The 137,705-nt window shown below is 46.8% G+C and overlaps 1 protein-coding gene, 3 long non-coding RNA genes, 2 other non-coding genes and 2 pseudogenes across 12 annotated transcripts in view; 6 read left to right on the top strand and 2 right to left on the bottom strand.

Moving 5' to 3' along the window:
* The first annotated feature begins 11,519 nt into the window (after positions 1-11,519).
* On the top strand, positions 11,520-11,626 carry Rnu6 (U6 small nuclear RNA). Its single transcript, NR_003027.2, has one exon. It is a non-coding gene; the product is annotated as a U6 small nuclear RNA (small nuclear RNA).
* A 32,826-nt stretch (positions 11,627-44,452) lies between these two features.
* Positions 44,453-44,615, top strand: LOC115488853. The gene has a single exon (XR_003952455.1). It is a non-coding gene; the product is annotated as a U1 spliceosomal RNA (small nuclear RNA).
* Positions 58,079-59,633, top strand: Gm19283 (predicted gene, 19283; annotated as a pseudogene).
* On the bottom strand, positions 66,436-89,087 carry Tcp10c (t-complex protein 10c). Of its 6 annotated transcripts, none has more exons than XM_006523280.3 (13): positions 88,984-89,086; positions 88,217-88,343; positions 87,720-87,900; positions 87,103-87,318; positions 83,755-83,913; positions 82,636-82,794; positions 81,388-81,487; positions 79,363-79,466; positions 78,191-78,289; positions 75,443-75,580; positions 73,377-73,461; positions 68,843-68,960; positions 66,740-67,472 (listed from the first exon to the last, which is right to left on the bottom strand). In XM_006523280.3, the coding sequence occupies exons 3-13, from the start codon at positions 87,897-87,899 to the stop codon at positions 67,283-67,285; spliced, it is 1,548 nt and encodes a 515-aa protein (XP_006523343.1). In that variant the 5' UTR covers position 87,900; positions 88,217-88,343; positions 88,984-89,086; the 3' UTR covers positions 66,740-67,282. The 6 variants fall into 6 exon arrangements, with proteins under 6 accessions (NP_001161050.1, XP_006523343.1, XP_006523340.1 ...); XM_006523277.3 differs by lacking the exon at positions 88,984-89,086 and adding an exon at positions 88,832-88,961; NM_001167578.1 differs by lacking the exon at positions 78,191-78,289 and having other exon boundaries at positions 66,436-67,472; positions 88,984-89,087.
* Positions 89,088-89,111: 24 nt separating this feature from the next.
* Positions 89,112-93,243, top strand: Gm36537. Its single transcript, XR_385242.3, has 3 exons — positions 89,112-89,268; positions 91,919-92,089; positions 92,983-93,243. It is a non-coding gene; the product is annotated as a predicted gene, 36537 (long non-coding RNA).
* On the top strand, positions 97,873-98,830 carry Gpr31c (G protein-coupled receptor 31, D17Leh66c region; annotated as a pseudogene).
* The window catches only part of Gm36684, a 160,729-nt gene continuing 135,460 nt past the window's right edge, over positions 112,437-137,705 (bottom strand). Inside the window, exon 2 of the long non-coding RNA XR_385245.4 lies at positions 112,437-112,909. This is a non-coding gene — a long non-coding RNA (predicted gene, 36684). The remainder of the gene's footprint in view (positions 112,910-137,705) is intronic.
* Gm36589 lies at positions 115,797-123,738 on the top strand. Of its 2 annotated transcripts, XR_876419.3 has the most exons (4): positions 115,797-117,236; positions 120,257-120,691; positions 121,225-121,942; positions 123,525-123,738. It is a non-coding gene; the product is annotated as a predicted gene, 36589 (long non-coding RNA). The 2 variants fall into 2 exon arrangements; XR_001782248.2 differs by lacking the exon at positions 123,525-123,738 and having other exon boundaries at positions 121,225-122,295.

Below are 137,705 nucleotides of genomic sequence, written 5' to 3'. Positions count from 1 at the left end.
ACTGGGGGGATGGATTTTGAAGTTTAGAAATCCCAAGGCAAGCCTAGCACCTCCCACTTCCTGCTGCCTGCACATCTGGATCTAGAACTCTCAGCTGCTTCTCCAGCATCATGTCTTCCTGCATGTTGCCATATTCCCCCTCCATGATGAAAATGGGCTAAACCTATGAAAATATAAGCAAGCCCCAATTAAATGCTCTCTCTCTCTCTCTCTCTCTCTCTCTCTCTCTCTCTCTCTCTCTCTCTCTCTCTTTTAAATAAGAGTTGCTGTGGTTATGGCATCTCTTCACATCAATAGGTCACTAGCTAAGACACTCCCCTAAACCTGAACTTCCAAATAGCATTGACTTGGGGGTAATGACTTCAGCATGAATTTGAGGCACAGAAGCAGGCAAACTCTGGCTAGAAGTTTGACATTCTTTGGGCTTTACATCTTAACCAAAGCAGAATGGAGCAACTCTCCAGTCACTTGGAAGGGTGACTAGCAGGGAGGCATAGGTCAATGGTGGGTGCCACTCAGGAAGAGCTACAGCAGACAAGTGAACTCCCCCGAGATGTCCCACTGTCTTGCTCAGCCGCAGTGGGTGCAGTCCCAGGAGCCTTGCCTCAGCATTGCTTCTTGCTACTGATGTGTTTTCTCCTGCAGGTGACAGCCACATTCCTCCTTTATTTGACGTGGTGTGAATGGACACTGGGAGACCCTCACTGCCTAGAGCCTGGTGTGGTTGCTTCCTGGGTGATAGCCCACTTCGTTGGACAAGTTTCCTGAAGATCAGCATAAAGATGAACGTTCTTGAGATGATGCTGTTCAGATGAATTAATGACTTCATGGAATTCTTGATTTGATTTAAGTAGGTTTTTTTTTAAGATTTATTTATTTCATGTATGTGAATACACTGTTGCTGTCTTCAGACACACCATAAGAGGGTACCAGACCCCCATTATAGATGGTTGTGAGTCACCATGTGGTTGCTGGGAATTGAACTCAGAACCTCTGGAAGAGCAGTCAGTGCTCTTAACCGCTGAGCCATCTCTCCATCCCAGATTTAAGTAGTTTTAGGAAGTTAGCTTGAGTTAAGTAATTTGGGAAGTTAGAGTAGTTGATAGAAAATTTAGCTGGAATCAAGAATAGAATGTGCCCCTTCCTCATACAACGGCAAGAGCTGCATGAGTTACAGAGAGGAACACAGGGAGCGTTCATGCATTGCAAGCACGTAAACTCTGTAGCAAGAAAAATAAGCTTGGGAAAAGTTAATGATCTGAGGAAACATTCACTGCAGGTGGGGCCTGAGTTCCTTCATCTTGTGATCTAGGGATGAGGTAACAGATAAATGACCGAGTTACAATAAAGAGCATACAGCTCTCCGATGAGTATAAGAACAGAGAACAGATGATTACTCAGCCTAGCTGATCAAGACGTCAAAAATAAGACATAAGACAGATGACCTGTTCCTTAGCAAAGGCAAACTGTCCTCAGCAAACTACAAGAAGAAATGTACTTCTATAGACTTGCCCTGCTTAAACTTTGTTAACCTATAACAAGAGAATTATTGCCTTTGGGTTAAAATGAGCTTGGGGAAAGAAAGAGAGACAAGAATTGCTTAGTTAACATAAGTTCCAAAATAATCCTGTTGTAAGAGTAAGAGGAAACTTGTGTAATGGTTTTAATCTGTTCTCTAAAAATATTTTTTGTGGGGATTGTTTTTAGAAAATGTGTAACTTGTGGCTATGAGGTAATTGTCTTTCTAATAGAAAAACTTTGACTTAAGGGGTATAAAAAGGGATTGAAAGGAAAAAAACAGTGGAGTCTGCTTTTGCTTCAACTGAAAGACTCGAGAGGAGCCCCTTGCTCAGGCCTCGGGACAATAGCGGACACCCAAGAACTCAAGACCAAGCTTGATGTAAACCACATGAGGCTTTATTGGGGAAAGCCAGAGCTCTGGGGACGACTCATATCCCACACAGGGGTAGAGGAGTCGACCTCGAGGGGAAAGAGGTCCCAGTTTTTGTAGGCCCTCAGGGGGGCAAAGAGAAGGGGAGAGTAGGGGATTTCCAGATCTAAACCATGTCTATTCTCAAGAAATGGGTATGGGAGGGGTACAAGGAAAGAGTCTGGTGCAGGTGTAGCAACTCGGGATTGGCCGGGCTGTGGTTGCTGGGGAGATTTTCTGACTCTTTCTCAGCAACCAATATCACAAATACCTAGCAATGGGCTTCATCAGTGAGCACACACATGGGTTCAAGGAACGGTCAAAACATTGGCAGACACACAGGTTCAAGGAGTGGCCAGAGCATTGTGCACCTCTATTTTTCTAAGTCAGTGAAGCTAGTTCTGCTAACAGTAACATCTATCTTGCCAATTAATTTCAGGGCTTCTGTGACCTTTTACATTCTGTCAGGATCTTTCACAACCACTGTGTGTGTGTGTGTGTGTGTGTGTGTGTGTGTGTCTGAAATGTAAGGTCAGTAGAAGCCAACAGTGTTTCAGGAAGCTGTGGTTTGGTTCAGTCTCAAGGTCCCCTTATATGGGAGTGTATGGGTGTCTGAAGTCCAGTTCAGAAGGTCAGCTGGAGCTGTTTGACGTCTTACCAGCAATGGCCTCTTGATTCCACCCATTCTAATCTATTCTGTTCTGTTCTGTGTTTGCTTTTTTTTCCTTGACAAATACAAACATGAGCAGACCGGTGAAAGGCATATACTAGATGGTCAGGCTGTCACATGTGCTCACATGTCATTGCTCACATGTGTTCATGTGCTCACGTGTGCTCACGTGCTCTTTGCTGGTGCCGTCTCATTTCTGTAGTAGGTTGTGGTTTTCCCTTCTGGGTCAGGCAGTGGAGGGGGTGTTATGACCTCACATGGGGAATTTATACTGCTTGCTCGGGCCTATGGGGAGTGTATGAGTGTTCCAAGTTATGGTTAAATGGAAGGTTTTATTTGTAGATATGAGGGAGAGACCAGCCAGAGGCACCTGGAAGAGTGCAGAGCAGAGAGAGAAAGTAGACTGAACATGGCCAGTAGACTGGACTTGACCATGAGGGGAGAGAAAGAGAAGACCAGGGGAGAGGGGAAAGGCAGGAAGACAAAAATTAGAACCCAGCCAAAACAGCAGGGTCATAAGAAGGAGACGCTGTGGGGAGAGAAGCTTCTGGGCTGAAGAAGTTGAGAGTGGGAGGGGCTGCTGTGTGGAGCCAGGATGCCAGGATGGACTCTGAAATGTGTAACAGGCACTTGTGATTCCAAGGAAGCCTAGAGACCAACATACACTTTGGTATGTTAGTAGGCACCACGGACAGCCTTTTGTCCCCTCTGCCAGTAGTAAGAAGATGGCTCCTATGGTAGAGGGGAACCAGTGCCACAAATTCCTAAGAAATGCTGACTTTAGTCTAGCCACTAGAGTTTGACCACGACAGAGAGGAGCAGAGATTGCTCCCTTGTTAGGTCGTTTCAATTGTCACCAGTTCAAAATAACCCCATGTCAGAGTGCCAGATGCCAAGGTGAGGTATTCCAGTCTCACAGTAACAGCAGGTTCCCACAGTGAGCACAGTGCTGTCGGTTCTCGCCGCAACACGCACGAGCAACTTAAGTATTCACCACAAGCCCTTACTACCTTCTGAGAGTGAACCCAAAGTCAGGAGGCGAACAGCCAGAGTCGGTGCATGGCTCCCAGGTGTCACCAGGGACTAGGAATCCTCCCTCTTCTCTTGTTCCAGGATCCGGTCCATCTTAGCTTACAGTTGGGAAGAAGTGAAAGAACAAGTGTCACAGGTCAAAAGTCACATCATCCTTCATAAGGCTTTCTGGGTTTATGGGCACAACTACCCTTGGCTGAGGGACAGCTGAGAACAGTGCAGTCTCGGGTAGGATGCCTGCCTGCCTCAGTTCTGAATTTTGGCTGCTGTGGCTGGAGCTGCTCTCTGCGGAAAGAGAAGGGCCACAGTGAAAACGCAAGCCGCTCACACACGCTGCAGTGAGAACAGACACCGGGATTAGAGGATGATCATGGGCGAACACAGCAAGGCGTGGAACTCTGAGGGGAATAAGAGGCTCCGTAGCTGGATGTGAGATAGCAAAGCTAAACAATGAAGACTGGGGCTCTGAGGCAGCAGCAGCAGCAGCAGCAGCAGCAGCAGGCCAGTGGATGCCCCAACGCCCCTGAGGAATAGGTAAGGCATTTTTACATAGCCTTATGTCTCACACAGGTAAATGTAACAGACAGCTGTAGCTAAGGACGGCTTCTACCTATTCTACCTATTTCAGGAGAATCTTCTACCTATTTCAGGAGACCACCCAGACCACCTCAAATTATGCGGTAACCAAGAAAGATTGCAGCTACGTCTTGGTGGCTGTGTTAGAGTTAACTCTCTGCCATGGTGCAGGCTGCTCATGCAACTGTGAGAATGACCAGAGCTTAGTACAATTAGCAGCGCTTGAGACACTTGAGGCACTGAGTGACTAAACAGCAGATATTTGAGGTCAGCGGCTAACAAGTCACAAGGCAGGATGGACAGGGCTTCAACACCCCAACTAGGTGGGCCCAGAGAGTAACCAGCCTTTGTCCAGTTTCTGCCATAGTCCCACAAAAGTCGCCAGACAAGGAAGTTCATGGCTTTTCCTCTCTTAGAACCCCCTGCCCTCAGACTTTCTCTCACTTCCCCTAATTTTGTCTTTCCTCGGTTGTCCATTTTCCTGTAATAACTCTTGATGCAGCTTACTTCTGTTTTGCATACCACCACAAGACTACACCTTTAATCTTCTGTCTCAGCTCACCCTTTGGTAACTCTGAGTTCCTGCATGATCATGGGTCATCCACCAATAGATCTCAAAACCTCTGTGCCATTAGGGAGAGAGGGAGGGAGGGAGGGAGGGAGGGAGGGAGGGAGGGAGGGAGGGAGGGAGGGAGGGAGGGAGGGAGGACGGTGCTTTCCCTGCATACGCATGGGAAGGGTACTCTCACAATGACCACAGTGGCTGCTAGGCTCCAGCTCTTTCCAGGGGCAAACTTTACTGTGCCCTCATGGTGACAGTCCTAGGGTGTCTGAGTCATCCAGACCCTATGTGTCTGTGGAGCAGCCTTGTGTGCAGGGACCTGGGTGCTGCTCTTAAAAACTAAGGCCCACTCGAGGGAGGCACTATTTGGTCTCCCTTTTCTTCAGCCTTGCGCAGTAGCATTGGGCTTCCCATCTACTGGCAAAGGACCCAGGACTTGTTTGTCCTGGAACTCACTACTAGACAATTTGAAAGCAGCCCCTGTGCCCCCTCTACTCCCCAAGAGGCTCTGAGGCTCAGCTTGTCCTACCCTCCTATGCATTCGCAAGATTTTCTTAGAATACTATTGCAGGTGTTTCTGCTCCATTTCCAAGTTTCAGAAAGGGAGAAAAGAAAAATCCCGCTAGTGTCGGCTCTAGAATTTGGATTGTCAGCAATGGGGGAGAATTTTGAGTGCCCATGTCCAAGAAGAAAAGGACTGTGTGGCCACCAGGGAGTGACTGATGAGGGCTAGGGCTCCAGTTCATTAAAGGAGACACTGGAGGGAGGCTCTGTGTTGTGCCTTTGGTGGGAGACAGTGAATCACTCTGTCCCAGCGATAGTGCAAAGGCTTTGTGATGACCTTCAGAGCGGTCTTTGAACATTTGAATGACAAACCCTCCCCCCTCCCTCTCTCCCTCCCTCCCTCCTTCCCTCCCTCCCTCAATTCTTCTCCTTTCTTTTCTCCTTCTCTCCCCACCTCTCATTCTTTTTCCTGCTAAGGACTGAGTCCAGGGCGTTGTGCATGCTAGATAAAGGCTCTACCAGTGAACTATTTCCAAGCCCTTCTTTTAATCTTTCAAATTTGAGGCAGGATCGCACTAACTTGCTGAGAATGGCCTTGAACTCACTCTGTAGTGCAGGCTGGCCTTGGACTTTCCCAGTGTCCGGAACTGTGGGTGTGTACTGCCGCACCTCAGCCCTGTTTCTTTTCTGTATTGTATGCGAACAGAATTATACAAAGGCCAATGGAAGTCCTATCCTCAGAGCTGTAACCTTCAGGAAAGCCGCCCATGTGATTAGCAGAGGCTTTCTGTTTTGTTTTGGGTCAGACTGTTCCATTTTGTGAGAAAGGATCTTATATTGCTCTGACTGTACTAGAACTAACTCTCTATAGACAGGCTGGCCTCTAACGCACAGAGATCTGCAAGGCTCTCCTTCTCAAGTGCTAGGAGAAAACATGATAGAAGTAGAAAAAAATCTCTTATGATGTCCTCTATGAATGAAAATTGTGAAAAGTTCCTGATTAGATAGAAACCTTTCCGTCTCCAAGAGAGAATACGCAGTTTAACTGTGGCTTCATAGAATGAACTGGGTAGTGTTCCTTCTGTTCCTATTTTCTGGAATAGCTTGAAGAGTATTGGCATTAGGTCTTCTTCAAAGGTCTGATAGTATTCTGCACTAAAACCATCTAGAAAATTGTGCATTTCATCCAGATTTTCCAGAATATCGGCTTTTGTAGGATCTGATGATTTTTTTTTTAATTTCCTCAGTTTCTGTTGTTATGTCTCCCTTTTCCTTTCTGATTTTGTTAATTTGGATACTGTCTCTGTGCCCTCTGGTTAGCCTGGCTAAGAGTTTATCTATCTTGTTGATTTTCTCAAAGAACCAGCTCCTGGTTTGGTTGATTCTTTGTATAGTTCTTTTTGCTTCTACTTGGTTGATTTTAGTCCCGAGTTTGATTATTTTCTGCCGTCTACTCCTCTTGGGTGAATTTGCTTCTTTTTGTTCTAGAGCTTTCAGATATGCTGTTAAGCTGCTAGTGTAAGCTCTCTCCAGTTTCTTTTTGGAGGCACTCAGAGCTTTGAGTTTTCCTCTTAGCATTGCTTTCATTGTGTCCCATAAGTTTGAGTATGTTGTGCCTTCATTTTCATTAAATTCTAAAAAAGTCTTTAATGTCTTTATTTCTTCCTTCACCAAGTTACCATTGAGTAGGGCATTGTTCAGCTTTCATGTGTATGTGGGCTTTCTGTTGTTTTTGTTGCAATTGAAGACCAGCCTTAATCTGTGGTGATCTGATAGGATGCATGAGATTATTTCAGTCTTGTATTTGTTGAGGCCTGTTTTGTGACTGATTCTATGGTCAGTTTTGGAGAAAATACCATGATGTGCTGTGAAGAAGGTGTATTCTTCTGTTTTAGGGTGAGATGTTCTATAGATATCTGTTAAATCCATTTGGTCCATGACTTCTGTTAGTTGCACTGTGTCTCTGTTTAGTTTGTGTTTCCAGAATCTGTCCATTGCTGAGAGTGGGGTGTTGCAGTCTCCCACTATTACTGTGTGAGGTGCAGGTTGTGCTTTGAGTTTTAGTAGAGTCTCTTTTATGAATGTGGGTGCCCTTGCGTTTGGAACGTAGATATTCAGAATTGAGTTCTTCTTGGTAGATTTTTCCTTTGATGAGTATGAAGTGTTCTTCCTTATCCTTTTTGATAACTTTTGGTTGAAAGTTGATTTTATTCAATATTAGAATGGCCACCCCAGCTTGTTTCTTGGAACCATTTGCTTGGAAAATTGTTTTCCAGCCCTTTACTCTGAGGTAGTGTCTGTCTTTGACACTGAGGTGCATTTCCTGTATGCAGCAAAATGCTGGGTCCTGTTTACATATCCAGTCTGTTATTCTATGTCTTTTTATTGGGGAATTGAGTCCATTGCTATTAAGAGATATTAATGAATAGTGATTGTTGCTTCCTGTCATTTTTATGTTATTTCTATATTTATGTGTCTATCTTTTGGGGGGGTTGTTGAAAGAGGATTATTTTCTTGCTTTTTCTAGGGTGTATTTCCCTCCTTGTGCTTGAGTTTTCCATCTATTATCCTTTGTAGTGCTGGATTAGTGGAAAGATATTGTGCAAATTTGGTTTTGTCATGGCATATCTTGGTTTCTCCATCTATTGTAAATGAGAGTTCTGCTGGGTGTAGTAGCCTAGGCTGGCATTTGTGTTCTCTTAGGGTCTATATAATATCTGCCCAGGATTCTGGCTTGCATAGTCTCTGGTGAGAAGTCTGGTGTAATTCTGATAGGTCTGCCTTCATATATTACCTGACCTTTTTCCCTTACTGCTTTTAATATTCTTTCTTGGTTTTGTGCATTTGGTGTTTTGACTATTATGTGAGGGGAGGGATTTCTTTTCTGGTCCAATATATTTGGAGTTCTGTAGGCCTCTTGGATGGTATGGGCATCTCTTTCTTTACGTTAGGGAAGTTTTCTTCTATCATTTTGTTGAAGATATTTACTTGCCCTTTAAGTTGGGAATCTTTACTCTCTTCTATACCTATTATCCTTAGGTTTGGTCATCTCATTGTGTCCTGGATTTCCTGGATGTTTTGGGTTAGGAGCTTTTTGCTTTTTACATTTTCTTTGACTGTTGTGTCAATGTTTTCTGTGGTATCTTCTGCACCTGAGATTCTCACTTCTATCTCTTGTATTCTGTTGGTGATGCTTGCATCTATGACTCCTGACTTCTTTCCTAGGTTTTCTATCTCCAAGGTTGTCTCCCTTTTTGATTTCTTTATTGTTTCTATTTCCATTTTTAGATCTTGGATGGTTTTGTTCAATTCCTTCACCTGTTTGGTTGTGTTTTCCTGTAATTCTTTAAGGGATTTTCGTGTTTCCTCTTTAAGGGCTTTAAGCTGTTTACCTGTGATCTCCTGTATTTCTTTAAGGGAGTTATTTATGTCCTTCTTAAAGTTCTCTATAACCATCATGAGATGTGATTTTAAATCAGAGTCTTGCTTTTCTGGTGTGTTGGGGTTTCCAGTGTTCGCTGTGGTGGGAGAACTGGGTTCTGGTGATGCCAAGGAGCCTTGGTTTCTATTGCTTATGTTCTTGCTCTTGCCTCTTGCTACCTGGATATCTCTGGTGTTAGTTGGTCTTGCAGTCTCTGACTGTGGCTTGTCCCTCCTGCAAGCCTGTGTGTCAGTACTCCTGGGAGACCAGTTCTCTCTTGGAGGAATTTGGGTATAGACATCTTTGGCACAGGGTCAGATCCGGGGTGCAGACAGAAACCAGAAGGATCCTGTCCCCGGCTGTTCCTTGGTTCCTGTGCCCTGATGGCTCTGGGTGTGTCCCTCTTGCGCCAGAAATTTGAGCAGAAGTGGTGGACTTACCTGTGCTCACAGGTGAGTCTGCACTCCTGGGACACCAGTTCTCTCCAGAAGGAATTTGGGAATGGACAGTTGTGGCACAGGATCAGCTCCGGGCGCAGACGGAAACAGTAAGGATCCTGTCTCAGGCCGCTCCTAGGTTCCTGTGACCTGAGGACTCCGGGTGGGTCCCTCTGAGCAGAAGTGGTGGACTTACCTGCGCTCACAGGCTTGTCAACACTCCTGGGAAACCTGCTCTCTCCCAGTGGTATTTGGGTATAGAGCGCTGTGGCACAGGATCAGCCCTGTCTTAGTTTGTTATCTGTTGCTGTGATACAACCTTCTGACCTAAAGCAGCTTGGGGAAGACAGGGTTTATTTCAGCTCACACTGGTACCACAGCCCATCATTAAGAGAAGTCAGGGCAGGAACCACGGAGAGTCACTGACTTGCTCTCTAGATCATATTTATGTTCTCTCTCTGATTCTCTCTGTCACTCTCCATCTCTGTGTGTCTCTGTCACTCTCTCTCTCCATGTGTGTGTGCTCACCTGCTATCCTGGCATTCACAGGGATCCACCTGCTGCTACCCCCACCAGGCAACAATAAGACTACCACCACAATTTTTGAACCATATTTGCACAAGCTTTATTCAGTACTGGCCAGGATGATAGACACTGGCCAGATCCATTCCTGGGATGCCCAGAAAATGGCTGGAGATCATGTTAGTGAAGTGCTTATATAGGCATAGCCTATAAAGCTATAGACTTCCTCCATCCCTTTTCCAATGGGGGCAAGCATACAGCCTGAAATGCCTCCTGCCTGCATACCTCCCACCTACATTTGATCAAGCCCATCCTATGCAGTTGGGGCAACCAACATTATTTACATTTCTGTTTTGATCTCTTAAGCACAGTCATTTAGCCTTAAAGCATGACTTCAGCCCTCATACTGCCTCAGCTTTCAGAGTGCTGGTATTAAAGGTGTGTGCCACTGTGAGAAGTTTTCTGTTGTTATTGTTTATTTGTTTCTATTTTGTTGTAATTTTTTATTTCTATCAAAGGTATCTAGCCCACCAGGGGGCCGCTATTGCATAATTTCACCCTGTAAAACTTTTATGCAGGTATTAAAATCTCCCCCAACTAAGAAGATGTTTTTGTATAAAGACCCCACTGCATTCCCAGAGCTTGGTGGTCCTACTCAGGCCATTCCAACCTTCCTTCATTTCTTTTGTACCATTCATTTGAAACTAGCAGCTGAGAAAGATTGTGAGGTCAGCTCACAGCCAATGGAGGAAAAGACACAGTCACCACGTGGGCTAGAACCGAACCACTTGCGCTTCCTGTCCCACCCTCACCCATGCTTGCTGGTCCTGTTTGGTTTCTGCAGCACACTAGCACACTTGTTTTTTTGTTTGTTTGTTTGTTTGCTTGTTTTGTTTTTTTGAGACAGGGCTTCTCTGTGTAGCCCTGGCTATCCTGGATTTCACTCTGTAGACCAGGCTGGCCTCGAACTCAGAACTCTGCTTGCCTCTGCCTCCCGAGTGCTTTGGTTAAAGCACACTTCTTACAAAAAGAAATTGCCTTGCTGGGTTGCTTTAAGTGTGTGTGACCTTTGCTTCCAATGGCACTGTGCCCAGCACAGCTGCCTTACTCAGGCAGCCCAGGCCCACCTGCCAGGGAGCCAATTTATTGTTCTCAACATTATCTTTTTTGAGGTAGGGTCTTTCACTGAGCCTGGAGCTCACTGGCTAGGCTAGCTGGCTGGCAAGCCACAAGAATCCTGTCTGTGTCCCGAAGTGCTGGAATTACAGGCCAGCTTCTGTGCCAAGCTTTTTATACGATTTTTGGGGATCTGAACTCAGGTTCTCAAGATTGCATGGCGAGCACACTTTATGCCCAGCCTTTCATGGCATGTGATTTTGTTTTGTTTAGGTTTTTTTTTAACTTTATTTGATCAACATGAAATAATACAATAAGCTATGTCTTCTAACCAGCAGGCAGCCAGCCAGGAGCCATGTGTAGCAGTGTTAGAAGCTGCAGCAGGCATGTGGGTAATTGTGGGGAGCTTTTAGGAACAGCTAGGGAGCTGTGTGGAGCTGCAGAGATGCAGAGGAGCCTGGAGGAACAGACCAGTGCTGTGGGCTGGGAGGAGCCCCCCTCACAGGTACTTGCTCAACGGCTCCACGACCATAAGCCTTGAATAAGTTACATGGACATTTTACAAATGGCACAGGATTGATTATGTCTGCTGCCAGAAGCCTCATGTCGATAAGGAGAGAGCTGGCCAAAAGGTAAAGTATGCTAGCTCCATACAGTGCAATAGCCACGTAGTCTCACAGAGAAAGAGGCAGGCCTGCATCATATCCAAATATGGCCAAGAATTTTATTAAATTAAAATGCAAACAGCAGTGCTCGCTTCGGCAGCACATATACTAAAATTGGAACGATACAGAGAAGATTAGCATGGCCCCTGCGCAAGGATGACACGCAAATTCGTGAAGCGTTCCATATTTTTAAAACCAGTAAGGGAGAAAGGTCAAGTAACATATAAAGGAAGGCCTATCAGAATTACACCAGACTTTTCACCAGAGACTATGAAAGCCAGAAGAGCCTGGACAGATGTTATACAGACACTAAGAGAACACAAATGCCAGCCCAGGCTACTATACCTGGCCAAACTCTCAATTACCATAGATGGAGAAACCAAAGTATTCCACGACAAAAACAAATTCACACAATATCTTTCCACGAATCCAGCCCTTCAAAGGATAATGACAGAAAAGAAGCAATACAAGGACGGAAATCACGCCCTAGAACAACCAAGAAACTAATCATTCAACAAACCAAAAAGAAGACAGCCACAAGAACAGAATGCCAACTCTAACAACAAAAATAAAAGGAAGCAACAATTACTTTTCCTTAATATCTCTTAATATCAATGGACTCAATTCCCCAATAAAAAGACATAGACTAACAGACTGGCTACACAAACAGGACCCAACATTCTGCTGCTTACAGGAAACCCATCTCAGGGAAAAAGACAGACACTACCTCAGAGTGAAAGGCTGGAAAACAATTTTCCAAGCAAATGGACTGAAGAAACAAGCTGGAGTAGCCATTTTAATATCGGATAAAATCGACTTCCAACCCAAAGTTATCAAAAAAGACAAGGAGGGACACTTCATACTCATCAAAGGTAAAATCCTCCAAGAGGAACTCTCAATTCTGAATATCTACGCACCAAATGCAAGGGCAGCCACATTCATCAGAGACACTTTAGTAAAGCTCAAAGCATACATTGCACCTCACACAATAATAGTGGGAGACTTCAACACGCCACTTTCTTCAAAGGACAGATTGTGGAAACAGAAACTAAACAGGGACACAGTGAAACTAACAGAAGTTATGAAACAAATGGACCTGACAGATATCTACAGAACATTTTATCCTAAAACAAAAGGATATACCTTCTTCTCAGCACCTCACGGGACCTTCTCCAAAATTGACCATATAATTGGTCACAAAACAGGCCTCAATAGATACAAAAATATTGAAATTGTCCCATGTATCCTATCAGACGACCATGGCCTAAGACTGATCTTCAATAACAACATAAATAATGGAAAGCCAACATTCACGTGGAAACTGAATAACACTCTTCTCAATGATACCTTGGTCAAGGAAGGAATAAAGAAAGAAATTAAAGACTTTTTAGAGTTTAATGAAAATGAAGCCACAATGTACCCAAACCTATGGGACACAATGAAAGCATTTCTAAGAGGGAAACTCATAGCTCTGAGTGTCTCCAAGAAGAAACGGGAGACAGCACATACTAGTAGCTTGACAACACATCTAAAAGCCCTGGAAAAAAAGGAAGCAAATTCACCCAAGAGGAGTAGACGGCAGGAAATAATCAAACTCAGGGGTGAAATCAACCAAGTGGAAACAAGAAGAACTATTCAAAGAATTAACCAAACGAGGAGTTGGTTCTTTGAGAAAATCAACAAGATAGATAAACCCTTAGCTAGACTCACTAAAGGGCACAGGGACAAAATCCTAATTAACAAAATCAGAAATGAAAAGGGAGACATAACAACAGATCCTGAAGAAATCCAAAACACCATCAGATCCTTCTACAAAAGGCTATACTCAACAAAACTGGAAAACCTGGATGAAATGGACAAATTTCTGGACAGATACCAGGTACCAAAGTTGAATCAGGATCAAGTTGATCATCTAAACAGTCCCATATCACCTAAAGAAATAGAAGCAGTTATTAATAGTCTCCCAACCAAAAAAAGCCCAGGACCAGATGGGTTTAGTGCAGAGTTCTATCAGACCTTCAAAGAAGATCTAATTCCAGTTCTGCACAAACTATTTCACAAAATAGAAGTAGAAGGTACTCTACCCAACTCATTTTATGAAGCCACTATTACTCTGATACCTAAACCACAAAAAGACCCAACAAAGATAGAGAACTTCAGACCAATTTCTCTTATGAATATCGATGCAAAAATCCTCAATAAAATTCTCGCTAACCGAATCCAAGAACACATTAAAGCAATCATCCATCCTGACCAAGTAGGTTTTATTCCAGGGATGCAGGGATGGTTTAATATACGAAAATCCATCAATGTAATCCATTATATAAACAAACTCAAAGACAAAAACCACATGATCATCTCGTTAGATGCAGAAAAAGCATTTGACAAGATCCAACACCCATTCATGATAAAAGTTTTGGAAAGATCAGGAATTCAAGGCCCATACCTAAACATGATAAAAGCAATCTACAGCAAACCAGTAGCCAACATCAAAGTAAATGGAGAGAAGCTGGAAGCCATCCCACTAAAATCAGGGACTAGACAAGGCTGCCCACTTTCTCCCTACCTTTTCAACATAGTACTTGAAGTATTAGCCAGAGCAATTCGACAACAAAAGGAGATCAAGGAGATACAAATTGGAAAAGAGGAAGTCAAAATATCACTTTTTGCAGATGATATGATAGTATATATAAGTGACCCTAAAAATTCTACCAGAGAACTCCTAAACCTGATAAACAGCTTCGGTGAAGTAGCTGGATATAAAATAAACTCAAACAAGTCAATGGCCTTTCTCTATACAAAGAATAAACAGGCTGAGAAAGAAATTAGGGAAACAACACCCTTCTCAATAGTCACAAATAATATAAAATATCTTGGCGTGACTCTAACTAAGGAAGTGAAAGATCTGTATGATAAAAACTTCAAATCTCTGAAAAAAGAAATTAAGGAAGATCTCAGAAGATGGAAAGATCTCCCATGCTCATGGATTGGCAGGATCAACATTGTAAAAATGGCTATCTTGCCAAAAGCAATCTACAGATTCAATGCAATCCCCATCAAAATTCCAACTCAATTCTTCAACGAATTGGAAGGAGCAATTTGCAAATTTGTCTGGAATAACAAAAAACCTAGGATAGCAAAAAGTCTTCTCAAGGATAAAAGAACTTCTGGCGGAATCACCATGCCAGACCTAAAGCTTTACTACAGAGCAATTGTGATAAAAACTGCATGGTACTGGTATAGAGACAGACAAGTAGACCAATGGAATAGAATTGAAGACCCAGAAATGAACCCACACACCTATGGTCACTTGATCTTCGACAAGGGAGCTAAAACCATCCAGTGGAAGAAAGACAGCATTTTCAACAATTGGTGCTGGCACAACTGGTTGTTATCGTGTAGAAGAATGCGAATCGATCCATACTTATCTCCTTGTACTAAGGTCAAATCTAAGTGGATCAAGGAACTTCACATAAAACCAGAGACACTGAAACTTATAGAGGAGAAAGTGGGGAAAAGCCTTGAAGATATGGGCACAGGGGAAAAATTCCTGAACAGAACAGCAATGGCTTGTGCTGTAAGATCGAGAATTGACAAATGGGACCTAATGAAACTCCAAAGTTTCTGCAAGGCAAAAGACACCGTCAATAAGACAAAAAGACCACCAACAGATTGGGAAAGGATCTTTACCTATCCTAAATCAGATAGGGGACTAATATCCAACATATATAAAGAACTCAAGAAGGTGGACTTCAGAAAATCAAATAACCCCATTAAAAAATGGGGCTCAGAACTGAACAAAGAATTCTCACCTGAGGAATACCGAATGGCAGAGAAGCACCTGAAAAAATGTTCAACATCCTTAATCATCAGGGAAATGCAAATCAAAACAACCCTGAGATTCCACCTCACACCAGTCAGAATGGCTAAGATCAAAAATTCAGGTGACAGCAGATGCTGGCGTGGATGTGGAGAAAGAGGAACACTCCTCCATTGTTGGTGGGAGTGCAGGCTTGTACAACCACTCTGGAAATCAGTCTGGCGGTTCCTCAGAAAATTGGACATAGTACTACCGGAGGATCCAGCAATACCTCTCCTGGGCATATATCCAGAAGATGCCCCAACTGGTAAGAAGGACACATGCTCCACTATGTTCATAGCAGCCTTATTTATAATAGCCAGAAGCTGGAAAGAACCTAGATGCCCCTCAACAGAGGAATGGATACAGAAAATGTGGTACATCTACACAATGGAGTACTACTCAGCTATTAAAAAGAATGAATTTATGAAATTCCTAGCCAAATGGATGGACCTGGAGGGCATCATCCTGAGTGAGGTAACACATTCACAAAGAAACTCACACAATATGTACTCACTGATAAGTGGATATTAGCCCCAAACCTAGGATACCCAAGATATAAGATATAATTTGCTAAACACATGAAACTCAAGAAGAATGAAGACTGAAGTGTGGACACTATGCCCCTCCTTAGATTTGGGAACAAAACACCCATGGAAGGAGTTACAGAGACAAAGTTTGGAGCTGAGATGAAAGGATGGACCATGTAGAGACTGCCATATCCAGGGATCCACCCCATAATCAGCATCCAAACGCTGACACCATTGCATACACTAGCAAGATTTTATCGAAAGGACCCAGATGTAGCTGTCTCTTGTGAGACTATGCCGGGGCCTAGCAAACACAGAAGTGGATGCTCACAGTCAGCTAATGGATGGATCATAGGGCTCCCAATGGAGGAGCTAGAGAAAGTAGCCAAGGAGCTAAAGGGATCTGCAACCCTATAGGTGGAACAACATTATGAACTAACCAGTACCCCGGAGCTCTTGACTCTAGCTGCATATATATCAAAAGATGGCCTAGTCAGCCATCACTGGAAAGAGAGGCCCATTGGACTTGCAAACTTTATATGCCCCAGTACAGGGGAACACCAGGGCCAAAAAGGGGGAATGGGTGGGCAGGGGAGTGGGGGTGGGTGGATATGGGGGACTTTTGGTATAGCATTGGAAATGTAAATGAGCTAAATACCTAATAAAAAATGGAAAAAAAAAAGCAAACAGCAGAAAAGGTATAGAACAATCTGACTACTATTATAAACAGGCGAACCTGTCTATGAGTTAAGAGGCAAACAGCCAGTCAGACAGAGGTCAGTACCACAAAATACAGCCTTGGCCTTCGGCCTGTCTGCAAATGTCAGTGGAACACAAACTCTCCCTGCCTCCCAGGCTTCAGCCATAGGGTGCTGGCTGGTTTTCTAGTCTCTCATCTGACACCCCCTCACCACTACTGCCATCATCCAGGCTTGCTGGGAGTCCCAGGCTCTCTCAGATTGTTTCAGTGGCTTGAAACATCCTTCAAGTTCAAACCTAGATACCAGTTCTCCAGACCAAGTCCAGATCCTTCTGCAGGAACAACCAAAGCTGTAAGCCTTGTGGTAAGGAGATGCAGACCACAGCACCGGCCCTGTTAACACTGCCTCCCATCAGTGGGAAGTCTGTGAAACCAAAGATCAAGACGATCCACATTTTGTCTCTGGCCTCTTGTCACAACACTGGCGCCTAATGCCAATGTGTGCGCAAAGAAAGCATTCAGGGAAGAAGGCCAATGCAGGGAAACAAGGGTCCCACAGAGAAGCCCTCGAGACAGAAAGGAATTGCTGCAGCAGCTTGCGCCAGCATCCCTGGTAGAAGCCCAACACAGTACAGATTTTGTGTTTTATGGCTTTAAAATATATTCTGCAAACGTGACTCCAGTAGTACAAACTGGTTTCAGGTGATGGATGAACATGGGCTTCTGATCAAAGTCTGTGAACTGAGTGTGTGGTCTTTGAATGAGCTGAAAGATGTTATGGGCATACTGAGTGTGATAGAGTACTAAGTCTGGTGGGAGTAGTGAGTGTGATGGGGTACTGAGTGTGTGACAGTACTCAGTCTGGTGGGAGTACTGAGTGTATTGAGTATTGAGTGAGTATAATGGGAGTACTGTGTCTGGTGGGAGTACTGAGTATGATAGAGTACTAAGTGTATGGGAGTACTGAGTGGGATAAGAGTACTGAGTATGAGGAAGTACTGAGGAAGACAGAATCTGTTGATCATTACAGGCAGCCTTCTACATACCACAGATTTATGGAGTGAGTTAATACTGTGTTTTCAGAGTTTCCTGGCTCTCCCTTCCTCTGAGTGGCTAGTGACAATGGAGTAGACACAGTGGGCAGTCCCTCTGAGCTAGTGCACATAGTATGGCTCCTCTGGCAGGGGAAGCCTGACCCTTGGGTCCCACCTGGAAGGAGCTTGGCACGTTAGACTTTCCCCACCCTGAAGCCCCCATGGCTGGTACAGGCACCTTGCTCTCGCACATGTCAGGCCTGGCCTGTCCACAGGCACAGGTCTGGTGTTATGTGACTCTTCTCTGAACACCCTGCCTGGGGGGACTTTCCTCTGTGGCTGGATGTACGGCTCAGACTGACGCTCTTCTTCATCACTCCTTCCCTCCCAGAGTTTGGGAACGTTTTGTTTAAGGATAGAATTGGGGAGAGGGAAAGTAGACTTTGTTTTTTAGATTTGGTGGTGATTGGAAAGAAAGCTGGTCCTGGTGACACCTACCAGTGACTTAAGTCTGAACTTCCTGTCTTATCAACAGAAAGGAGAAACGCCTCTCCCCCACAGCACAGAACCATCATCAATGGAAACATGGCAGATTGGTTTCTCTGGGCTCAGTCCAGAAGCAATCAAGCTGCAGCCTGGAGCTTCCCACTGAAGATGACATTTTTGAAATTGCTTAGTCTTCTTCCGAGGAGCCTAGGGAGGTTGTTTCTCCAGAAGGAGCCCTGGAGGTCACACCCACCCTTAGAGCCTTCCCGTGAATGAAGCCCAGGGGCCATCCATGACCTCACTAGTCTTAGCCCTTATTAGCTCTTATTGCCTCAGTGTTATTGAGAGATACGACTGGCTAAACGTACTTTGGACAGCAGGCATTTGGCACCCAGCACCAGAACGAAGTCCCAGGGTGCTGTGTCCCTCCAAGGACATCAAAGGTGGGCTCTAGGGTCTGGAGGGAGGTATATAGAGGACCTGGGGCTCCACAAAACACTACAACCTTGTAGTTGCTGAGGGAGACGGGCAAGCCATGGTGTGACTGAAGTGGGGGCTGTCTAGGATACATAGAGACAGATTTCTGCTTCCCATGGGCAAGTGTTCTTTCCCAGCCAGGGCTGAACCTGACACACAGATAGCAATAGTCTCCCTTCCTACTAAGAATTAGGAAGCTCACTGTCATTTCTCAGTCTCCTGTGAATGTGTATGGGATATCACAGGCAAAACCAACCTGTCAGGTGATAACAGATCTGTTAGGGAGAAGCCTGAATGGCAATGGCCAGCATTGGTTGTGACCTGGCCTGGGCCCTCCGTGAGAAACAAAGGCTGTGGAGGGGTGAATCAGAGGTAGGGACATCAGGGACCTGGCTTTAGACCTTTAAAAGTCCACGGGATGGCAGACAGGCAGAGAGAGTAGGTTAGAGCTGGGGATGGCTCCATCTACATTGCTGACTTGGAAGTGTTTTTCTCTAGGTCCTGGTACTTTCAGAGGTCAAACGGTTGTAATCTCAGCGGCCAACCCTGTGCGTGACTTCATCCCTATTGAATCAGGGGCCACCTGTGATCTGAGGGTAGCAGAACACCTGGATATTAAACCTCACCTGAGCAGCATGGGGTGCGGCGGCATAGGCTGTGTAGGGGTGTGTAGTTGGTGGTGAGGCTGCTCTTTCAACACAAAATGGGGAAGAGTTGAGACTGAGACTGCATATCCATCACTGTTTCCTTGGAGCCTGGGTGCAGCAGAAGTCAGCGGGGCAGTGAGGGAAAGCATAATCTTCATACATGTTCAAGGACAGCAGGCTTCCATCTCAGCTGTGGCTCTTCTTGTCTCTCAATTATCAGCAAAGGAGTGAATCTGGCACATGGAAGGAGGGGTGAAAGGTAAGAGAATGAGGGCGGATGGAAGGCTTTCTGGAGCCACTGGGGGATGGACCAAACCCTGGGAACTCAACCCCTTCCTCCTTTGCACCGAGAGCTGTATGTGCAGGTACATGTAGAGATTCATAAGATCTATACACACACATGCACACAGACACACATAGACACACTCATACATGCACATACACACAGATGAACATGCACAGAGATACACAGATAAACACACAAGGACACAGGCACACAGACTAACACACAGTGGCTACTCAATCAAGAGAGGGGGCATGAGTTCAGAAGCTTAGCTCATACAACCTAAAAGACTTAAAGGTCAGGGAAAGCTGGAAACATTTGAAACAGGCTGCGTATAGGTGAGGACTGCATAGAGAGAAATGGCCGGTGCACGGGGCTGGTGGCCTCACTGTGATCTGAGCCCCGTTCTCATTCTGTTTCCCAAAGCTGACTTTCAACCTCCTCTTGGGAAGTGCAATAGCTTATTGTGCCACAGAGGCGGTCTTATCAATGCCAGCTATAAGCTAACCCCGCCCCCCCCCCGTGGGGGGGGGGTTAAAGGGCCATCTGGCTTACTTGAAGTCACATGACTGAGTCCACAATGTCCAACACATACCCAGGACTCCTGCCCAGTCCAGACACAGACTATCCAGGGCTGGTGTGAAGAATGATCCCTGACTCATCATAAAAGCACTGGAGACCCAGACTACTCCAAGCCAGGGGGATTTACTTAGTTTTGGTTTCTCAGAAGTCATGACAAGAAGCAAAAATGCCTGGTGTACCAATTGGGCACAAACCCGTCTAACATAAACACATATCCTTGCTTATCTAAATGCCTCATTGGCTGAATTCTTCATGGAGGAACAATCTCTCCTGTATTGCCAACAAAGCCCTCACCTCCAAAGCTCCCATTCTCCTGGGGCTTGGAATCCCTTTTCCTTTTTCTGCTGGGTGGGCCGAGCCACACAGCAGATTGTAATAGAGTTACAATGTAACACTAAGACAAACTAAAATGTGCCTAAACGAGCAGGTGCCAGCTGCTGGCTCCGGAAGACAGGGGCCTAATATCTCCTACTTATTTGTGATTCTTTGGTGATACTGAAAATGGACCATAATGATTTAATTTCTACAGCTGTTTGAGAGCCCATGGGGTGTGTGCGTCTCATCTGGGGGCTCTGACATCACCTGTGGGGTGATGCACACCCTCTGTAGATGACATCCAGATGTGAAAGCCAGCCCCTCCCACAGCCCCTGCAGTGAGAGCAGAGCTCCTGCCTTCCCTTGTGACTCACAATCCTGCCTGCTCTCAATGCACAGCCTCAGCCTGACTTCTTCCTCAGCTGAGTTCAGTGTCCAGCCTGACATTTTTCCTCCGCTGAGTGGATGCTCGCCTCCTTGTGCTGTCTCGGCCATCTCAGCCTTGGGAATCTGCTAGGCAGTACGACGAAAAGGGACAGAGCAAATGGGATGGGCAGGTATGGCCAGGTATGTGTTTGTTAGCCTTAGAGGAGGCAGTTGATGAGCTAGTCCTGCTGGCCACCCAAGCACAAGCCCCAAACCACAAGTTCAGGCTGGGAGGAGGGGTCTGGCTTGGTGGAAGTGGCAGACCATTTCCATATCTAAGGTAGAGAATTCAGGAGACATTTGCTAACCAACAAAGCTGTCTACCAGAGTTCACCTGGGCTCCAGGAGGGACCTGGGGATCATGGTAAATAGCCCAACCAAAAGGTGTTTCCCATCCACCTGCCCCAAGCAGATAACCCAGGGCCTGCGGGAAGGAGAATTGGTAGAGGAGGCCCAGGCTGCACAAGCTGGCCCTTCCACTTCAGTGTTTCTGTACCTGGGCTGGTGCGTTCTTTCCCGGCATCTGGGTAAATCCCTGGGCGGTGGTGTGGACAGATGCCTTCGAGAATCAGGGTGAACATAGATCGTGAACGCAGGTGAGCCATAAAAATGAGGTAACTCCTCTGACTTGGCCTGTGTCTGATGGTTGGAAGGAGGCCAGACATGTGACCTAAGACAGGACCCTGGCCAATTCCCCACCGACCAGTGCAGAAGGGGACTGCTCACACTCAGGGGGCTGTCTCAGTTTATTTTGCAAAATTCTTCCTAAGAAAACTTACTTTTGAAGTATTGTCTCCTTAAGAACATTTTTCTTTGTAAAACTAGATGATCTTAGAGGATAGACTAGTATACAGCTCCATCAGACATGGACAAGTTTGCATCTTTTCCTATGGAAGTTCAGCTGCTCAGAGGAGAACTTGATGAGTCAGACCTTAGAGCCACTGTATGTGGGTATGTGCACACAGTAAGTGGACACAGACATGTGCACCTATATAAAGTGAATATGCAATGCAATATGCTTTGCAGATGCATATATTTATAATATATCCATGTGTACATATGGAAATTAACTTTTCCCATGTTTTTCAAACCAGGTACTATTTATTTCCTTGTTAATTTTATGTGTATGGGTGTTTTGCCCCTATGTATATCTGTGTGTCATGTACATATGTAGAACCCTTGAGGCCAGAAGTGTGTATTGGATCCCCTGGAACTGGAGTTGCAGTCTGTCCCGAGCCATGGGTGCTGGGAATCAAGCCCTGATCCTCTGGAAGAGCAGCAAATGGTCTTAACCACTGACTATCTCCCCAGCCGTAGACACTACGTTTTAGTAGGAGCCTCTATAACTGGCCTTAACAATATTGGGTAGTTCCCCTGCCTGTCTCTGGAATCTGCCCCCAGAATCTTCCCCATGACTGGCTGATTCCGTAGCTCTGACCATGGCCAGCCAGGAGGCACCTTACAGACAGGCTTTGCTACTTGCTCATAGAAAAACAAGTGTTGCCCAACCCTGCTTTCCCAATGCACCCTGGCAAAAACACAACAGTTCTGAACAGTGCATTAGAGTTTTATCCTGGAAACCGCACTGACATCTGAAGATCAAAGTAGCCCTGTGCCAGGTAGTGACAGGAAGCAAGAAGGTCACAAAGGTAGGTAAGTAGACACAGGGTGACACTTATCTAGCACGGGGACGGAGTACCAGTTTTATGGGTGTGTGTGTGCGTGTGTGCTGTGGGAGCAATTCAAACTTGTCCTTTGAGCTCTTCCAGAATAACTTAATAGTACTTGGCTTTGCTTGTGGGGACAGAGTGTTGGGAGCCGCGCCCACATTCGCCGTTACAAGATGGCGCTGACAGCTGTGTTCTAAGTGGTAAACAAATAATCTGCGCATATGCCGAGGGTGGTTCTCCACTCCATGTGCTCTGCCTTCCCCGTGACGTCAACTCAGCCGATGGGCTGCAGCCAATCAGGGAGTGACACGTCCTAGGCGAAATATAACTCTCCTAAAAAAGGGACGGGGTTTTCGTTTTCTCTCTCTCTTGCTTCTTGCACTCTGGCTCCTGAAGATGTAAGCAATAAAGCTTTGCCGCAGAAGATTCTGGTTTGTTGCGTCTTTCCTGGCCGGTCGTGAGAACGCGTCTAATAACAATTGGTGCCGAATTCCGGGACGAGAAAAAAACTCGGGACTGGCACAAGGAAGATCCCTCATTCCAGAACCAGAACTGCGGGTCGCGGTAATAAAGGTTCCCGTAAAGCAGACTGTTAAGAAGGATTCAACTGTATGAATTCAGAACTTTTCAGCTGGGGAACGAGAGTACCAGTGAGTATAGCTTTACGAGGTAAGCCTGGCCTTGAACTTTCTAAGGAAATTCAAGACAGTCTATCAGAAGTAAAGTGGAAAATGTTTGGCCTTGAATTTTTTCTAATGTTAGAAGCCCTTTTGTTCCTTTTCACATGTTATCAAGTGGTTAAGGCAGGGCGGATTCTAGATGAAATTCAGGGCAAGCTATCAGAAGTAAAGTGGGGAGAGAGAGTAGGAACAAAGAGGAAATATGGTACACAAAATAAGTATACAGGCCTTTCCAAGGGTCTTGAACCCGAGGAAAAGTTTAGGTCAGGTAGGAATACCTGGAGAGAGATTAGAAGAAAAAGAGGAAAAAGGGAAAAGAAGAAAGATCAATTAGCGGAGGTCTCTAGGAAAAGGAGCCTGTGCTCATCGCTGGATGGGCTCGGGGAGCCAGCTCTTAGTAGCTCTGAAGCAGATGAAGAATTCTCCTCTGAAGAAACAGACTGGGAGGAAGAAGCAGCTCATTATGAGAAAAAAGGGTACCAGCCAGGTAAAGTGCTAGCTAATCAGTTAAGGAAGCCAAAAGCGGCTGGCGAAGGCCAGTTTGCTGATTGGCCTCAGGGCAGTCGGCTTCAAGGTCCGCCCTATGCGGAGCCCCCGCCCTGCGTAGTGCGTCAGCAATGCGCAGAGAGGCAATGCGCAGAGAGATGCGCAGAGAGGCAGTGCGCAGAGAGGCAATGCGCAGAGAGGCAGTGCGCAGACTCATTCATTCCCAGAGAGGAACAAAGGAAAATACAACAGGCATTTCCGGTCTTTGAAGGAGCCGAGGGTGGGCGTGTCCACGCTCCGGTAGAATACTTACAAATTAAAGAGCTTGCCGAGTCGGTCCGTAAATACGGAACCAATGCTAATTTTACCTTGGTGCAGTTAGACAGGCTCGCCGGCATGGCACTAACTCCTGCTGACTGGCAAACGGTTGTAAAAGCCGCTCTCCCTAGTATGGGCAAATATATGGAATGGAGAGCGCTTTGGCACGAAGCTGCACAAGCGCAGGCCCGAGCAAACGCAGCTGCTTTGACTCCAGAGCAGAGAGATTGGACTTTTGACTTGTTAACGGGTCAGGGAGCTTATTCTGCTGATCAGACAAACTACCATTGGGGAGCTTATGCCCAGATTTCTTCCACGGCTATTAGGGCCTGGAAGGCGCTCTCTCGAGCAGGTGAAACCACTGGGCAGTTAACAAAGATAATCCAGGGACCTCAGGAATCCTTCTCAGATTTTGTGGCCAGAATGACAGAGGCAGCAGAGCGTATTTTTGGAGAGTCAGAGCAAGCTGCGCCTCTGATAGAACAGCTAATCTATGAGCAAGCCACAAAGGAGTGCCGAGCGGCCATAGCCCCAAGAAAGAACAAAGGCTTACAAGACTGGCTCAGGGTCTGTCGAGAGCTTGGGGGACCTCTCACCAATGCAGGCTTAGCGGCCGCCATCCTCCAATCTCAGAACCGCTCCATGAGCAGAAATGATCAGAGGACATGTTTTAATTGCGGAAAGCCTGGGCATTTTAAGAAAGATTGCAGAGCTCCAGATAAACAGGGAGGGACTCTCACTCTTTGCTCTAAGTGTGGCAAGGGTTATCATAGAGCTGACCAGTGTCGCTCTGTGAGGGATATAAAGGGCAGAGTCCTTCCCCCACCTGATAGTCAATCAACTGATGTGCCAAAAAACGGGTCATCGGGCCCTCGGTCCCAGGGCCCTCAAATGTTATTAGACGCGTTCTCACGACCGGCCAGGAAGAACACCACAGACCAGAATCTTCTACGGCAAAGCTTTATTCTTACATCTTCAGGAACAGAGTGCAAGAAGCAAGAGAGCAAGAAGCAAGAGAGAGAGAAAAGCAAGAGAGAGAGAAAAGCAAGAGAGCGAAAAAGCAAGAGAGAGAGCGAGAGACAAGAGAGAGAGAGAACGAAACCCCGTCCCTCTTAAGGAGCATTCTCCTTCGCCTCGGACGTGTCACTCCTTGATTGGCTGCAGCCCATCGGCCGAGTTGACGTCACGGGGAAGGCAGAGCACAAGTAGTCATAAGATACCCTTGGCACATGCGCAGATTATTTGTTTACCACTTAGAACACAGCTGTCAGCGCCATCTTGTAACGGCGAATGTGGGCGCGGCTCCCAACATCTCCCCCTTTTTCTTTTAATAAGAGCAAATAGGCCACCCATATTAATGAGAGTGGAGATAGAGGTCAAATCCCCAGTGTGTAGGTAAAGGAGCCATGTACAGGATTAGCTCTTAGGCTTACAGGCTTTTACCCAGAGCAACCCTGACCTGCTCCCGTGTCGTTTTGCCTGGGGGAAGGGAACTAGGACACTGAACCTTCATGAAAGATGACATGTCTCCCTAGAATAGGCTCATATATGCCGCAGAGCCTTTCCATTGCAGTGCTTAGCCTTGCAACTCTCTCGGGCTGCTGAAGCACACTCACTCTATCCCGTGCAATGAGTCTAGCCTCATGGGATATAAGAGCTGAGTGGCCAGCGACCTATTGCCTAAGCATAGATATATCAGGGGAAGCTCCATGTTCTAGTCCTGCAAGCGCCTGGGCAATAACCACCTTGTCTCTCCTAGTTTAGGCCTTAAGCTTACAGACCAATCAAAGAAGCAACACTAATCCACCGCAAAGTGTATCTCCAAATAATATTAATCCCACCCATTTTTTAAAGAAAGAAAATGCTGAGGAGATCCAATTGGGTAATCCTTTGGTCAGCGACAGGTCCAAGCGCGTGGAGTTGACCTGAAGTCTCAATTCCCGAAGGATCTGTTCAAATTCAGCCATCCAATTCTGTAACATATACTGAAAAAGACTTTTTGACAAATTAGCTGCCCTAGTAAATTTAACATACTGAATGGAAATAACACACAATCCCGGAAACTTTTGTTCACATCCCTGCTGAGTTATTTGTCATAATACATCTAGTTGTATCTGGACAAGATCTATGAGTTGATTAACCAGCATGAGACCTCCCTGTATCTTGACATTAGCTGAGGCCTGTTTATCTATGACTGTAGTCACTGAGGCTGACAAAGTGTTAATGGTGTCAGTTGTCTGGACCTGTCCAGACAGAGCCAAGGCTGTCTGAATTAAGGCCAAACCCAGTTCCTAGTTAGTGGTAAAAAAGCAGGAGAATACTTGAGCATTATACATCACCGTCATTGGGAGTGGAAATGTCGACATTATCCCCCAACGCTGCTCTCTCTTTATTATTGACGCCCTGGACATCACCAAGACGAGGGACATTAGTATTCCCTTGGTCAGTCTGGATTTTTCGGGTGAGTCTTTCTGGTACCCAAAATGGGTTGTCTTCATTCTGTGGGAAAACACAGACAGCTCCCCTGGATCTTATCAAGATAGGATCCGGGCCATACCATTTATTATCAAGGACATTTTTCCATTTAACCATCTCATTGGGCCTATCTGGCTCTGAACAATGACGTTCAGCCGCAGTATGGCCATGAGCATCAATATTTAAAAAATTGAGTGTAAAGAGTGCCAAAGACACCGACACTCTTGGTGCTCGGGGTACAGTCTCCTCAAAAGTTCCCCTCTTCTGTTTTATAAGATAGGCTTTGAGGGTGCGATGCGCACGCTCAACAATACCCTGTCCTTGAGGGTTGTATGGAAGTCCAGTCAGGTGGGTTACGTCCATCTGACGGCAGAACTGTTGGAATTTTTGAGACGTATAAGCTGGTCCATTATCAGTCTTAAGGAGTCTGGGTTTCCCCCAAGCACTCCATGCCTCAAGGCAATGTTGAATCACATGTGAGGCTTTTTCTCCGGTTAATGGAGAAGCAAACATGATGCCAGAACATGTGTCAATGGACACATGGAGATATTGAAGTTTTCCAAAGGAAGAAACATGTGTAACATCCATTTGCCAGACCTGTAGAGGTCGAATACCGCGTGGGTTAATTCCCACATGAGGAACTGGCAAGAACTCACAGCAGCTTTGACATTGAGTAACAATGTCACGGGCTTCTTTTCTTGTCAAGGAGAAACGACTGCGTAATGTTTCAGCCGTCACATGAAAATTGTTATGAAAATTTCTTGCAGCCTCTACCGGGGATGATAGGGCAGCAGCCACCACTTTAGTGGCCTTATCTGCCAAATCATTTCCCAGAGCCATGGGGCCAGGTAGGCCTGAGTGGGCTCTAACATGAGTAATATAAACAGGAGATCTTCTAGATAACAAAACTAATTGTATCTGCTGAAAAATATTGGCAACTCTACTGGAAGGCTTAATCACTCCAGCCACTTCTAAAAGATTTACTGCATTAACCACATAATAGGAATCTGACACAATATTAAGGGGTTTTAAAAAGGTTTTTAAAACTTCTAAGACCACTAAACATTCTACCACTTGAGGTGAATTTTCATTATACTGTTTGGATACCACTTTACCATTAGCCACATAGGCACCTATGCCAGTTTTTGATCCATCAGTATATACCACAATCCCATTTTTAAGTGGGTTTCTTACTGTTATTTGTGGAAACACAACAGATTGATTTTGGGCAAACTGTAAGATTGGATGCTTTGGATAATGGTTATCTATTTTTCCTGAAAAGGAGGTAACTAAAACTGCCCAATCATTAGATGCGGCTGCCAAGGTTTGAACCTGTGCAGCGGTATAAGGTACAATTAAAAGATATGGACTTTGCCCAAAGTGGGTGATTGCTGCTTTTAGACCTTTAAGGGCAAGCTGTGCAATTGCATCAGGATACCAATCTATTATTTTAGCTGGGGATACGTTTGGATGGATCCACAACAATGGCCCATTCTGCCACAAAACTGCAGTTGGCAATTGTGCTGTCTTAAAGACACACAAACTGAAAGGCTGCGAATCCTCAATACGTTGTAATTGTGCATTCTGTAAGGCTTTTTCCACCTTTTGTAAGGCCTGGTTAGCAGCTAGAGTAAGAGTCCTAGGGGAGGAGATATGAGGATCTCCTTCTAAAATACTAAACAAAGGCCTTAACTCAGCGGAAGGAATCTTTAAAAAAGGTCTGAGCCAATTAATATCTCCCAACAGCTTTTGAAAATCATTTAAGGTATGGAGGTGATCTCTTCTTATCTCTACCTTTTGGGGCACAATCTTATCTGGGGACACCACAGAGCCCAAGAATTGTCCTGTATCAGAAATTTGGACCTTTTCTGTGGCTATCTGTAAACCCCACTGACTTAAAGTTTTAAGTAGAAAAGGATATGCCTTTTGTAGCATGGTAAGGTCTTTATGGCACAGGAGGATGTCATCCATGTAAAGGAGCAAAATTAAAGAGGGGAATTGTTCCCTCACTGGCAAAAGAGCTTTTTGCACATAAAGCTGGCACATTGTAGGACTATTGGACATCCCCTGTGGTAAGACCTTCCATTGATACCTCTTATCAGGTTTAGCAGAATAAGCTCTCTGACCCGTTAACAAGTCAAAAGTCCAATCTCTCTGCTCTGGAGTTAAAGCAGCAGCGTTTGCTCGGTCCTGCGCCTGTGCAGCCTCTCGCCACAGAGATCTCCATTCCAAATATTTGCCCATATTAGGGAGAGCGGCTTTTGCAATCATTTGCCAGTCGGCAGGAGTTAGTGCCATGCCGGCAAGCCTGTCTAACTGCACCAAGGTAAAATTAGCATTGGTTCCGTATTTACGAACCGACTCGGCAATTTCTTTAATCTGCACATATTCTACCGGAGCGTGGACACGCCCACCCTCGGCTCCTTCAAAGACTGGAAATGCCTGTTGTATTTTCCTTTGTTCCTCTCGGGGAATGAATGAGTCTGCGCACTGCCTCTCTGCGCACTGCCTCTCTGCGCATTGCTGACGCACTACGGGCTGACGCACTACGCAGGGCGGGGACTCCGCATAGGGCGGGAGTGCACCTGGTAGCCGATTGCCCTGAGGCCAATTAGCAAACTGGCCTTCGCCAGCCGCTTTTGGCTTTTTTCTTGACCAATTAGCTGGCTGGTAATGGGCTGCTTCTTCCTCCCAGTCTGTTTCCTCAGAGGAGGATTCTTCACCTGCTTCAGAGCTACTAAGAGCTGGCTCCCTGAGCTCATCTAGTGACGAGTATCTCCTAGAGACCTCCGCTAATTGATCTTTCTTCTTTTCCCTTTTTCCTCTTTTTCTTCTAATCTCTCTCCAGGTATTCCTACCTAACCTTAACTTTTCCTCGGGTTCAAGACCCTTGGAAAGGCCTGTATACTTATTTTGTGTACCATATTTCCTCTTTGTTCCTACTCTCTCTCCCCGCTTTACTTCTGATAGCTTGTCCTGAATTTCCTCTAGAATTTTCAGCCCTATCTTAATCACTTGATAACATGTGAAAAGGAACAAAAGGGCTCCTAACATTAGAAAAAATTCAAGGCCAAACATTTTCCACTTTACTTCTGATAGACTGTCTTGAATTTCGTTAGAAAGTTCAAGATCAGACTTATCTTGTAAAGCTATACTTACGGGTTACCGCCGTTCCCCAGCTGAAAAGTTCTGAATTCATACAGTTGAATCCTTCTTAACAGTCTGCTTTACGGGAACCTTTATCACCGTCGTTCCCCAGCTGATGAGTTCTGAATTCGGCAGTTGAATCCTTCTCAACAGTCTGTGTTACGGGAACCTTTATAAACGTGATCCGCAGTTCTGGTTCCGGAATGAGGGATCCTCCTTGCGCCAGTCCCGAGTTTTTTTTTTTCTCGTCCCGGGTTTCGGCACCAATTGTTATTAGACGCGTTCTCACGACCGGCCAGGAAGAACACCACAGACCAGAATCTTCTACGGCAAAGCTTTATTCTTACATCTTCAGGAACAGAGTGCAAGAAGCAAGAGAGCAAGAAGCAAGAGAGAGAGAAAAGCAAGAGAGAGAGAAAAGCAAGAGAGCGAAAAAGCAAGAGAGAGAGCGAGAGACAAGAGAGAGAGAGAACGAAACCCCGTCCCTCTTAAGGAGCATTCTCCTTCGCCTCGGACGTGTCACTCCTTGATTGGCTGCAGCCCATCGGCCGAGTTGACGTCACGGGGAAGGCAGAGCACAAGTAGTCATAAGATACCCTTGGCACATGCGCAGATTATTTGTTTACCACTTAGAACACAGCTGTCAGCGCCATCTTGTAACGGCGAATGTGGGCGCGGCTCCCAACACTCAAAGATATGGGAACCGGTTTGTCAGGACCCAGGAAGCAGTCAGAGAGGCGACCCAGGAAGACCCACAAGGGTGGACCTGCGTGCCGCCTCCGACTTCCTATTAATGCCTCAAATGAGTATTCAGCCGGTGCCAGTGGAGCCTATACCATCCTTGCCCCCGGGAACCATGGGCCTTATTCTCGGCCGGGGTTCACTCACCTTGCAGGGCTTAGTAGTCCACCCTGGAGTTATGGATTGTCAACATTCCCCTGAAATACAGGTCCTGTGCTCAAGCCCTAAAGGCGTTTTTTCTATTAGTAAAGGAGATAGGATAGCTCAGCTGCTGCTCCTCCCTGATAATACCAGGGAAAAATCTGCAGGACCTGAGATAAAGAAAATGGGCTCCTCAGGAAATGATTCTGCCTATTTGGTTGTATCTTTGAATAATAGACCTAAGCTCTGCCTTAAGATCAACGGAAAAGAGTTTGAAGGCATCCTTGATACCGGAGCAGATAAAAGTATAATTTCTACACATTGGTGGCCCAAAGCATGGCCCACCACAGAGTCATCTCATTCATTACAGGGCCTAGGATATCAATCATGTCCCACTATAAGCTCCATTGCCTTGACGTGGGAATCCTCTGAAGGGCAACAAGGGAAATTCATACCTTATGTGCTCCCACTCCCGGTTAACCTCTGGGGAAGGGATATTATGCAGCATTTGGGCCTTATTTTGTCCAATGAAAACGCCCCATCGGGAGGGTATTCAACTAAAGCAAAAAATATCATGGCAAAGATGGGTTATAAAGAAGGAAAAGGGTTAGGACATCAAGAACAGGGAAGGATAGAGCCCATCTCACCTAATGGAAACCAAGACAGACAGGGTCTGGGTTTTTCCTTAGCGGCCATTGGGGCAGCACGACCCATACCATGGAAAACAGGGGACCCAGTGTGGGTTCCTCAATGGCACCTATCCTCTGAAAAACTAGAAGCTGTGATTCAACTGGTAGAGGAACAATTAAAACTAGGCCATATTGAACCCTCTACCTCACCTTGGAATACTCCAATTTTTGTAATTAAGAAAAAGTCAGGAAAGTGGAGACTGCTCCATGACCTCAGAGCCATTAATGAGCAAATGAACTTATTTGGCCCAGTACAGAGGGGTCTCCCTGTACTTTCCGCCTTACCACGTGGCTGGAATTTAATTATTATAGATATTAAAGATTGTTTCTTTTCTATACCTTTGTGTCCAAGGGATAGGCCCAGATTTGCCTTTACCATCCCCTCTATTAATCACATGGAACCTGATAAGAGGTATCAATGGAAGGTCTTACCACAGGGAATGTCCAATAGTCCTACTATGTGTCAACTTTATGTACAAGAAGCTCTTTTGCCAGTGAGGGAACAATTCCCCTCTTTAATTTTGCTCCTTTACATGGATGACATCCTCCTGTGCCATAAAGACCTTACCATGCTACAAAAGGCATATCCTTTTCTACTTAAAACTTTAAGTCAGTGGGGTTTACAGATAGCCACAGAAAAAGTCCAAATTTCTGATACAGGACAATTCTTGGGCTCTGTGGTGTCCCCAGATAAGATTGTGCCCCAAAAGGTAGAGATAAGAAGAGATCACCTCCATACCTTAAATGATTTTCAAAAGCTGTTGGGAGATATTAATTGGCTTAGACCTTTTTTAAAGATTCCTTCCGCTGAGTTAAGGCCTTTGTTTAGTATTTTAGAAGGAGATCCTCATATCTCCTCCCCTAGGACTCTTACTCTAGCTGCTAACCAGGCCTTACAAAAAGTGGAAAAGGCCTTACAGAATGCACAATTACAACGTATTGAGGATTCGCAACCTTTCAGTTTGTGTGTCTTTAAGACAGCACAATTGCCAACTGCAGTTTTGTGGCAGAATGGGCCATTGTTGTGGATCCATCCAAACGTATCCCCAGCTAAAATAATAGATTGGTATCCTGATGCAATTGCACAGCTTGCCCTTAAAGGCCTAAAAGCAGCAATCACCCACTTTGGGCAAAGTCCATATCTTTTAATTGTACCTTATACCGCTGCACAGGTTCAAACCTTGGCAGCCACATCTAATGATTGGGCAGTTTTAGTTACCTCCTTTTCAGGAAAAATAGATAACCATTATCCAAAACATCCAATCTTACAGTTTGCCCAAAATCAATCTGTTGTGTTTCCACAAATAACAGTAAGAAACCCACTTAAAAATGGGATTGTGGTATATACTGATGGATCAAAAACTGGCATAGGTGCCTATGTGGCTAATGGTAAAGTGGTATCCAAACAATATAATGAAAATTCACCTCAAGTGGTAGAATGTTTAGTGGTCTTAGAAGTTTTAAAAACCTTTTTAGAACCCCTTAATATTGTGTCAGATTCCTGTTATGTGGTTAATGCAGTAAATCTTTTAGAAGTGGCTGGAGTGATTAAGCCTTCCAGTAGAGTTGCCAATATTTTTCAGCAAATACAATTAGTTTTGTTATCTAGAAGATTTCCTGTTTATATTACTCATGTTAGAGCCCATTCAGGCCTACCTGGCCCCATGGCTCTGGGAAATGATTTGGCAGATAAGGCCACTAAAGTGGTGGCTGCTGCCCTATCATCCCCGGTAGAGGCTGCAAGAAATTTTCATAACAATTTTCATGTGACGGCTGAAACATTACGCAGTCGTTTCTCCTTGACAAGAAAAGAAGCCCGTGACATTGTTACTCAATGTCAAAGCTGCTGTGAGTTCTTGCCAGTTCCTCATGTGGGAATTAACCCACGCGGTATTCGACCTCTACAGGTCTGGCAAATGGATGTTACACATGTTTCTTCCTTTGGAAAACTTCAATATCTCCATGTGTCCATTGACACATGTTCTGGCATCATGTTTGCTTCTCCGTTAACCGGAGAAAAGGCCTCACATGTGATTCAACATTGTCTTGAGGCATGGAGTGCTTGGGGGAAACCCAGACTCCTTAAGACTGATAATGGACCAGCTTATACGTCTCAAAAATTCCAGCAGTTCTGCCGTCAGATGGACGTGACCCACCTGACTGGACTTCCATACAACCCTCAAGGACAGGGTATTGTTGAGCGTGCGCATCGCACCCTCAAAGCCTATCTTATAAAACAGAAGAGGGGAATTGAAGAGATTTTACCCCGAGCACCAAGAGTGTCTGTGTCTTTGGCACTCTTTACACTCAATTTTTTAAATATTGATGCTCATGGCCATACTGCGGCTGAACGTCATTGTACAGAGCCAGATAGGCCCAATGAGATGGTTAAATGGAAAAATGTCCTTGATAATAAATGGTATGGCCCGGATCCTATTTTGATAAGATCCAGGGGAGCTATCTGTGTTTTCCCACAGAATGAAGACAACCCATTTTGGATACCAGAAAGACTCACCCGAAAAATCCAGACTGACCAAGGGAATACTAATGTCCCTCGTCTTGGTGATGTCCAGGGCGTCAATAATAAAAAGAGAGCAGCGTTGGGGGATAATGTCGACATTTCCACTCCCAATGACGGTGATGTATAATGCTCAAGTATTCTCCTGCTTTTTTACCACTAACTAGGAACTGGGTTTAGCCTTGATTCAGACAGCCTTGGCTCTGTCTGGACAGGTCCAGACGACTGACACCATTAACACTTTGTCAGCCTCAGTGACTACAGTCATAGATGAACAGGCCTCAGCTAATGTCAAGATACAGAGAGGTCTCATGCTGGTTAATCAACTCATAGATCTTGTCCAGATACAACTAGATGTATTATGACAAATAACTTAGCTGGGATGTAAACAAAAGTTTCCGGGATTGTGTGTTATTTCCATTCAGTATGTTAAATTTACTAGGGCAGCTAATTTGTCAAAAAGTCTTTTTCAGTATATGTTACAGAATTGGACGGCTGAATTTGAACAGATCCTTCGGGAATTGAGACTTCAGGTCAACTCCACGCGCTTGGACCTGTCCCTGACCAAAGGATTACCCAATTGGATCTCCTCAGCATTTTCTTTCTTTAAAGAATGGGTGGGATTGATATTATTTGGAGATACACTTTGCTGTGGATTAGTGTTGCTTCTTTGATTGGTCTGTAAGCTTAAGGCCTAAACTAGGAGAGACAAGGTGGTTATTGCCCAGGCGCTTGCAGCTCTAGAACATGGTGCTCCCCCTGATATATGGTTATCTATGCTTAGGCAATAGGTCGCTGGCCACTCAGCTCTTACATCTCACGAGGCTAGACTCATTGCACGGGATAGAGTGAGTGTGCTTCAGCAGCCCGAGAGAGTTGCACGGCTAAGCACTGCAATGGAAAGGCTCTGCGGCATATATGAGCCTATTCTAGGGAGACATGTCATCTTTCATGAAGGTTCAGTGTCCTAGTTCCCTTCCCCCAGGCAAAACGACACGGGAGCAGGTCAGGGTTGCTCTGGGTAAAAGCCTGTGAGCCTAAGAGCTAATCCTGTACATGGCTCCTTTACCTACACACTGGGGATTTGACCTCTATCTCCACTCTCATTAATATGGGTGGCCTATTTGCTCTTATTAAAAGGAAAGGGGGAGATGTTGGGAGCCGCGCCCACATTCGCCGTTACAAGATGGCGCTGACAGCTGTGTTCTAAGTGGTAAACAAATAATCTGCGCATATGCCGAGGGTGGTTCTCCACTCCATGTGCTCTGCCTTCCCCGTGACGTCAACTCGGCCGATGGGCTGCAGCCAATCAGGGAGTGACACGTCCTAGGCGAAATATAACTCTCCTAAAAAAGGGACGGGGTTTTCGTTTTCTCTCTCTCTTGCTTCTTGCACTCTGGCTCCTGAAGATGTAAGCAATAAAGCTTTGCCGCAGAAGATTCTGGTTTGTTGCGTCTTTCCTGGCCGGTCGTGAGAACGCGTCTAATAACAACAGAGCAATCAATTACATGCACATGCAGGACACACCAGCTCAATGACCGCTTGTGTGTACCTTGCCTGAGTGCTGTGGACACACGTGAAAGTGTTCCTCAGCTGTCCAGCTCTTGGCCTCTAATTGCGGGTTGTTAGACCACGGTGAGCTGCCCGCTTCACTGAACTGACAAGCTGTGGAGGCCACAGAACCAGGCTTTACTGTCCAGATGGCAGATGATCTTCCCCTGGGGCATTTATGAATAAGAGCTGCCTTGGGTGGTGGGTTTACTCTGCTGCCCCGGTGGGGATGGATTTGTATGTGTGTTTTCTGCCTTAACTGAGTTTTGGTGCCTGCTCTGCCTTATAGTCATGTGAGTTTGCTTGATTGACTTCTGATTTTGCTTGGCTGTTTGGTTTGTATCTGTTTCCTCCCCTGGACCTTGGCCCATGAGCACAGGCTGCTGGCCACCCTGTCAGAGGTCAGCTCCAGCTTTGTAATAACATCCATTCCTGGTATCTGTGGCTAGATGAAGAGGAAGAGCTGTGTCTACAGCACTGGAGACATTTATGTGTGTCGGCACGTATGCATTTAGGTATATCCTAAAACAGAGCATGGTGTCATTATGCTTTAGAGTGTGGGGGTGTGGCAGTGAGTGACTCCCTGAGCTCTGGTTACCTGGGCATTGCTACAGCAGCAGGGAGTGTCAGGAAGGGCTGAGCCCCAGACTCCAATCTGGCCTCCTTCTGTACAGGGTGTCAGTACCTTAGCCAGACTGGATGCCGTGGTCATTGGCTCTGCAGGCTGCAAAGTCAGGAGTGACTGGTTCATCAGGTCACTCAAATGTCAACAGTAGAAGTGTGTTCTAGAACCTCTGAAAGGCAGCAAGACCCAGATTCCCAGGTGATCATAGTCTCTGCTGACCTGGGGCTCCATAGGATTCATCAGTAGTGGGAGGGTGAGGGCAGTTTCTACTGTCTGTTGTAAGACGGGCTCTCTGGAAACTAGTGGAAAATAGCATGGATACAAATTGCTAAGGGGAGTTGAAGGGGAGGCATGGAATATGAGTATTCCTAGAACGTAAGAGTTCCAGAATTCCAAAAGGGAGTGGTAACCCCCAGTCTCTGAGTATGCGTGTTTTATTTCCCTGCAGAAAATTAGTAGAATCAATGCCCATTCACTTGGTGCTGCTTTTAGATTTCAGATGTAAATGCCAAGAAAACTAATAGTAGCTTGCTCACATGAGCATGTTTCCTAAAAGAGCAGGCTATTGCTTAAGCGTCTCAATGGGGGAGTTTACTGATTTATGTGACTGTGAATCTCAGAGTCCCTGCTTTGGGCAGTGGTAGAGCAGAGGTCCTCGGTGGCTGGTGAGTTACGTGATCCAGAGCCCTAAGGTTAAAGGACATTTCCCCCCTGGGGTCCTTGTGAAGCACTCGGTCTTCATTTGCTCTCTGCTAAGTGGTCTCCTCTCTGAGCTCATGTGCAGGACCATGACTTCTCTTTAGCCCCATGTGCGTGCTTTTCTGGTTGTTGTGGTTTTATTGGTTTATCAAGTTGACATAAACCAGAGTCACATGAGACAGGGGAATCTTAAATGAGGAGGCACTGTCATAAGATTGGCCCGGAGGCAGGTCTGTGGGCTATCATCTTGATTGACGACCAACGTGGGAGTGCTCAGCCCACTGTGGTGTTGCCGCCACTGGAAAGTTGGTCCTGAGATGTACAAGAAAGCAAACTGAGCAAGTCAGAAGGAAAGTCAGTCTGGCAAGTGTTCCTCTATGGCTCTGCTTCAGCTCCTACCTCCAGGTTCCGGCACTGACTTCCCTCAGTGTCAGAATGTGACCTGAGAGCTGTAAGATTAACTAAATCATCTGTAGTCAGTGTTCCATGGCTGTGAAGAGACACCATGACCATGGCAGCTCTTATAAAAAAGAAAGCATTTAATTGGGGGCTGGCTCACAGTTAGTCCATTATTCTCAAAGTGGGGAGCATGGAGGCATGCAGACAGACATATGCTGAAGAAGTAGCTGAAAATTCCAGAGAGAGAGAGAATGAGAGAATGAGAGAGAGAGAGAGAGAGAGAGAGAGAGAGAGAGAGAGAGAGAGAGAGAGAGAGATTGTGCCCTGGATTGGGTTTTTGAAAACTCAAAGCCCACCCCTAATGATACACCTCCTCCAACAAGGCCACACCTCCCCTAACAAGGCCACACCCACTAATCTTTATCAAGTAGTGCCACTCGCTGGTGACTAAGCATTAAAATATGTGAGTCTATGGGGGGGGGCGTTCTTATTCAAAACACCAAATTTGAAGTTGCTTTTGGTCATGGTGTTTTATCATAACAATGGAAACCCCAAGACAGATGCTGAGAGTGTGGCATGATGACCAGTATGGTATCTAAGTGCTTCAGCCTAGGAGCTTAGCCCTGGGTCGGGGTCTTGTTCACAGTCAGATCTGTTTCCAATACACAGCCTGGACTTCTCTCCTCCCATCCAAGTGCAGGTCTGCAGGGTGTGTCAGCCAGTGAGGGTAGCAGTCCGAATCTGGGACAGTAAGAGCATCCTTGATTCTGGCCTCAAGAAGACTGTACCTAAAACTCATCTCTTATAGACTTTGAACAATATTTCCCATTTCAAAATTCCCCCTTGACACAGATAAGGAGACTATCATCTAAAGCATCGCACAAAAGATTCACTAAGTGAAGCTAAAATTTCATTAGCTGGTAGCAAGGTTAGTGTGTGAGCGTCTACGTGATGCTAAGTATTTCTCTCCTTTATATGTTCCTCCCGCTCACCCTGTCTTATTGGCATTTGCTGGGGATCACTGAGTTAGGGTGGTTCCACAGTTCTCTATGCTGTTAGCCTCTTGGTCTTTCACAGTCTCCAGTCAGAGCCAGAGGACAGCTTCAGGCATATTGTCTAATGCTTTTGAGACAGGCTGTCTCATTGGTTTGGAGTTCACTCGGACTGGCTGGCCAAGGAGTCCCAGGGACTCTCTCTCCTCTTTCCACCTCCCTATCCTTGGCATTATAACTACTCACCATACCTGGTATTTTAACATGGGCTGGGATCGAACTCAGGTCCCTATGCTTGTGACGTGAGTGCTTCACTGCCTGGACCATCTCCTCCTGCCCCCATTAGAATATCCTGCTAGTGTATAGTGTTGTTCTCATGTGCTTATCCGTGTAATAACCCATGTTTAGTAACTATGTAAACCAATGACTTCCACAAGGTTTGTCTTTTCACAGAAACTGACTAAGCTATAAGAGCCTTATCTCCATTATGGGAGGTCAGGCCAGTTACCAAGGCTGTACGGCTCACTTGCTTGGTCCACACTAAACAGAAATGACCAAAGACCCAGCACCTTGGGAACAGTCTAAGAACAGTTAGGTTTACTAACAACTGGATAGACGGTTGCTGTTTGGAGACAAGGTCTCACTGTGTAGCCTTGCCTGGCCTGCAATTCTATGTGAACCAGGTTGGCCTCAAACTCATAGAGATTTGCCTGCCTCTGCCTTTATAGTGCTGGAATTATAAGCACCTACCAATATATCCAGCATGGAGTGTTTCTTCTTTTACTTATACTTGGTGTGCAGAACACTCTGACACTCTGGATCTGGCCTGTCCAACACTTGCCCACTTGAATATTTAATGTTAATCAACTAAATGCGATCCAAATTCAATTCCACAGTGAGTGCCAGCTATCCCTCAAGAACTCGGTGGCCACACATGATTGGCAGCTGCTGAGTTAACGGGCACAGCTCTGGGCTGAAATCCTGGGCTTTGCTGTCTTATGATGGGTCTACAATTTCAAATGCAAATTGCTACACATGAAATGGTACCTATAAAATTGCTCTCTGCATGTGATGAATTACCATGCCCTATCACTTGAAACATCATCGCAACATTGTGAAATCACCCGTCTTTGCACTTCTAAGGCCCTGCATAATATCACATTAAATGTTTTTCAGAAGTTGGATGGGCATTCTAAAAGTTAGTGGTTTCTGCTTTGTTCTTCAGGACAGAAGAACATTCCATGTTCTGCACCACTGGCAACTTCTCTGGACATATGAGGTACTGTCAAATCAAATGTACAAGAGTGTGGCATTCCTCTCTGAAAGTAACATGGAGAAACATGCAGAGGAGCTGATAAGAGCCATAACCTTTCCTAGAGATCGAGCATAAGGTGGACTCTGGCTTGCAAAAGCTAGCGCACTATCTAATGGCCAACGTACTCCTAACTCAGAGATGATGCTTGGTACCTGTGCCATTTCCCATGCTCCAATTGGTTTCTCTTAGGGAGCTGGACGGGTACTCACTTTCTGACATCCACTGGTACTGACAATCCGTCTGCATAATGGAGAGGAGTCTGAAGAATGTTCTGGTGGTTTCTTGTGGCTTCCTCCTGCTCTTCACTGCCTACGGGGGCCTGCAGAATCTGTAGGTGAGATGCACCCCTCATGTTATCCAGTTCACACTACCATATCCCACACACTGGCACACAACTCCCTGGAACAGTTTTCATTTTCAAATGAAGCCAAACAAGGTTTAGTCTTGCTCACATTCCTCCAGAGTGACTCCAGAGCTCCACAGCCCAGGAGTATGTGGCCCTGGGGCAAGAAGGAGGTTGCTGAGGGCTGACAGGACACTGCCTGTGAGTGGCTTTGTGGTTGGGCAGATATGTGACCCTGTTGATCCTCACTTGACCTTACAAAAGCTTTAAGCGAATCATGAGCTTCGGCAAAATCGTCTGCATTTTGAACATTTATGGAATCCCTTCCAGCTCACATCTGTGAGTCTGTGTGAAAACCAAGCAGCCATCTCCAAGAGGCGTGTGGTCATGAGCTTCTAGGTCATGTGGGCCTGGGGATGATCTGAAAGCTTTCCCTGTGTAATTACAATAAAAGTAGATTAATCTCTTCCTCCTTCCCACCCTCCCTACCTCTCTCTCCTTTCCTCCCCCTCCCCTCCCCTCTTCCTTCTTCTCTTTCTTTCTTTCTTTCTTTCTTTCTTTCTTTCTTTCTTTCTTCCTTTCTTCCTTCCTTCCTTCCTTTCTTTCTTTCTTTCTTTCTTTCTTTCTTTCTTTCTTTCTTTCTTTCTTTCTTTCTTTCTCTCTACAAACTTTGTTTTTATTTTATTTTTAAGGATTTATTTGTTATTTATATGAGTACACTGCAGCTGCCTTCAGACACACCAGAAGAGTGTATCAGATCCCAGGATAGATGGTTGTGAGTCACCATGTGGTTGCTGGGAATTGAACTCAGGACCTCTGGAAGAGCAGTCAGTGCTCTTAACCACTGAGTCATCTCTCCAGCCCCCCTTTCCCTCCCTTCCTCCCTCCCTCCCTTCCTCCTTTCCCCTCTCTTTTGTCTGTATCTCTCCGTCTCTTTCTCTGCCTCCCCCCTCCTCCCTTCCTCTCTGTCTCTGTCTTTCTGTTTTCGCTCCCCTGTTTCCTTCCTTCTTTCTTTTCTCTCTTTCAAGACAGGGTTTCATGCAGCACTGGTGCTCAGTGCTGCTGCCTGCTCTGTGGTTTCTGACAGCTCCTGTGAGTTCACCAGCTGAAGGTAGCAGGTGCTTTGACTTTTGTGCTAACGCAGCCCTGCGTGGCCCTCTAGTGGAAAGCACATCCCAGCCTTTCCCTGGCCAGATAGAAAGGCTATTGTAATGTTTATGTAATGAGGTCTAATAGTGCAACACCCATGTGCTTATTTGTATATGTATATTCCATGGGTGAACTTGTCTAGCATATGCTGGTCCAGGCACTTGAGCATAGGTATTCATGTGAAAAAAGTCATTAGCTTCTAAAATTCTGGCCCTATTTTAGATGTTGATGAGTGCCTGCATTTTCAGTGGTCTGCAGTCAGAAGCAATCATAAGTCACAAATTGTCCCTCCCCTAGTGTGGGTGGCAGAGATATCCCAAGATTGACAGGTACTGTCAGAATTTCACTAGAAATGCAAAGCAGGCAAGCTCACGGGTACAAGTGAAGCACCCAGGGCAAAAGTGCTTTTAAAAGGGCCAGGCTGCACAGTGCTTCTAGCTACTTGAAGTCTCCAGGTAACACTACTTTAGAGGAAGGTGATTGATTCAGATTCCATCTGTCAGGATTCCATTTGTAAGGATCTTAGGGACTGGCTGGAGTGTATGTTGGGTGCAGCTGACCCATTTGTGCACAGAACATGGGAGAGGACAGGTAGGATGATGCAGGGAGTGGAGGCAGCACTTGTTCCTCCCCTCCTCCCTCCTCTCCTCCCTCACTGTGTAGTGAGGGCTCTGGCTGGTGAATGCTCTGTCTCTGCTTTGAGGCTTCCAGGCTTCCCTCCCACCTTCCCATAAACTCCTCCCACCTTCCCACTGGCTCCTCCCACCTTCCCACTGACTCCTCCCACCTTCCCATGGACTCCTCCCATACTGCCTCCTCCCTTCAGTCAGAAGCTGAAGCTGGTTTTATTTACCTTTACTGCACTGTCCTTGTGTGAGAAGGCCGCTATCTAGTGGCTCAAGGGTTGAGGTGGCCCTGAGCCTGGGGCCAGCACTCAGACATATCTTGTCTCCTCACCCCACCCAGTTCCCTCAACTGTCCCCTCCTCTGATGGCTTGCCTTTCATCCACAGAGCAGCCTCTACAGTGAGCAGGGCCTGGGGGTGGCGACACTCAGCACACTCTATGCCTCTGTGCTGCTGTCCTCCATGTTCCTCCCACCTATCCTCATCAAGAAGTGTGGCTGCAAGTGGACCATCGTGGGCTCCATGTGCTGCTATGTGGTCTTCTCCCTGGGCAACTTCCATGCCAACTGGTACAGCCCCTCTAGCCGGCCCTTCCCAGTGTGTGTGCCTTCCTCTCTGGCTCCTGACCCTGGTGGTAACCCTTTCCTTGATTTGGGATCTCTCCTGGGGCCCTGCCCTCACACACCGGTGTCTTCATGGCTATAGAGTATCTGATGTAGATGCTGCTCAGGGAGATTCAGCCAGCAAGGGACCAACGACCCATTCCCTGTACCCTCAGTTTTTGAGAGTAGGACAGAGGGAATCACTGGCCTGGGTGGGTGCACACTGATCCCTTTCTCCATCTTTGCTGGGTCTTTCTGCAGGTACACCCTGATCCCTACCTCCATCTTGCTGGGCCTGGGTGCGGCCCCTCTGTGGTCGGCTCAGGGTACCTACCTCACCACCATGGGAAATCTGCAAGCGGAAAAGGTGGGGAAGCTTGGCAAAGATGTGGTGAACCAGTATTTTGGCATCTTTTTCCTGGTATTCCAATCTTCTGGAGTGTGGGGCAACCTGATTTCCTCACTGGTGTTCGGCAAGATGTCCATGCAAGGTAAAGGGTGAGGGCCGAATGGCCTTAGGAATAGCCAGGTTTCCATGGGAGCTACGTGCGGTCCCAATTCCATCTAAATGCCTGTCCTTACTGTGGAGGCAGGCGGCCCTGCACCTCTGGGGAGCAACCAGGAGGCTGAGTAGTTGTCTTTTCCACAGGTACCCTGTGAAGGTTGGGAAACTCTTTGGGAAAGGGTGTGGTAGGGAACCTCAGAGTCACCTAAGACACCCCCCCAAACCATGCTCACAACACAAAGATTTGCCCCAGAAGGACAGACAGCAGGGATAAGGGACAAAGAGGTAGAGGGAGAAGGGGAAGAGAGCAAGGGAGAGGTGAGGAAAGAGGCAAGGGAGAGGGGAAGGGGTGTTTGTCCCAGAGTGAGGGATGTCACAAAGGCCTGACTCTAGATAGAGAGGAGACACATGTGGCCCATAGGCAAATGGCAGTTTATAAAGCTAAAATGGGAAACCCCATGTTAGGATGAGATGATTGGGCATGTTAACTGGGTGAGCCAAAGGAGGCTTTTGGTTGCTGGACTTCAACACTTTGATAACTGGACCTTGGAAGTCAGCCTCAGTAGGAGGAAGTGGCCAAATAAGGGAATAGACCTTGGAGCCTATCTTTAAGAATGTAGTCTAATGGTTTTTTTTTTTTTTAGCAAGGTAGAAGGAATTGGGGAGAAGGGCAAGGCCTTCCAGAGACACGTTTGAGACCTGGCTAGAGTCCCTTTAGCTGTCATGGGGAAACTGAGCACTCCCAACTTCCACATAGGTAGTAGGTATATACAGAGTTGCTAAGAAGAATTTACCTGGCTCATCTTCCTATAAAACTGAGCCACAGGCCAATGTTATGTCCATCTGCCCAACTCCTTATCCCCTGACTTGGGGAATGTTCCAGGCCAGTCTTCCCTCAACCCCACCCACTGGGGGCAGAGCCAGCATCTCCTTCATGCCACATTCTGGCTGGAGGATGTCAGCCTTTCATTCTTACAGCAGAACTTTCTGGAAGTGACAGGCTCTGGATCGGAATGATTTCCTCCCTCCACCCTGGTTCTGATGACAGGAAGCTCAGAGGTGACCCACCCACCTCCTTCCCTCATGATGACCGAGTGTCCCAGGCAGGGAAGACACAAGGCATGTGGTCCTGTGCGTGATCACGGTCACTCAGCCAAACTGAGGACAAACCTAGTCTCTGTATCACATCAGGTGAAAGAAAGGCCACGGACTTCACTTAGATACAGCCAGGCCACCATGTCCCTCAGTAATGAGATAATCCCCCACTGGCATGCCCAGAGACTACCCTAACCTAGACGATAGTCCCTCACTCCCCAGAGATGGGCCCACAGGCTTGTCTCTTACATGACTCTAGATCTTGAGAAGAAGACAACCATTCATAGTAGTTCCAATTGTGTGTGTGTGTGTGTGTGTGTGTGTGTGTGTGTGTTTGTGAGAGAGAGAGAGAGAGAGAGAGAGAGGTGTTAGGCATGTATTTATCACTGAACCATGTGCATGTAGTGCCTTCAGATCCCGGAACAGACATGAGATTCTCCGGAACTGCAGTTAGAGACAGTTGTGTGCTAGCATGGATGCAGGGAACCAATCCTCTGCAAGAGTAGCCAGTGCTCGTAACCTCTGAGCCAGCTCTCCAGCCCCCCCCCCCCACACACACATTGTCTTTTTTTTTTAACACATAGAGGAACTAACATTCATTTTCTGAAAAAAAAAAAAAAGTATCATGAAATCACCTGCCACAGGTCACCATACTTTGACCGCTGACTTCGGCCTTAGGTCTTTAGAATTCTTACCTCATCGTCTTTATTCCAACTTTGTAGAGGCCATCCCAGAGGAATAGCTCATGTCCTGTGGAGCCAAAGACTGCCTGATGGGTCCAGCGGCCACCAACAGCACTCATCACCCCTCACAGCAGCTGATCTACACACTGCTGGGCATCTACACCGGTATGTACAAGTGCCCAACCTCTTAGTGTGCCCATAAACCGACATTCTCCATAGAAACCCCTGCCACCCTTACCTGGCACGAGAGATGCCTCGATCACGAAGGCAGTTACCCAGGACAATGGTTTCTCATTGCACTCTGGGTGTGTCAGCCCTTGTGATTTTTCCCATACGTGCAGAATGCACTGTATACTTTGCAATAATGGGAGGCTATGTTTGTGCTTGTCCTTTAATAAATAAAGCCCTACCAGTTATAGGACTAGGCCAATCTCGGGTGCTGATCTCTGACAGCTAAGTCAGTGGTCAGGGCCGTCCAACAAAGCCCCATGTAATATGCATTGTTCTAGGATGAGGATGAGGTGGGAGAGCGAGAAGGAGGTGGGAAGTGGGTACCACAAGTGGCCTTTGTGTTTCTACCTTCTTTGATCACCTGAAATCTACACATGTGCTCAGTCAATATCCTGCTTACATTGCTGTGGCAATGAGGAGAGCAAGGGATCCTAGCTTGGGCTTTCTCATATCCACCCCAGCTGTGGTGGGGGAGCCAGATGCTTATGGAACCTACTGGGCTAAACTGGTGTCCCTGTCTGCTCCTACTGTTCTTAGACAGTCATAGAGAACCTGGGCTTGTGAAATGGCAGTGTTGTACAACTGGGGCAGTAGATAATTCAGGCTTTGGGCATCACATGGTCTCATGTGTCACTCACTATTATCTTTGTGGTGGGGGGAAAGCCACAGATAGCCTTGATGAATGAGTATGCTCTTTTCAGTAGAACTTTAGCTATATGTCTATAAGAGGCTGTTAAGGATGTCTTGTCCCTCAGACTGTATAGTGTCCATCCTGGCTGTCGAGAAAAGCACAGGCCACAGGCTGGTGTGTTCTTTGTAATTCTAGGGCTCCTCGCTTGTGGCCTTGTACCTCCACAGTGGGGATACCCACAGGCCTACAGGCCCCTCTCAGTACATTCTCTGGTAACAGCCTCCATCCACACACATAATTTATGCACTGGATAAATCCCGTTGCCTATGTAGCAGGTAGAGGTGGGGGAGCCAGATGCTTATGGAACCTACTGGGCTAAACTGGTGTCCCTGTCTGCTCCTACTGTTTTTAGACAGTCATAGAGAACCTGGGCTTGTGAAATGGCAGTGTTGTACAACTGGGGCAGTAGATAATTCTACTGGTTTAGGTAAGGAGACCATGCCCAAGCTGGGTGGAGACATCGTCTTATTCTGATACCTGGAGATTGTCTATGACTCTTTTTTTTTAAACATATCACCATAAACAAATAAGAAGAGATAAAAATGGACTATAATGTCCATAGTGGCATCCCTGGAGTGGTGACCTGGGGTTTCAAAGCATTGCATCCATAATGAAGTCTCTTGTGGTGTGTCTTTAGAGTCTGTGTCACCAGCTCACACCCTGGAAGGTCCTGGACCTCTGGCACGGGGTACTTACACCTCTGATTAGAGGATATGGCTTCTGAGTCCATGACCCTGTCACTCGCAGACTCTCCCTGTTTCTTGTTAGAGATGGCATTCTCTGTGCCACTCCAAACTTGAAATCCCTTGCTGCAGAGTGGCCCATGAAGAGGGAGCCTCCCACCATCAGTGGAGAAGAGACGCTTGTTTTCTAAGCTCTACCCACAGCCGACATCTGGATGGTTAGAAAAGCACAGGGTGTCCCCCGTGTCCAGGCACCTGTTCACTTAAAGGGTGACCGAAGAATGCTCATGGCAGGAGCTGTCCAGCCTGCTCTGCACCTAATCAGCACCACCGAAATATTGCATTAGAGGGAATGCTGTGTAGTCAGAGAGAACGTGGCTGAGTTACTGAAAGCTTTGAAGGGATCTGGACTTTTCTGAGTGTAAGCGTGTTAATGAGGAGGTTTCTGTGATGGGCACTGAGACTGAGTAGACCATCTCGGCAAACATTAGTCAGAAGAGGTGGCTTCGTAAATCCCACGGTTCAGTAAGGCTGGAGCACAAAGACATAGTCGAGCTACATCGGTGTCCACAGAAGTGCCTGTGGCTGAGATGGGAAAAGGTATTGGTAAGACAGACAAGATAAAGCCATGTCATTTTTAGGAGTGCCAGGATTTAGCTGTTGGTGCTGGGAGCGAAAGGGAAGAAACACACACCCCGGCTGAGTCTGACCCTCGCTCCCAGAGTGAATCTCACACCTGGAGTTTGGACACTTCCATCCCTGGGGAACTGCCCTTGTCAGAAAGGAGAATATCAGTGTTCAAAAGAAGTCACAAAAGACACCTCTCACCACTAGGGGATAGAGGGGTCTCTGTATGAATCAAAACACCCACTTGAATGTCTGTTTCCTGCGCAGGAGGATGGAGCTGACTGGAGAAGTAGGGTGGGCAGAGCATGAAGAAAGATTTATTGACTCTGTGCATTTCGGTTGTGAATATACAGAATGTTCAGGGTGAAATGAATACTTTTAGGTTCTTGTTTCGTCCCACCCCACCCCAGATAGCCTATTTACATGGTTCCATTCCAAATGTGACAAAAGGTCCCAGGACCCTTGGTGCCCTCTGTTAACTGTCCCATAAGCACATCCCTCTCGGAGGTCTGCCTGATGGGACAGCACATACCTGCCGGGTGTTTAATGCACAAAGAGATTTCTGTATCCCTCTTTGACAGACACAAAGCTCTCACCATCTGTCTTGGGAGACTTTTGTCTTTTCTTTAAAAACATGCTCTTCCTCTGTGGGTGACGGCAATGCTGACCTACTGTGGTAGGCTTCAAGTGAAAGCAAGCCACAAGTCAGCTAGAGACCTAGCACATATGAAATCTAGAGCAGCTTGTCACTAGTTACCCGGTGGCTAGCTGTCCCATGGAGATGAGGAGGGGTGGAACACGTGTGACCCAGGTATCACTGACACCCGCCCATGTGTCCTTCTAGGCTGTGGTGTCCTGGCCATCCTGCTGGTAGCTGTGTTTCTGGAGTCCTTGGAAGATAAGCTTGAGAATGAAGGAGAGAGGAGGCCCAGACCACCACCTCTTTGGTACACATTACTGTGAACCTTCATGCTGTTTAGAGACAAGCGTTTGTGTCTCCTGATGTTCCTGCCACTGTACAGTGGGTTTCAACAAGAGTTCCTCTCTGGAGAGTACACAAAGGTAGAGAAGCCCAGGGCTCATGCTGTGCACCTGGGCTCTACTTAAAGGGACCTTAGGGTGTCCCAGCACCAGTGGCCCAGGATCCTTGAGTGGATTCAAATTCATGGTTTTCCCAGTCCTACAGTAGCTGAATCTATGATTTGAGACATTCGTCCCTGACTTCTTATCTGACTTCTTCTTATTCCTTGCTAGACAGCTGTCTTCTCTAGAAAGAACAAGGCTGGCAGAAAGTAGCTGTTCCTAGCTATGTGTGACACCCATGTCCTTTCTGCTAACCTGGAGCCCTCCCTGTATTCTCACAGCTGTTAAACACAGGGGAAGGAGTTAAATCTACGAGCAGTGCTGGAATTCTTCCCCACGCCCGCTTTCACACCATGTATTCCAGGCAAGAAACCTGTGTGGCCTGCTGCTCTCTTGCTCATGCCCCACCTGGTTTCTCTGTGCTTACAGAAGTCCCCTCACCTGGGGCAGTACAGGCAGTGTGGACACGCAGAGTGGGCCGTTCCTAGTGGCAGACACAATCACAACTACTGTCTTCTATAGGGGCCTGTCCCCAGGTTCTATTGTTCTGAGGAGCCCTGGTGCTTCAGGAGGGAGGGAGGGAGCCACCTGTGCCAGGTAGTCCCTGGCTGAGACTTCTTTATGCAGGAGGCAAGGCAAGGCTGGGATCACTGCTGTATCCCCTAGCCCTAGCCCTAAGCCTTGCTTCCTCATCACGCTAGGAATATTTCTACCTTATCCCCACCCGTAGGCCTCCCTCCAGAATAGCAAGACAGTACCCACCCAACCTAACCTGGATTTTTATAAGCTGCAACTATCTCTGGATAAATGTGCCTCGTGCAATATTGAGGTGTCCTGGGTTTATCGAGCAAACTACTCTTTTAACTGGGGGAGGGGATCAGTCTTCTGTCTTTATTAAAGAAGATTAGCAACCAAAGAGCTGTGTTCTTGATTCATCCAGTAATGGAGGCCAAGTGTTGAGGCTGCCTTATGGCCCTCCCTGCTGCCTAGCGATGTCCCATCTCCTTCACGGGGCCTTAGGCCCGATAGGAAGTGATGAGACCTGTCAATGTTCTTGTGAACTGTGTAAAATAGTGTGTGTATCACACCTGTAGCAAAGAATGTATAGGAAGAGACTTTCCCAGATGCCTGTCCATTCTGGTCGAACCAGATACTCTCCCACATGCCAGTGTGAATACAGGTCCTGGGCCATATCCGCATGTCCGCTGTCACATGGCAGAGTCAGACTGGAACCATAGTGGAACCTATAAGCATAACTCATTGAGCTCTTTGCTTCCCCCTAGTCTTATGTGACCTGTGCCCTGGGCATCCACTTTGTGGGCTACGTGATGATCTGCTTCTCAGCCATGACTGCACTGTGCTCCCTGCTGTATGGGAAGATCTCCAAGTACACGGGCAGGGCAGCGCTCTATGTGCTGGGTAAGTAGACACTTGTCAAGGAAGCATACACAAACATGGGGCAGGGAAGGCTGTAGAGGAACCTTGAAAAGGGAAGCCCTGTGGGTGTGCTTTCCTGCCTCCCTTCTGTTCTTCCTGTGCCCCCGACACCTCCTGCCTTCCTCCAACAAAAGGAGGTGCATGCTTCCCTCTCACAGGGATCTGCCGTAGAAGTCGTAGCTCAAGGAACAATTCCAGACATGTCACTGCTCTGATTTCTCCCGGTCTTCTCTTATTGTTTCTATACTGGTTAGATGCCTAGCTCACATTGTAGGGACACAAACTACGGGCCTCCCAGCCACACAGCAGGGACTGTGGTCCTCACAGCATAGAGGCCTCCCTCAGAGTCAGTCATACACTCACACACCAGAGCTTTCTCTCACCATCCTGCTTCTGAGCATTGCGTGAAAGCGTTAGAAAGACTGAAAGCACAGGGGTTCTGATGGTAGGTGCTAGTGCAGGCTCCCCGAGGTCCACCTCAGGCAGAAGGAACAGCCAATTGCTGCTCTGTCTTGTTTCCTCTGACCAGGAGCAGCCATTCACTTCTCTTGCATTGTGGTCTTCCTGCTGTGGCACCCAAACACCAACCAACTGCCTGTCTTCTTCGTCCTCTCTGGCCTGTGGGGAATGTCTGATGCTGTCTGGCAGACACAGAACAATGGTAAGTGCCCAGCACAGGCTAACAAGGCCTCCATCTCCCTCAGTCAGCTGTCCTTGAGGGTAGCAAGGTCAGGAGGCAGCCACCAGGGTGCAATCCTGGCTCTCTTTGTGTGGATAGTAGAATCCTCCAGTAGATGGCAGGTCTGGAGCCCAGAGAGTGAGAGAGACAGATAGGTCTCAAGGACCATGCTATGGATCTGAAGCGAGTTCTTATCCCTGATCTTGCATGACATAGAAGTTGGGTCCAGTTTGAACAGAGGCTCCATGCAGCAGAAGATGGTTCCTGAAGTGCTCACAGGTGTGCACAGATGCAGAACCAGAGGAAGAGATGGCACGAAGGGCCAAAGAGCATCCCGATAGGGGCCACAGGACACTAGAATGCATGCCACTGTGTTCTGTAGACATGAGGCCATAGCAGATGGAGAAAAGGATGCAAAGGAGAAAGACACCTGTGGGCAGAGGTTTATGGTCCTGATAGACAGGTGAGACGATCTGATGACCCCCCAAGAGAACCACAGGCAGGGAGTGTGACCCCTTTAACCCGAGAGGACTGACTGGTGGTTGGCAGTTGAAATGACTGTGAAGAAGCGGAGGTAGATGTCACCTGAGGAAGACCTTGCCTAGTCAGAATGCATGACCAAGAGGTCAGGAGGACTAGCAAGTGAGGGGCATAGCTAGACACAGGAAAATGCACGTGTTTGGAATGTTGCTGTCCCGATGGGCTGTGGAATGGGGGTACTAGACCCAGGGGCTCACCAGGGAGGCTCCAAGAGAGTCAGTGGGTAGGGGTGTGTGTCAATGCTGTGTCAAGGTTGGGGAAATGCCAGGGTATTTGCACTGGATTTGCTAGAGGCTCTTGATTCTACCCCAGGAGCAGTCAGAGGGCTTCAAGGCTAAGAAGGATGTAGGATGCTGTGTGGCTGATAACTCTGGGCAGCTGACAGGGTATGCACTTGGGTGCCAGTTATAAATAACATAGTAAGCTGAGCGCTCTCAACCTTAAGTCCTGCACTAACACCCAAGGTCCTAGAGTGCCTAAGGATCAGGTAGGGAAGGGCTCTGTGTCTGGAAGGTCTTAATGACCCCAAGGGAGTTCTGAGACAGATGTGGTTCATAAATGACCCCTTTCCCACTCTGTTCCATCGGCAGTCAGGACACTTTCAGCCTTAGACACTTGCTAAAGGAAACCCACAACAGGGTTGCCAGGAACGGGAGGCCCGGCTACTGTCTGTGTATCTGCATGTGATCATACCACGTTACTGAAGATGGCGGACCACATCCCCCAGAGCTCGTCCTTGCTGCAATCCCAATGTGCTGTCTGTTTACAAAGCTGGAAAAAAAACACCCTAGGGAAACCTAAAATGGCCAGGTATAGAGGCCCGGCTGGGACCATAGCTCTGTTGGCTTTAGTGGAGACTGAACCTAATGACAGGCTGTGTGTGGTTGGTACCCTGTATCCAGTTGTTTTTGACCAAAATCAGTAACTAGGAACAAACAGCTAGACTATTCATGGGCTGGACTGGGCTACTGTTGGTAGGAATGTATGGGTTCAGTGTGTGTGTGTGTGTGTGTGTGTGTGTGTGTGTGTGTGTGTGTGTGTGTTGGGGTTGGGTAATCAGAAACTCGCTTTAGCTTTTATTGGAAGTCCAGAACTATAAACTAGTGTCGTGGCAGATCATGTAGGAATTTTAGACACCTTACACTGTCAGCACCAGAGAGAAATTGCATCGAACCCCGTACAGGTCTAACAGAGTTCACTGAAACATACATGGAGTCTTCATGCTGGTGTCCTGAGCTCACTGCAGTTGCAGAAGCAGTATTTATGGATGCAAGGAAGACACTGGGACAGACAGCCTGCTTTATGTCCCATCCCAGTATCACAGAGATTTCAGCAAAAACAGTTTTTCTCTTTGACATATATGGATAATTACCTTAACTCTTCCTTTCTTTATATGGACTTGAAATATTCACAAAGAGTATCTTTGTTAAACTTTGCAAATTACTCAAGACTGTACACACACACACACACACACACACACACACGTGAACACTCAAATCCAGTGAGTAACTTGAGCGACTCTGTTGAACAAGGAATGATAATTTAAATTGAGATAATTTCAACCATTTTTGGAGAGGTAAGAGCATAATTTTTGTTAAAAGATAAACCAGCTTCTTGGGGAGTAGTTTCTTTGAAAGCCTGTGCCTGCAGCCACCCCAGTGGGGAGTGTTGAGAGTAGAGTTCCTGCAGCTGGCTCCTGCCCAGGTCCCCAGAGCACAGCACATCCACACAAAGGCATCCAAATGGACGTCTGTTCCTTTACAACATGGAAAGTTGCATGTAGCTTTGGCCACATGTCAAGAACAGTGCTGTGTGAGGCTGGGGAGATGGGATAGTGGGTAAATCCACTTGGTGCATGAACAGTATGTGACCTGAGCCTAGATCCCCAAGTCAGAGCATGTAAACCCAGCACTGGGGAAAGGGAGAGGAGGCTGGCTGGCCAGGCAGTCAGCCGAAGACCAGAAAGCTCAAGCTCTAGTGAGAGACTCATCTTAACGGTTCAGACTGCTAGAGAAGAATGTTCAATGTCCTCCCTGGCCTCCGACTGCACTTAAGCACATAAGGGACAGATGTGGCAATATGGGTCACCATTTTTATCCTCCCTCAGTTTAACAATCTGTCACAGGACTCGGACACTCGCTCCTCCTGCTGGGGCTAGGTACCCCGAGGGCTCTAGGAATCTCTTCAACCTCCCAGCAGTGAATCTCTGCCTATCTGCTCATTCAGTCTGACAGCTGAGGGAGGATGGATGCAGTTGCTATAGCAACCCTCACATGCCATGGCAGTGCATTTAAGACATAGCATGTCTCATCTAAAAATACACTTTGCCCTGTTAGCTGCTTGAAGGGTTTTTTTTTTTTCAAGTTCATAAGTGCATGAAGTCTGACTCCTTCTGGGTGCTCCATTTATTTAACCTGCTTTCCCAACAGATGAGATGCCTGTTCGCTCCTCACATAATCTCATCTAAGGACTAGAATCAGCGTGTAAGTCACTTCAACCTTGAGTGCCTTGAATAGATGAGGCAGAGAGGTCAGGCTGAGGTTGAGAGCAAAACAAATCTCTTTGTAAACAAGCAAGTTAGTTAACAATAGTCTTATGTTTCTAGACAAGCTGCAGAGGCAGTACCAAGTCTGCACAGAGCCGGTGTCCAATCCCCCAGTACTGAGCATCTTTCACAACCAGGGAGATCTGGCTGCTCTCAGGAAATGGATTCATTGTGGCTCACAAAGGGCAGATATTGTGGGATTTCCCCCAGTTTACAACAAGCCTCCATTTCCAGCTGTAGGATCCTGTGTTGGATGCCACCTTGCACTTGACATTCATGTCTGTGAGTTAATACAGGATGGTCACCTGCTTGCCATGCCCCCTTGTCATCCATCTAGACATTGCTGATGTGGACACCTGTTTTCCCATGTGACTTCCCTTGTCTGTCTGGTTGTTAGTAATGTGACAAACGGACATCCCTTCCCCTCCGTTGTCCGTCTAGATTTAGCTCACGTGGACAACTCTCCCTCAGGGCTGGTTTGATTAACAGGCATTCTTGAAGGGAAGGTGGCAGTTCTGGCTATGCATCCAAACCCTTAGCTTCTTTGGCTGTTTGGTGACCTGGCTTCTTCTGATGGAACTGTCTGTGTTGGCAGAGAGGAAGGAACAGGGCCATTTCTGCTGGTCCAGTTGCCAGATAGATCACCCTGACTCTCCACAGTTATCAGCTCTGGAGTTCTTTTTCTCCCAGCCTGGCACCCTCCAGCCCAGGGTCCTCCATGTTGAACCTTTCTACCCAGGATCCTTCACTCTGGGCACCCCATCCTGTGTCATCCATCCCAGGGCCCTCCCTCCCGGCATGCTCTATTCCAGATTCTCCATCTTAGAGCCCTTCATCCCGGGTCATGCTGGGAAGTCAAGCAGGGTTTCTCAGGCAATGTGGGGCCTGAGAAGAAGGGTTGTGTGAGTAGGAGCTGGGTGGAGCTGGATCAGCAGTCTGTGGCGTGGACAGACCGTGGAAGTTCACCTGGTCTGTCACTGTCTCATTGAGTCCTTCCCTGACGTGCCTACTACTCATCCATGCCATGCAATGGAGTCCTAGCTCTCATACACACCTATCTAAAATGTCCCGTCCCAGCACAGGAAGCAAAGGAAGCAGTTTTCAGGCTGTGTGAGTTTTACATTTGCTGTGACCAACAAAAAATACCATGGGTGGGGGACTAAGATAATCACAGATTCTCTCACCCTGGGGTGAGATTCCCTCTGCCAGACTGACAGACTCTTCTACTCAGAAAGGTTCAGGAATGAAGACACATGCATACACAAACACACACACACACACACACACACACATGCTCACATATATACACATGCACACATATACACACATGCACACACTCATACACATATGAACACAGGCACACACATACACGCACATGCAAACAGACATGTGCTATGTGTCAATTTAAAACTAAAAAAAAAAAAATCAAAACGGCTGATGACATTAACAAATAGAAGTCACAGAACTAGTAGTAGTTCAACCCCACCTACCCACCTCATATCCACCCACATCCACATCCACACATCCACTTTTACCCACATCCTTCCACACACTGAGACATACATACACAGATATTGCCACCCCCACATACTTAATGACTTAAGAGTGAGGTGAAGGTCTGGGGTGTGCTCTTTGTAAATGTTAGCATCTGTGACAACTCTTTGTCTTGGAACAAAATTTTCTTCTGAGCTTTGGGTTTAGGGGTTCGCTTTGGTGCCAGACTCCTGGCCTCTGACCTAGGTAAGGAGATGCTGGGAGCAGAAATGAGCAGTGGGTGAGAGTCTCACAGATGTCTGGTCCTCAGAGTATCTACTCATGTTTGATATGGGAAAATGTGCAGGGGCTGGGGATACAACTCAGTGAGTCAAGTGCCTGTCACAGACGCACCAGGACCAGAGTTTGTATCCAGAGCCCATTTAAAAGCATGATGTGGGAGGCCACCTGTAAATCTAATGCATTGGAGGGGAGCCAGAGAGACCCCAGAGCAAGCTGGCCAATCAGACTAGCTAAAGCTAAGTTCTGGGCTTAGTGAAAGAGCCAGCCTCAGTAAGAGAGCCAGCCTTAGTATCTAAGAGAGAGAGCAATGGAGGGAGATATGGCACCAACCTCAGGTCTCCACACACATGCAGGCACACATGCATACACACTTGCACACACACATGTACTCATGCACACACAGACATGTACACACACATGCATATACACATGTACATATATGTGCATACACTCATATGCACACACATGCATATACATAAGCACATATATATGTACATACTCACATGCACACACATGTACACTCATATGCACTCAAATACAACAGACATGTACACACATGCACACACATGCACTCACAAGCACACATATGCACACACATCACTCACATACACATGCACTCACATGTACACACACACACACACACACGCATACACACAGAGGACTATAACACCTATGTCCCTCCCTCCTCATTCTTTGGCTTGCTGGCCCCCCATTTACTCTATCATGTGCAGGGTGCCTGATACAGGAACAAACAGACTTACCCCATGTGGGCAAGGCAGCCCAAGGGCCTTTCCTAAGCCCCTGGATCTGGAGAGGACAGAGAGGGACCATGCAGAGATACCCAGAACACCTGGAGGGACAATCTGCAACCTTTCCACTGGAGGGGACCTGCAGCACTAAGCTATACTTGCCCCGCAGTGCCACCTGCATGGCCTCCAGTGGAACCCAGCAGACTGCCCAGCCTGTCTGGGGAATTGGGTCAGGAGACTTAGTGTGTTTCTTTCTCTACTCTGGTTGAGGGGGTCGGTGAAGATGGGCATGACCTCTGGAGCTGTGCTGCTGAACTAGAGCATGTCCCACTGAGAATAAAATCAAATTAAAGGGTGGTTTTCCCACGGCAGAGGGTGTAAGATGTTGTCACACAATAAGAAACAGTGTCCCCGGGTTTCCCCGCATGTGGGGATGTGTTGGGCAAGACCAGATTGCTCTTGCTGCCAGGCCCTGGCTCTGACTGATAGGATCATGATGGCACTTTGAGACATTGGCAGCAATCAAAACTGGGCAAACCCCTTGCTCAGCTTCCTGGGAAGCTGATAAAAACAAAGCAAATTTCCACTACTAGGAGGATACACACCAAGAGTGAGCCGTTCCCATCAGAGAGAGGTGCACACCTGCTCTACTGGTGGGCTTTTTTCACCAGGTCCCATGGTTCATCTGAGTGAATGGATCTCTTTCCGAACGGTTGGAGGCTTCTGTTACCAGCTCTTGTGCTCCACGGTGGAACCCCTGGTCTGGAAAATATCAAGGGGCAATCCAATGACTGCAACATAGCCATGACCCACTGTATGGTCTATAGTATAGTCTGTGCTACAGCCACATATCATAGCCTATGCTATGGCCCTTTACACCATGGACTTCACAACAGCCCCTGTATGAGAACATGAATGTTTTGGACTGCTCATTAACTTATGAGCAGCTGAGAGTCTTGCTTCTGTGGGAGACGGGAACATTAATGTGCAAATGTACACAGCCTAGCTAGGCAGTCTGGCCACCACCCCTCCAGGGGAGGCATAGCCACAGCAGATCACTGTCTTCTTTTTCAGCCTCAAAAGCGTTCTGCACAAGAGTGGGGAGACACTGGAGATGGCCATTGGTCTTTATGAATCCATTTTCCTGCCCATGCAGTTTATGAAATCCTCACAGGCGCCACAGTACTTATGACCAAGTAAGCTTAGGAGACATGAGTAGTTCTTACAGGTAGACGATAACGAGGTGAGATGGTGGTGCCAAAGCAAGAGCTTTCCCATTCTAAGGAAATGTTCGACCCTGGAGCCACACCTCTGCCAAAGAAAAGCACTTTTAATGTAAAAGTAACTGACTGTGGCCCCTCAGTACCTGCACAAACAATTTACAACACAGTCACATATCACACCACACCACACCTAACACTTACACAAACAACCACATGTCACTTAGACACACACCACGTACACACATACCCACAGACATACATCACATACACAAAGACATGCATACCACATACACATACATCGACATACATACCACACACATACGACATACACAGAGACACACAGATCACATACACCATACACATCACACACAGAAACCCCTCCCCACATACATAGTGCACACAACACAGACACACATACTACATATACATACATACATACATACATACATACATACACACATACACACATACACACATACACACACATATACACACACCATATATACATACTCCACACATACCATACACAACATATGCACATAGACATACATCACAGACACACATATACACCACATACACAGTGACACACAGATCACATACACCATACCCATAGTGCACACAACACAAACATAGACATACACACCATATATAATACATGCATACATACACACACCACACATACATAAACACATATACTACACACACACACACACACACACACACAACTTGAAACGCTTATTGATATCATTAAGCTCAGTTTGAAAATACACTATAAATGCAGGTCTCTTATTCAGCCCCTTGACCAAGGTTGTAGCAATGAACATGTGTCATTTGGTTGAGTCAGTCCTACCCCAGTATGCCCAGAATCACAGCTGCAAGCTGTGTGTGACAGTGGCTCTCACATTTGGAAACACATGGTTGAGGAAACTCAGGAATTGCACGGCATTCACTCGTGTGTGAGTCGAGTGGGTGTTAGCCTGTATGCACGCAGGCTATGCAGGTGTGCATGCCCTCGTGTGAGTGGAGACAAGAGGCTGATATTGGATGTCTTCTTCTTTCACATCCTACCCTATCATTTGAGACACGGTCTCTTGCACACCTGGAACTAACTCAGCAAGCTAAGTTGACTGGCCAGCAAGCTCTACCAGTGTTTGGCCTTTTATGTGGGTGTCAGGGATCCAAACTCATGCTTGTGTGACAAGTACTTTACCCAGTGACCCATCTCTCCAACCTCTCAATCTTTTTCAAAAGATGTGTTTAAATTTGCTTATGTATTAAAAAGTTAATATTTTTTGTTTTCACTAATTACCCTTATTCTTTCCAATACGCTGCTGATCCCAGAGGCAGGACTACAATGGATGGTCTGCAGAGTTTGGGTGATGTGACTGCAGAGATTTTTGGACTGCCACTAGAGGGACATTCTGTACAGGTAAGCAGACAAATGTCAGGCCTAGGCGGAGGTGGGTTTGTCTGCAGAGGTGGCAGGGAGGGCTCTGGCGCACAGAAGCCGGAGCTTGGGGGAGGGAGAGAGGGAACCATGTCACCTCTCATCGGAAGCTCTGTTGTCTCATGCTTCCTGTCTGGATGATCAATGTTTAGGAAAGCAAGCCTTTGAGGACAGAAGATGAAACCCAAGGGGCCCCCTTGAAGCCACTGGTGTTCCGAGTGGATGAGAGCACCCCTGGGCTCGTACAGAGTGTCCTGCTGGAGCGTGGGTGGGACAAGTTTGATGAGCAACGTCAGGATGTGGAGGACTGGAATCTATACTGGAGGTCGTCCTCCTTCCGGAGGGCGGAATATGTCAATGTCAAACCCTGGCAGAGGCTCAACCATCACCCAGGGATGACCAATCTCACCAGGAAGGACTGCCTGGCCAAACACCTGGCGCGCATGAGAAGTCGCTATGGTGAGTCTCTCTATGAGTTCACACCCCTGACATTCATCATGCCCACTGACTATACCAAGTTTCTGGCCAAGTACTTCAAGGAAAAGCAGGATTTGGGTACCAAGCCAAGCTACTGGATCTGCAAGCCAGCAGAGCTGTCTTGAGGGAGGGGGATAATCATTTTCAGTGACATCCGAGACCTCATGTTCAAGGGCACGTATGTAGTACAGAAGTACATCTGTAACCCCTTACTCGTGGGTAGGTACAAATGCGACCTCCGCATCTATGTCTGCATCACTGGCTTTAAGCCTTTGACCATTTACATGTACCAGGAAGGGTTAGTGCGGTTTGCCACGGAGAAGTTTGATCTCAGGAATTTGGAAGACTATTATTCCCATTTGACCAACAGCAGCATCAACAAATTGGGGGCCTCATATCAGAAGATCAAAGAGGTGGTGGGTCAAGGCTGCAAGTGGACCCTCAGCAGGTTCTTCTCTTACCTCCGCAACTGGGATGTGGATGACCTGTTACTGAGGCAGAAGATCAGCCACATGGTGATTCTCACAGTCCTGGCCATGGCTCCCTCAGTCCCCGTCGCCTACAACTGCTTCGAGCTTTTTGGATTTGACATCCTTATTGATGACAACCTGAAACCGTGGCTTTTGGAAGTCAACTACAACCCTGCTTTGACCTTGGACTGTTCCACGGATGAGTCGGTCAAGAGAAGCCTTGTCCATGATGTTATTGAGCTATTATACTTAAACGGCCTCAGAAGTGAGGAGAAAAAGTGTGGGAGAACTTCTCCAGGAAACCCCGTGGTCTCCCTTGCCAGGAGCCATCAGCATGAGTTTTGTGCGACCCCCAATTCCTCTTCCTATGCGTCTCTCATAGAGTTTACGATGGGCAGTAAAAGCGACCCAGCTGTCCAGAACATCTGTCCCAAGCACACTCGAACCTCCCAGTTGAGAGAAATGATGAGCAGGCGGGACAGACTTCTGACAAAAGAGGCAGCCAAAAGCAAGCCAAGGCACAAGGCTTGGCACTTGCCTCGCAAGATGGTCTTCCCGTATGCGTCTCAGTCACAGCCTCACAAGATGAAGGGGCCTGCGGGCGACCTCCCGGAAGCTGGAAGCACACCAAACGACCACGCCGGCAACTTTGTCCTCATCTTCCCGTTCAACAAGGCTACTTTCGGAGCCTCCAGGAATGGGTTAAATGTCAAAAGAATCATTCAAGAGCTCCAGAAGCTAATGAATAAATAACTCTTTAAGTGATAAAAGCTAAAATGAAGAAGTGAGGTGAATTTTTGAAAAGTAAAGATTTCTATAGGCAGGGGAAGCCATAGGGCCAAGGCCCTGACCCGCACCTTTAGCACACACATTGTTACTGGGTGCAGAGGCACAGGGTGGATGGTCAGACACCGGTCACACTGCTACTGTCTCGAATGCTACCCATTACCACAATCAAACAGTGTGTTCCTTATAACGTAAGGGGGGAAAAAGAACAAAAACAAAAAATATAACATCTTAAAGGGACTTCTTAGGTAAAGTAGTACTAAACTGCCAGGAATTATTTATTTATTCATTTATTTATTATTTATTTGGTTTTCCAAGACAGGGTTTCTCTGTGTAGCCCTAGCTATCCTGGAACTCACTCTGTAGACCAGGCTGGCCTCGAACTCAGAAATCCACCTGCCTCTGCCTCCCAAGTGCTAGGATTAAAGGCGTGCACCACCACTGCCATTGTTGGTCAAAATGATTTTGGGGGAGCTGAGGAGATGGCCTAGTTGGTGAAGTATTTGCCATGACACATGAGGACTCACACCTAATCTCCCCCCACCCCCACCCGCACTCAAACAAGGAGCCAGGTATGCTGGCACAGGATTGGGATCCCCACACTGGGAAGGTGCTCAGGCAGATACCTGGGGCTCCCTGCTCAGCCAGCATAGCTGAGTCAGTGAGCTCCAGTCAGTCTCAGAAAACACGGTGGTTGGTTTGGGAGGAATAACACTTGAGGTTGATTTCTGGCTTCCACTGACATGTGTGAGTGTGTGTACTCACACAGACACACACAGACACACACAGACACACACAGACACACACAGACACACACACACACACACATGTCATCAGCATAAAGCCATTTAGAGTGCAGTGGATTATAGAAAGCCAATTGTTTAGAGATGCTGGGTCCTAAATCAGATCTCCTGGAGATAGCTACCTAGAGGGTGGATCATCAGCCATACATATTGAGAAGTGTTCCTCCTGGCTGCACCTGTCGCCTGCCCCCATCCAGCACCTGATGACGGAGCCTCTCACACTTAGGCAAGTTATGGTCCTGGCAGATGAAAAGGCTACAGATCCCAGACATCCTTAGAACACCGTTAAGTGTGGCAACCAGCGACGAGGCGGAGTGCACAGTTCGCCAGGAAGCAAGTTATCACCCATCTTGTTACTGGGACAGAGCACCTGATAAAAACAACTTAGTGAAGGGTTTATTGGGGTCCACTGTCCAAGGGTACAGTTGGTTTTGGGAAGGCAGCAGGCCACTGGTCACACCGTGTTCACAGCCAGGGAGCAGTGAGAAACAAGGGGCTTGGTACTCAGTTCTCTTCCTCCTTTTCATCCTGTCTAAGACTCCAGGCCAGGGAGTAGCACCTCCCAGTTTAGGTAGGGTCTTCCCACATCGATAAACCCTCATGCAGATGCACTCAGAGATTTGTCTCCTAGATTCTGCGGAGTCGATACAACATTAACCATCACGCAGAAGGTGAGTTCCCAGGGCTGGGGGTGGGGTGGGGTGGGGGGAGCAGTGAGTGGGGTGGGGACTAAGGGAAGGGAGGAGGTATTCCTTTTGGGGTGATGAGCACACTCTAGAACAGGGTAGCTGTGACAACCACACGGCTTCACGAATGGGTCAAGAGTAATGCTTATGTTATGTGCATTTTATAACAACAACAACAACAAAACCATTAGGTAATAGAATAAGGGGGTCCCTGCTGATACGTTTTTTCAAACATTTGTGGACAAATGTGCTTTTGTGGGATGCTGGGATTCACACAGGTGCTTGTGAGACACTGCTGGAGGGAACCAAGACTCAGGAGGACGATTGTGACTGTAGCTCACACTCCAGCCTCCCAAACTGCCCCACTCCACAAAGGCTGTAGCTCCATCTGTCCATGAGCACTGCTAGGGTTCCACAATCATTGTATCATTGTGCCCACTGGTGTTCCAGAAGGCAGCCCAGCTCACAGGGAAACCTATGCAGCCAACAGGTGTACGAAACTCCACCAGCAGGTGTTAAAGGGACCCTGGATTGGCTCCAGGCTTTGTTGACTGCAGTCTGTCTTGGGAATCATTCTGACACCATAGACAACTCCTGAGAGACTCGTTTGTGTGCTTCTGGGACAGTCTTGCAGACTATGTGCACACACACACACACACCCCAGGCTCTGAAAGGGCCTCAGTACTAGGCACTCACTATTCACTACTCTGAAAGTAGCTCAGCTCCAGTCCCTCCAGGTTGTTCAGCAGCAGTCCTCCTATGTAAAGAACTGCGCAGAGTTTCACCTCCCAGGGGACCCAGTGTGGGCTTCCTGAACTGGATCCCTGTTAGTTATGGCCTGAGTTTGCCAGGAGTACTCAAGCACCCAGCCTGAGTCTCTGCACAGGCTTGCCAACCTCTGTCCCATGTCTGCCAATGGCCTGAGACTTCAGACCCAATTTCTCTCTTAAGTTGAAGAATAAGCAGCTCTGCTAGAGGACTGGAAGGAGGTGACCGATGGGGTTAGGGAAGCAGCGCATGGCAGGGACTGTGGGAAAGTAGCTGGAGATAGGTCAGTCCAGACTGTCATCTGAGGCTCTTCAAACAAGGTCTGGGATGAGATACCAAGGTGTGTGACCCAAGGATTGAAAAGCTCTCCCTGTGGGCTCCTGAGTGCTGTTTGTCCACCCTCAACCCCAGGTTCATCCAACAGCAGGTTAAAAATATTTTTCAATGGTGTGAAATAAAGCAGCATATGAATTAGAGACTGGGTATTATAATAGAAAACATTGAAAAGAACCAGCCAGAAGTCCTGGAGCCAAGAAAAGCATCCACAGGAAAAGTTACCAGGAGAAAGATTAGTAAGTCCTAAGACAGGGCCACTGGAATTATTCAGTCAGAAAAACAAAAAGGAAGAAGGTGAAAAAGCAGGGGACAGAGTCGGGGAACATGTGACCCATCACATGATAGCACCAGATGGAGAAGTGAAGGGAGCATGGGGACTCATCAGCCTTCAAGGTGGGATACCCCCAGTTTCACTTCCCTGGTGTGGTGGCAGGACACTTCACAGGAGCAGAGAAAAGGAGGGAGGGAGGACTGTGGCTCACAGTCTCAGGACATTTCGGTCTGTGATGGCAGGGAAGTTATGGCACTGGCCATAGGTGTGGACGGGCCCACACAACCTGGGCTCCTCACACCACAGCAGATCAGGAAGCAGAAGGAGCACTGGACCAAAGGTAAGGCTGAACCTTTAAGGTTCTATCAATCCACTTTTTTACCAATCTAGACCCATTCCTTAAACATTCCACAGCCACTCCCAGAAGTAGAGTGTTCAAACACGGGAACCCGGGGGGGGGGCAGTTCACATTCAACAGGTGCATGTATATGTGCATGCGTATGTGTATATGTGCATTTGCATGTATGTATCCCCAAAGACTCCAGAATCTTAAAAGCGTCAGGAAGAACATACATCATATAGGGGAGCCCTTGAGGTGCTCTCGGTAGAACTCTTGGCAGACATCATACAAACTGGAGGAGACGTGTTCAAAGTGCTAAGAGCTAAATGCTGCAAGGACTCTGTCCATACACTCTTGGCAGATGAAAGAGGAGAGGTACCACAGTGCCAGATGCGGCAACGGAGCCAGCGGGGGGTTGGGGGGTGCTTTGAGTTGAAATGAGAGAACACTAAATGCTAACTGAACCATGAAGGTAAACATATGCTCAGACTCAGAATTCTCTTAACACTGAAGAGCTGGAATGGCAATCACTCAATTCTAATGCATGAATTTAGCACAGGAGGGATTAACATAACCAAAGCATGAATTTAGCACAGGAGGGATTAACATAACCAAAGCTGGGGGAAGCCTTTTTACTTTCTGTGGCCTCATGCCCTGTGCTCTGCACTGAACCCATCCTATACTCAAGCTCCTTAAGTCCCAGCTGGCTCAGGTTTCAAATGGTGACAACAGGTGTTGCTTGTAGAGGAGGGTGACACCAATGGAAGTACAGTTGGGCCAAACTGAAAATCTTGAGTTCAAGAGACACTGTCTATAAGTCATGGCCACACGGACATTAGACATTATTCCATATTCCTGGCTCCTAAATTCCACATGGTGAGATCAAGGTAGGGTGATAAAAACTGGAAGCTCCCTAGGGTGCAGTTTCAGGCATTGTCTGAGAGCTCTATCTGGGTCCTGGTACCGTGGGGTCTGAGAGCTCTATGTGGGTCTGGGTACCGTGGGGTCTGAGAGCTCTATGTGGGTCTGGGTACCGTAGGGTTGGGCACAAGGCAGCAGCTTGAGAAGTTTCCCAGGATTTCTCTTACATCCTTTCTCCAGCACAGCGTTCTCCAACTCTTTGCTATCCTTGTTCTGTCAATAACTGGTAGAGGAGAGGCAAGGTCCTAACTATGTCACAGCACACATGCTGACTTTCTACTCATCCCCCTCTGAGATACCATACCTTCCCATAGTTGACTTGGTGTGCATGCAGGTGTGGACAATGTGGACAACTACACTCTGGAGGGTGGCACCCACAGTTGTCTCCTCCTAGCTGAATCAGTATCCAAGATCTGGGCCCCAAGGCCTGTCTACTGTTCCACCATGGTACTGAGATGGTGTCCTGAATAGTTTTTTGTCAACTTGACATGGGCTAGCATAATCTGAAAGGAAGGAACCTCAACTGAGAAAATGCCTCCATAAGATCTGACTGTGGGGGAACTTTCTTAATTAGTGATCAGCGTGGGAGGGCCCAGCCCATAGTGGGTGGTACCATCCTTGGGCTGGTGGTTCTGGGTTCTGTAAGAAAGCAGGTTGAGCAAGCCTTGGTGAGCAAGCCAGTAAGAAGCACCCCTCCATGGTCTCTGCATCAGCTCCTGTCTCCAGGTTCCTGCCCTGTTTGAGATCCTGTCCTGACTTCCTTTAATGATGAACGGCAATCTGGAAGTAGAAGCCAAATAAACCCTTTCTTCCCCAAGTTGCTTTTTGGTCATGGTATTTCATCGCAGCAATGGAAACCCTAAGACAAATTAGTACCAGGATAGTTGGCTATTGCTGTGACAGATTGACCTTGTTTTGGGAGGACTGTGGAAGGATTTTTGGACTTTGAGCCTTGAGAGCTCAGTGCACTGTTCTGTAGGAGTTTGAAAGATAAGGACCAAGAACAAGATAGGCAGTGGAGGCCTGGCTTGTGAAGCTTTCGGAGGGAAGTTGAAAGAACCATTATTTTGAATAGTGATTCTGTGGTTCTGATTAGCTGGGCTTAACAAGATTCCAGAACTACTAAAGCGAAACCTTTGATTTGTTGGGAGATTTGATGCTGGTTAGCTGGAGCTGAGAAATTAGCGGTGATTAAGAAGAGACCAGCTGAAAATTGAGGGGAAATCTTCTGGCAAGTGTTTCCTGAGAGTCAGCCACAGAAGCTGTGTCCCTGAGGCAGCCAAGGTTGTACCTTGCACTGGCAGCTGAACTGCTAGTGTTGACTTACCCAGGTGGTACTGGTTTTGAAGGCATGAATGGGGTCATGGAGAACAGCTGAGCATTGGCACCGTGAACCAAGCCTAGGAGAGGCTATTGGTGAAGGTGCAGCCCAGTGGCAGCAGAAGACCCCAGCATTTTGGAGATACTAGTATCATGGGGTGACCACCAAGAACAGCATCAGCCTTGCTGTGGAGCCACCTGGAAAGCTGTGTGCACTGCAGAGGGTGGAACTGGTAGTGACCCAAGCCCTTTGAGGGATTCCAGAAGATCATGAGTGGGTCCCAGTTATCGGATGCTGAGTTATTTATACTGTTGGCTTTGCTTTGCTCAGATTGTGACTGGGCCTCAGTTCTTCCCTCTCAAAGTATGGAAGGATTTAAGTTATTTTTGATTTTATGAGATCTCACCATTTAGAGACTAAATTTTAAGAGATTTTATGTTTTAAAAGAGTAATTTTTTTAAGGAACTGGATTTTAAAGTGTTTGAATTTGGAAAATTTTAAATTTATAAACTGTTTTGTATTGTGATGTTGATGTGAATGTATGACTATGGGGATGGATAAGAAAGGAAAGATAACAGTGCTGTGTTTATGTGTCAAGTTGAAAAGGGATCCAGGGAGGTATAGGGGAAGAGATGAGTCAAATAACCATGAACTTCAGCCACCTGTCCAGAGCTCTATAATGTTCTGTTTCATCTGCAGTCCAAGCAAGTCACTTTGCTTAGATTTGACCCAAAAGCTGGGTATGAAAGTTCCAGCAACCTGGCTCACACTAGGGACTTACACCACAGCAACAGAGCTAGCTTTGTGATGGCAGAAGACAGTCTGGACAGGGTTTTGGATCCTAGACCTTTGTGAACCTTGTTTCTAGCACCTCCTATCAGTTTTCATGATAATTTGAGGGCATCATCAACTGCTTACAAACTGCAAATCCCATGCAGAGGCTAACAGTGAGAGAGCGTGGCACAGCCACGGTCACACAAACAATGAGGATTTAACAGCTCACCTCAATGAGGCAGAACCTAGTTTTGAAGACCCTACCCAAGGCATATAAGACTCTAGTGGACAGGACATAAGGAAACAAGGGCATCTTACTGTCTGTTCCAGTGTCTGGTACAACAGCAGAATGACTGCACAGCCCAAGAAGAGTCCAGAGATAGAGGATTTTTTTCCCTACCTCGCAGATCCTCTGCCATCAAGAAGGCAAGCATGCTTGCCCTTTGGGACTTCTTATCATTGACTTCAGAAGGTGAACCAGGGCAAAGGCATGACAGGTGCTGCTGCCAGCCACTCCTCTCCAATGGACACCATTGGCTAACACACAGTGAGTTCTTCCCGAATCTACTCACTTTAGCAATATGGAGGACACAGAAAACAAAAGCAAAACAAAAACACAAAACAAACAAACAAACAAACACCCACATTCTCAGAACTCCTCATCGGTGTAGGGACTGGAAGATTGAGATTGGTGGCTGCCTAGTAGCTAGGGAGGAATCTCTCCTACAGCATGGCAGAGCGCTCCCAGGAAATGAGGGGGCAGCAGGGCAGACTCACAGGAACAGGTAGGAGGTGTGGCCCACTATGTTTCTGTCTTTGTTTTCATCTGTGCTTTTACTCATCTCCTTGTTGATTGACAGATCAAAATTGTGTGAATTTATGGGATAGAATGCCACATGAGGTTCTGTCTAGACACTTCAGGATGGTTAAATCAAGTCTATTCATACATCAGGCACCAGTGAAGATACATCCCCCTGGATCCCATTGATGAGGACTCTAAAAGGGGATAGAAGTAGATGCAGGCAGGTGTTGGCCAAGCAAAAACACGGAGCCAGCTGTTGTTAACGGCTGCTCCCAGGAACTAGCTGGCAGTGGTCACGTTGCTCCCATTGTACCCTCTGCTCTAGGGCCAAACTCCGACAGAAGGCATGGTCTGGACAAGGCCATGGAAGCCATGTCCAGGACCTCATTTCTGGCTACTGCTTCTCTGACCTCTCTCCCAAGATGGTGGTGGCTACATGGTCTCTTTCTTTACAATTTTTGGATGTCTCTTTACTCCTCATGTGCAGGGGATCTCCAGGATTGTCAAGGGAATCGTGAGTCGCTTTGTCTGTTTTGGTCAAAACTATATTTGGAGATTGGAGCCTACTGCCTGGCCTTGAGTCTGTTGGATGCACTACTTCCAGTCCAGGATGACAGTTCCCTTCTCATCTTTGACCCTGACCCTCCCTGAGGCATACTTGGTCTCCTGGCAGCCATTGCAATACACAGTCTTGGTGGTGCCATCTGGGAATTCCTTCCGCTTGAACCTGGCCGTGTGGATTTCTTTCTCTCCGTTGCTGAACATGATGGTTTTGTCTCCGTTCCTGTAGAATAGAGACACTCTGGTAAGTGGAGCCATGCAAAAGCCAACTACGTGAGTGTGGAAGAACTGGGAAAGATCAAAGCCATAGGACCACCTAGATCCCCAAGTCTCCCCTCGGGGAGTAAGCTGAGGCTCTCCAGGGCAAGAGTAGGGAAAGCATTTGAGGTTTAAAGGACAGGAGAAGCTCAGACTATCTGGGCATAGAAAGGTGGAGGGGCAGGGGAGCTGAGACCTGAGACCTGAGCCTATACTCTGAGATGGGTGAGCAGAGTCAGCGAGACTGCTCAGTTCATGACAGAAATGCAACAGAAAGAGTCCTGGGTTCTATGCACTCAGCTGAGACCACCAGAAGAGCTATGGAAGCTCTGGGTGTGGGATGAGAATCCTGAGCACACTGGAGGAGCTGCTAAGGTCAAGATCATGGAGGAAACATGCCTAGAACACACCAGAGTCAGGGGATATTGGGAACATTTAAGGTGGGTTTACTAAACTCTTGCCCAGGCTGTTGGGCATATGATGGCCAAAGGCACTGTGAACTTCACTGTCTGCACACACCAGCACCGACACAGTGACTTATCACATTCTTGTCATAGTTTAGATTCTTTGCTTATGCGTGCTGCAATAGATTCATGCTTCTATCCAGCATGGCTTTGAGGAGGTGGACACTGACTGCACTCAGGGTTGGCCAGCTTCAGTCACCTATTGACTGTGTCTACAACCTGTGTTGACATGTCACCTAACAGCAATGGCACACTTGAGAAAGACAGAATAGGATTCTTCTGACGTCAAGCTAGATGACGACAGCTGATGCTGTAAACTGTGGGGTGACCTTTGTCCCTGAAGTCAATTATGGCACAACCTTGGAGACACGCGACGGCCCCAAAATTCTATGTCTAAGCTCATGTTTTCTATAAACAGATTTGAACTGAGGTCACACAAAAAAATTCTTGTAGGACCAATGGTGTCATATATTTTCTGGTGTCATTTTTGTATTTTTTAAAATATTTATTTATCGTTATTCCCGTGAGTGTCTGTATGTATATCTGTGAACCACATGAGTCCCTGGTGCCCATGGAGGTCAGAGGTGGCCATTGGGTTCCCAAAGAACTGGAGTTACAGACAGCTGCAAGCTGTCATGTGGGTGCTGGGGACTGAACCTGTGCCCTCTCTAAAAGCAGCCAGTGTTGCTAACCACTGGGCCATCTCCCCAGGCCCTGTTGTTATATTTATATGAATGATTTAACTTTTGCATACATGTAAATGAGTACAGATGTATTATAGATCTGTAGTCTTCTATAGCCCAGGGTTGAAGTATGGGTTCACACCGTCTGGTGGGCTGTTGTGGGGGGCAGTTTGGGGTAGTGTGCTGACCTCTTCACTGTCACAAATGTCCCATCGGGGAACACCGTCTCTTCACATCCATCCTTAAGCTGTTTCACTGTCCCATCAGGAAACACGGTTTCCTTGGAGCCATCCGGGTAGAATTTTTCTGCAGGACACATTTGTTTAAAGTACATGTTATAATGAATGCATTTGGAAGCCACATCATATCTAAATGACCTATGTTAAAATATTAATGTGAAAGACATTTTTTTAACCATATGAGCTTGTAGTCAGAATTGGCAGATATTACACCCACTGCCCTGTTGATCCAATTTTGGGTAAGGCTCAGCCATAGTATGGATGGTCTCTGGTGTGTATAAGTGTGGCTGGTCTCTAGTGTGTATAAGTGTGGGTAGTCTCTAGTGTATCTAAGTGTGGATGGATGGTCTCTGATGTGTCTAAGTGTGGGTGGTCTCTAGTGTGTATATGTGTGGCTGGTCTCTAGTGTGTATAAGTGTGAATGGTCTCTAGTATATGTATAATGCTCAGCAAGAGTGTGGATGGTCTCTAGTGTGTCTAAGTGTGGGTGGTCTCTAGTGTATATAAGTGTGGGTGGTCTCTAGTGTATATAAGTGTGGTTGGTCTCTAGTGTATATAAGTGTGGGTGGTCTCTAGTGTATAAAAGTGTGGGTGATCTCTAGTGTATATAAGTGTGGGTGGTCTCTAGTGTGTAACAGTTCATGGGGTTTCTACTTGGTGATGATGAACAAGTGATAGACACACCTTTAATAGAAACTAAATTCAAGTTTCAATGTCTGACATTTTTCTGTGCTGTGGATTTGTGGTAAAAATCCTTTATTGGTGCCAGGTAGTGCTAGGTGATGAAGTTCCAGACTGAATTAAAATGGGAATGCAAGAGGCACCAGCGTTCATGATTCTCTTCCAGACCGCAGTGTGATCGGCCACCTCATGGTCCTGCCACCACACCCCCGATACATCCCTACTACGTCCCTCTGAACTGTAAACCAAAATAAAGTCTCCCTCCCTCTCTTGCCTTTGGTCAAATATATGGACACAACAATGAAGCAAGTAGCCAAGACAGTGTTGAAAATACTTTTACTGTTCTAAATTGATTTTCAAAGGCAACCTAGATTATTAGCAATCACAGTGACATCTGCTTTATTCAGGGACAATTTCCCACTGTGGAGTGTGCTTGAAGCTCAACAGCACCCAAGGTTGTCACCCAGGGCCTGAAAACAGTGCATAGTCATAGCACAGAGAACTTGCCAATGTGCATTTACAGAAAATGCAAAGGGCTTCTGAGCAAAATGGCAGCGATAGATTTCCCCCTGTTCTTCTGATGTCCCTGTGCTTTGTGCACATGTGTTGGTCAATCTTTGGCAGTTGTTGTCAGACAAAAAGGAGCACGAACTATACTTCCGAAAAATAATGTGTTGTGGAACCTAACACCCAAGGAATAACTCCATGCAGTAACTATTTGTTAGCATAAAAATCTGAAAAGCTCAGAGGCAAGTTGGTGCGATGCCCTGAGGAACTATGGGTTCTCTTTGATTCGATAGTTTGAGAATCTCAGAATCGTGCTGTGGTGAATATTGTTTGGGGGGTTTCCATCCCACCTTAGGCCATTTGGTTCCTAAATAAAAGACACAATACCATAACATCTATTATAAGCCTTAAAAACACTAGAGCTGGGCAGATATCAACTCCCTCCCCCCATGCTAATTATCTACTTCCCTATCAATAATTCCATCTTCCACCATGATTCTATTCCAACAGGCTGACTCTCATGACCCCATGGTGTCTTTTTCCTTCCTCTTCTCCTCTCCCTCATGGTATCTGCCTCAGACCTCAAGTCCAGGAACCAAAATTCCACATATCTCTCCCAGCTATGAGCTGTTGGCATCTTTATTAACCAATAGCTTTAAACTAAGGCACAAAGTTTGCACAACAGAAGCTGGCACACAAGAGAATTCACTCATTTTGAGGCACATAGACTTGGGTTATAGCATTGAGCATTACAGCACATAGCAACCGACAAAACCTCAACAATCCTGTGACTGCCTGGTGCAGAATCAATGCAAAATGGTCTTTGCTGAACTTTGCTGAACACCCAGAAATGGCAAGAGGGGACTGTGACGTTTTCTTTTCGAACTTTCACGTGAGGGTGCTCTGGAGAATGTGAGCTGTACATACGGACAGTGATAGAACTCAGAAACTGATATACAGTTAAGTGATGCATTTCAGATACATTCCGCACAGACCAGCCAAGATTCAAAGATCACATCTGCCTATCAAACCCTTTTATGTTTTTCATCAGTCCTGGCTACCATCCACCAACAACCCCATAGGGCACTTGTGAACAAGCAAGTGTAATTTTTCAATGCAGAGTGTATGCCAAAAGTTACTGAAGGAGTAATTTCTCTCCTGTCCACACCTGTGCTCGCTAGCCTATAAAAACTTCAGGGGTAGAACAAAGACCATAATAGCACTGGCTTGCATATGAAGACTCAGCTAGATTCAGCAGGCCTGTGGCTGGGCCAGGGTCCACACAGCCAAGAGAGAAGCCTGAGCAGCAATGGATTCATTATGTCTGGGTATTGTCCTATATTACAATTTATGAATTCTCTCATCAGCAATGGATTCATTATGTCTGGGCATTGTCCTATATTACAATTTATGAATTCTCTCACTAACGCAAAATAAGATCACTCACACACACACTCACACACACACACACCACACACACACACACACACACACACACACACACACACACACACACACACACCACACACAAACACACACCTATTTCAGACCCAGTAGCATGGGGAGGACTCCAAATATCAGATGTCACTAAAATCAGATCAGAACTGACGCTTCCAATGCTCTGGTACTGTTTGATGATCATAGCGTCCACAAGGCTCATCTTTATAGATACACTGATACAGGATCAACGTCTGTGTCTACAGATTGCGCCTGAGCTCGGGCTCAAAATACCAGTCTCAAAGAAGGGTGAACCAGAAACAAAAACAGAAACAAACAAACAAACAACCCTCAAAAACCCAGCAAAACCAAACTACCTGTTGTCAGCTGCTGATCACCAAGGGATACTCCTACTTTCTCTGAGTTCTCTCTCGAGAATCTGTAGCTATGGCCCTGAAGTGGGTTTGGCATAGCCAATCTCCTTACCTGCTGGGTCTAGGATACTCTACATTAGAAAACTAACATGTTCTGGGGATCCATCCCATAATCAGTTTCCAAACGCTGACACCATTGCATACACTAGCAAGATTTTGCTGAAAGGACCCAGATAGAGCTGTCTCTTGTGAGACTATGCTGGGGCCTAGCAAACACAGAAGTGGATGCTCACAATCAGCTATTGGATGGATCACAGGGGCCCCAATGGAGGAGCTAGAGAAAGTACCCAAGGAGCTAAAGGGATTTGCAATCCTATAGGTGGAACAACATTATGAACTAACCAGTACCCCGAAGCTCTTGACTCTAGCTGCATATGAATCAGAAAATGGCCTAGTCGGCCATCAGTGGAAAGAGAGGCCCATTGGTCGTGCAAACTTTATATGCCTTAGTACAGGGGAACGCCAGGGCCAAGAAGTGGGAGCGTGTGGGGGACTTTTGGGATAGTATTGGAAATGTAAATGAAATAAATACCCAATTAAAAAAAAGAAAACTAACATGAAGTGATCTTGGGCTATAGTGCCAGGGCACCTGACAGAAACACCCAGAAGCCTTTCTGGAGGGGCAGCTCCAGGCTGGGCCCCTAGAATCACCACCAAATCTGTCTCCACGGGACAAACTGAAAAGCTGAAGAGACACGGCACCATGAGGAACCAGCTGTGACTAGCCACACACTGGGCTCCATGCCTGGGGGTCAGGGGTCCCCAGAGCAAGACTGTGAGGCAACCATGTGTAAAATAACTTGAGACCCAAGGGAAAGGAGGAGAAAGCAAGAGATTAGGGAGTGTTCGCTGACGTGCTGGATAGACCTGAAACGGACCAGAGAAGGAAGTGAAGGGTGTCATCAAACCAAGAAGGAGAATAAAGAGCAAGTGAGATTTCGTTAAAGAGAAAAATGGCCAAAGGGGGAAAAAAAAGAATTTACCTGAATGGAATGAATATAATGTGCTCAGCGAAGAGCAGACTGCGTGGCATGCTGTATCTAAGATTGGAAGGTTTAGGAAGGCAAGGAATGGAGGGGCGGGCAATGTTTGCAGAAGAAACAGCTGAGAATATTCTTGAATTTAATAACATAAAAATGACAGACAAAAAAAAATCCAGTACATCTACCCAATCCAATGGATTTCAGGAAAACTAAAAATGACTCTTCGGGTATAATCTTGTCCTATGTGATTCATAGAGTAATTTCTAATTTAAAAGGAAAAACACTAAAATCTAATGGGGAAGCCGGAGCTTCTCCTTTTCTTCGCTGATTTCAAGGCTCAGTGTCTGCTGCCCTCTCTCCGTGGTACTCACCCACCCGACCATTTCCAACACAGGCACACAGGCACTGAGCCAGCAGGCACGCAGAGGTGACACCACTCACCAGTCCACTTGTTAGGAAACTGCACAACTTCAACACCATCTGGGTAGGTTGTGTGCATTGTTTGTGCGTCCGCATAATAATAAATCTGTGAAGATAGGGAAACACACATTGGGAGGCCGTTCCCCTTACACTGTGAGCAACAGGGAATCATCTGATCAATTACTCCCCATAGGTGGCTGAAAGTCCAGGTGAGGGAGGCCTGACCACATCTGTGGGTGCTTCCACAGGTGTGGAACACAGGAGGTGGCACTAGACGCTGACACCCCAGGAATGACAATGGCTATTGGTTACAGGGAGACTGCGGGATGCAGCTTAGTCCTCAGTTTTGAACCTAAGTATGTTCTAACTCGTGACTTGCTGAGCCTTCATGCCTCGTGGGATTTGTAGCTGGTGATGTCTAGGCTTTGGTGGACATGGACTGTGAACCCCAGGGTCCCATGAATCCCACAGTTTTCAGACCCAGTGGCTAACTGCAGCCCAAGAGAGTAGTGCTCACAAGGTGCCTTGGAAATCCATGCACCTGCGACTCGTGAGCTGCCATTTGACCTTGGTGTTCCTAATAGGCACATCTCCCTTGGTTTCCAAGGAGGAAGAGAGGGAGGGAGGACAACATTTACAAAGGGGAAGGGTGCTAGTTTCAGGGGAGTGAGTGTTCCTGATGCTAAGGCCAGTCCCTAGATCTGAAAAGGGAGACACTCTTAAAAAAAAAAAGCTACAGCCAAAGGTAGAGTGGGATTGAATGGGGTCGTTGTCTAAAAGGAAGAATATGGACCGAAGACACTGCTCTACTCCTGATCCAAACTCCTGCCTAGTTATAACAGATTGGTCCTCTGAGGTAGAGCCATGTCTCTCCATCCACAGAAGAAGGAGGAGAAGATGGAGTGTCTTCAGATGGAGTCATGTTATTGGAAAAGCTGTGACTCTGAGATCCGAATGTGGTTTTGGTTAGCATCTGTGGACTTGGCACAGGCTGACGTCAATGGAGAAGACAAAACACTAGTTGAGAAGACCTTCCCACTAGATTGACCTATGGTCAAATGGGAGGTGGGGGTCACTTTTTTGATGAGTGATTGATGTGGAAGGGTCTAGACTACTGGGTGGGTGGTACCACACCTGAGCAGGTGCTTCTGGATTTTAAGAAAAGCAAGCTGAGCAAGCCATGGGAAGCAAGCCATGTAGGCAGCGTTCCTCCATGTTTGCTTAAGCTCCTGCCTCCAGCTTTCTGTAGTGAAGGTGACATGTAAGCCAGATAAACCCTTTCCTTCCCAAGCAGTTCTTGGTTGTGGTGTTTATTATAGCAACAGAAAGCAGAGTAGGAAATAGAGCTTCTGTGTCCTCTGATTTTTAAGCATTCTCACTATATTGGCAATATGCCTGAAAGCCGTGGGCGTCGGGAGTGCCCCGTCTCCATCACTACGTAAGTATCATGCTTCCTCTCTGCAGAAGGGGGGACACAGGAAGGGAATGGCAGCTCCTGGACAGAGAGCCCTGGGGACGGGCACTCACTGTCCGGGGTTTCCCTGTCACCAGCACAGAGCAGGGGAAGCCCCTCCCTCCCAGCCTGCAGTGAGCCCTGCTCTCTCTCCTCCTCCCTCATCCCTATTGCTTCTTATCATCTGTCCATCCTTGCACCACAGCTGCCTAAGAAATGTGTTTGTGACCCCACACACCCCAAGGCAACACAACACATCTTTTTACCCCCATAGGGTCGTGAATTCCTGAAAGTCACCATTTAAACAGGTCTCCCAGGATTTCCTGGTTTATTTTTTTCTCAGCTCAGGTCTGTGAAAGGGCATCTGGATAACAAAAAAAAAAAAAAAATTCACAATGGAGGGTGGGAGGCTTGTGGAAACACCACTGACGTGCAAATCTACGGGGTGAGACCATGAGGAATCTTGCTTGCATCATACACCACAGACAAAATTCTCATTAGCAAGAAAGTGCTGACCTCATGCCTTCCCTCATCTGACATCAGAGAAACAAAAGAGCATGCATCTATAAAAGGTTCGCTAGTCACTGGGTAGCCTCTGATTCTGAAAGAAGACATGCATGTCCACGGCACGCACCGCTTTCTGATCGGACTTGATCTTCATGTCACCGTTAAAAAACCTGATGAGGGTGGTCTTCTTGTCAGCACTGATCTCCTTCCTGGTTCCATTTGGGAAGGTGATGATGGTTCGCCCGTCGCTGAGCATCCGCTCCACCTTGATGGACACACAGAAACGCCCAGGTGAAGAGTTAGAGCAGGCATGATGAACATGTTTCCACTATTTCCTCTTGTATTCAAAATCACTGCCCACTGTCAGCCTGACATGCTGGATACTAACTGCTGTGCACACACACACACACACATGCTCGCATACACACACACACACACACACACACACACACGTACACACATGGGCACACACACACACACATGCACGCACACACACATACACACATGCACGCACACATACACACATGCACACACACACATGCACGCACACATACACACATGCACGCACACACACACATGCCCTATTCAGATGAGCTCCTTATCCTTGTGCTGCATGTGGTTATCAATAGGAAGTGTAATGATTTGTTCCTCAGTGTCTGCCATGAGTCTGTATGATCCATCAACCCAGGATTGATTGATGAGCCTGAAATCCTGGGCCAGATAAAATTGCACGATTACTAAGTAGAAACGAATTTTTTTGTGCTTATTTTGTTTTCCCACTTCATCCTCTCATCTCCTACTCAACACTAAATGGTTTCGACTAATAGTGAGCAAATGGTTTCAAATGCATAGTGCTAGGCTCTCAGTAGAAAGCACCACCCCTGTAAAGATGAACACAAAGAAAGACGCCAACAGAAGTAACCTCAGTTTGCTATGCCAATGCGGCCTATCCCACCACACCTGCCCCTTGCTCACATCAGAAGGCCATGGTCAGTGCCAGATGTCATCGAGGTGGTGTGAGTCGCTACAACAGTCACACAATGGTGAAGTCACCTAATGCAGTTCTGAGAGCGCGTCATGCGTGAGTATGCGATTTTCAAGTTTACACTATTAAAATAATTTCTAATTTAGACTGTGTCATGGTTTTTTCTTTTTTTTTAATGTAGTAGATAAGTATATAAAAATGGATTTGACAGGATGTAAAATCTAATCTGACTCTTAACGTCTTCAGAATGGCTAGTCTAACTGTATAGAAGTTCAAGATGCATCAACTTGGACGGGAGAGACAGCTCAACCATGAAAGGCTAGACTCACAACCAAAACTATATACAAAACTGTATACGCTTTGGGTCTGGTTACTTTTATTGTGTGTCTTTTCTTATCGCAAATATTCTGTAATAAAGTTTTAACTAAATATATAATTTATAATGTAAAATTAAATGAACAAGAAAAGAAGTCAGCATATCCAATGCAAGGCACACATAGATTCAGGGTGAGACATTGAAAGACACAGTACTGTGATGGGGAGCCAGGGATCTGGGAGGTGTGGCTGATGTCAGGTTACAGGACAGGAAGCTCATAGCAGAATGGCACTTGCTATGGACCACCTGCTTACCACATTTATACCCTACGGCTTCTGAAGCCCAAGCCAGTGATTGGTCCATAGCTTGTTGGCCTAACCAGCAAATGGCCCTCCTTTTTACAGACCTTGTCACCAAGGTCTGGGCTTTGCTCAGCTTTGTTTCTTTGCCTGACAACCATGTGAAACAACCACACTAAAGAAAGGCTTTGTGCTCTAGGAGTGTAGCTCAGTTGGTAGACTGCCCATGATGCTGGAAGTCCTGGAATCCCCAGAATTGCATAACAGGATGTGGGGGTACAGTCCTATAATCCCAGCACTCCGGAGTTGGAGAATCAGAAGTTCAAGGTCATTGTGCTACATGGTGAGCTTGAATACATAAGACTTGAGAACTGCCTAAGAGGAGGAAGAGGAGGAGAAAAAGGAAGCACAGGAAGAAGAAGGATGGAGGGAAGAGGGAGAAGAGGAAGAAGAGGAGGGGAAGAGAGGAGGGGGAGGAGGAGAGAAGGGAGGAGGGGCAAGGAAGAGGAAGAAGAGGAGAAGGAAAAGAGGAGGAAGAGGATGAGGAAGGGGAGGAGGAGGAAGGGAATGAGGGGAAAAGGAAGAGGAGAAGGAGGAAAAGGAAGCAGGGGAAGAGGAGGGATGGAGGGATGAGGGAGAAGAGGAGGAGGAAGGGAAGGAAGGAGAGGAGGAGGAAGAGAGTGAGGATGGAAGGAGGAGTATAAGGAAGAAGAAGAGGAAGAAGGTGAGAAAGGGGAATAGAAGAGATTGAGGATGAGAAGGAAGAGGAGGAGGAGGAGGAGGAGGAGGAGGAGGAGGAGGAGGAGGAAGAAGAGGTTGTATTAAAAAGCTGTGAAGCCAAGCAGCCTTACTCATCTATTCAAAGCATTCTCTGCTTTCAAGGGTGAAGATCTATAAAGCCCAAAGTTCCAACAACAAAATGAAATGCTAACTCACTCCAGCAAAAGTGGGAGAGAGTGAAGGTGCTTTGAGCACAGAGCTGGGCCACAGCAGCTCAGCCCTTCCCACCCTCCCTGAGGTAACCCCAACCTTCTGGCAGCAGCACTCTGGGACAAAAGGTGCTTCTTGAGGTAGCTGTTGGGAGGCTCTGAGGGCAGAAGGGTGGGTGGATGTTCCTAACAGAGCTGGTATTTGTTACTGGAAGAAGCTGGATATCAGTGGTGCTCTAGAGAGGTGCACCAGCCATTAGCTTGTAGCCCCAGGACAGATGGCATGGCTCAGACTACATAGCACAGAGAATGTGGCAGGGAAAGATTATGTGCAGCAGAAATCTACCTTGCCGTTTGGGTGTCGCTTTTCCTTTGTCTCATCAGTCTTTGTAGTGTCCGAGGTTTGCTGTATTTCTTTAGGAGCTCTTGACTTTGTTGGAATATTCTATAAGGAGAGTATAACCACTGCCTCCTCTGTCCCCATCCCTAGCTGTGAGAACCATAGGTCCATCAATGCTGTGAGAACCATAGGTCCATCAATGCTGTGAGAACCATAGGTCCATCAATGCTGTGAGAACCATAGGCCCATCAATGCTGTGAGAACCATAGGTCCATCAATGCTGTGAGAACCATAGGCCCATCAATGCTGTGAGAACCATAGGTCCATCAATGCTGTGAAAACCATAGGCCCCATTAATGTTGGGAAAACCAAGGCCCATGAATGCTGGGAGAACCACAGGCTCATTAATTCTGGGAGAAACATAGGACCATCAATGCTGAGAGAACCATAGGCCCATGAATGCTGAGAGAACCACAGGCCCATTAATGCTGGGAGAACCATAAGCCCATAAATGCTAGCTCTTGGGATCATGTTTGTGTTTGTAAAGGTGTGTCTTCCTCTTGTGTTCTCCGTCCATACTGGGGATGTGGGGAGTGTGGTTGACAGTCACCAAGTTCTGATTCTGTGTGCATGTCACTGAGGCCTTGGGGGAATCAGTGGCTGGAATCTGATTAACTAAACCCGTCTTACCTTTGCTGATTAGGTTGGGAAGTGTTACTGACTGCTTTTAGGGGATCCTCCCACTGCCTACTTTACACTCTAAATAACTTTACAGCCTGTGAGGTAAATACATCTTTCCCATGGAGAAAATGGCTTAGTTCTGCATGGCTGTTGTGTAGCTATGATGCGACCCTGGCCATGGAGCTAGGGTATTTCTTCTGCCTTTGATTTTTTCATTCCATTCATTTCTACTGAGCATTGCAGATAAGAACAGAATAATACTTTGACTTCTCAATCCCTACAGACTCAGAAGCTCCACCCGCTTTGCCTACGGGCCTGGCAGTCCTCCATTGGCTGCAGGCAAGCCCGGTCCACTCATCTGAAAGGCTGAGCGAGCTCAGAGACTGAGGGAGGACTTGCAGCCATAGCAACCTCTGGTGCTCACGGGAGCATCCCTATTTGCCTCTACCTCCGGGTCTGTCTTCCCCAGCCTCCCCACCCGGTAAAACTCTACCTACCTGCACCCACAGTGCATTTGGGGAAAAACAAGGGATGACCCTGCTTGCTTGAGCATGCAGGAGAAGTTCACCGTCCGAAGTCTCTGAATTTGAGGACCAGATGTCTGAAACAGTGGAGAAGGTGATTTCAAGAGACTATGCACACACTGTGAAAAAAAAGTCATATTCCTAGTGCAGGGTTCCAAGTCCGAATTAAGTTTCCTGAGGTCACTGTGCAAATGCCGGTGGCTGGCTCTGTGGAACACAGGAAGTGCTGAGTGCAGTCAGCCTTTGTCTGCTAGTTGTGTCTTCACTACATGTGGTGGTGGCCCAGACAACTAAGCTAGCAGAGGGTGGCATCTGCCCCAGTAGGGGGCAGACGTAGGAAGAGAAAATTTACGAACTCATGACAACTGCCCATGAGAAGGAAATGGGTGGCTGGGCAGGAGCACTGTGCATCCGAGGCAGTTAGAAACAGGCAGAAAGGTCATGTTTGCCAAGGAACAGAGAGCAAGCAGACCTGCATCCAAGAACAGAGACAATACTACATGGATACTTTCTCTCTCTCTCTCTCTCTCTCTCTCTCTCTCTCTCTCTCTCTCTCGCTCTCGCTCTCTCAGCTCCCTCCTTTCTTATATTATTCAGGATCCCTTAACTAGGGAATAGTGCTGCCCACTATGGGCTGAGTCTTCCTATAATGATTCACAAGGCAGTGAGTTGTCTTGTGAACTCTTCACAGGCATGTCCACAGGCCAACCTGATGAAAATGACTCCTCATTAACCCTATAGGTGGAACAACATTATGAACTAACCAGTGCCCCAGAGCTCTTGACTCTAGCTGCATATGTATCAAAAGATGGCCTAGTCGGCCATCACTGGAAAGAGAGGCCCATTGGACTTGCAAACTTTATACGCCCCAGTACAGGGGAATGCCAGGGCCAAAAAGTGGGAATGGGTGGGTAGGGGAGTTGGGGGTGGGAGGGTATGGGAGACTTTTGGGATAGCATGGGAAATGTAAATGAGCTAAATACCTAATAAAAAAGAAAAAAGAAAAAAAAAGAAACCAGAATCATAAAAAAAAAGATTCTTTTCCGAGGGAGGTGATTTTTTGTTTTGTCAAGTTGACAGCTAAAAACCAGCCAACACACAGGTTATGGTAGGTGTGAGCATTTGCACGCTTGGTCTCCATTCTCTGGGGATGTTTCAGGGGTTCGGTTGGTATGACCTTGATAGAGGAAGTGTATTACTTGGGGGCCGGCTTTACGAGTAAAATGCCTTACTTACTATCAGTTTGCTCTCTGTTTTGTGCTTATAGTACCTGCCATTATGAACGAATGCTCTGGAAAGAGCTAATAAACTCTGCCATGGTGGTCATGGTGCTTTATCACAGCAACAGAGAAGTAACTGAGACACAGAGGTTAAAATAGTGTTACAGAGACTCAGAGAGAGAGAGAGACAGACAGACAGACAGACAGACAGACAGACAGACAGAGGTGCTTACCCATGCACAAGGGTCTGAGGTTCAGTATGTCAAAGGGGACCCACAAGGACTGTGCACGGGGTGGGTAGGAGCAGGCTACAGGTGGTTGAGTGTTCTTTCTGCCCACAGGGGGTGCAGCAGAGCCTAGCAGCTCTGTGCAAAGGCTCCTCAGCAGAGGTCATGCACACACACCTAGGGGCAGCCCAAGAGCACAGAGTGTGTGATAGCCACCTCTGGCAGCAGCTGGAGGGGAGCACTCCTCCTACTGTTGTGAGCACTCAGAACTGGCAGGTGGGACCCACCGGGACAGGAGAGGTTGTATACCTGGATGGACAATTTGAGCTCAGGGGGAGGTCAGACAAGTGCTGGGGAGGGACACGTGCCACAGGTGGCCAGGGCTGTGGCAAAATTGTTGGGAGAGGTTACCAAGACAGACGGAGGAGCTCCAACTGGAATCAGACAATGGCCAGAACCTAGGGGGCTCTTGAGGCTTTACCCACATGCCACATCCCAGATCTTAATGGCCACCCATTCCAGTGAGCACCGAGCAGGGACTCTCTTCTCACCAGCCAGTGACTCTGTGTCCAGGAATGTGCTGTCAGACAGTGGTTCTGGTGACATTCTGCCGAAGCTTCTTTGCAGAAATTTGGAAGACATGTGTATAACCTGGGTACAGGCAGAATCACAAAACCAGCATGTCATTGCCACCAGCAGTGACCAGGTGGTGTGCACAGCCATGTCAGCTCTCAAGTGCCTAAGACACTTCTCAGGCTCTACCAAGAGTACTCGGCTCTGTTCCCTGGTTTCCAGCAATTGATGCAATGTAGAAAAACCCCCACCCATACACTAGGTTAACAACACCAAAAATGAGCCCTGACATTCTAGTCTTCTTTTGGAGCTGAAGGCACGTATGCAGCTTTCTAATCTATAGAAACATTGTCATGTTTAACAAATTCCTGAGTCCGTTTTGAGTAGCAAAGTGAGGGTTCTCACTGGGCTTCATCCATTGGGATAAAGCAGGATGTGTTCCTGGGGCGAGGAGATAAGGAGGTAGGGAGAGGAAAGGGCTGGCAAAGGGCTTTCTGCTCTAGCATGAGGACCCAAGTTCAGATGCGTAGCACCCATAAAGCCCAGGCAGCAGGATGCCTGAAGCTTGCTAGCCCGAGAGTGGAGTCAACCAGAGAAGGCCAGGCTCAGAGAATACATCTCACAAAATGAGGGAGAGGGCCTGGAGGACCCGCCCAATGCTATAAGCTGGTGCTGCCCTTACAGGGGACCCCAGTTTGGTTCTCCGCACTTATGTTGGATGACTCACAACCATGTGAACTCTACCTCAAGGCGACCTAGCACAACCTCTTCTGGCCTCCCTGGGCACACACATGGGTAAAAACAATTTTTAAAAATGATGAGATGATACCGGAAGACAATATACACACATATATATACATACATACACACATATACATACATACACACACATGCATACACACATACACAAACACATACATACATACACACATACATACACACATACACACATGCATACACACATACACACACATATATACATACACACATGCACACATGCATACACACATACACACATATACATACACACATACATACATACATACATACATACATACATACACTTGAAATAAGGTAAAGATGGATACTGGACCCCACACAAACAGAGAGAGGGGAGAGAGAAGGGAGAGGGAGGGAGGGCAGAAGGAAGGGTAGGGAGAGGGAGAGCAGGGGGAGAAAGGAAGAGTCAGAGGCTACATTCAAACAGTCCAAGCTCCCAAGGTCACCTTTTCATCCACAGATGTAAAAGACAGCCTTTCATCCTGGGAGTCTGTTCCTCCGGTGGCCATTGTGCTTCTGTTTGGAGGACTTCCAGAAAGCTCATCTCTTTCATCCCATGAGGTTGTCCTCTCGGAATCAATTCCCTCTATCTTTATGTACACTGGCTACAAACAAACGTGGGGGATTTATGTTAACATCAGTAGTACCATTCCAAAGTATCGATTAACACACCGCATTTGCTACCCCACAGCGAGGACTTTAACAACCCCATGTTTTTTTTCAGTCCCCAAGGTGTGCGGAGGAGAAGCTGCTCTCAGCATGCCCTCCCCCACAATCTGAGTTCAGATCCACTGCCTTCTGTAGCATGAGGACCCAAGTTCAGATGCGTAGCACCCATAAAGCCCAGGCAGCAGGATGCCTGAAGCTTGCTAGCCCGAGAGTGGAGTCAACCAGAGAAGGCCAGGCTCAGAGAATACATCTCACAAAATGAGGGAGAGGGCCTGGAGGACCCGCCCAATGCTTAAAAGCTGGTGCTGCCCTTGCAGGGGACCCCAGTTTGGTTCTCCACACTTATGTTGGATGACTCACAACCATGTGAACTCTACCTCAAGGCGACCTAGCACAACCTCTTCTGGCCTCCCTGGGCACACACATGGGTAAAAACAATTTTTAAAAATGATGAGATGATATACACACATATATATACATACATACACACATATACATACATACACACACATGCATACACACATACACAAACACATACATACATACACACACACATACATACACACATACACACATGCATACACACATACACATATACACACATACACATACATATACACATGCATACACACATACACACACATATATACATACACACATGCACACATGCATACACACATACACACATATACATACACACATACATACATACATACATACATACATACATACACTTGAAATAAGGTAAAGATGGATACTGGACCCCACACAAACAGAGAGAGGGGAGAGAGAAGGGAGAGGGAGGGAGGGCAGAAGGAAGGGTAGGGAGAGGGAGAGCAGGGGGAGAAAGGAAGAGTCAGAGGCTACATTCAAACAGTCCAAGCTCCCAAGGTCACCTTTTCATCCACAGATGTAAAAGACAGCCTTTCATCCTGGGAGTCTGTTCCTCCGGTGGCCATTGTGCTTCTGTTTGGAGGACTTCCAGAAAGCTCATCTCTTTCATCCCATGAGGTTGTCCTCTCGGAATCAATTCCCTCTATCTTTATGTACACTGGCTACAAACAAACGTGGGGGATTTATGTTAACATCAGTAGTACCATTCCAAAGTATCGATTAACACACCGCATTTGCTACCCCACAGCGAGGACTTTAACAACCCCATGTTTTTTTTTCAGTCCCCAAGGTGTGCGGAGGAGAAGCTGCTCTCAGCATGCCCTCCCCCACAATCTGAGTTCAGATCCACTGCCTTCTGTAGATTGCAATATGCAAAAGGTTCACAATCTGTCTAGAGAGGGGTTGATACTGTAGTGCTTAAAACATGTTTAACAAATTTTAAAAACAAATTTCTAGCCTTTGTCCTACTTTTAAAAATCACTTCCCTCATGTGCACACCTCTGCTAAGCAGTCTTGCTGCATTCGGATTATTAGTTACACTTTCTTCTGCTGTGGCTACTGAACTGGCAGCAGAACCGGGGCACAGAGGAGAGAGCGCAGAAAGGCCACATGTGCAAGCCACAGGCAGGCAGGGACGCCAGAGGGCAGGGGCTCCCAGGCTTAGAGGGCACAGTGAGGGAGGGACACAGTTTGAACATCTCACTAATATTGGGATCTCTTAGTAATGGCTTTAGTTAGGGGAGTTAGGACTGGATTCTGTCCAGGCTGGTGAGACTTCTGTGACCCGTGAGTGCTTCCTTCTTCTTGCTGACCTCAGTGCCAAACCATCACAGGCCTCCAAACACTAAGACTAAACAACTCTAATCTTCCTGCCTTTACATTACGCAACTTCAGCTGAGCATGCAGGAAAGTGGAAAATACACAAGTATGTATATATATTTTGATCATATTCTTTCCTTTTCCCAGCTCCTCCCAGCTCCTCTCCACCTCCCTACCTGCACTACTTCATGATCTATCTATCTATCTATCTATCTATCTATCTATCTATCTATCCATCTATCTATCTATCTATCTATCTATCTATCTATCATCTATCTATCATCTATCTATCTGTCTATCTGTCTCAAAAAAACAAAAAAAAAACAAATTAAAAATTGAAATGTAAAAAGAAAAAACAATAAGACAAAAGACCCCAACACTACCACTGCAACACACACACATGCACACACACACACACACACACACACACCAAAAAGAAAAAAAAACAACAAAAGTCAAAACCAAAAACTGAAACAATCAAACAGGACATGGGGTCTGTTTTGTGTTGGTCAACTACAAGGTCTTCCTTGGAGCATGGTTAATACGGTGTCCTCCCCCCCAGCCCACCCTCCCCAGGCATTGAAGAACTTTTCTCTTTCCCAGGAGCTTGCATTTGCAAATAGCTTCTCCGTTAAAGGGTACCCCTTGTGTCCAATTCCCCTTCTTAGTGCTGGGATTTTATTCAGCTTGAACCTGTACAGGCCTCGGTGTGCTGTCTCGGTCTCTGTGAGTTCACAGTGTGTCAGCCCTGTTGTGTCTGGATGATGCTGTGTCTGTGGAGGTGTGAGGGGGAGGGGTTCGAGGAAGGTACCCCATCTAGGACCAAGTGCCCCAAAGTCTCTCTCTGCACACTATCCACTTGTGATTTCCATGTTAATTACCATGTATGCAAGAAGAAACGCCTCTGGTGAGGGCCAAGGTGGCACTGATCTATGGATATAGCAACGTGTTATTAAGACTTATTTTATTGATATGTTCCTTTAGCAGAATAATTCTATTTGGTTTTCTCCTCGACTCATGACCTATCTAGTCCCAGTTTCTTGTCCAATTTAGGTTTGGGTTCTATCTCCTGGAGTGATCTTTAAATTCAATAAAGAAGTGCCCGGTTACTCCCATAATATGTATGCCATGATTGCATCAATATATCTTGTAGGCAGGTCTCTGTTTTGGGTAAATGGGTTTGTAATGGGTCTAGTGATGGTTACCTTTCTCTTCTGGTAGCATGCAGAGTACCTCATAGCACCATGAACACTGGTCAGTAGAGTTGAAGCTCCTAGTGTCTAATAGCTTGATTTCTCCATTCCAGTGAGGAAACTGTGTCTTCAGACATTAGAGCCTTATAAGTCAGTTTGTAAGGAGCAACCAATAGTCTTAGCTATAGCCTGTTCTGTTTGGGGAGTTTTGTGGGACCCCTCTGGCCAATGTCTCAACAAGATGTTATCTATTCCTAGCACTGGAGGATCTATTTGGTGGTATAAGATGTCTAGTTGGGGGTATTATCTTCCCCATTATATGGTGTATCCATTTAAATTCCTTCTGTGTGTGTGTGAGAGAGAGAGAGAGAAAGAGAGAGAGGGAGGAAGGGAGAAGGGAGGGAGAAAAGAGGGGGAAAGAGAGGGGGGAGAGGAGGGGAGGGGAAGCAGAAGAGGAGGGGGAGAGAGTATCCTGAGTTTCAGGACTTCCTTCTTCACAGGCTATCTACAAGTGTGGGGTGGCTTATTCTAAGTGGCACACTCTTCCCTGAGGAAGAAGGGCAGTGTGAATCTCCAACACCATGTCTCTAGTGCTGACTTACAGCTTCACACACATGTGTACATATGGCTGACCTTCTGACATCATTCCTAGAACCGCGTTTAGCTACAACATGTAGCCTGGACAAATGTGAAAGTGTGGCACTCACAGTCTTGCTCTCTGTTGTTTTTGTTGTTGTTCAAAGATGTGTGTTTGTGGTGCGATGCTGTTCCTATCCGCAGTCACGTGAGGAGAGGTGTCATGTACCATCAGTGAGCAATTAAGAACTCGCCAAGCAATTACCTCACATCAAGGAGAGCCTAGCATCTGAAGATGTGGAGTGATATCTACCCACTTAGTATGTGCAAGGTGTAGTAGAAACATGATAGCAAAGGCTATGTGAAGTCTCTTACCAGGACCCCCTCAGCTTCTATCAGTGACAGCAGCCAGCTCTGTCACTCAGTTACAGGGTAGGATCTAAGTCCTACTTCTGCCTGTGCCTGGGTAGGGTTAATGACAGGATCCAGGCCATCTGTTAAAGTAAAGTAGGAACCTGGAGTCCTGAGGTGGCCTAGTGCACAGCTGTTCCATCAGAGCCTGTGAGTGTCCTAGAGACAGGGTGGGGACATGCTCGCCCCTGGGCTCCCAGGAAGGCTGTCAGGATTTACTGTCAGTTCTGTGTGATTTGACTGACAGATAGCGAAGCCCTCATGGGGTACCCAGTGGAGACAGTGTGCCTGCATGGGAGGGTGTAAGCCTTCCTGTGCTGTTATCTCTGGAATGCAGAAAGTCTGCTGTACCAGAGTGTTGCTTGCTCTTGCCGAGGTGGGCGAGCCTATACAGGCTTTGGTGGCCTCCGCATCCTGCTTCTTCAAGGTCTTCAGCTCCGCACGGATCTCCTGGTTCTCCTTTATCAGAGCATCGATCTGGCTTTGGAGGTCTTTGTGAGCTACGCACCACCAAGATGATTGTCTTGTGAGCTCTGTCCCAAGGTCACAGATCTGCTTCTGCAGCCCCTGGGGTAGAAGAGAGTGACAGACACTTACCAGGCAACCTGCAGGAGTACACCCCCCTCCCCACAGCCTCATTCTGAGAACAAATGGGGACGAATCCTAAGCAAGGTTACAGTACAGCCCCCACGGGACAAGAGACTGGATGTGTGAAAGCCTCTTTGTGTGTGTGTGTTTGTGTGTGTGTGTGTGTGTGTGTGTGTGTGTGTGTGTCTGTGTTAATAGAAGGAGACATTTTGCAGGCAGATGGGGGAACCTGACAAGGATCAGAGAATTCACTGGTATGATTTAAGGAATGCAAATGTCCTGACATTTTTGACCCATTTTCAGAAGACTAGAGCCTTCTCCTGAACTAGAAGAAGACAGTTCACTGTCCAAGGGGCATGCTGCTTCTTGGCCTGGCTTACCACAACCTCATCAAGCTTGCTGTCTTCCTCAGTGATCTGGGCTGTGCTCTCCATCTTCCTCTTCTTATGGTTGGACCCTTTTCCTTGACTCAGATCCTCCAACATGGCTTGTCTCTGCTGACTATTTAGCCTCCAGGTGACCAGTAAGCTTTCTGGTTGTAAAAGGGAAGGCTCGTGCATTCTGGTTGTAAAAGGGAAGGCTTGTGAGACTTTCTTAGTGCATCGCACCTCTGCCCCTCTGATTAGTATCCAATGGCCTTCCTATCCTCCCCCTTAGAATGGAGAATGGCCCACCATGCTTCACCAAGTCCTGCCACCCTCCTGCCTGGGAACAGTCTCCACCTGGAGCTGACCAGGAAAAGGTTCCCGTGTCTGGAAACCGCCGAATGGAAAGGACCCAGTCACTTACAAGGGCTGTGTCCCCAGAGGAGGGTGGAAAACACTTTGGTTCAGAGAGTCAGCATGGTGCCTGATCACATGAGTACTGCCAGCATTACCTTGAGGTGAACAGGGCCTTGAGAGGGCGCCTGGGAGGTCTTAGTCCTTCGTCAGACCTTTGCTGTGGAAGGTTTCGCTGCCTCTCATCAGGACAAACCCCTCGTCCCCAACCTACAACTCCATAACCTAAAAGGATGACACAGAAGGAGGACTTATGGAACCTGAGAGTTGGAGCCGTGGGGGAGGAGCCCAGCGGGAGACAGTTGAGTGGAGAGAAAAATGGAAGAGCAGCCTTCCACAGGAGAGCACGGCATATGACACCAATAACTAAATCAACCCCTCTACCACTACTAAAGCCCCTTTGCAGCTAATTGCCACACCCTTACCAATGTAGAGAATGGTAGCCTCTGACCGGCCTGTGGGAGGGGGTGTGAGGATGGGTGAGCGGCAGGGATTTCCAGGCAGAGCCTTTGGGAATGTCCTTACCCCAAATCACAAATATAACAGCACATTTCCTGTTTCTACACATAAACACTTGTATTCACCAACCTAGGCTGTATAGAAACAAGAATGAGAGGCTTAGCCACAGTGGTAGGGGATCTGACTGGAGACAAGGTATTTCACCCTGAGAGTCAAAGGCACCTATAGCAGAGCTTATTCATAACCCACTGCACCTTCATCTGGCCCGGGCCCCATGGTTTTCTGCAGGGGTAGACTGGCATCCATGGCTTCTCAGAAGGAGGACTCTATTCCCCAGCATTGGATCCTAAGCCCTTCTCACCAGGGAGTACCCTCTCCCTCTGCGCCCCCCAGCCAGTCACTTCACCTAGCCTAAGATGGTGACTTCTACCAGGACATTCCTCATCTAGGCCATATCCCAACAGCTCTCTGTGCCCTCTACACAGCTAGCTTAAGAACGCCAGGAAACCTGTCCATTCTAAACCGACTCTCTGTCTTAAAGGGCCATGCCATCTCATGCAGTCTTGGGGTTTTACATACAGTTATAAGATTTTATAATTACCAACATACTCATGATTCAGCTAGAGTAAGCTCATGTCAACCCATATAGAGGACTGGAGAGAGCCGGACTCTCTGCTCAATTGACAACAGAGTAAGTTGCAACAGGATAAAAACCCAATTTTCTCAGCACGCATTCTTGAAAAAAAAACTGTGAAATTTCTTTAAGATGAAATCAAACTACTCATAGATGTTCACAAGGAGAATATAATCTCTATGGGCTTAAACAGGAGATTCGAGGCAAGATTTTGTGATTCCACAAAAATGCTCTTCCCACTAACTTGTCCATCTGGTTTTTGTGATCATGGGCAAGGATGAGAAACAGAGAGTCAGTGTAAAGCTGAAAGCCCCGGCCATCACTTCTTGCCCCCAGCAAAGTATTTGGAGTGGTTAAATATTTAAAGGCAAACAGGGGGGACATTTTTCATAAGAGCGTGTCATTACCTACCTGGGGATCCTGGGGACATAGAGGGTTCTAGCTGTGTTGGAATTGACAGTGCTACTTCTGGGAGGCCTTGAATTGCTTCTCATTCTTTTTTTTTTTTCTCCCAAGGACTTGGACCAGTCCTTGTTAGCTAGGAGAAGCCAGGTGCCCAGGGCTTTGATTGTATCCATTGAACGATAAGACATCCACCACCTGGCTGTGGTCAGAGATGCTCCTTCCTGGAAAGGGATCCCTAGTAAGGCTCCATGTGATTGTCCCCAGAGCTGGATAGAGTGGAATTTCTGAAGCCCAAAGAGGCTGGGTGGAGAGTGTCCAGAAGCAGGGATATAGGAAGAGCTGAACTTCATTGCTTCCTCTCCATTTTCTGATGGGCAAACATCTATGGGAACCTGTGCAGGTGTCAGTCAGCTTGAACCTGCTTGGGACATTGGTGTTGGATGGTCTGCGGCATGGGGTCAGCAGAAAACAATGATGTGTTGAGTAAAGGACACAGTGAATGCCTTCGCTGCACTCCAGACTTGGCTGCTCATGCTCTTACGTCCATAGGGGAGGTGACAGCACACCACACGGGAGGTGACAGCACACCACACGGGAGGTGACAGCACACCACATGTTCACCTTCTGAGAGCAGAAATCGACTCCTGCGCTGCCTGTTAACAAGGCAGTGGACTTTCTAAGAAGGTCCTAAAGACAGAAAGGTTTCTACATGTGATCCCCAGAGACTGGCAAAGCGATTTGGGATTTTCCCTCCTAGTAGTCAAGCCCCTTGCCTTATGTTTGAGTGTGAATCCTTTACTGTGTGTTTGTGAGATCTATGCTAAGGTGTGAATCCTTAACTGTGTGTTTGTGAGATCTATGCTAAGGTACAGTCTCTCACACTCCAACTCCTCTGTAGCGCAGATAACCATGGGCAATGACAGTCCATTGTAGAGTAGTTAAAGCAAAAACTGAAATCCACGGCTAAGAGAGAACACAAGCCCCCAAGTAAGACCCAGACCCAGAGGTCCAAACATTTTTAATAAGCAACACGGTGTGATGGTAAATACACAAAGATAAACGTATTTGTCTGTTCCCCAGTCTCCTCTGTGGTGCTGAGACAGCCAATCCTCCTGAATTCTGTTGACTTTGCCCACTCTAAGAATGAAGTGGTTGGACAGACAGGATTGAAGAAATGGAGGGGGCTTATTCAGATGGCAATAATACTTCAAGTGGGAGAATAGAAGGTCACCATGTGGGAGCAGCCAGCTGAGGACGGTAGAATCTTTCAACTAGTGGTAGCAAAAGGATTCCAACCAAAGGCTGTCAGTGAGTGTCACAGCTCTCACGACATCCAGAGAGCAGTCCTCTGAATAAGCCTTCAGAAGGTGAACTAGTCAGGGTTCTCTAGGGGAGAAGTACTTATAGAAAGAGTATACATATATACATACATATATACAGAGAGACAGGCACACACATACACATATACATACACACACAAACACACATACACTCACATACATGCACACATACATATATACACACATACACATACATATATACACACATACAGACATACACATACAGGCATACATATACATACACACATACATACATATACATACACACACAAACACACATACATGTACATGCATATACACATATGCAAATACATACACACATATGACACATACACATACAAACACATACACTCACATACACAAATATATACACACACATACACAAAAACATATACAGGTATACACACATAAACACACATACATATATGTTCTTATAGAATTCCTACAGAAAGAATGCACGCACACACACACACACGCACACACACACACACACATGAATGGAATTTATCAGAATTGCTTGTGTTCCAGCTAGTTTGACAATGGCTGTCTACCAATGGAAGTCTCAAGAATCCAGTAGTTGTTCAGTCCATGAGGCTGGATGTCTCATCTGGTCTTTAGTGTACACTGGAATCCTGAAGTAGGCTCTCCTGTCAGTGAAGGGATGAACTTGCTAGCAAGAGAGAGGACGAGAAGGCAAAGCGGCAAAGCTTCCTTTTCCATGTCCTTTATATGGGCTGCCAGGAGAATCTGTGGCCCAGATTAAAGGTGGATATTCACACCTCAAAGCTCAGGATTAGAAGTGGCTCTTCCCATTTCAAACGATTTAGTTACAAAAAAAAAAAAATAGTCAAGTAGACAACGAAGAATAGCCACCACAACAGGCATGCCATTAAAGAGAGTGACACAAGAAAAGAGGTCCGAGAGGCTGAGGCAGGAGTGAGCCATCCATTTTCCCTCTCCAGGGAGCCATCCATCGAGTTTGACAATAAAGAAGCCAAGCACCTTGTTACACAGACCCCTGCATACTCTGGTTACTGGGTACATATATGCAAATGAGGTGAAGAATAAGAACCAATCAAGAGGAAGCCTGTTAGCCCAAGAAGCACAAACCCACCCAAAGGGTTCCCAAACAGGTCAGTGGCTCCATTTTCTTTTTCTGACATTTGTTGGCAGGAAGCAGGCACTCTGAGATTGAAGGGCACGACAGCATGACATATGCCTGGAGTTTTCACTTGTGGACTCTACTGCTGGGGTTTCTCATGTCTCCTTTAGAGCAGATTCTCTGATAACCACCCAGGCAAAAAAAAATCTGGCTACCACTGGCTCTAACCATCCACCACCATGGAGGCCCCTCCTACCACTGTGAATGTGAGGCTGGTGGGGGACATTTCAATTCACACAAAACTCCCTATTTCTTTGGAATTTTCTGGTTGAGTGTGAATACCACAGACCATGAACGCTTTAAACACAGGCTCCCTTTTACACTGTGTAAGGGTTGCAGCCTTTTCATTAAACTCAGTGGTGAGACAGCCTAGAGCTGTGGTTCTCAACCTGTGGGTCCCAACCTCTTTGGGGGTCAAATATCAAGTATACTGCATACCAGATATTTACATTATGATTCAGAACAGTAGCAAAATTACAGCTATGAGGTAGTGATGAAAATATTTTTATGTTGGAGGGGGCAGGTCACACACATGGGGAACTGTATTACTAAAGGGTTGCAGCGTTAGGGAGGTCGAGAACCACTGACCTAGAGGAGCTGACAGTTAGCAGCACCCCATAAGTTCCTTGTCTAATAAACACCTAGCTGCTGAGCAGCGTGGAGGACACGGTATTTTCCACAGTGACTGTTCTCTGAGCAGAGAAATGTCCAGAGCCGCTGGCACGAAGAATTACTCTCCACATGTGTTTGGGTTTTTTGCAAGAGGATCCAAGTGACTTGGGAACTGGGTTGGGTACTAAAAGGAGAGGAGACACAGACTCACGTAGACCCAACCATGAGCTATTTCTTTCCTATATGACCCAGAGAGCTACTTCAAACCAACCTTGACTTCTGGCCTCAATGCTGGGAGGTCACTGAGAGAAAATCCACAAAGGCTCCTGACACCAGATGGTGACAGCTGTGTACAGTTTCCTGGTGAAACTCTAACCACCAAGGTGACAGCTCGTGATCCTGACAACAGAGTGACGTCTCAGACCCAGGAAGCATGCCCCCTTCCTGCTCCTCTGGAGACAAATTCCTTGGTTTCCATCCCTAAGGGATTGGCGCTCATTTTAACTTTGCCAGGCTTCTTCTATTGTTCAAAAAGTACTTTGTTATTTAACAAATAGCCCATTTAATCAAGCCTGGAAATTAGAAGTATACTTCTAATCCCAGTGTGCTTTCTCCATCCCTGTAGGCACATGAGCAGTGTAAAATAAAGGTGCCCACTGGGCAGAACCCTTCCAACCAGCACCGTGATTGTCTAGAAGGGGGCAGGGGGGGTCAACCAGGAGCCAGGGCAGAGCTGCGTGTGCTAAAGTCCAGGATGCAGCTAAGGGAACCCCATGCATGAAGGGCAATGAGAACCCCAAACACTTTGCAATCGACTTGGTCTCCTTCCTTGATGCAAAGCAGCAGACACAGAGTACTATCTTCTCAGAGGGAGGGCTGAATACGAGCTAACTGCAGGGGAACTCTGGTCCTATTTTGTCTGAGAAACAGACATGAAGACAAGATTTCTGACACCGTGGTCCTGGACCCCACAAAATTATGATCCCATGAGTCACTGGGATGGAAATAACTCAATGTCGTGAGCTTTTGTTCTGCTTTTCTCATCTTTAAAAACCCTTGAAACAGAAACCGGTCACTGGCTTAGCTCATGACGAGAGAGAAGTCTCAGGTGACTGAGTCTTGGCCTCAGAGGAAGTAAGTTGGGCAGAGTCTGGAATGAACTGAGCCTGGGCCTAGACGCTCATACATAGTAGCATGAGTCAGCACGTAGGGCTCTAGGTGAAAGTATCTGCAATATCAGAGAGGGGAGGTCTTACAGAGAGGCCAAAAGGCCAGGAGGGGTGATCAACTGCTGTCCCAGGAGACCACCCTTGAGGAAAAGAAGTTCTGGAATCTAGAGATAAGACTAAACTGTAGGGTCTCAGCATAATGCATACTTTATTGGTAAATTGTCCTGTGATGATAATTTGATTTGATGGCACGTGATTAATCTTGTTGAAAGCAGACTCTGGGATTGAGGTTGCAGACTCTACTCCCATTCCAGACCCAAGCATGTTTGTCTCAAAAAGGTCCCCAAAACCTCTTGTCTGGGGATGAGATGGCTCCCAAAACTCTGAGACAAGATGGGAAAAGAACAACAAAACAGCCCCAAGAGTAAAAGCACCAAGTTCCCGAAGGCACTATGAGGGTAACCTCTTCCAAAAGGCGTTACTATTGCTTATCCCAGGATATAAAATGTCTACAGTGGGAAAGGCAGAAGTTCAGCTGCGGGCAGCTCAAACACAGAGTGAAAGTCCACCAGAAACTTCTGACTCCCTCAGCTTCCTGGGTTGGTTTCTGCTGCGTGTCTTGAGACCCGATTTGATGATGTTAGTTTTTGCTTGCTCTTTCAATTAGGTTGCCCAGGCAATGGTGATGATGGTGATGATGATGGTGGTGATGATGGTGATGATGGTGATGATGGTGGTGGTGATGATGGTGATGATGGTGGTGGTGGTGGTGATGATGGTGATGATCTTTTCTCTGTCTGCTCCTCACTATCTATTATTTCACTCCTGCCAACTATACACTTAATAAACTCACTCATCCAAAAACACAGCTATTATAGATTGTTCTCCAGACCACACAAAACAGTGTCCTTAGAAGCCATTCCTGTTATATTTAGACCCTTGATCTTAGACTTGATAGAGGAAGCAATGGGGTCGGTTGCAATTTTGTCATCATAAAGCCAGTGGATTTTGAAAGAAGATTCTGGACAGAGCATATAAATAACTGAAAGAGGAAGGTAGGATGCACAGCCTTTCAGGGCAGAACGCAGCAGCCTGCCTGGGGAGAAGGCATCAGATACTGGTTGTTGGCTTCTTTGCTTGCTTAGTTTGCATTAATTTATTTAGACACTGTACCCTAGGCTGGTCTGAAATTCACCCCACAACTGAAACATATTGGCCATTCTCCCCCCTTAACCTCCCAAATGTTCCACAGGCCACCATGCTTGGCCCTTGTTTTTATATATTCTGTAAGTAGCATTTGTGGTGGGAAGAATAGTGGTCTCCAGAGATGCACCTCAAAAAGAGGACTTTCTGTGTGGGTAGGTCATGGATCTTATGATGGAGGAGGCATAGATTAAAGACAACAAAGTCACTAGTGTGCTTGAATCAGGGGGCAGATGGACCCCTGGGAGCACCAATGAGTACTAATGGTCAACAGTGGGAAGCAGTCACAGTGCAAGGAACAGAGGTGCCTCCAACAGCGGGCAAAGGAAAGATTTGCCCCTGAGATCCCCCCCCCCCCGCCGAAGCATGTGGCCCTGCTGACCGCTGGACTCCAGTATGTGACCCTCGAGTTACGCTTCCGACCCACAGAGCTGTTGGGAGAAACTATGAGGTTTGAAGTCCCTGGACTGTCAACTTGTCTTTTTTTTCTCTTCTTCTACCTCCTCCTGCCTTCCCTCCTCATCCTCTCCTCCATTCCTCTTCTTTCTCATTTTCTTTTTTATTTTGTTGAAATGGACTCACCTAGCTCAGGTTGGCCTCAGACTCACTAGATAGCACAAGCTGACTTTGAATCCCCATCCTCTTGGCTCTTCCTCTTGAGTAGTATCATGTACAGTTAGCAGAGATTTTCTGAGCCTACCTTATAGTTCTGGATAGAGACTAAAGGTTTTTATGGTACTCTGAGTCATACAGCTTAGTTCTAGCTAGCTGGAATGGAAGAATGTCTCCCTAATGACAGAGGTGCTAAGAATGATACCAGGGATGGTGGTGATTGCCCTCTCAGACACACTGGCTCTGCAGTTGTTGAAACAGATGGTGAATGCAGGAGACATATTAAGGTTTGGTCTTTTGCTATCTATTGTAATGCTAAGTGTGGGCCCCCATGACCTGGTTGTCCCAGAGATGAGAGAGTCCTCACATACACCTTGGCCCCAAGATATGTCTGATTGGTAAATAAAGTCAATAGTTGGGCAGAAGAGACAGAGGTGGAGTTTAGGTTTCCCAGACATGGGGATTGGAAAGGGACCACAAGGGAGAAGGAAGAAGAAGCCACCATGGTTTAGGACTCAAGAGAACGTGGCCCTGAGGGCTGTCCAATTAGATTAAGAGCAGCACAGATGAAACATAGTAACTAGTAACTTGGGGTTATTGGTAGGAAAGTACATTCTAATAGCATAGAACATAGACAGCTGCCAAGCTTTTGTACTATTTAAGGCTTATTGTAAATATAAAGGCTCTCTGTGTGTGTGTGTGTGTGTGTGTGTGTGTGTGTGTGTGTGTGTATGTGTGTGTGTGTATGTGTGTGTGTATATGTGTGTGTGTGTGTGTGTGTGTGTTTTACCCTAGAAGTAAGTTGTCTAAGGAGAGGTAGAAACCCCAGGTCAGGATTAAATATTTCTACAACTGAGACATTGAGAAATGTGAACTCAAAACTGCACTCCAGAGGGTCCCTAGCACATGGAACAAGAGCTGCTGCTGAAGGCTGACACATCTGCAGGCAGGACAGTAGTAGCTCAAGTGTTGGCGGCCAAGGCAGGGTCTGCCCACAAGAAAGTGCACATTGGGAGCAGGGGCACAGTGGGCTCTGGGTAGCACATTGCAGGACGTGTCTTGTAAACAGCCCTGGCTGCAGCTGACAATTCCAGAAAGGTGCAGGCATAGACAATGCACCAACCTAAGACAGATGGTCAAGACCAAAGTCTTAAGGTCCAGCTCCTTCCTCTGTAAATGTTAGTCCCTCACTTCCCTCCTTCTGAGCATCAGAGGATCTTTCTCCCTGGACCCAGACAGAAGACTTAAATTATATTGGCTTCAGCCTTTGCATGATTAAAAGGAATTAAATTAAAATGAAGAATTCACTGATAAAATGTAGTTCCCATCTGGAAACTCTTGCTTGCAGGGCTCAAAACCCAGTGTTCCAGGTCCTATGTAGATAGTGTGAGTATCAGGGAAGAGTCTCAGCAGGAAACATTCTCTTGTGCGCACACACATACACACACACACACACACACACACACACACACACACTTTTGACTGGATAGAATAAATGAAAAGTTCAACTTTAAGTAGCCAAGAAATCTGAAATACTCTTTCAAGTGAATATGAAAATCAGCTTTGACCTAATGTGTAAAATCTAGCCACACTTAAGAATCTTACCAAATGTCATCATTTGAGGGAGGGAATTGTAAACGTTCCCCATGAAACAGTCAGACTGCAGAACCATCTAAGACCGGTTCACACCACAGAACGGTTCACACCACAGAACAGCCTGCCTGTTTCAATCCAGTCACTGTTTGAAGTGTCTAAAGGTGCAGATATCGTCATGTCATGAACTGTTTTCAGTTCCTTCTTCAGCAGCTGGGACATGGCTCTGCCCACTAAGCCTTCCTGGAACACTAGGGCCCTGGCTTTGAAGCCCCTGATACAAAGTCAAACACAGTTTCCTCTTTCTCAGGGACAAATGAAACAGCAAAACTTGGGGGCCTTCCCCTGTGTCCATTCATCCTCTTTCCCCAAACAAATTCTGCTGGCTACTTGGTTCAGATTCTGGCACTGTTTCAGTATTATGTTCTCACTGAATACATGCAGAACTTGTGTGCTTTGTGACAGGAAGGAGGAGTTTTCCTTTTTTCTCAGAGGAAGTAGCACAGTGAGGCCTCCTGGCCTCTCTCTCTCCTCGCATTGCTTTAGCTCAGTGAGGCTCAGGCCCATGGAGCGCACCAACTGCTCAGCTGCCAGCACTGTGGTGGAGACAGCCGTGGGCACCATGCTGACACTGGAGTGTGTGCTGGGCCTTATGGGCAATGCTGTGGCCCTCTGGACCTTCTTTGAGACGGTAAGTATGGAAGCCTTATGCTTTCTACCTGTTCAACCTTGTGGTGGCTGACCTGCTATTGGCCACCAGTCTGCCATTCTTTGCTGCCTTCTATCTGAAGGGCAAGACCTGGAAACTTGGACACATGCCCTGCCAAGTCCTGCTCTTCTTGCTGGCATTCAGCCATGGTGTGGGAGTAGCCTTCCTGACGACAGTGGCTTTAGACCGGTATCTGCGTGTGGTCCATCCTCGGCTCAGAGTTAACTTGCTGTCTCTGAGGGCAGCTTGGGGCATCTCCAGCCTCATCTGGCTTCTGATGGTTGTTCTCACTCCCCAAAACCTTCTCACTTGCAGGACTACCCAGAATTCCACGGAATGCCCCAGCTTCTACCCCACAGGAGGGGCCAAGGCCATTGCCACCTGCCAAGAGGTACTCTTCTTCCTTCAGGTCCTGCTTCCCTTTGGCCTCATCTCCTTCTGCAACAGTGGGCTCATCAGGACCCTCCAGAAGAGACTCTGAGAGTCTGACAAACAGCCCAGGATCCGGAGGGCCAGGGTGCTGGTTGCCATAGTGCTGCTACTGTTTGGACTGTGCTTCCTGCCTAGTGTCCTGACCAGGGTTCTGGTGCACATCTTTCAGGAATTTAAGAGCTGCAGTGTCCAGCAAGCCATAGTGCGGGCCTCTGACATCGCTGGCAGCCTCACCTGCCTGCACAATACATTGAGCCCAGCCATTTACTGCTTCTCCAATCCAGCCTTCACCCATTCATACCGGAAGGTGCTCAAAAGCCTTCGAGGCAGGAGGAAGGCAGCAGAGTCACCTAGCGACAACCTCAGGGACTCCTATTCCTGATGACTATTGGAATCCTCAGTTCACCTTTTGTTTGGGAACCACTTTGGATCTAAGTAACAACCCAGTAGTCTCAGGATAAGGAGAAAGAAACTGCACTGCACGAATCCAGACACAGTACGTCACCATGGTGACAAGCTGGGCTCACTTGGATTTCCCCCTGATATTTACAGTGCCCCGTGGCTGATTTGAATCACCAGGACAGAGCCTTCCTCCATTGCACAGCGGCCATCCTGATGGAGTTGCCATGTTGCGTTGAGCATCTTTGCACTTCAACACAGGAAGAACTCACTGGCTGCATCAGCAGAGGAGAGTGTTGATGCTGCTCCAGCACCATCTGGTCTTCCCGGTCACGCTCGCTTTCCATGCTTCCATTCCCCAGTGTGCAAACCACTGTCTTCTTGCCCTCCACGGAGCTCAGAACAAGGGAAGTCAGCAACCCCCAGGCTTTGAAGAGGTCACATTCTCTTTTTTTATATAAATTTCTCCTTTGTATAGGCTGTACAGAGTGTCTCAGAAAGTTCAGTGAGCTACCTCCCTCACTTTAAGAAATGTCTGCTAATTGCCTCAAAACTGATCTAGAAGTTTTTGCTTTGCTTTGAATGTCTGACTAATTTTTACTCTCCCTCCCCTGCTTTGGAAGAGATGCCTTAACTTTAATCTTCGTCCTGGGGAAAGGTACCTGGAATTGAATTGAGGTGCTTGAGGCAAGCCAGGGAACCTAAGGGCTGGCAGATCATGTCATGGGAGCTGGGGCTGCTCTTGTCTCCTCAGTCCTAGAGCACACAGGCCAAGGGCATCTGTTGAGCAGAGGGAAAGGCAATCTCATCACTTCTCTATCTCTGTTTGTATGCTCACATCTAGAAAGGCAGTTACAGCAGAGAAATCTCCACAATGCTTGTGGGGGCGCCTACTGCCGTCCTAAATGCTCTTACAATAGCCCTGGCTCTTCACACAGGCATCCTACAGTGTTCCCTGTTTGATGCCAAAGCTGACTGCAATGGCATCACCATGTCTGCTTACAGTGTTCCTTGCCTGCTTGGTAGATTCCTTGTCAGGACCCCACCTGTGACATTATGCAGAAAGGTAGAAAAGTCCCATAGAGTCCCCAGGGAACAGAGACTCTACAGCAGTATATTGGTTTTCAGGATTTATTTCCTTCTAAGAGAGCAGACTGTCTCTGGCCTGAGACAGAACTGCAGCCTGACCAGGGTGTGACTAAAAATCTGCTGGGTGGAAGCATTCTGTGCTGTGCCCTCTTTCTTCCCTTTCAACTGAGGGAAATTGGCTCCAGTCTTCTCTCCCCACCCTCAGGCATCAGCAGTTTAAATGATGCTTTGAAAGCCTTCTATTTAGCATAAACATTCCCTATGTTGTGTTGTTATTGATCACATGAGTCTCAGATCTCTCCTACTCTTGGGCCTTTAAGTCTGCTACTGCACTTACACCAGACTGAACATCATGCCATTATCTGGACAGACTCTTCTCTTATGGAGCTGTAAAACAGACCATTGCCACTCCTTGTAAAGCTTTTCTGGGCAGGCGTAGGGAGGCCCAGGATCCAAGCTTTCCCTACCCATCCTCCAGTTTCTTGCCTTGGACTCCTCTCTTTCACTCCAGCAGTACTGCCTCATCTCTGCCAATTTCTGTCCCTGCCAAATGACACATCAATAAGCTCAGTGGTTTGGGAGACATCCTCAAACAACATCCCTGCCCTCAGGGTCTTATTTTCTGCCCCCACAGCAGGCACAGAGGAGGAAACACTGGTGCCTTAGCACGGACATGCTTAGCTGGACAAGATGGGGAATGACACAGTATTGACAAAGTCCCTTACCTTAAATCTATTCATGCATAGCCAGGGAGATCATGGCGATAGCATCTTGCTCTATCCCTTAGCTCTGTGCCCTGAGACAAGATGCATAACTGATTTCGTCTGTCCCCACCTCCAAGATGAGGGGAAAATATCTATAAGAAATCCTTGCAGGTATTAAACATGGAGAGCTTGTCCTGTCACAACCATTCAGTAGACATTAATTATTAAATTATTTCTGTTTGCCTTGCTGATTTTCCCATCAGTCTGTGGGCCTTGGAAACATTGTTTTTCACCAGCATGTCTCCAACCAGTTGAGCATACAGTTGATGCTCAGTGATGGGAAACTTGTAAGGTTCATTTAAACTAAAGGCTTTCCGTTCCCTTTGCCCACACTTTACAATGAGCATGCCTGGCTTCATCTCTCACATTGGGAAAAAGGATTTTTCTTGCCCAGGGTGGAGAAAGCTGTCCCTAAGGCATTCTCCTGGGTCACAGCTGCATTTGTGTAGAAGACTTAACCTCCCTCTAAACTGTCAGAGGGAGGCACTGACACAAAAGGAAATGGGGGACACTCGTAAACCACAGATCTCAGGGCCCCAGCTTCTTTGGGTTGCACTGACAGGACCACAGTCTCTTTTTCAGCTAGCATCTCTCCAGGCTACTAGATTTTCAACTTTCTGGCAAAGATGGCACCATAGCTGTTATGGGTTTTGTTGATATTACACCTCTGTCAGATTCCCCTGGTCCTGACATCTTTTGTGAATATTCCCAGCTCCTGCCAGCCTCTGGCCTCCTCAGTCAGAGACATTCCCTTTGTGGAAACTCACCTGGACAACATCCCCAACAGTAGTTGGACACAGCAGGGACTCACCTGATACCCACATCCACTGTGTCCTTACCCACGCTGTTCCCTCACAGCCAAAACATCTGGCTCACTCTTCACCTCTAGTGATTTGCTAACAGCCCAATTCACAGAGACCACTTCATAAATGAATGGAAAAGGGAGCATATTAACCTAAGCTAACAATTGAACTCAATTATGTAGCAGGTTGGGGTTTGTTTGTTTTTAGATGTGTTGTGAAAGTCTGACTCCAGAGGCAAACTTAAGACGATCTCTTGGAGAGGCTTTAGGAAGACGCTGATAGAAATGAAAGCTAGTGGTGCTGTTTGCTGAAAGATTCCTTCTATGTGCACATGGTATTTTTGCCAGTAATCTAACTAACACTGGTCTACAGCTTATCTGTGGGGACTGTCTTGATGTGGAAGATCCAGCCCATTGTGGGCGGCACTATCCCCTAGGCTGAGGGTTCTGAGAAGTTTTGAGTCATTTCAAAGCCAAATGATGATGAGCAGGGCACAGCAGAATAGTGGACCAAAACATAGGGCTGGTAGAGTTTGGATGAAGACGAGGGACTCATGTTAACACCCCCAGAGGTTTTCATCTGTTAAAGTTCATGACGTCATATGCCATTCATGACATTATGTGCCATTTCACCGTGACTGCGTCGGTTCAGAGGCTCAGTCACTATGCTGTGAAGCATTACCACCGTCCATCCCCAGAGCCTTTTCCTCCACAAGCACATGTGGTCAGCCCTCCTTACTTTGAGCCACACTCTCCTCTCTGTGTCTGGATCCAGCTCTCTAGATGCTTCTTATGAGTAGAGAACTACAGTGTGTGTTCCACAAAGGATGCATTCTACGAAGCATGGTATCCTCAGAGCTTACCGGTGAGGTGGCATGCATCACCTTTCTTTCTTTTCAATAAAAATAAAAACAGGAAAAATAAATCGTATCCGTTCCTGCATCTACTGATCGGTTCTTGGGTTGCTCATGCCTTTTGGCTGTTGTGAATGATTTGGTATGAGCACGTGTGCAGATGTCCCTGTAGGGTCTGCTTACAGGGAGGGAGTGGAGTTTCTGTGTCGCATGGTAATTCTCTTTTTAATGTTCTGGGGACTCTGTTTCCCCAGGGGCCACATCACTTTGACACTACCAGCACTTGCTGTACGGGGATTCCAAATCTTCACAACCTCACCAGCCCATTATAGGGTAGTTGTAGAAGACAGAAGGCAGAATTTCTTCCTGGGAATCTGAAAATGCTTCTTATGAAAACATGGACAAAGCTCTCAAAGCCAGCCCTTGGCAATGCCAGTGGGGAACACTGTAGTTATCCTTTACTTACATTCTCTTCCCATTGTTTTAGTCAATCGGGGCTGATAGAGCAAAACACCCATGGCTGAGGAGGCAAAGCGTGGGGGCTCACAGTGCTGGGAAGAAAGCAAACAACCAGGTTAAGACACTGGCAGAACAGGGTTGGTGAGGGCTGCTCTCAGTTCCAGAGGTGGCATCTTGAAAGTGTGTTTTCTTATGGTTGGAGGATCCTGGGAACATCTATGAGCCTTGAGTATAAGGGCATTGTGCTGGTTAGTTTTAAGTTTCAACTTGACATAAGTTAGAAATAACTAGGAAGAGAACCTTAATGAAAAATTATCTGGATCATACTGGCCTAAGGACATGCCTGTGGGGATTATCTTGGATGCTTGTTGACATAGGTAGTCCCAGCCCATTGTGGGCACCACCATTCCCTAGGTAGGAGGCTCTGAATGGTATAAGTATGATGAAAGCTAGCTGAGAGCTAGCAAGGAAGTGAAATCCATGTATTTGTTCTCACTTTACTCTTGACTGGGCATGCCAAGCTTCAAATTACTACCTTGATTTCCCCACAACCCTGGACCAGAGCCCGGACTTGTCAGCCAATCAAATCTTTCCTACCTAACTTGCTTTTTGTCAGTGTTTCCCACAGCTTCAGAAGTGAAACTAGAGCAGGCAGAGATCTCATGGAACTCTTGGGGGTGCTTTGTTAATGGGTGTCTTCCTCCTGTGCCCTCCTTTCTCACAGCATTGGGGGCTGCATGACAATGAGGCAAAGTGCTCCATTAACAACCACTATCTGTATTTCAAGTTTCCGCAGGGTGACATTTATGTTCCCCTCTAGGACAGATCTGTGACTTGAGTCCTACTCCACTCTATGAGTAGAAATGAAACTGTCCTCCAGGGTCCTGCTAGGACTCATAGGCTTTTAAAGACAAGTATTAGGGCATGCATGATAGTGAATTCTAGCAAGCCAGCTAGGATCCACACGGGAGCCTTGCTGTCCCCTGTGCTCACGGTCTCCTTTCTCATTCAGGACCTGACTCTGGTCAGGGAATGCGGAAGGAAGGAGTCCAACCATCTCTACCCAAGGGTCTAGTGTGGTGCTAGTGGGCATGACCATTACAAGTTTGATTTCTTTTCAGTTAGTTTCAATCTGTAGAAAAAATACCCTCCCTGGATATTTTGAAGTCCCGTTTCTTTGTGTGAGCCTTTGAGAGGCACTGAAGAGGCTTGGAGGTCCACAGCAACATGTCCTCAAGTGTCTGTGCTGTGGACTGCAAGCGAAGGGCAGCCACCAACTCTGTTTTGCCTTGGAGAGTGTGTTACAATGTGCTTGAAAGCGAACAAGAGGCTGGAGTGTGGCTCAATCAAAGAGCGCTGCCCTAGGGTGTGCTAGGCTCTGAATATGATTTCCAACACCACAAACTCTTCATCCATTATATTTTTAGAGGTGATTCTGTAGCCCTCATGTGTGAAATCCATGATATCCATCAGGGTTCGTCCACAGTCACTTTGGTAATAGGTTAGCTCACTGAGGGATGTCCTGGACCCCATTCTCCAACTGCCAGAGGTGTCACCAAGCAGAAACACCCAGATGAGAGCAAAAGTGCCCGGGAATGACACATGGGAGCCAGTGTGACTGTCTGCCGTCCCGAGATTGATCTACCTCCCTTAGCAGAATAATGGAGACTTAATCTAAGGGTGTAGGATGAGTAGTACTAAGACTACCTAGTACTAAGTGCTTAGTACATAGACTAAGGGATCATAGACTAGGGACGGCGGTTCAAGCATTGTGAGAGGGGAGGTGCCTCTCGCCCAAGTCAGTCACCACTGCCTGTTCCCCACTGTCAGTAAATATATCCTCGTAGCCTTCCTCAGAGATACAATAATTTCACATCTCACACATGACTTTGGGGATTATTTTCTTTATCAGTCTCTGTAGGACCTGGACCAGCAGGTCTCTCTTCAGTGACAGGGTCCCAAGTGTAAGGACCAGGACATTAGAAGATAAGAAGTTGGATAAGTTTGGGATTGGGAAGTCTTGCATAACCTGTGTCTTATGCCAAACTGGCTTATTAAGAAGTACAGCTTCTTATGTACTATTTCCTGGGAGAAAAGGGGCAGTGTCAGCTGAAAGCTATCACACAGTGGAGCGAAATCAGCAAGAGGCTAACCAAGCATCCCTGTACAGAGGGAACACAAGATATCTCAAGGGTGCCATCGGCTGAGCACAGAGGCCTTGGGGCTGATAACTCAGGTGTCTTCAGGGAGAAAAGCCAAGTTCCCAAGAACCAAAACTTTAAACTCCCTCAAGGCCCCCAGCTCCAGAACGGCCTTGCCAGGTCTGGCTCTGGACAAGTACAGAGAACTAGGTTCCGTCTGTCCTTTCTGCAGAGTTCCTGAGAAAGCCTTGTATCAGTCTGGCTTTCAATACCTGCAAGGTATCCTGGGCCCCACACACTTCCCAGAGAGCCCCATCATGGCTTAACACCTTTCAGGCAGTGTGTTGGCTTAGAAATGAAAAAAAAAAAAACAAAAAAAAAACTGGGGACTGAGAACAGACTGAGTCCCAGGACTGGGAAGGGTGATCTCTTTCTGTTCCAGTTTCTGCAGTGTCACTTTGCATTACAAAGGACATCTTTCAAAGGAGCTGGCAGAAGGCAATTCACCTCTTTCAGTGATACAACTGTCTGTGGTGAGGCAGGGAGGTGCTGCAGAGCCAAACTGAAGGGCTAAAGGGATCAGAGAATCTGGGTGGGGGGCGGGGGTGGGGTTAGCTCAGGGCTGCATGTCCCTGAGCACCTTGTTGGGGGTGAAGGTTGACTTCTTAGTCACTAATGGCCCAGTGCCTGTCCCTACTCTACATGACCTTGTAGCCCTCCTTCCTCTGGGGTCAACAGCCCCCCTCAGATGCAGGCAGAAAGGCCTAGATGGTGCTCAGAGCTCCACTGGCCAGGGCTCTCTCCAGTGTGAAATTAAAAATTTGTGCATCTAAGCCCTTCCACCCAAGGAACAACTAGAGTTAACACCTTGGGTTCCAAGGATGCTGCCACACACTGGTCATCTCAAGGCTTTTCACCTGTGCAGGTCTATCGTGACATTTATGATTCTCAGCTTCTGCCAGTGTGGACCATCAGAGCACAGATTCCATGTTCTGCTCAGAACTCAGGACTAGCAGTCGCTTGTCCAGGCTGCAGAAGGAACCAGAAGCAAACACTGGCTAGCAGCCTCACCTGGGGGCCCTGTCTATAGCAGTGTCTGGCTTCTGAGAGAGCTAGCAAAGGAAAAGACCAGAGAAGCCTATCAGGGTTGAGCAGGGAAGTGTCGAGTATGTGGACCTACTGCCCTCTAGTGTCAGACTTTAGCAACTGCATACAGACACAACTTGCATAAGGCATGGTGGCCATGTTTCCAGAAAGAGCTCTCCCACACTCCCCTGGAATGGTGGAGGATATGTGTGTGTGTGTTTGTGTGTATGTGTGTGATGTGTGTTGAGGGCATGTGGAGTTAGCCATGCCCTACATCAGGGGTGGGGTGAGGTGGGGTGGGGGGGGCAGGCAGGGTGGGAGGCACCTTCCAGATACTGGTTTCTCAGAAGCCAAGCGTCCAAATTTGGGCAGCCTGTCCTGACCCCTACGAATGACAACAGTTGAGACTCAGCTGTGAGACAGGGAGACTCGTCCGTGTGAACTTAGCTTTGTTCCCGTTCCACATGGTAAACAGAGGATGTCCTGTTTGAAAAGGGCTTGGGGACCATTTGTATTTAGGGCTGGGGCAGGGGGCTGTAGTGTTTTACCATGGTTTCTTCTCTTCGAGACAAACTCTCACTGCGTAGCTCAGGCTGGCCAGAAGCCTAAGGTCCTCTAGAAGCACACACCACCATGTCTACCACTGCCTTACTGTCATGGCATGGCTCCCAAGAGATCAAACTCGGAGACTGCTCCTGTCTGGTGCCAAGGACTTTACGGCTTTGGGATTCTTGAGAGATTTTCTGGATTCCAACGGCAGAGTCCGATAGCAGTTCAGATGTCTTAGTTTGGGTGAGGAGTCTAGTTCTCATCTCGGGTGAATGAAGTTAAATATTCTTTTCTTCTGAGGGCACACTCACCTTTTCAGTGGCAAGTCAGGACCGAGAAGCAAATCCTGCTGGACCCACTCTCTAGGTCCCTAGTTTTAATCACAGGCATGGGACGTGGCAGCCTGTGGGGTCAGTCCAGTCTGCCTCTGGCCAGGGTTTCCAATTGTGTCGCAAGTCCCATACTCTGGGGTGGAGTACAGGAGGACCAAAATCAGTGGCAGACGGGGACTCCCAACAGCACTTTCCCCCAAGCTGCTGAACCTGGTGCTGTGGTGAGAACTGGCTTCTTGCCTAAGCTCAAGTGGGATGAGAAGAACACATTGATGATGCTCTCTGTGCCTGCTTACCCGTCATTCCTCGCCGGAGCAGGGTGGCAAACATCCACACTGGACAGACGTCACATGGGAGTGTTTTTCAATTCTACATTTTGCTGTTTTATCGCGAGTCTTGCTGTGTTGCTCAGGTTGGCCTTAAACTCTTTGGTTCAGGTGATCCTCCTGCCTCAGGCTCTCAAGTGGCTGGGACTACATCTGGGTGCCTTTGTGGTCTGCTCATCTATTTTCACCTTAGATCATGGGTTTCTAGCCAAGAAAGGGGGTCAGGTCGATAAGAGGATAAAGGTGCTGAGTCAGCTGTTGGAGGGGCAGGACCAGGCATGGTTTGTGCTCTGCTTCCTCCTCTGCCCCAATGCCAGCAGTTCCCTCTGCTCCCCGCCCCTCCCTGCGGGCTGCCCCCTCCCTCTCTGTATTTCACTCACTCGGTGGTTGTTCTGCCCTCTCCTTGCTAATAGGCACCAATTTCTTGAGAGGTAGAACCACATTTATGACAGGACAGACAGAACTCCCAGGTCAGGTGACTTTTACACCATGTGACCTGGAAGAGTCTCACCCTGGGCCACCCTGGCAATGACTGTTGAGTGGTGTCTGGCCTGCTTTGCAGATGAGATTTATTCATTATGTGGGGAAGGTCATGGGCCTTAACTACTAGAATCCGTGATCCTCAAATTCAGGTGACTCTTCAGTCCCAGAGTGAGGTGGGCCACTCTGAGAAGACTTGATCTCAGCAGCTGTTGGTGCCCTGTTGTGCTTGGAGAAAAGCAATCGGCAGAGTCAAGTCTGCAGTTGGCAACTTGTGATACCTTGGAGGTGGGTGTTGCTTAGATGCAGCTGAGCTGAGGAGGGCAGGTGTCTTGACAAAATAACACAAGAAACAGTGACAGTCCAGGACAAGCCTACCTTCTATTCCCAGCCTTGCAGACCCACGCAGAACTCTTCTGCTGGGAACGCAGAGCCACTTGTTGGGGTTGGGCGGGGACAAGTCTCTTACATGCTGCAATCACAGCTGCTTTGATTCTTGACTAACTTTCTAAGGACACCTGTGGAGCAGACAGTATTGGCTTGTCTCTGTGCAAGGGCAGGTGAGCTACCTGTCCAGTGTCTTTCTTTATAGGCAATGCTCATTTCAGTGTTAATTATGGGAGGGTTTGCTTACAGCCCCGCTCAGGAATCTTGGGATCATTGAACATACGGCGTTCATGCTCTTATAAGCTGTGTGGTCCCTTCCCCAGTGGTTGTGAGACTTTGTTAGCATCTTCAGGACTGGCAGGCTCAGTTATTGGCCTGTAAATGGGGCAAAGATCAAGAAACCACAGTACTTCATACCTGATTCCTCTAACCTAGCAAGCACAGAGGCCCGCAGCTGGAAGCAGACCTGCACTTGACTGCGTGGGACTCCATCGGTGGAATGGAACTGCCAACTTCCCCCCCCCCCCCCCCCCCGCTTCAACACCAAATCCCTAGAACCAGCATGTATGTCAGGTTGGGGGACAAAGAGGGGTTGAGGTGAAGACTGGAGTGGGAGGACAGAGGATCTTTCCATGTCTTCCATGTATCTGAGGGGAAGAAGCTGTTTTTAGTGACTTTGCTGTCATGCTGAAATCTCTTTAGGGAGCTCTGGTGTTCCTGCCTGCTCAGAGCTCCAACAGGGCTGGAAAATTCACCATGGTGGGAAGCCTGGCACATGGGCTTGTATGACAGCCAAGCATACATCTGTGTTTGTGTGGTACATGCAGGACACGGTGCAGGACGGTAAGCAGAGGGCATACAGGTACTGCTTATTGACATAAACTCCCTAGGAATTCACCAACCAAGAAGTTAGATCAAATAGTCAAAGACTAACAGTGTAGATTCATTTTCACCTAATTTAAGGAAGGAAGGACCCATGAGGGCAGGGGACAAAGCAACTCTTCATCACTTGTTTTGATACACAGCATAATGTCAGTGCTCCCAGCTTAACACAGGAGAGCACATCTCATACGTGTAGATTTAAAAGCATGTGTGCATAAATGTGCTTCTATTCCCAGGCTTGCAGACCCACGCAGAACTCTTCTGCTGGGAACGCAGAGCCACTTGTTGGGGTTGGGCAGGGGGCAAGTCTCTTACATGCTGCAATCACAGCTGCATATACATGCATACTCACTTGCATTTATGCAAATATGCCAACTCATACCTCTCTACGCATACATGCCAACATAATATACACATAAGTGTGCACATATTCTCATACATTCATTGGTATGCGTTTTATATATAACCACTACTTCCCCCCCCCTTCTCTGAAATTGTAGTGGATGGTGTTCTGACTCATTTTCTCACGAGGTATACATATATAAATGCACACAGACACATATACACAACATCTTCAAGTGGATAGATCCCTGATGCTCTAAATTACAAATGCATGTATACACAAATAAGTGTGTGTGTGTGTGCAAGGCTCTTAAGTGGAGAGGCCAGTGCTATGCCTCCTCCCCACGAAGTTCAGTGGCAGCAGAGGTTCACAGTCACCTAGAGTCAGAGGAGAAGACAGAGGAACTAAGGAGCGTTCTGTGAACTGTTATTAGCAACGCAGAAAGTGCAAAGGGTCTCATTATCCCAGAAAAATATTACACTTCATAAAATCCATGTTTATTCAAAAAATCTCATGGGAAAGTTTGGAAAGCATAATAAATATCTGTACAGTGGCCGCCGTCTCAACACACAGCCAGAAAGTGTGAACATGGAGTGAGCTGTAAACGGAACTGCTGATCATGTAAACGCAGCGCGGGCTGGGAGTGGGGTGGTGCCTTTCACCTGCACCGACGAGCCATGCTGGCTTCCCCTTCCACCTGTCCCTGCCACAGAGGGACCCCAGAGACCTTTCCCACTCCAGGTGTCTCACAGTCTTGCGGGTGGTGAAGGGCGGCAAAATGTGCCAGAGAGAATGAAGAGTCACGGTGTATCTCCTCCTATGCTTGAGAGAAGCGGTACAATGCAGGGAAATCCCAAAGGGCATCTTAAGGAAGAACACCATTTAATCAGGAATACTGCTGACATTAGATACCATCAGGACGATCCTCACTTAAAAAGCCAAACAATATCCAAAGACCAGTGCACACAGGTAGTTCAAAATCACACACGTTCCAACCATAGGACAGGGGACGTTCACGGCTTGCCTGCCATTGACTCTGGGGTACAGAATCTGACAAGCACCCCATCCCCACCTCTTCAGTGGAGCGCTCATCATGTTCTCAGCCCAAACAGGGCAGGAGCTGCAGTGGGATAGCCCAAAAGTAGCTCCGGGGATGGGTAAAGGAGTCCCAGGATGTAGGCTGGGCTTTCCCATGACAAATTCTGTAGCTACACAAGTAGTCATTTGTGTAGAGAATACAGAGCCTTTCCTCGTGTTGGGTAAAGGGTCACAGGCCAGGTAAACACTGGGGACACGGGGTTACATGCCACAGCAGACTGCTGTGGCACTGAAGACTTTAAAGAACAGGGATTAAAACGATCCTGTCACGTGCTCCTCTGACTGACTCCACAAGAGATTTCAAGTATCAAGTACTGGGTGAGGTGGGAATGTGGGGTACTCCACTCTCTGCAGGGCAAGGCTGAGCATCCTTCCAGACACATCCAGAGGATGCGTTTGGTTTGACTGATGGTCTTCTCCATCCCTTTGGCGAGAGTAGGCTGAGTGTAAAGCAGGTAACCTCACATTACTGAAAGAGGTGATGCGGCCAGGTGACCACGAGGGGGACAGGCTATGCTCGCCTCCTCAGCCATGCCTTCTGTGTTCTGTTGTTCTTTCTTTTCATCGGAACATGTACACTTGAAGCTGCAAGCAAACCCAGCCTGAGCCGTGAGCAGCTGGAGCAAGGGTGCATGCCAGAGAGGCCCTCGGAGGGTGCCAGAGCTCCTGTTCATTTCTCAGAGGACAGAATCTGTCACTAAGACTACCCACTATACTTTCCCTCTGGATTTCTATCAAGAATCGGAAGGATTTGGGCCCAGAACATTAACTGGGAGATGATCTCAGCCTTGGGCAGAGAATCCACTGAGAAAGCAGGAGACCATCCCCAGGGACACTGGAAATGGCGCACAGTCTATCCCCACTCTGTATTTTATAATTCTCAAACAGAACAGAGTCCAGTGGAGTAATTAAAGCTTCAGAAATATGTTTACGTTTTGAAGTCTGAAATAATTAGACTGAGCAAAGGAATTATGTTCTGAACATTCCACTGGGGCAGGCATTGCAGAAGCAGCCGTGGTCCACCTGTGGTCTTCCTAGTGTAAGCCTGCTGTGACCAACAGGCGCCTCCTACAGGTGCTTCTACTGGGCAGAGGGGCTGCTTCTCAGACTGGCAGGTTCTGAGCCACAGTGGAGTGTCTTCTGACCTGAGTCCACTATCCTCAGCAGCCTCCAGAGAGACTTCAGGACACACAAGTCCCTCCTCTCCGACCAGGAGGAGTGGAGCACGCCACGGGGGAAGGGTCTCACTCGGTTACTCTGCATGAAGAGTATGCCACAGATAGCCTGGTCCGTGTAACTACTGCTCCCTGCGCAGACTACAGCCTGAAAACAAGTTAGCAACAGAAGCACAAGATGCAACATAGGACCACAGCTTCTAAGAAGAGCATCACTCCCACTGACAACTTGTCCAGGCACCTTCTGCCTGTCTAAGGCAAGGGGCTCAGGTGTCTCTCCTGTCCTCAGTCAAGAAGGGATAGAGGGGTAGAGGAGAAGACATTCTCTGTGGCCCAGGAAAGCAGAGAGAGAGTGAATATGCTATACCACAGCAGGCAAATATGAGCAGAGATGCCAACACACCCAGCAATGGCAGAGCCCCACTCTCTCCAGTGTCCCTGGGGCCACAGGGTTAAGGGGGCAGCAGTGTAGTGGGTACTGGCTCTGCCCGGCAATTTCCTGGGGCTCCTGTCTCAACCAACAGGAATCACGCTCTCAAATAGACTCTAGCCATCTAGACTCTTGGGTTGGTTGCTTTCATCCTGCCAAGTCAGTGACAGAGTCAGGGAGAGGATACCCAGCATCTTGCTTGAGAGCAGGAGGGTGGTGAGGGGCACTCTTTGGGTGATTGTGGACAGAGTCAGGCATCTAAGCTGGATGCTTTCACAGGGCCACTGGCATTGCCAGAACATCCAGCTCTTCGAAAGTGGCTCTGCTGTCTCCAGGCAGGGACTGTGCACTAACACTCTCAGAGAGACAGTGGGACACGTAGGTGACATCAGGATGGTAAAAGAGCTCTGCTTTGGGCATAAGCCATGACATGGAGACACTGAGAGCCCTGAGTGAGCCCAGGGAGGCCCCAGCAGGGTGCTATGAGGTGACAGATTCATTTGGTTTCACTCAGGAGGAGAGAGAGAGCAGGCGGAGAGGTCGGCGCAGCAAGGCTCAGACATCCTGGGCAGGACCCTTTCCAGGGCTGCAAAGGAAACAGAGAGATAGCCAAGGCCAGATCCATCTTTGTGCTGGACTCATGGGCACTCAAGTGCCCATGAACAGGACCTGTGTCTGGCGTCTGTGAGGCTGAGAGGACGTTGGGCATGGCGACTGAGGCTGGAGACTTGGCTGGCCACTACAACCTGGTAGACGTGAGTCTCTTCATGCCTCTGCGTTGGGCCAAGCTAGATGAGAGCACAGGCTCTAGCCTCGGTGCCTGTGGGGTCCTGTTCAGAGCAAAGTAGGTGGCCGCCATGGCGCCCTGTAGGAGGAAAGGCGGGCAGGTGAGCATGGTGCCCAACTACTCTTGAATAGGAAGCTGGAAACACGGGACCTTGAGAGCCTCAGTCTACCCCCATGTAAAGCAGGGAAGGCCCTCCTCCAAGATTCCTGGTACACTAGGACACCAGTTATGCTGCAATGCCTACCACGTGGTCAGCCCACACATGACCGTTACTACCTCAGCATCCCAGGCTGGGGATTTAAGACTGGAGTGGAGCTCCTGGGAAGATTTTGGGATAATCTTCCTGATGGCAGGAAGGCAGATGTGTTTTGGGACCAGCTGGGTCCCCAGGAATTCACTGTCAATGATTCTTAGGCTCTGCTAGTCTGAAGCAGTGTGAACTAACCTGGGCGGCTAGGCTCATCTTGGTGTAGACACAACCAGGATCTACCTTCTAACAGGACTGGGCTTGGACTAAATGTACTTACTAGAAGGGTGGTCTAGCCTGGACCTTGGTTCTGCCCAGCAGGTGGAAGCTGCTTAAACAGGAGTTGTGAGCACAAAGGGAACTTTTACAGACTTCTGGTCCAGACTGAGGGCTCTGGGGCTTAGGGCTGCACAGCCACGGTACCAGACACCACCCCTACACCAAAGCTGTCACTTAGACACAATTTGTGCACGGGTGATAAAGTGACACTTACGTGCCTATACCTGGTGACCTTACACATTACAGTTTTTGGGTGTGGGCATTTTCGTGGGGCTTTAGTGTATGTGCTTGTGTGTGTATATGTGTGTTTAGACAGGGTTTAGCATTTACTATGCAGATCAACCTGACTATGAATTCATAAAGAGCCTCCTGCCTCTGCCTCCTAAGTGCTGGAATTAAAGGTGTGTGCCACCGGGCTTTATTTAAAAAACTAAAATGCTTATAAAGAATTTAAGGGAGTGGAGCCTCAAGCATGATGCTGGGGTATAGCTTGGTGGTAGAAATATATGTTAAGCTGGGCGGTGGTGGCACAGGCCTTTAATCCCAGCACTTGGAAGGTAGAGGCAGGTGGATTTCTGAGTTCGAGGCCAGCCTGTCTACAGAGTGAGTTCCAGGACAGCCAGGGATATACAGAGAAACTTTGTCTCAGGAAAAACAACAACAACAACAACAACAACAACAACAACAACAACAACAAAAAAACAAAGAGAGAGAGAAAGAAAGAAGAAAATACATGTTTAGCATGCATGAAGCCCTGGGTTCCATCTGCACCACCCAGGACAAATAGGGGAAACATATTCTTTGTGTGTGTAGAGGATGTAGGTATCTGTTCGGGTGGATTTGTGAATGTGTATATGTGGCTGCACATACATATGTGTGTGTGTGTGTGTGTGTGTGTGTGTGTGTGTGTGGAGGGTAGAAGTTCATATCAGGCGTTTTCCTTGATTGCTCTCCACATTATTTTTTGAGATGGTTTATCTCCCTGTACCCAGAGCTCCTTGACTCAGCTAGATTGGCAGGTCAATGGGCATCACTACATCTAGCTTCTAGAAGAATCTGGATCCAGCCCCTTCTGCATATGTGCCAGACACTTTATCAACTACATTATCTTTGAGCTCTCTAAATCTATTCTTAAATGTGGTTGTATTTCAAAAGAAAAGAGGAAAGAGTGCAAATTTCCAGTACGCATCAGCCCTCACCTTGTGGGGGCTGCTGGAAGAGACTGGTCCTGCATGCTGGGTCTAGATTTGGTAAGTCCGAAGCAGAGCTGTTGGTGGCCCAGCAGGGTGATGAAGTCAGCTCATGTCAGCAGTAATGACAGTCACAGATCCTGGGAGGGACTGAAGATTCCTCCCTAACCACTGGCCAAGGCCAATGTGGCTTCCTGGCTATCACGTTGGACAGCTTCCAGAATCACGGCTTCCAAAGACTTTTTCCGAGCGTTCGGGTTGCAAAGATGAGCCTCTGGAAAAACGTCCAACTCATGACCTGTGTCCCACATAACCTCTGTCCTGCATCCAGAAGCCTCGTTGAAATTCCACTCACCTCCAAAGAGCTTTGACTGGGACCAAAGACTTCTGTGGTATTGGAGGTTGGGTCTGCAAGCCTTTTTCTCCCTTTCTCTCCACAGCTTAGAAAGAGCAGAGTGAACGCAGGCCTCATTCCCCAGAAGAAAACAAAAGCAGGAGAAGCATGATTAGTAGGACCTCAATAAGCATGATTAGTAGGACCTCAGTAAGCATGATTAGTAGGACCTCAGTAAGCATGATTAGTAGGACCCATGTCACTCTCAATGTCAATGAGCCAAGACAACTACTCCAGCAGAGATTTTCTTAGTCAGACCGCCAACTATTTACATTTTTCTTATCTTTTTCTGCCACAGAGCTGAGATCTGTGTTTCTCTGTACATCCTCCTAGATGGCTCCCCGACTTCTGCAGACCCAGAACCTCAGAGAACCCAGCAGAGGCTTCAGGAGCCAATGTTTAGGATGGGGTAGTCACTCTCTAAGCTATAAGCTCCAGGTTCTCTGTAGGGTAGTAAGGCCTGCTTTGGCTCATTCCAACCTTTGGTTCTGCCCAGCCAGGTTCCTAACAGTCCTTGCCAAACTGTTGAGGGTTAGCAAGAGGCCAGATGTTCTGCCTAGCTTTGAGGAGGGGAGGCAGGGCAGCAAGGGGGAGCCAGCATGTTCAGCTACTTTGCAGGCTAAGCTTGGGTCACATATTACTCTTGGGGCATGAGGCCTGTCCTGCTACCAGCCCTGAGTTCCTAGACCAGATTCTCCTGATGTTCTCCACCATTCCATTCCCCACCACTGGTCTTGTGCAGACATGTTCTTCCCTCCATTCTCACCAGTCTTTCATGGAGGTAGCATCTCTCCTCTGAGGGAAATGAAACCCCAGGGCCTTGACAGACTCAGACACACTCTCATGAAATCACAAGGTATACTGGTTGTCTTTCAAGAATGGCTTGGGACCACTTTGCCAAGAACAGGCATGCAGAGAGAGCCAGTCAGTCTACTCTGTGACCTTTTTAACATCATAAGCTCAAAATCTTCCATCCAGGATGTGGAGATCACCCTTGGGGCAGGGCAACAGGGCCTGTGAAGAGGCCTGATGCCATCCCATGTCCTTTTTCTCTGAATGGGTGGGGGTCCTCCAGGGTAGTCCTCATCCCTCAAATTTCAAGTCTCTATAAGACTTCGTGCTTCCTTTCCCACTGAGGCCTGAGAAGGCAGCCTAGCTAGAAGAACATACCCTGCATACAGGCAGCAGCTTTTAGAATAGCCCCTATCACTATCACTCAGGAACCACATGAAGACCAAGCTACACATCTGCTATATATGTGCAGGGAGGCCTAGGGCCAGCCTGTGTATGTTTTTTGGTTTGTGGTTCAGACCCTGAGAGCCCCAAGGGTCCAGGTTAGTTGATGCTGGTGGTCTTCCTGTGGAGTTCTGATCCCCTTAGGGGCTGCAATCCTTCCTCCTATTCTTCTGTAAGAGTCCCCAAGCTCCATCCACTGTTTGGTTGTGGATGTTTGCATCTGTCTGATCCACAGCTGTTGGAGCCTCTCAGAGGACATGATAGACTCCTGTCTGCAAGCATAACAGAGACAACTTATTGCAAGTCCTTGTTTGGCATTGAGAGGACCCTAGTATTTGGAAAAGTCAGTCCAAGAAGCAGGAACTCGGGTTCAGGGTGACTGACTGACAAGACCGAAGCCCTGCCGAGCATGTGGCTTTGGGGTGTGTCTACCTAAGCTACCTCCCTTCCTCCTGGGTACCATGCAGGGTGCCATGTCTAGTCTCTGCTGTCATGGACACCCTGTGATCCTGTGTTCTCTACAGACCGGGAGCAAATGATCTCTCTTTCCTCCCTCTTTTCCAGACTGATGGAAGGGCCGAGACACAGAAAGTGCTTCTCAGAAGGCAGCTCAATATGGCGGCTGGTGTTACTCCTACAAATGCACCTCCTTGTATCCTGAAGCCTTGGAGGCCATTGTCACAGTTCAGGACAGTGATCCATCCCTTCCCAAATCAGCCAGAATTAAATGGCCTGAAATCTTCGAGGCCCCAGGAACATACACTTCTAGATCAGCACTTACTTCTCTTCTTTTAACACAGCTTCTCATGTCTTTGACCACACAGGCCATCCCTGTCAGGGGTAGATCCTGAGCTCAGGGATTGAGCTCTGGGAAGCACTGGCCTCTCTGTCATAATTGCTCCTCCTCTCTGGGAACACAGACCCATGCATCAACCCCCACTTTGCAGTAGCAGGCTTGAGTCCTATAATTATAAGCATGATGAAGTCTGTCTCAGCTGGAGCCAGATGGGAACTATGCTATGAAAGCCCCTAATTACACATCTCTGCAAGGAGAACCAGGTGGGTGCCGATCGTAACGATGCCTATTGAGGAGCGACAACCCTGATACACAACATGGCAACATACGGCTCTGATGCTGGGAAGTTCTCGGGAGGTGCTTCCCTGCATTGGCTTCAGGGAACCCACAGAGCTGGGTCCCCAGCGAAAAGAGGAAACACAACAGTAGCCTGGAAGCTAAGTCTCTTCTATTGAGAAAGACATGGGTGTTATGCATCAGAGTCATTCCTAAAGGGAAAAAAAATCAGGTTAATGGGCTCTGGGACCAAGTTTTCTCCTTGACAGTGAACTGATACAAATGTATGCACACATTCAACCCAAACACACACACCTCATTGCTCACTCACTGTAAAACAGTCACTTACATATGCGAGTGTTACCCTGTTGTCACTTGCAGCCACATACCTACATGTACTTAAGAACCTTAAGGAGCGTCTATGTCTGGTCCAAGTCACATGACTGGTGAAGAGTAGAGGCAAAGCTTCAAATAACACTACAAGCAGTGTGACCACCATACTACACAGTCCCCAAGAATCATTCGTGTCTGGCTCCATTAAAATTGTTCAGGTTTCACAGTGAGACAGAGAGAAGCCTGACACTCTGATATGGTCATTCTTCCGGCCTCTATATAACAGGCATGAAATAACCTACGCAGAGTGTGATGGTTTGTATATGTTTGGCCCAGGGAGTGGCACTATTATAGTGTGGCCCTGTTGGAGGAGGTGTGTCACTGTGGGTATGGGCTTTAACACCCTCATCCTAGCTGCCTGGAAGTCAGTATTCTGCTAGCAGCCTTCAGATGAAGATGTAGAACTCTCAGCTCCTCCTGCACCATTCCTGCCTGGATGCTACCATGTTCTCATCTTGATGATAATGGACTGAACCTCTGAACCTCTAAGCCAGATCCAATTAAATGTTGTCCTTATAAGAGTTGCCTTATAAGGTCATGGTGTCTGTTCACAGCAGTAAAACCCTAACTAAGACACAGTAAATCAAGCACCGCATATGGTTACCATCACAGGACCCAACACTGGGGCACAAGTCCAGTTCCCCAGAATCAGAGTCCCAAAGTACCCACTTGTCCTCGGAGGCAGCACACAAACATGAAGAATGTTTTGATGAACTGGAAATTGCCAAAATGGGGCGTTTATCTGCCAGCACTTTTGGAGGCAGGATCATGGCAGCCAGAGGGGCCATCATATGTCCCAAGAGATGTGTGGGTGACTGAGCAGATGCAGTGGCATTTACCCGTGGTTCCTGCTAGTGAGGTTAAGGTGGGAGAATTATCTGAGCCTGGGGGTTGAATCCTAGGAAACGTAATGAAACCCTGTTCTAACCCACAAAATGAAGCCCAGGGTGAGCAAGGTTGGAAACACAACAAGAAAATACCACCAAGGTGCTTGTGAGATGCTGTCCAGAGCCTGGGCCATCATGGCTCATCAGGGAGGCTGATGTGGTATGGCCTTATTAGGGGGTGGGCTTTGAGACTCTCCTCCTGGCTACCTGGAAGACATACTGCTCTTGACTGCCTTTGGATCAAGATGTAGAACTCTTAGCTCTCCTGGACCATGCCTGCTCAGATACTGTCATGCTTCCTGCCATGATGATAAATGGGTTGAACCTTAGAATCAGTAAGGTAGCCCTAATTCAATGTTGTCCTTGTAAGAGTTGCCTTGGTCATAGTGTCTCTTCACACTTAGTTAGGAAACCCTAAGACTCGTGTGTGTGTGTGTGCAGGTGCGTCTGAGCCATAGCGTGCATGTGCAAGTGGAAATCAGGTGACAACTCTTGAGAGAGTCTCCGGGCACCTTGTATGATCTGGGATTAAACTCTGGTCACCTAGAGACATGTAGGGGACCTGTTCCAGCTCCTGCATGTTCCCTGGTTGGTAGCGTAGCTTCTCTGAGCCCCATGGTCCCAGGTTAGTTGACTCTGTGGTGCCCTTGACCCCTCCGAGTTGCTCAGTTCTATCCCCACTCTTCCACAAGACTGTCCAGATTCAGTAGGAAAGAATGTGCCTGGACCCTCCTAGGACCAGATGCCCCAGGGTGGCATGGTACTTAAGGTAGGCCCCATTCTCTGAGGAATAGGGGTGGGGGCAATGTGGGAAGGGTGGGACTGGGAAGAGAGGAGGGACAGGTGCTGTGACTGGGATGTAAAATGAATAAAAATGTTAAATAAAAAGAAAATAAGTTAATAACAACAATATAAACAAAAAAACCTCTGGTCATCAAGCCTCTGCTAGCTGGGCTATGTCATCCCAGGACCCGCTTTCTTGAGGCCCCGTCTTAGTCAGAGTTACTACTGCTATGATGAACACCACAACCAAACAAAGACAGGGAGGAAAGGGTTAACTTAACTTACACTTTCACATCATAGTCCACCAGTAAAATAAGTCAGACAGGAACTAGAGGCAGGAGCTGATCCAGGGGCCTGGAGGCTGCTCTTACTGCCTCGCTCCCCTTGCCTTGTTCAGCCTGCTTTCTTACAGAAGCCAGGACCACCAGCCCAGGGATAGCACCACCCACAAGGGGCAGGGTCCTCCCCTAATGATCACTAATTAAGAAAATGCTCTTCAGGCTTGCCTGCCGATGGATTCTCTAGAGACATTGACTCAACTGAAATTTCCTCTTTTAGAAAGACTATAGCTTGTGTAAAGCTGACATAAAAACTAAATATCACAGGCCAGGATGATGGAGGCAGTTCAGAGAGAGTAGCCAACACTGGCTTCCCCCATCAGACAATTTCACAGGTATCAGAGAGACCCTGCATTTGACCTAATTCCTGCTGCCTCCTACTTTAAACCCTACGATTTAATCCTGACTTGTGTCCTGAGACTGAGGCAAGCTGGACGGACGGTAGGTGCTGAGCGGCAGAAGAGGCTCATGCTATACGTATATTCTCAGGGGAGGGTGAGTGGACTTCTTGGGCCCATGAGCCCAGGTCTGAGTACTCCTCTGTGGGTGCACAATGCGCCTGCTAATGAGTTTCTTTGTTCTCTCTCTAACCTGTCCACTTTGCAGATCTTACCAAGGACTCTGGATGAATAAGCACGAAGGAAAACACTACCTTGCCTGCACAGGGATGTTCTAGCTAGGGCTGGAAAACAGGAGCTTGTGCCCTAGTGACCAGCTGTCCACTGAACCACCTCAGGACAGATGACAGAGGGGAGAGGCAGGAGACATCCGTTCTCTTTTCCTTCCTCTGCTACCTGCCTCCCACAGCCTCCACAGGTCCTGCTTCATTAGCACACTGACTGAAGTTTCAGGGAAAGCTGACTCCTGCAAGCACCTTGAAACCACAGGGACATGGGGGCACTTGACATTTTCCCCAGTGGCACTGCTGTAGCTGGGCTGTTCTCATCAAGAGAAGGAGACCAGGACGAGCCTCACAGACTGAGCCTTTCGCAGGCCCTCATGGAGACAAGCCTGGGGTCACGCTAAGCTGAGTTTATAAAGGTAAAACCAGAAGTTTGGAAGTTCCTGTTGATGTAGTCACAATGGCTGTTACCAAGCATGACAGGACATGACTGTTTTAATAAGGATAGGGCACAGGAGTTTCACACGGTGTTTGATCGGGGAATAGAAAGCCTTGTGGTTACAGGAGCAGAAAGATGCAGGTTAGGAAAAGTTTCTGTAAGAACTGCGTGTGCCCCAACATCAGGCTGAGCTCAGTTTTAGCCTGGGATTGGGTCAGGATTTAGCGACCTCAGTTGACTTGTAGCCTGGGGAGAAAGGTCCCCATCCTCTTCATCATTAGCCAGATGTGGGACCTTGGAAGCTGTATCGAGCCTTCCTGAGCTCTGGCTTCTTGTTCTAAAGATGGCACCAGTGCCGGCGCTGCCACCTCAGTGCAGAGTTGCAGCATCTGCACCAGGCATGCAGGCAACAAGGGCAGAGGACCCTCACTGTAGGCAGCTTATCAATCTACCTCTAGCAGGAGCATTCTCTTCACACCTGCCCTGGTTTGAACTGTGACCTGTACCCCACAGGTTTCCGTGTCAGAACATTTGATCCCCCTTCTGGTGGCACTGTTTCGAAAGCTTATGAAATCTTTGGGAGGCGAGGCCCGGCTGGAGGAAGTGGGTGGAGTTTTATAGACCAGCTTCCTGTTACTCTCTGCTTCCTGACTGAGGATGAGACCAGCTGTCGACGCTATGGTTCGGTCATCATGGTGGCTGGTAGCAGCAGGGAAAAGTCTCTAAGACAGCTCCTTAGAGAGGAGCGTCTCCAGCCAGATGAGAAGGAAAAGTCACATTCATGGTACCACCTGCGGTCACAGCAGAAGCACTAAGACCAACCAGGCCCTGGTTCCTACTGCCACACCATGGAAACCCCCAAGCTGGAGCCCGTGAGTTTGTTCAGGGCCTTGGGAGAACCGAGGGGAAGATGTCGAGCATCTGGGCTGCCGGCCATACCCCAAAGGTTGCAGAAGCAAGGCACAGGGAGTGCTCAGTGTCTGAGATTCCTGTTGGGCCGGTTGAGCTTGTCACCTGCCACCTCCTCCTCACCCCAGTCTCTCCAAGGATCAAGGTCATCCCAAGAATGAGAAACTTGACTCAGAACCCCACTGGGTGTTTTGGCCTGCGGAGATCAGCTCGGCCATGCCTCCAGGAAGTCAGCAGTCAGAGGGCACCCAGAAGACATCTTTCTGGCATCTGCTGGAACTGGATAGGTGATTTACTGCCATATCAGCACCAATGTGGCCAGGTGTGCCTTGACAGTGAGGTCACGCCTGGCTTTGTGTTCAATGCACACAAACTTCCTACAAGTGGTTTCCTCCTGGCCACGCCTCTCTCTCCCTGTCACAGCTCACACTGGAGCCTGTGGGATGCCCTGCCCTCAAAGCCCATGACATACTGTCCTTGGGAAGTTTGCCGTTCTAATCTTTATTTGTCTAGATGTGTCCACACGAAACCATAGCTCTCATCTTAACGGAAATAAGAGTTTACTCAGGGGTCATTTTGAGTGGCTATGGGTCCCAGGAACACAGATTGAAGTCACCCCAAATTCCATGTCCCAGTGAGGAAGCAGTTTCAAAGATTTACAGAACGAAGTCATAAATCAAGGCAAGTTTAAAATGGGTTGCTAGTTATTTCAGAAGTGGGTTCAGAAAGATGTGGGCCGACTTTATAGATCCCGGGATACTACCTGAGCGCTTAAGTTAGGGGAAGCTAGGGATCTGTAAGATAATAGATTGATTTTTTTTTTCCTTTAGTTGCAAGATGCTAGTTCCAACTTTGAGGTGGGTAAGGAATAGTTCTGAGGGCTAGAACTAGCAGCTCTAATCAGTACCCCAGTGTGCGTAGACACCAGGGTGAACCCTGCAAGTATCTAGCCAGGGAAGTGAATCTCGAAGAGACGAGAACAAAATCCTGGTTCAGATTGACTTTGTCAACGTGAATCAGACTTGGGAGTCTGATGTCAGGTGTTTCACTGTCTGCATATTGAAAACAAGGTGCAGTCAGTCTGGGAAAAGGTTTCTAGGCTACAATCATTCCCGTTCCAGAAGCAAGATACAGCTTAAGGTGTGACCACATAGTGAGTCCTTTGGAAAGTACATGTGACAGTGACGGTGGAGCTATAGCTAAAAGGTCTAGAATCCAGTGTGGTCTCTGGTCAAGAGACTATAGAGGTCAGCAGGCTGTAGAATACTCGTGACATCTCTCCTAAGGATGGGCTCTGTTAACTGGGAGATAAAGGTGAGGGTAGGGAAGGAGAGTCTGGGATAGAGAGAGTTCCAGGGAATGGGTGAGGTCTGTCTCTATAGCAAAAGGTGGATGAGGCATTTATGCATCTAAAGAGAGTAAAAAGTCATCAGGTCATTAACAATATCCACTCCCAACCCTTTGGTTGGAAAATAGGTATTTTATCTCCTCCTTTGAGGAGGACCCTTGTATGTTTAACATTCCTGGTTCCCTAGTGCTCTCTGAGTGCAAGGACCTTTGTGTCCCCAGTAGAGAAAAGAAGAGGTTTTGTGACATTTTCATACATGTTTTGTCATGAGGTGGGTGTTTTCCTAAGAATACTCAGACATGGGTTTAAGCCAATAGAAAGTCTACTATCCAGCTAGTGACTATACTTGGTGTTTGGTATCCCAGTGTAGCCCCAGGCTTTTCTCGGGGTGAGCTTTTAAGCACAGAAAAGGCTATTCCGAGTTTACATATTTCAGTTAACAAGAACAGTTAGCCAGAAGCAGAACTACAGAAGCCAAAAGGCAAGGGTAGGACATTCAGACACTTCCCCACAACTACGGCTTTGATGAATAAGGTCTTTGTTTTTATTTTGGCAGATGGTGTTGTCTGCATGCTGAGTTTCATAGCCCGAATGGTGCTTCCATCGTGGAGTCAGTTCTATTAAGGTCTGGGAAATTGTTACAGTATGTAATAATCTTGCCCTGTGCAGCCCTCTCTCTGTTGCCCTTCCTGTTCTTCCCCAATGGTTGCACTCATGCTTTCCCATAGCCCTTATGTGATAGCTACTCCCTGGTTTTGCTTAATAGGATGATCTCCAAGTACCATTCATTCTTCGATGTGGTTTAAGGATACTCCACTTGTAATAGGCCACATTTTCATTATCAACCTTTGCACTTCCATATCTAGGCTGCTTCTATAATTTGGCTACAGTGTAGCCAGTGAACAGTGTAGCAATAGACCCTGTGTGCAGGTGGCTCTACAAAAAGCAGACTTTGACTCCTGGGGTATAGACCCAGAAATGCAATACAATAGCTCAGGGTTAGTAGTTCAGACATTGGCACCTGCTCCCACAGTGGCTCCACTAATTTACCCTTACACCAGAGTGTTTATTGTCCCTTCCCTACATCCTCACTGATCTTTCATTTTCTTGATGGTAGAGTCATTCCAACTGGGATGATAGCCTCTCGATAGATAACATTTGATTTCATTTTCCCAGTTTCTAAAGATGTTGGACCCCTTTGTGCATTGATTGCTTCTTCTGAAAAGTGTTTGCTTAGTTTATTTGACCATTTACTGGTGGAATGGTTTGACCTTTTGGTAGTTACTTAGTCGCTTATGTAGTCTGGACATTAGGCACCCTCCGAGTGCACACACACATGAATTCTTCAGTTCTGTCGCCATCTCCTTACTCCAGTGTTTTGGTTCCTGTGCAGTTCCATAGCTGATGTCGTGATTTCTGTATCTGTTTATATCCTCCTCAGAAAGTCATGGCATATGCCAAGGTCTCTACCCCTTTCGTCTGCCTTCCTGCAGGGTTTGGTTTGGGTCTTACATGAAGTTGCTTGGTCCATTTTGAGTTGATGCTGTATAGGATGAGGACTGAGTCTCCATCTGAATCCAGGTTTTCCTCCCTCAACTTGAAGAAGCCATATCTACTTCAGCATCCACTTTTTGCCATCTTTGCCAAGAATCAGATAGCTGCCGCTCTGTAGATTTATTTCAGGGTCTTCTTTTCTACTCCATTAGTCTACACATCTGTCTTTGTGTCAGTACCATGCTGGTAGTTTTACTGTGGTTCTGTCATAGAATTTAAAGTCAGGAATTAAGTTGCCTTCAATAGCGCTGTGTGCACAGGATTGCTTTGTGTGTGCACAGGATTGCTTTGTGTGTGCACAGGATTGCTTTATGTGCAAAGGATTGCTGTGTGTGCACAGGATTGCTTTGTATGTGCAAAGGATTCCTTTGTGTGTGCACAGGATTGCTTTGTGTGTGCACAGGATTGCTTTGTGGACTATTTAGCATTGTTTGTGTTTTCATATGAATTTTAAGTTTGGATTTTTGTTGTTGTTTTGTTTTTCTAGTTCCCTGAAGCAGGTCATTGGAATTCTGGTGAAGACTGCATTGAAATTAAAGATGACTTTTTTGTAGCGGAGCCATTTTCACGGTTAATTCTGCCAACCTGTGAGCATGAGAGGTCTTTGCATATTCTAGTATCTTCATTTTCTCTTCTTAGTGTTTTCCTTGTAGAGGCTTTCTGGTTCTTGGGCATGCTTGCTCCTAGGTTTTATTTTGATAATATTGTTAAAGGGATTGTTTTTCTGACGTTTCTAGTGATTTTCTTCTTCTTGTTGTTTTTCTTGTTTAGTTGTTCAAGACATGGTTTTTCTCTGTGTATCCTTGGCTGCCCCCCCTGTAGACCAGGCTGGCCTCAAACTCACAGAGATCCACCTGCCTCTGCCTCTGCTTCTGCCTCCTGAGTGCTGGGATTAAAGGCATGCACCCCTCCTGCCTGGTTTCTGATTTTTTAATTTGTGTATAAATAGATGATTTTTTTCCCATCTTGCTACTTTGCTGGCAGTGTTTATTAGATCTCAGAGTCTCTGACAAAGTCTCCATGTTCTTCAAAGTCTAAGATCAGTAAACAGATGGCATCTTAGTTTGGGATCATTGGTGTGAAGGGACAACCAAACCAAGGTCCTTCTTATAAAGACAAATGTTTAACTGTTTAAATGTTCAGCTGCAGACCAGAAGGAAACTGCTGCACACTTTATCATGAGGCCTGGTGCTTACTAAAGATTAAGCCATCTGTCACAAACTGAGTCACTTGTTATCATTTTCTGTCTATAAATTCTTAAGTGAACGAGTAGTTGGAAAGGATGTACATGTATATATAAATCCTATTTGTAACGAAATAAGATAAAAATACAATATACATAAAAGTCTATGTCTAAAAAAATGGAAATTAAAATCTCTACAGGTTCAAATCACCCCAGTTATCTAACCGATTCTATCTGTATTAGCATATATAAAAGCATGAAATGTCCTCCTGTTAAAATAACCATGTGCCTGAACTCAGCTTCTGCTTCCTAATATCCTAAAGAAAACCCAAGGAGAGAAAACATTAACTTAGTTTCATAAACTTCATTGTGTATATAATACATAAGCAGAAAGTTTCTAAATTTCAGTAAGGGTAACACCCCATGCAATTATATACATTAAGGTTGATAAGCTGTCATGCACCCATGTTTGTACTGATTTTCTCATGAATGCATAATAACTTTTTAAACTATGGCAAGTTAATCAAAGAATTCTCTATAATCAAAATGTTCCCATCTACATCTTTACCATTCACTAAAAATGAAATCATAGCACTCAATTTATTTCAATTTTCAAAAATCTTTAAGCTACCTATCTAAATTTAACAGTATCTTCAAAACTCTACCCTATTCACCATAGTTAATCAGCAAACATTTTTTAAAATATTTGCTTAATTTCTTTTTACTGATAGTAAGTTTTTCATGTAATATTCTAGTCACAGTTGCAAATTTGAGCAGTTTTTTCAGTACTCTTATACTGTCTTTCACAACTGACTCAAGACAGGTATGAGTGGTTGAGAAACTGGGAAAAGGTAGAAAGAGCAAACAAGAAACAGTAATTTTTGAGTAGCCTCTAGGCCATAACCATTACTGCTTTCTAGTGGGGAATTTTATAAACAACAGAAAGCCACAGTGCTTTGCTCAAGTGTCAAGGAAGAATTTTCCTTGCCATATTAGCAGCAATCCTCAACTACAGTTGGTACCTGGTACCACCAAGCCCTTCCTCCTGCCTATCTTCTTGTTTCACTGTTTACATCACCAAATGACCAGAGCAGACTGGAGTGTCACTTGGTACCAGGCATGGAGAAAATAAGAAGGTTGGCTGCATAAATCAGCTGAGCCATTTTAGGAAGAAGGTCTCATTTGTTCCAGAGTTTCTAACTATGATTATTTACAAAAATAATAGAGCAAAGTGAGACAAAAGCAAATAACTCACTTTTAAAATGAATTTTCTTGACATGATTCACAAAATCAGAACTACTTTGAACAGGATCATCACTGTCCTGTATTCTCAGTCAGTGTCAGGGAAATGCTGCACAAGAGCTACAGGTACAACCAGACTTCCACAGTTAAACTGACACACCAACCTAGTGCACACTTGCACAAACCAAGAAAAGGAAAAGTAGGTTTTGGAACATAGTCTTTAGCAGTGGCATGTATCACTAGGATGCACTGAAGACAGGGATAGAGACATACAGCAAGTGTTGTCATTATGCAAAAATACCACAATCAGTGATTCTGCATACATAAAGCTATACTAATCATAATAGCTAATTTAAGGATACATCTTTAAAACTATCACATTTTCAAGTATGTGTGCACACACTCGTGCACCCTCAAGCATATGTGTGTGTATGCAGGAAGTGTGTATGCCAGTGCCCATACGGAGACCAGAGGACAACTTGCAGAATTCAGTTCTCTCCTTCCATGTGATTTTAGGACTGCACTCAAGTTGTCAGGCATGCAGCAAGCACCTTTTCCCAACTCATGCTTATGTCAGCCCCTTAAGGTTACTTTCAGAAAAGATAATACAATTTCTAGATGTAACTACACACAATATAAATGAACAGTTTTCTTCTCTTTAAATCATGGAATGCAGAGTCAACCTAAACCATACCCCCCAACCTAAGTATCCTTCTGAAGCTGCCCTCCCCAACACATGGCATGGGCTACAGTTAAACACATAGTGCTCAATTTCCCCAACACATGGCATGGGCTACAGTTAAACACATAGTGCTCAATTTCCCCAACACATGGCATGGGCTACAGTTAAACACATAGTGCTCAATTTCCCCAACACATGACATGGACTACAGTTAAACACATAGTGCTCAATTTCCCCAACACATGGCATGGGCTACAGTTAAACACATAGTGCTCAATTTCCCCAACACATGACATGGACTACAGTTAAACACATAGTGCTCAATTTCCCCAACACATGACATGGGCTACAGTTAAACACATAGTGCTCAATTTCCCCAACACATGGCATGGACTACAGTTAAACACATAGTGCTCAATTTCCCCAACACATGGCATGGACTACAGTTAAACACATAGTGCTCAATTTCCATCCTGGGGAAAGCAAGACGTTTTGCTACAAAAAAGCAAACAAAGAGGACAAGAGAAAGGAAAACAATAATACTATATACTAATGGAGACCATGGACCACTAGGTGTCTACCTTATGCCAAATAATATAGTAAAGGGTTTTATGTATCTACTTCAATCTTTAAAACCTTACCAGGTGGAAACTATCCCTACTGCTGCCTTTTTCAGAGAGAGATTTACCTATACTAACTGTACTTCAGGTTTCAAGTGAGTGAGTTAATGATGGCATGAGTTTACCAAGTAGTATGTAGCATAAGACCAGAGACACTGAAATTAATAGAGGAGAAAGTAGGGAAAAGCTGGGCACAGGGGAAAAATTCCTAAAGAGAACAGCAATGGCTAGTGCTATAAGATCAAGAATTGACAAATGGGACCTCATAAAATTGCAAAGCTTCTGTAAGGCAAAAGACACTGCCAATAAGACAAAAAGGCCACGAGCAGATTGGGAAAGAATTTTTACCAATCCTAAATCTGATAGGGGACTAATATCCAATATATACAAAGAGCTCAAGAAGCTGAACTCCAGAAATTCAAATAACCCCATTTAAAAATGGGGTACAGAGCTAAACAAATAATTCTCAACTGAGGAATACAGAATGGCTGAGAAGCACCTGAAAAAATGTTCAACATCCTTAATCATCAGGGAAATGCAAATCAAAACAACCTTGAGATTCCACCTCACACCAGTCAGAATGGCTAAGATAAAAAATTCAGGTGACAACAGATGCTGGCAAGGATGTGGAGAAAGTGGAGCACTCCTCCATTGATGGTGGGATTGCAAGCTTGTACAACCACTCTAGAAGTCAGTCTGGAGGTTCCTCAGAAAATTGGACATAATGCTACCAGAAGATCCAGAAATACCTCTCCTGGGCATATACCCAGAAGAAGTTCCAACTGGTAATAAAAACACATGCTCCACTATGTTCATAGCAGCCTTATTTATAATAGCCAGAAGCTGCAAAGAACCCAGATGTCCCTCAACAGAAGAATTGATACAGAAAATGTGGTACATTTACACAGTGGAATACTACTCAGCTATTTAAAAAATGGATTTATGAAATTCTTGGACAAATGGAGGTATCTGGAGGATATCATCCTTAGTGAGGTATCCCAATCACAAAAGAAGTCATTAGATATGCACTCACTGATAAGTGGTTATTAGACCAGAAACATAGAACACCCAAGATACAATTTGCAAAACACAAGAAAATCAAAAAGAGGGAAGACCAATGGGTGGATACTTCATTCCTCCTTAGAATAGGGAACAAAATACCCATGAAAGGAGTTACAGAGACAAAGTTTGGAGCTAAGATGAAAGGATGGACTATCCAGAGACTACCCCGCCTGGGGATCCATCCCATTATCAGCCACCAAACCCAGACACTATTGCATATGCCAGAAAGATTTTGCTGAAGGGACCCTGTTATACTTATATGAGGCTATGCCAGTGCCTGTCAAATACAGAAGTGGATGCTCACAGTCATCTATTGGATGGAACACAGGACTCTCAATGGAGAAGCTAGAGAAAGCACCCAAGGAGCTGAAAGCACCCTATAGGTGGAACAACAATATGAACTAACCAGTACCCCCAGAGCTCATGTCTCTAGCTGCATATGTAGCAGAAGATGGCCTAGTCGGCCATCACTGGGAAGAGAGGCCCCTTGGTATTGCAAACTTTATTCCCCAGTACAGGGGAATGCCAGGGCCAAGAAGCGGAAGTGGGTGTGTAGGGGAGCAGGGCGGGGAGAGGGTATAGGGAACTTTCGGGACAGCACTTGAAATGTATATAAAGAAAATATCTAATAAAAAATTAATTAATTAATTAATTAAAAAAAAAAAAGAAGTACGTAGCAAGCAAAAGTAAAGGGACAACAGTACCCAACAGATAGAGCCAGAGGAAAGATGAAAACATCCTCAAGTCAGGTGCTTATGAAACCCAGCAGAGATAACTACTAACAGCCTGAGAGAGCAAGCAATTATACCATCTTCTGATCAGATGCACTATCCAGCAGTAACTGACTGGAGGAGCCCCTGTGAAGCAGCCAGCTGGTCTTCCTAAGAGTCCCGTGCAGAGAAGAACCTGCTTTGTTTTTATATTATGAGATACAAGGTTGGAAAGGGTTTAACTTCTAGCTGGTATCAGGGTGTGATGTTCTTTATCTGTTTGCTTTTCTCCTGTTACAGAGGCAGGAGGCAGCCTGCCTCAGAAAAGGGTCTTCAGAGACCACATCATATAACCATTCAGGAATCTGAAGCAAGGGACCCATCTCTTGTAGAGTCAGCATTCAACAAACAAAAACACCTGACAATTTACTAATACAAGTTATATTACAATGTCTCATGGAGAAAACAAAACAAACAAACTAGGCTTACAAAGATACAGTAACTTGACCATGGCCACATAGCTTGAACCAGAATTCACTTGAGTAATTTTGAATCAAAAACCCATACTTCACAATCACCCTGTTACACTCAATGCCTCTTATCCTGCTGTACAAAAATAAGGTTGTAAACTGTGCTGGTTTGTATATGATTGGCCCAGGAAGTGACACTATTAGAAGGTGTGGCTCTATTGGAGTTGTCGTGTCCCTGTGGGTGTGGGTTATAAGAGCCTCACCCTAGCTGCCTGGAAGTTGGTATTCTGCTAGCAGCCTTCAGATGAAGATGTAGAACTCTGTGCTCCTCCTGGACTATGCATGCCTGGATGCTGCCATGTTCCAACCTTGATGATAATAGACTGAACCTCTGAACCTATAAGCCAGATACAACTAAGTGTTGTCCTCATAAGAGTTGCCATGGTCATGGTGTCTGTTCACATCAGTAAAACCCTAACTAAGACATAAACATACACAGTTCTGCAATAAGACTAAACATTCAGGAAGCACTCTGTTACACATCAGCTAACAGACAGAATAAGCATGCAATCAATACGTATCTGAGTTTGTGAAAATAAGAATGCCATGGCATGCTGCAAATTATAGTCTGCTGCTGTGGATTCTCTGAAGCTGCCCCATATCTCACATCTGAGATTTAAAATTGTGTGTGTGATTTTTTTCAATAACTGGCATAGGGCAAGAAACACAACTGGAGAAGAGTTCCCCTTATATATCTTAAAGAGTTCAGATCAACTAGCTATCTAAGTGTGAAAAATTAAACTTTAAAAGTTTTAGAATGAAATTAGGAATAAATACCCTCAAACGAAAAAGCATATAAACATCAAAGACTAACAAATCTATTTGGTTTTCTGAGTTTGTTTTGGGCCTTTTGTTTGTTTTGTTTTGTTTGTTTTTGAGACAGGGTTTCTGAGTGTAGTCTTGACTGTCCTGGGACTTGCCCTGCAGACCAGGCTGGCCTCAACCCACAGAGATACGCCTTCCTGCCTGTGCCTCCTGAATGCTGGTGTGCACCACTACAGCTGGCTCAAGTCTAAAAATTTTTAAAGCTACATTAAAAGTTTTGGATGTAAAGAAGAATAGGAATAACATATCTGCAGAATATGTTATGTACAAAAGATTAGTATTCACCTAGTACTGGCTAGTTTTGTGTCAACTTGACACAGCTGGAGTTATCACAGAGAAAGGAGCTTCAGTTGAGGAAATGCCTCCATGAGATCCAACTGTAAGGCATTTTCTCAATTAGAGATCAAGGGGGAAAGGCCCCTTGTGGGTGATGCCATCTCTGGGCTGGTAGTCTTGGGTTCTATAAGAGCAGACTGAGCAAGCCAGGGGAAGCCAGCCAGTAAGGAACATCCCTCCATGGCCTCTGCATCAGCTCCTGCTTTCTGACCTGCTTGAGTTCCAGTCCTGACTTCCTTTGGTGATGAACAGCAGTATGGAAGTGTAAGCTGAAAAAACCCTTTCCTCCTCAACTGCTTCTTGGTCATGATGTTTGTGCAGGAATAGGAACCCTGACTAAGACAAATTGGTATCAGAAGTGAGGTATTCCTGTGACAACCTGACCATGTTTTAGGTAGGACTGAGGAAGGACTTTGGAACATTGAGACAGAAGATCCATTCAGTGTTAAGAGCTCTGTGAGATGTTGTGTAGGAGCTTGGAAGATAATGTTGAGAACAGTGCAGAAGATGGAGGCCTGACTTGTGAAATTTCAGAGGGAAAATTAATAGCACCCGGAGGATGGTAGCCTGTCCAGAGACACCTATGTGTTACACATTCTGAGCAAATCATGTACAGTGACTCGGTGCCAGATTCCTATTGTACGCAAGCTTATTTAGAATTTAAAGCTAATCTCAGTATGTATAAACACTGTGCCACACAGTTCTTTATTTATTATATGTAAGTACACTGTAGCTGTCTTCAGACTCATCAGAAGAGGGAGTCAGATCTCATTACAGATGGTTGTGAGCCACCATGTAGTTGCTGAGATTTGAACTCAGGACCTCTGGAAGAGCAGTCAGTGCTCTTAATCGCTAAGTCATTTCTCCAGTCTGCCACACCGTTCTTGATATTGTGATTTGGAGTTAAAGATGAGAAAACAAAGGGTCAATTAACAACATGTCATGGCTGTATTACGTATCCTAGAGCCAAGTATGTTTGTGACTCTTGAGTCCCCTCTACCCCACCCCCACCCTTCCACTGAGATGCTTTTTCCTACACTGGAAGTTATAGGGTTGAAATCTGAAGTTATAGGGGATTCTAGAGATGTTCGGAATTCTCTCGGAAAGAAGCCATGAGGATCAGAGAAAACTACAAACATGGGTGTCTCACAAATGCTTTCCCCCATGGAGCCGCAGGGAGCGGTGAGCATGGCACTGCTGGACCCTGTGGCCTTTTTTTTTTTTTAAAGATTTATTTATTATTATATCTAAGTACACTGTAGCTGTCTTCAGATGCACCAGAAGAAGGCGTCAGATCTCATTATGGATGGTTGTGAGCCACCATGTGGTTGCTGGGATTTGAACTCAGGACCTTTGGAAGAGCAGTTGGTGCTCTTAACCACTGAGCCATCTCTCCAGCCCCCCTGTGGCCTTTTTAAGATTGGATTGTTTCCAGCACTTGGGAGGCAGAGGCAGGTGGATTTCTGAGTTCGAGGCTAGCCTGGTCTACAAAATGAGTTCCAGAACAGCCAGGGCTACACAGAGAAACGCTGTCTCGAAAAACAAAAAAAAAAAAAAAAAAAGATTGGCATTGTTCATTGAACAAGAGGTCTGAGACGGGGACTAGAAGCCATGGGACTGGCTTGAGTGTACAACTCAAGGAGAAATTATAAGGGGAAATTGTTCGAGTTTGAGAGATCTGCAGATGAAAGAGAATTTGAAATATCTTCGTGGTTGCCACCGTGTGTTTGTAAAAATAAAATGTATACGATTTTGTGCATCTCTTTAAGGCTACCATTTCAGGGTGGGAACTTTTATTGGAACTTTAAAACAGGAGATATTCGCGCAGATTCCATGAAAGTTGTGTGGAAGGAAAAAAGACCACCAGAAGTACCCTGGGGAGGGGGGTGGCAGAGACACCCCGAAATGAGATTTGGGGTGTTAAGAGTATACGAAGACAAGGGTTTTGTTTTGTGTTTTCTTTGCTTTATGATAATATCCAGGCTTGGAAGCATAAAAGCTTCCTTGAGTAGCTATATGCACGTCACTACTGAGCCTTTTCTGACAAAACCAAAACCAAAACAAACAAAAACAAAAAACAAACAAACAAAACAACAACAAAAAACGAAACCAAAAACTCCCCCCAAATCCCAAACCGAATAATTTTGCTGTGAGAGTTGACATACAGCTACAGGTAGAGGTTGACACTCTCCTCCCTCACAGAACCAATGACACACTTGAAAGGACCTGGGCGGTGGACATATGGCCTAAGACACTGGGTCTCTGGGAGCCAGGCTTTGCTGGTGTGAAACTTCCACACAACCATCAGAGAGGAAGAGTCCAAACAAAACAGGGCCCCCTAAGCTGAGAGGACCTCCGTGACTCAGCACCCTGTGGCTTGGCTCCCTCTTGCTCTCCCCTTGCACGGCTCTGCCCTCTGACCCAGAACCCCATGACTCAACCCTCAAGGCTCAGCCCTCTGACCCGGAACCCCATGGCTCAACCCTAACGGCTTGGTGTCTCATGGCTGGGAAGCCATGTTCAGTCCCACATGATTTGAACTCTTATAAGGTAGTGTCCCAGTCCCACCGTGGCTCTGTCCCTCTGTGACACAGCCCCTTTCGTGGTTCGAGCCAGATGGTATTGACCCTCCCTGTCCTGCGGTGAACCTAAGGTCTCCCTAAGGAGAGTACTGGTCTCAGGCATCTCTGCAGGCTGTGAGAGGCCTCCGGAGCCACACCCATCCTACGGACTTTGGAAGCAGGAAACTCAATATGGGTGCTTGTTATTGTGGGAATCACTGTTGTTTCTAAGGGCTCGCTCCCAGACCAGGCCGGTACATACTCAAGTACATTGTTTAGTTTTGTTTTTCAGAATTGTCTTATGATACAGGATCTGTGTTCATATTTCTTAAAATGCAGGGTATGGAATCTGGCAGGAGTCACGGGGACATCATGTGTTGGTATGCACACAGGAGGGATTAGAGGGCTGGGCGGGGGCCACCCAAGCAAGGCACTCCGAGGAAGGTGTGGCAACAGGCCAGGATTTAATGAGGCTAAGGAGGGAGAGAGTGGCCTGGTCAAGGTTCAGGGTGTGTCAGGAAATAAGTATGTTTTTTTTTATGACTTTAGAGTTTGCCTGTAACATTGTTTTTCTCTTCCAAAGGGAACAAGATCAGCTAAGATTTCTGAAACCATTTTCTTTTTAAACAGAAAAGAAAAGAAATGCAGTTGCTCCTATTCTTTCAGAGGAGTGGGAGGCCAGTCTAGTTCAATATTTGAAGCGCATGAGCGCCCAGCTGTCCCATTCCACATGCTTTTAGAAGCAGCTGATGCATTTTAGAAATAAATATCATGTGCGCTCTCTCTCTCTCCACACATCCAAAGTGATCATGTGACAGTGTAGGCGCTTGGCCATGCTCTGGGAAACCCAGGCAGAATGTCTCCACCCTTGATACTAAGGCCACACCTAACTCACCTCACCAGCCCAGTGAGGGTTCACTGGTCACAGGACAGAAGTGGCTCTGACACGGGGACTCTGTAAGCTAGCAGCCCTCCAGTGAGGTTGCTCTCAGGAGACAGGCACACTCTCTACTCTGTTCTCCTCAGAAGATTAATCTGTAACCTGTGAAACTACCTCAGGAGAAGAGGAAGAAATATTTTATTAGAGAATTTTTAAAAAAGTATTCAAGCCTACAAGCAAGAGAAGGGCCACCTAGCTGTCTCCTCTGCTGCTGCGGTCAGTCTGCTCAGCAACCTGCTGGGAGTCTGCAGCTTATTACCCCTGTCCTCTTTGGCTCCCCAGTCCTACTGTTAGGACTGCCCTGCAGTTTACAAACAGCATGAGAGCTGGGCTGCAAAGAGCCTTGTTTTCTAAAGCCATTCTAGGATCGACGCTCACCAGCGGGGGCAGAGTTGAGTGAATTCTGAGTCCACCAAAATGAGCCACTGAGTAACAGTCATTGCAAAGAGGGCGAGGCCACAGCCTATGGGCAAGACACCTTGCAGGGGAAGGACATCTCATTGGCATTAGGAGTATGTGAGGTCCCTAAGACAGAGATTACCGACAGGTTTGATAGCTAAGCAGAGTTAAGCCTCAGAGGCAGAGTGATGAATCTCTGATAGCCTTCACTGTAGCTGCAGCTGCTGGGGGAAGGGAGGAGATGGCAGAAACAACCATAACAAAAGTCTTTTGCTAAACATTTTAACCAGTTAAGTATATGCAGAGACAGACCATGGACCAGATTAAGATCTTTTAGCAATTTGACGGGTGGGGGCTTTCTCTCCCCATGTCGGGTTTGACAGATCTTCCCTGACTGGTCCTATTTTCACCCTCTTTGTGTTTTCCCAGTCAGCCAATCAGGTGCAGCATCCTTACTGTGACCCTACATTTAATTCCAAGACTTCAGAGGAATTAGCGGGTTCTTGGCACTCTGGCATGTACACACACACACACCACACACACACACACACACACACACACACACACACAAATAACAAATAAATGCATCGAACATTTGAACAGTAACTTTCCTTAAGGGAAATGCACAGAAGATTTGAGTTAAAAACTCTGAGCTATCAGAAGAGGCTTGGTCACATGTTCACGTTGCATCTATAGTAAAACAAAACAATTTGAAAGTTTCTTTGAAATCATGGTGATAAGAAGCAAAGGGCCTAGCAATGTAAAAGAATGTGGAGAAATAGAAACCAAGCCAATTTGAAATACATGTTTCTGTCAGGGGGCGGGGTAGTGTGATTTTTGTTTTATTAATTTTTAATCTTTTGGGGAAGAAAGTCACTTTAATGTCCTGTTTTCCTTTCTAGGTTTATTTAAGGTTCTCTGCTGTCCACTGAGTTTGTGAAGCCCCCTGACTGTGAAGCCTAAGGAGAGGACCTGCCTGCCTGTATGTATTCAAGGCAACCTGGTCATAAAAGAAGCTGAAAAGAAAAGCAAGCAGCTTTGAATTGAGCTAAGAAGCAAGTGTCGATGGGGATAGGGAGTGGATATACTTCCCGGCCCACTTCCATGCATGCATGCCCTGGTTTGCTCTCTGTTGCTATGGTGAAACATGACCAAAAGCAACTTCGACAGGAAAGGGTTTATTTGGCTTACATATGCTGGATCACAGTCTATTTAGGCAACCTGGAGGCAGGAGCTGATGCAGAGGCCATGGAGGGATGCTGCTTACTGGCCTACTCCCCATGGCTTGCTCAGCCGCTGTCATATACTAACCAGGATCACCTGCCCAGGGGTAGTCTCACCCACAATGAGCTAGACTGTCTCAGATCAATCATCAATCAAGAAAATGCCCCACAGACTTGCCTACAGGCCAATCTGAGAAAGGTGTTTTCTCTCTTGAGGTTTCTCTTTCCACAGAATTCTCAAGTGTGTCAAGTTGACCCAAGACTAACCAAGACACTTGTGATTGCACAAACACTACATAATTATTCTGTGTGTTTTATCTATGTGCCATTGATAAGAGAAGAATATCAAAGACGTTCTAAATGAAGTGACAGACTGGAAGGTGGTGGATAGTGAGTTTATCTTAAGCGATAGCTTTAGTCTAAGCCAAAATAGAAAAACAAAGAGCCATTCCACATTCCTGGAGCCAATAGTCTAAGAAGGACAAACCTTCTTTACCTCAGAGCTACTCTTGTCCCAAGTTTCCACAGCCTCTGTCCTGTCACCAGCAAGCAAGAACAGACAGCACAGCACAGCACAGCACAGCACAGGACAGACAGCACAGACAGCACAGCACAGCACAGACAGCACAGACAGCACAGACAGCACAGACAGCACAGCACAGCACAGCACAGCACAGACAGCACAGAGAGCATAGCACAGACAGCACAGAACAGCACAGCACAGACAGCACAGCACAGCACAGACAGCACAGCACAGCACAGCACAGACAGCACAGACAGCACAGCACAGCACAGCACAGCAAAGCACAGCACAGACAGAACAACACAGCACAGCACAGACAGCACAGACAGCACAGCACAGCACAGCAA

Source organism: Mus musculus, chromosome 17 (genome assembly GCF_000001635.26).
Source record: "Mus musculus strain C57BL/6J chromosome 17, GRCm38.p6 C57BL/6J".
NCBI classification, from domain to species: Eukaryota; Metazoa; Chordata; class Mammalia; order Rodentia; family Muridae; genus Mus; species Mus musculus.
This window is presented reverse-complemented; position numbering and strand designations above follow the sequence as displayed.

What these genes read in the sequence shown, in the direction of transcription:
- Tcp10c (XM_006523277.3), bottom strand. Translation starts at nt 88,883, where the DNA reads ATGGATGCCAGTCTACCCCTGCAGAAAACCATGGGGCCCGGGCCAGAT. An exon ending in CAAGAGCAAGCAACACTCTG is followed by an intron (nt 83,914 to 87,102) that starts GTACAGCAGACT and finishes GTTTGTTTGTAG; the next exon opens with CCAGTGTACATAAAGATAGA. An exon ending in GTTTCCTAACAAGTGGACTG is followed by an intron (nt 68,961 to 73,376) that starts GTGAGTGGTGTC and finishes TGTGTCCTGCAG; the next exon opens with AAAAATTCTACCCGGATGGC.